The sequence below is a fragment of the Dama dama genome, chromosome 19, assembly GCF_033118175.1.
Source record: "Dama dama isolate Ldn47 chromosome 19, ASM3311817v1, whole genome shotgun sequence".
Taxonomy (NCBI): Eukaryota; Metazoa; Chordata; class Mammalia; order Artiodactyla; family Cervidae; genus Dama; species Dama dama.
Window position 1 is genome coordinate 47,886,961 of NC_083699.1, and position 108,414 is coordinate 47,995,374.

General features: G+C 39.9%; 4 protein-coding genes and 1 pseudogene across 14 annotated transcripts; 3 read left to right on the forward strand and 2 right to left on the reverse strand.

Annotated features, from left to right (window-relative positions):
* The first annotated feature begins 6,592 nt into the window (after positions 1-6,592).
* TM4SF19 (transmembrane 4 L six family member 19) lies at positions 6,593-17,010 on the forward strand. Of its 3 annotated transcripts, none has more exons than XM_061166916.1 (7): positions 6,593-6,814; positions 9,659-9,740; positions 11,084-11,284; positions 11,693-11,770; positions 13,707-13,876; positions 14,128-14,311; positions 15,455-17,010. In XM_061166916.1, exons 3-6 carry the CDS (start codon positions 11,105-11,107, stop codon positions 14,306-14,308), a joined length of 609 nt encoding a protein of 202 aa, XP_061022899.1. In that variant the 5' UTR covers positions 6,593-6,814; positions 9,659-9,740; positions 11,084-11,104; the 3' UTR covers positions 14,309-14,311; positions 15,455-17,010. The 3 variants fall into 3 exon arrangements, with proteins under 3 accessions (XP_061022899.1, XP_061022898.1, XP_061022900.1); XM_061166915.1 differs by having other exon boundaries at positions 15,506-17,010; XM_061166917.1 differs by lacking the exon at positions 6,593-6,814 and having other exon boundaries at positions 9,564-9,740; positions 15,506-17,010.
* A 2,418-nt stretch (positions 17,011-19,428) lies between these two features.
* Positions 19,429-42,903, forward strand: DYNLT2B (dynein light chain Tctex-type 2B). Its single transcript, XM_061166918.1, has 5 exons — positions 19,429-19,699; positions 22,385-22,518; positions 27,303-27,372; positions 34,595-34,658; positions 42,757-42,903. The coding sequence occupies exons 1-5, from the start codon at positions 19,557-19,559 to the stop codon at positions 42,802-42,804; spliced, it is 459 nt and encodes a 152-aa protein (XP_061022901.1). The 5' UTR covers positions 19,429-19,556; the 3' UTR covers positions 42,805-42,903.
* A 1,326-nt stretch (positions 42,904-44,229) lies between these two features.
* Positions 44,230-91,231, forward strand: PCYT1A (phosphate cytidylyltransferase 1A, choline). Of its 5 annotated transcripts, XM_061166922.1 has the most exons (11): positions 44,230-44,551; positions 44,776-44,840; positions 47,158-47,183; positions 64,021-64,147; positions 72,530-72,629; positions 80,270-80,386; positions 81,543-81,694; positions 84,062-84,140; positions 84,568-84,710; positions 86,174-86,362; positions 87,113-91,231. In XM_061166922.1, exons 4-11 carry the CDS (start codon positions 64,031-64,033, stop codon positions 87,317-87,319), a joined length of 1,104 nt encoding a protein of 367 aa, XP_061022905.1. In that variant the 5' UTR covers positions 44,230-44,551; positions 44,776-44,840; positions 47,158-47,183; positions 64,021-64,030; the 3' UTR covers positions 87,320-91,231. The 5 variants fall into 5 exon arrangements, with proteins under 5 accessions (XP_061022905.1, XP_061022904.1, XP_061022902.1 ...); XM_061166919.1 differs by lacking the exon at positions 47,158-47,183 and having other exon boundaries at positions 44,231-44,551; XM_061166920.1 differs by lacking the exon at positions 47,158-47,183 and having other exon boundaries at positions 44,231-44,511.
* LOC133073461 (large ribosomal subunit protein uL30-like) lies at positions 53,655-54,434 on the reverse strand (annotated as a pseudogene).
* Positions 91,232-91,372: 141 nt separating the features above from the next.
* SLC51A (solute carrier family 51 member A) lies at positions 91,373-107,587 on the reverse strand. 5 transcript variants are annotated; one of them, XM_061166927.1, is made up of 10 exons: positions 107,328-107,587; positions 107,168-107,237; positions 106,680-106,774; positions 97,016-97,170; positions 95,888-95,961; positions 95,310-95,498; positions 94,654-94,765; positions 94,244-94,390; positions 92,625-92,730; positions 91,373-92,086 (listed from the first exon to the last, which is right to left on the reverse strand). In XM_061166927.1, exons 4-10 carry the CDS (start codon positions 97,157-97,159, stop codon positions 91,950-91,952), a joined length of 909 nt encoding a protein of 302 aa, XP_061022910.1. In that variant the 5' UTR covers positions 97,160-97,170; positions 106,680-106,774; positions 107,168-107,237; positions 107,328-107,587; the 3' UTR covers positions 91,373-91,949. The 5 variants fall into 5 exon arrangements, with proteins under 5 accessions (XP_061022910.1, XP_061022908.1, XP_061022907.1 ...); XM_061166925.1 differs by lacking the exon at positions 107,168-107,237 and having other exon boundaries at positions 95,310-95,468; XM_061166924.1 differs by lacking the exon at positions 107,168-107,237.
* Positions 107,588-108,414: the final 827 nt, after the last annotated feature.

Sequence of the window (108,414 nt, forward strand, 5' to 3'; positions counted from 1 at the left end):
CCAGGAGTCCACCCAAACCATGTCCATCGAGTCAGTGATGCCATCCAACCATCTCAACCTCAGTCGTCCCCTTTTCCTGCCCTCAATCTTTCCCAGCATCAGGGTCTTTTCCAATGAGTCCGCTCTTTTCATCAGGGGGCCAAAGTATTGGAGTTTCAGCTTCAACGTCAGTCCTTCAATGAACACCCGGGACTGATCTCCTTTAGGATGGACTGGTTGGATCTCCTTGCAGTCCAAGGGACTCTCAAGAGTCTTCTCCAACACTACAGGTCAAAAGCATCAATTCTTCAGCTCTCAGCCGCCTTTATAGTCTAACTCTCACATTCATACATGACCACTGGAAAAACCATAGCATTGACTACATGCACCTTTATTGGTAAAGTAATGTCACTGCTTTTTAATATGCTATCTAGTTTGGTCATAACTTTCCTTCCAAGGAGTAAGCATCTTTTAATTTCATGGCTGCAGTCAACATCTGCAGTGATTTTGGAGCCCAGAAAAATTAAAGTCAGCTGCTGTTTCCACTGTTTCCCCATCTATCTGCCATGAAGTGATGGGACTGGATGCCATGATCTTAGTTTTCTGAATGCTGAGCTTTAAGCCAACTTTTTCACTCTCCTCTTTCACTTTCTTCAGGAGACTCTTTAGTTCTTCCCTTTCTGCCATAAGGGTGGTGTCATCTGCATATCTGAGGTTATTGATATTTCTCCTGGCAGTCTTGATTCCAGCTTGTGCTTCCTCCAGCCCAGCATTTCTCATGATGTACTCTGCATATAAGTTAAATAAGCAGAGTGACAATATACAGCCTTGACATACTCCTTTTCCTCTTTGGAACCAGTCTGCTGTTCCATGTCTAGTTCCAACTGTTGGTTCCTGACCTGCATACAGATTTCTCAAGAGGCAGGTCAGGTGGTCTGGTATTCCCATCTCTTTCAGAATTTTCCACAGTTTATTGTGATCCACACAGTCAAAGGCTTTGGCATAGTCAATAAAGCAGAAATAGATATTTTTCTGGAACTCTTGCTTTTTTGATGATCCAGCGAATGTTGGCATTTTGATCTCTGGTTCCTCTGCCTTTCCTAAAACCAGCTTGAACATCTGGAAGTTCACGGTTCATGTATTGCTGAAGCCTGACTTGGAGAATTTTAAGCATCACTTTACTAGCGTGTGAGATGAGTGCAATTGTGTGGTAGTTTGAGCATTTGTTGGGATTGCCTTTCTTTGGGACTGGAATGAAAACTGACCTTTTCCAGTCCTGTGGCCACTGCTGAGTTTTCCAAATTTGATGGCATATTAAGTGCAGCACTTTCACAGCGTCATCTTTCAGGATTTAAAATAGCTCAACTGGAATTCTGTCACCTCTACTAGCTTTGCTTGTAGTGATGACCCACTTGACTTCACATTCCAGGATATCTAACTAGGTGAGTGATCACACCATGGTGATTATCTGGGTCGTGAAGATCTTTTTTGTACAGTTCTTCTGTTTATTCTTGCCACCTCTTCTTAATATCTTCTGCTTCTGTTAGGTCCCTATGATTTTTGTCCTTTATTGAGCCCATCTTTGCATGAAATATTCCCTTGGTATCTCTAATTTTCTTGAAGAAATCTCTAGTCTTTCCCATTCTGTTGTTTTCCTCTATTTTTTTGCATTGATCATTGAGGAAGGCTTTCTTATCTCTTCTTTGGAACTCTGCATTCAAATGGGTATATCTTTCTTTTTCTGCTTTGCTTTTCGCTTCCCTTCTTTTCACAGCTATTTGTAAGGCCTCCTCAGACAGCCATTTTGCTTTTTTGCATTTCTTTTTCTTGGGGATGGTCTTGGTCCCTGTCTCCTGTACAATGTCACAAACCTCCATCCATAGTTCATCAGGCACTCTGTCTATGAATCTAGTCCCTTAAATCTATTTCTCACTTCCACTGTATAGTCATAAGGGATTTGATTTAGGTCGTACCTGAATGGTCTGGTGGTTTTTTCCACTTTCTTCAATTTCAGTCTGAATATGGCAATAAGGGGTTCATGATCTGAGCCACAGTCAGCTCTTGGTCTTATTTTTGTGACTGTATAGAGCTTCTCTATATTTGGCTGCAAAGAATATAATAAATCTGATTTCAGTGTTGACCATCTGGTGATGTCCACGTGTAGAGTCTTCTCTTGTGTTGTTGGAAGAGTCTTTTCAAATGAGTCAGCACTTCTCATCAGGTGGCCAGAGTATTGGAGTTTCAGCTTCAGCATCAGTCTCTCCAATGACCATCCAGGACTGATCGCCTTTAGGATGGACTGGATCTCGTTGTAGTCCAAGAGACTGTCAGGAGTCTTCTCCAACACCACAGTTCAAAAGCATCAATACTTTGGTGCTCAGCCTTCTTTGTAGTCCAGCTGTCACATCCGTACATAGCCACTGGAAAAACCATAGCCTTGACTAGACGGACATTTGTTGGCAAAGTAATGTCTGTGCTTTTTAATATGCTGTCTAGGTTGGTCATAACTTTCCTTCCAAGGATTAAGCGTCTTTTAATTTCATGGCTGCAATCACCATCTGCAGTGATTTTGGAGCCCAGAAAAATAAAGCCAGCCACTGTGTCCACTGTTTCCCCATCTATCTGCCATGAAGTGATGGGACCAGATGCCATGATCTTAGTTTTCTTAATGTTGAGCTTTAAGCCAACTTTTTCACTCTCCTCTTTCACTTTCTTCAAGAGGCTCTTTAGTTCTTCCTCACTTTCTGCCATAAGGGTGGTGTCATCTGCATATCTGAGGTTATTGATATTTCTCCTGGCAATCTTGATTCCAGCTTGTGCTTCCTCCAGCCCAGCATTTCTCATGATGTACTCTGCATATAAGTTAAATAAGTAGGGTGATAATATACAGCTTTGACAATATTCAGGGCAGTGGGTAGGTAGGGATGTCATTTCTGAGACAGAAAGACTGGTGGATCAAGCAGATTTTGTGGAAAAATCATTTTGGATGTGTTCACTGTGGCACTTCCCAAGTGCAGGTGTAGTACAGCATGTTGAACACATGATTTTGATGCTTGAGGAGAGGTGAACTGAACTGAAGAGATTTTAGACATCATCAGCGTTACGGATGAAGTTTAGAGCCATGAGAAAGAATGAGGTCACTAGGGAGAAAGAGAAGATGGCCCAGAACCCAGGCCTAGAGATTACCAACATGAAGAGGCCCAGTCTAGGCAGTGTGACCGGTGAAGAAGGAGAAACACCAGAGAGAACTGTCAAGTGAGCCAAGAGTGAGAATGTTCAAGAAGCATCTAGTCACCAACTGTCTAATTCTGTCTAGGGTCACATGTTCAATAGACAAGAAATCATTGGAGACTAAGAACAGTTTCAGTGTGGTGTTGGAGATGGAAGGTTAATTTGAGTATTTGTTACATGTTTATACTAATGAAGAAAAAAAGGGGAAAAAATCCCAAACTTCCTCTTCAGTGAACTGGTATAAATGGCAACTCTTTCAACATTTCTTATCTTCCTTTTTTTCCTCCCTCTCCAATTAAGGAAAATGTGCTTCCTTATTTAGTCAGCTGTCAGTGGAGGCTGGTACCCACCCACAAGGAAGCTGATGAGTCTGTCACTCTTATTTGGGAAAGACTGGCCTGATTGTAATCTTTTCCTTTTCCCTTCTACCAGTGAATTGCATCTTCTCAACTTCCTCTATTCCTTGCTCAAATCCCACCTCCAATCGAGGATGGAACATCTATTCTGTTTTCGAAAGCCTTTCAACCTTGGGAAGCCTTTTATGGCATTAGGCAAATAGTTTTCCCACCCAGGCCCCATTAATTTGTGCCCTCCCTGGATTCCCCTTTGCTGCTCCGTAGAAGTATCACCAACCAAGGAATAATTAGTAGCTCTGCCTCTAATAGAACCAGCTTCAAATATTATTAACATATCTGCAAAAAGATAATGTTTAGTTCTGTCATGGCAGTGACCAGGACTCTGTGACCATAGAGGTCTTACCAAAAGGGAATGAAGAATTTGACCTAAGCTGGCCTTAGTATAATTGTTTATAGCAAGTATATAGTTTCTAAAAGGAGGGTCTTGTTCATAAGATTAATCATTGAATTATTTGTCACAAATTTACCCAAAGGAACAAAGACTTAAACTGCCCTCACCAGCCCAAACTTAGGTGTTTAGGTTAGTTTAAGTTTAAGGTGTTAAAGTCAAATTCCAGCATTTTCCTTTGGGAATACCTAGGATGGGAATTGCTATGTCATAGTGTAGGTGAATATTTCATTTGGTAAATGATATTGCCAAACAGTTAACCAAAGTGGTCATACTAATTTACACTCCCACCAGCAATGTTCCATTCCAATTGCTTCACATTCTTACCAATATTTTTAATTTAAGCCATTCCAGTAGGTGTTTGGTAGTATCCATTGTGGTTTTAATTTGCCTTTTCTTAATGAGTTAGAGCTTTTCATATACTAATTGGCCATTTGGTGATCCTTTTTGAGAAGTGTCTGCTCAAGTCATTTGCCCAGTTTTTACTGGTTTTTGTCATTTTCTTCACTGGTTTGTAGGAATTCTTTATAATTCCAGGCACGAGACGTTTGTCAGATATATATATTGTGAATGTTTTTTCCTATCTGTAGTTTGCTTTTTCACTCTCTTAATGTCTTTTGAAAAGTGGTTCTTAAGATTTTAAGTTCCATTTATCAGTCTTTTTCTTTATGGTCCCTGCTTTTCATGTCCTGTTTAAAAAATCTTTGCCACGTCCCACTTCATTTTTACTTACCTATGCTATTTATATGCCTCTTCCCCCACAGCTGAGATGCATGAGGGCAGGGGCTGCTGTATCTTACTCTGCTCTGTAGACTCAGAATCTAGCATAGAACTTGGAACACGGTAGGAACTCAGGAGTCACTTGATTAATGAATTAATTCATGCACTGGCTGGAGTAACTGCACAGAGATTCTACTAATGATGTAAACAATACTGAGAAAACCCTTGGTGCATATGTATGAGAAGAAAAATTATGTTATTAATATTCCTTTAAACTGTATATGAGCTTTCTATGCTTTCTATGAAATTTCTGCGCATGCAGATGTATATGTGCCTGACACAAAAGCTGGTAAACCACTCTGGGAAAGTTCATTAAATAGGATCCAATTTCCATTTTCATGATAAAAGGGAATCATTTAGAGCCCAAGTGAATTCTTATGTCACCCAGAGAATTGAATTTTGATAGAAGATACTAGGCTGAGGACTCACAAAGCTTTATATTAAAAACAAGCATTATTCACCTTATAAAACACATTCACAAACTATCTCATTAGATCTTTACAACAGACCTAACGCATGTAAAATAAGTATTAGATTAGCTTCATCATGCATATGAAGAGATTATAGCCCAGAGAAATTTGACTTGCTCAGAGTAACAGTGAGTGAGTTTGGGGAAATGATCCTATGTCATCTAACTACACTCTATAGCCCCACACATTGATGTTTGAGATTTTTTTTTTCCCCAACCCAACTAGCTTCTTGGAGTCAATGCTAAAGTGCTTCGGCATCTAAGAGATCTGGGTCTCAATTTCTGCTATAAATACCTATTAGCTATGTGAACTTGCATAGTTCACTGATCCTCAGTAATAATCTGGGCCTCAGTTTCTCATTTACAAAATACCTATCTCACAAGTTTATTTTGAGAAATAAGAGGCAAGATTCCTCTCATGGCATAAGATGCAAGCCCTCTCCTTTTCTTGGATTTCAGCAAAAGGATTTTACATACAGTGTCTGTTAGAACATTTCATGAAAGAAAGTGAAAGTTATTCAGTCCTGTCCGACTCTTTGGGAAACCATGGACTGTAGCCCGCCAGGCTCCTCTGTCCATGGAATTCTCCAGGCTAGAATACTGGAGTGGGTAGCGCTTCCCTTCTCCAGGGAATCTTCCGAACCCAGGGATCAAACCCAGGTCTTCCGCATTGCGGGCATATTCTTTACCATCTGAGCCACCAGGGAAGCCCACGAAAACCAGAGTGGGTAGCTTATCCCTTCTCTAGGGGATCTTCCCAAGCCAGGGATCAAACTGGGGTCTCCTGCATTACAGGCGCTGAGCTACCAGAACATTTCATAATTAGGCAATTAAAATGATTTGATGGCAGACTGTCAGATATCATTCAGATTTTAGAAGGTATTTCTGTTCCGAACCAAATGGCTTATCTAACAGCAAACACTCTGTTATATTATTAAAATGGTGGTACAAGATGATGGTGGCCTGGAGCTTGAAAATTGGAAGGTTAAAAAGCTATTAAAGGAAGCACAGCAAAGAGCAAAGTATGGAAGGTGATAAGGAAAAAAATGATGGCTGCCCTGCTTGGTGCTGTTTTTTTCAAAGAGCCCAAACTTTGCAGAGAGTGAAACAAATATGGGCAGATAGTGTGTGAAACACTGTTGCCGCTTGGGAAAGAGGGGAGGCTAAGATATTTCTCACGGGTACCATCCTCTGACTCACTAAGATATTTTAGCTCACGAGGCCATGCCTCCTGGTTCCTTTCTTAGTGTCACATGAAAATGAGCAGAGGGTGGGTCATCAGGAGAGGGCTCTTCAGGAAGAGGAAAGCTTCCTTTATGGAGACCTGTAGGCAGTGTTGTGGGGGCATGTCTCCACACCATGCACCCGCCTGGGTGACCTCCACATATAAACAGTGCCTCCCTGGCCCTCTGTAGGAGTCCTGAAAGAACAGCCTGCAGTCCATCCCTGCAGGAGTCCCAGCTGAGGCCACAGGAGTTTAAGCCCACTCTGAACACGGAGCCTTTTTCCAGGTTCTCTCTCTCTCATCCTGATTCTTGCCGCTGGAAGCAGGTAAGCAGAAATGAAAGGGCCCAGTGAGGGGGTGGCCAGCTAATAGTTTGGTCTAGCTTTTAAGAGCACGAACTTCTAATCCAGAGGATACCTGCCTCAGCCGCTAAGCTCTGTGTGACTTCAGGCAATTTAACATCTCTTTGCCTCAGTCTATCAACTTCAGACCTTTACACATGCTTAGAATACTTTTCCCTTCCCAACTTGCCCATCTAATACCTTGTTGTCAAGTTTTAGCTTGGATAGCACTTCCTCCAGGAGGCTCTGCATTGCGTCTGCAGGCAGGATCAAGCAATCCTCTGGTGCTTCCATCACACCTTCAGTTGGACAGTTCTGCACAGTACTTGCTCATTGCCTGGTTAGTGTCCCCACAGACTTTAAGTTAGTCAAGAGAAGAGGTTGTCTCTGGCTCACCAGTGTGAATAGTGCCTTGGCAGACAGTGGTCACTTAATGTAATATTTGGCTGATGAAAGAATGATAAAAAGGCTGGCTAAGTGATAAGGTAGATCTAGAGACACACAGAATTTGCAAGCTCTTCTATATGACTTAACTGATCACTTAAAACTGTTACCCAGACATCTAGTTAATGAGTTGTTCACTTACTCCAGATCTCAGTTTAGATCAGGGCCTCTCCTAAAGCCTGGTTGTAAAGTTTTACCTTATGACCCAGCTTGTCTCTTCACATATCAAATTAGCCAAACTCTTTGCTAATCTCCTGGCTCACATTTGTGGAAGCATTTCTAAAAATATTGTGATTTCTAGAGGAACAAAGTCAGAGGGAGGAAGTGAAATTGAAACTGAGCCACTGCCCTGTGAGATGTAGCAGCAGCACAAGTGCTTTTAGCAGAGAAGTAGGACATCCAGGATCCTCTGAATCCCACTCATCCCAAAGGCCATGCTCAATTTAGTTTTCCTCTGCATGTTCATATCTTTTCCTTTTCCTTATTTATTTATTTAGCTGCACCGGGTCTTAGTTGCAGCACGTGGGACCTTTGATCTTCCTTGTGGCAAGAGGGATCTTTTCAGTTGGCCTGTGGGGTCTAGTTCCCTGATCAGAGATGGAACCTGGGTCCCCTTCATTGGTAGCACGAGGTCTGAGCCACTGGACCACCGGGGAAGCCCCTAGTTTCCCTTCTAAAACTCCAGATTGGAAATATGGCCATGGAAGAGACTAGGGGTTTGTTCATGTCAGTGATCTGTGTCTAGACAGGCCTTACTACTCATAGCTGGAATGATTCAAAGGCAGCTGAAGGCATTCTTGAACAGAAGTTTCTCCCAGCCAAAGAGCATGCCTCCAAGTCCAGCCACACACCAGTCCTTTCTTGGGCCCCTAACAAAATGTCAGTCATCTGGGAGGTGCGTAGGTTAACTTGCTAACAGCCTGGATTGGTTAGTTCACCCTGGATTGGAGACACATACTGAGAGCCCAGCGGGAGGCTGCATCACAAGCTGTTGGGGGTGAGGAGTTGTTACTTTACAGGTGCCCTGTCTCCTGACCACAAACCTGGAGAGGAAATAGCTGGTACCATATCAGCTTGGAGGACTACTTCAGGAAAAGATGGCTCTGTGGTGGTCCGCTGGGGGACGGCGTAGGGGAAGGGACACGCCATCCCTCCTGATCCCTGGTGCCCCCCCCCCAGGCCCTTTGTATCTCTGGGGAAAGGGCCTCCATATCCTACCCCCAACTGCTCCAACATGTGCCCCCCCTCCACAGAGATCTGAACTTGCTTTCATCACGGACAAGTTATTTGGCTCACCATGAGAAACATGGCTTACAGAGCAAAAACCCAGTGGAGAGGGCACATGGTGAAGGCAACTCATCCCAATAAAATATTAGCAATTGCACTGGGAAATTCCCTGCTGGGAGGAGCTGCTGAGATGTTTGGGCTCTTAGATTAGGGGAAGTAAAGATCACCAAGGACTGTGGAGGCTGGGGAATGTGAGAGGTGGGGGCTGACAGCACAAGAGCACCCCACCCCTTCAGCCCCACCCAAATGGCCTTCTCAATGCTGTGTCTAACACCAGTCTCTATAAAAGATGAAGTCTGGACAAAAAAAAAAAATCCTAGGCTAATTAAGGTGGTTTATTTTTATTAAGTTCATAATTTGTAAAACCATTTTAAAAAAGGTATGATAAAATTAAAATTTAGGATAGTCCTTCCCAGGAAGTACTGGAAGATGATAGTAATATTTCTTAGTGGCAAGGATCCATTTTATAAACCAGACGTGTTTACATGGATGTTGTTCAATTATTCCACACAATTAGTAAGGGCAAATATATACATTATGCTTAATTCTTTAATTCTGAAATATTATATATTTGATTATATGTTTATATGTAAAAGAGAGATTGGGGTGGAGACTCTGATCCACACATATTTTCTGATTATGGGCAAAGTTGTCTGTTAGGAGAGGAGTGTCCAGAGCCTTAAGTTGAGACAGACATGTAACTGAATTGCAAAGTGGCAACAAACCACTTCTTGGAGATGTCATGGTATAGGTTTTTTCAGATTCACACTGACCTGAGTCTACCAAATACTACTAGTCCTATTCTAATTCATATACATAAAAAGTTCACAGATCAGCAAAAACTTAAAAGGGAGAAATGGCTAAAAGTAACGGTGTAGAGGAGGCATTTTTCAACCTATCTGGACACAACATTCTAATTTTTAATCAATTTTATTGATATATAGTTGAAATATAAAATTCACAAATTTTAAGAGTAATTTGGTGAGTTTTGTCAATATATGTAGTTGTGGTATTCACCAGAATCTGGATATAGAACATTTCTGTCACCTCAAAAAGTTTCCTTGTGTCCCTTATATTAATCCCCTCTTTTGTTCCCAGGACCTGGCAACCACTGATCCACTTCTCATCACTAGACTATAGTTCTGCCTTTTCTAGAAGTCCACATAAACAGAATCATACAGTGAGTAGTTTTCTGGCTTCATTCATTGAGCATGATGCCTTTGAGATTCGATGTTGTTGCATGTATCAGTAGCTTATTGTGTTTTTGTTTTGGGGGGATTTTGGCCATGCCGCATGGCTTGTGGAGGAGTCTCAGTACCTTGACCAGGGATTGAACCCAGGCCACAGAAGTGAAAGCTCAGAATCCTTAACCACTAGGCCACCAGGGAACTCCCCTGCATGGTAGTTTTGAAGAGCAAAAATTTTTAATTTTGAAGTCGTTTTTCACTTTTTATAGATTGTACTTTTTGTATTCTATCTAATAAATTCTTTATCTAATCCAAAATCCCAATGATTTTCTCCATTTCTTTTTTTTTTGGTAAAATTTGAATTAGGTTTTAGATCCATGGTCCATTTCAAGTTAAATGTTGAATAAGGTTTCCAGTAATAGGCAAAATACATATTTTTGTTTTACATATGGATTATTCCAGGATCATTTGTTGAAGAGACTCTCCTTTTCCCACTAAAATATCTTTTTCAAAAATCATTTGATCATATGTGTATAACTCTATTTCTGAATTCTCCAGTCTGTCCCAGTGGTCCATATGTCTGTGTACACCATCACTTCACTGTGGGATTACTACCGCTTTATTTGTCTTAAAATCACATGATATAAGTCCTCCAACTTTGTTCTTTTTTTCAAAATTGTTTTGAAAAATCTAGGTTCTTTGCTTTTCCATGTAAATTTAGATGCAGCTTGCCAATTTCTACAACAAAACTCTAGTAGGATTTTGACTAAGGTTACATTGATATTGAGTCTTTTGATTTGTGAACATGTTATATCTCGGCATTTATTTGGGTTTTCTTTTTCTCAGCAATGTTTTATAATTTTTAGTGTACAGGTCTTGCACAGATTTTATTAAATTTATCTGTATTTTCTATTAATATTTTATGCTATTGTAAATGTTCTTTTAAATTTTATAATTTATCATTGCTTATATATAGAAATACAATTGATTTTTGTGTATTTAATTTTTTATTTGGTAACCTTGCTAAACTCACCTATTCATTCTAGTAACTTTTTAATAGATTCCTTATAATTTTCCATGCAGATAATCATGTTACCTGTGACTAATGACATTCTTACTTCTTTCTTTCGTATCTGTGGCTTTTGCTGCTTTTTATTTTCTTATTGCACTGGAAAAGATCCCCTGTACAATGCTGAATGAAAGTAGTGACAGTGGACACCTTGAAAATGACAACTTTTAAAGCGAGAGGATGACACCCTGTCCTGTGCTCTGGGGGTTTCCCCTACCTGTCAGTCCCAGTAACAAAGCTACATGACCCTCCTTCCATTGGTTCCAGGACACTGTCCTCTCCCTGTGGATGGCATGCTCACGGACCTGCTCCCGCATTCTGGGGCTGAGCCTCGGGACTACAGCCCTGTTTGCTGCTGTCGCCAACACACTGCTCCTGTTTCCTAACTGGGATGTGACCTACCTGTTGAGGGGCCTCATTGGCAGGCATGCCATGCTGGGCTCTGGGCTCTGGGGAGGAGGCCTCATGGTAAGTGTCCAGGGTTCCCTGAGTGTGAATTCACAAAGTGTCCCCCAGGAGTGGAGCAACGAAGTCAGGGTGAGGGAAGGAGTTTTGTAATTTCTTGAAAACAAGTTTGAACTAACAAACTGATTGTGAATCTATAGCAACTCCAAGGGATAGAAGACCCTAGGAAGACTGATCAAAGTTTGCTGGATTTTGGACTAGGTAGGCTGGGTGTGAATGCTGCCGTCCATAGAATCATATCAGGCTAGTCATTCAAAATTGGGTCCTGACAGCCAAAGCCAAACCCTCTGGGAAATACAGGATAACTAAGTCCAGGTGAAATGTCCAACCACTCCGTTTCAACAGCCTTAGGTGGCAGTTAGATATGTAAATTACCTAATTTCTTCTTAACACACATCCCTCTTCTCCTAGGTGCTCATTGCAGCTACCCTCATCTCCCTGATGGGCTGGAGATATGGCTGCTTCAGTAAGATTGGGCCCTGCCGTAGGGTAAGAACCCAATTCTACTCTTCTAAGAGCTAGAATGTCCCCACATTCTACAACTTTAGAGGCAGAGTGATGAGGCAATTTCAGTTTTGGGGTATGAAGTCAGGTTCTGACCATACTTCTTAAAAGTCCTAAGCTCTTGGGCAAGGTTTCTGAACCCGAGGTCCTTCTGTTAAAATGAGAGTTAAGAGAATCAAGTCCAGGGAGTGTTAATGAACCATGAATGTCTACACATTTGTGGGGAACTGTTCTTTTAAAATTTATTTTATTGAAGTATGGTTATTTACAATGTCCTGTTAATTTCTATAGTACAGCAAAGTGATTCAGTTATATATGAGCTGTTCTTATTATTAGTTTTAGCCTGTTGAACAATACGGACATGAATTACGTTCTTTGTAGTCATGTGTCATTGATAGAAAATTTCCTGGCTATTTTAATTTTTTTTAGAGCTGAAAGTCTCTCCAGAGATCTGATGACTAGATTCTAGTCTAACGTCTCCATTTCACAGAAAATGAAACTGAGGCCCAGAATAAATGTGCACTTTATTAATTACAGCAACACCTATATATATTTGAAATATCTCAGTACATAAGTGTATAAGGTGTATTGCTCATTCAGCCTCACACACATGAATCTGTGTCCTTTTTACAGTAAATCTACAGTCTGCTTTGATATCTACAACCCACATGTTGGGAACCCCACTGATTTAGAATTACATGTTAAAGAATTAAATATAAACACCCATATATCTCATTCACTATCTGTCCTCAGTCATGTCTGGTTTTCCCCTAGGCAAGTGGCCCTTAGACTTGAATGCGTGCATCAGAATCCCTGCAGGCTGTGCTAAAACACAGATTGCTGGCACCCCCCACCCTGAGTGTTTCTGACTCCATAGGACTGGGTTGGGGGAGGAGAATTTGCATTTCTAACAAGTTTCCAGGTGATGTGATGTTGCTAGGACAGGGACCATATTTCCAGAACCACCATCCTGGCTTAATGTCAGACTAATTCATCTTGAATCTTTTAAGAGTCAAAACTTAGTATGCACCTTTCTTTGGCCCCTTCTGAGTTTTAAACCAGCTTGACATCAGTGGGAAAATGACTCTTATGATTCTATATAAAAACTATATATGGTTTCTGTATATATATATATGTGTGTGTGTGTGTGTGTGTGTGTACACATATATATATATGTTTTATTTAAACTTTTAACATATGTTCTTTTGGAAGGTGAAAAAGAAATCTAGTACTCTGAGAAAGAAACCAATTTGGAAGTTAGAATCCTGCCAAGGAAATAAACACGTTACTATCTTTTGGGAGGGAAATGAGTGGTGCACAGACTAGAAAAGTACAATGACAGAACTCAAGTCATTTCAGAGTGTAAGCTCTGACTTGGTCTCCCCGTCTGTCTGTCTCTGTCTCCCTCCCTCCATCCTTTCCTTTCTTCTTCTCCCTCTTCCTCCCTTCCTTCCTTGATTAGAGAAAGAGAGGAATCATGGATGGCAGCTTGGAACTTTTGAAAAAATATAGCCTTCCCTTAAAAGGGTTGGAGTGGGGCTTGGATAACCAGTCTGACCCTTTAAGCCAGAGACTGAATGACTGCAGCCTGAGTGTACAATTTTTGATGCCAATCTGCTGAGAAGCTCTGAAGAGCCTGTTGAGTCAGGCTGAGCCTGCTGCCTGGTCCAGGTGCCAGTGTCTCCCCTCCCCACTCCTGTTCCTTCTTTCCCACCCCTTCCTGGCTCTACTCAGTGACCCCTTGCCAACCAACCCTACCTTGGTTATGTTTTCAAGGAGGTGCTGTGGGTAGAATTATCCCCATGACTGGGAAAAGCCTGAGCACCAGAGAAGTAAGACTTGTCCAGATCGTCCCACAAGTCACCTAGTCACCGAGTCATGACCCCATCTCAGGCTCACTGTTTCTTCTCTCCTTGTGTAGATGCTTACCGCTCTGTTGTCAAGTGGCCTGGCTTTGCTTGGAGCCTTCATTTGCTTTATCACTTCTGGAGTAGCCCTGAAAGATGGTCCTTTTTGCATGTTCGATGTCTCACCCTTCAATCAGACACAGGCTTGGGAACATGGTTACCCATTCAAAGACCTGCATAACAGGTAAATGGATGGAAACTTGGATTTGCACTTTTTCAGAAAGAGAAAGACACACACATGGGCTACAAACCCCTTTTGGTCATGCACTCTAGCATCCTGCTTCTCTGATTCTTAGAAAATTGCAAATACAAAAAGAGTCACCCTCAAAAGTCTAATCCTACGACCTGAGCTGAGGGTGAACCCAGGTTTCTATTGAGGTTGCTTGGACTTTTCTTACTTATTCCAACCCCTGGTCTCCTTATTTTTGGGGACAGGAATTATTTGTATGACCATTCACTCTGGAACTCTGTCTGCCTGGAGCCTTCTAAAGCTGTCGTTTGGCACGTGTGCTTCTTCTCCACCCTTCTGTGCATCAGCCTCCTCCAGATTCTCCTGGTGGTCATTCATTTCATCAACAGCTTCCTGGGCCTTTTCTGCAGCCTCTGTGAGAAGTGACAGGTAATGCCCTCTCATACATAAGTGTTTTCATCATGTGCTGCCTTGAACCTTTCCTGCAAGAGAGGGTACGAATTATAAACAAATTTCCCTTTAGGAAGTCATGTGGTAATAATAACAATGATTCCTTGCATATATATTGACTGATACAATGAATTTAAAATCAATTACTACAAGATGATATAGTAAGAGAAGAAATATTAAATCATTATTATTGTGTAGGAACTTATAGTCCATGAAATGTCCTCCAGCCATGATCTCATTTCAGCTTCTCAACAGCCCTGTAAAACTGGCCACATGTTAGAGATGAAGTTGAGGCTCCTAGAGGATAATGGACTTGCCGACCAAAAGCACTTAATTAGGTTCAGCAAAAGTCAGTACCGGAGCCCCTACCTTCCAAATTCAAGTTCACCAGCTTATTAATAAGACTGAATTTTGTGGCTCCCAAATTCATAGGTTGATGCTCTAGCCTTCAATGTGACTTTGGAGATAGGACCTTTAAGAAGCTAACTCAGGCTGAGTGAGTGAAAGATGCTCAGTCATGTCCGACTCTCTGTGACCCCATGGACTGTAGCCTTCCAGGTTCCTCTGTCCATGGGGATTCTCCAGGCAAGAATGCCGGAGTGGATTGCCATGCCCCCCTCCAGGGGATCTTCCCAACCAAGGGATCAAACCCAGGTCTCCTGCATTGCAGGCGAATTCTTTACTGAATGAGCCCCCAGGGAAGCCCTAAGCCTTAACTTCGGTTAGATGGGGTCATAAGAGTGGGACCCTAATCCAGTAAGACTGGCATCCTTATAAGAAGAGGATGAGACAACAAGTACATGAAAAGATGCTTAATATTACTAATCATCAGGGAAATGCAAATGCAAACCATAATGAGATATCACCTTATATCTGTTAGAATGGCTATTATCAAAAAGGAAAGAAAGAACAAATATCAGTGAGGATGTGGCGAAAAAAGAATTCGTGCCCTGTTGATGTGAATGTAAACTGGTGTAACCACTATGGAAAATAGTATGGAGGTTCCTCAAAAAATTAAAAAAAGGACTACCACATGATCCAGCAATACCACTTTTGGGTATTTATCTGAAGCAAACAGTAATACTAATTAAAAAGATATCTGCACCCTCATGTTTGTTGCAGCATTATTTTCAATAGCCAAGACATGGAAACAATTTAAGTGTCTATCAACAGGTGAATGGAGGGCTTTCTTGGTGGCTCAGTGGTAAAGAATCTGCTGGCAAATGCAGGAGACACCAGTTTGACCCCTAGTCCTGGAAGATCCCACATGCCCAGGAGCATCTAAGTTCATCGGCACAACTATTGAGCCTGTGCTCTAGAGCCTGGGAGCCCCAACTATTGAGCCTATGTGCTGCTACTACTGAAGCCCAGGTGCCCTGGAGTCCATACTCTGCAATAAGAGAAGGACCACAATAAGAAGCCAGCACACTGCAATTAAAGAGTAGCCTCCACTCATCACAACTAGAGAAAAGCCCACACAGCAACAAAGACCCAGCACAACCAAAAAAAAGAAAATAAATAGATGAATGGATAAAGAAGTTATAGTACACACACGCAATGGAATATTCTTCAGACATAAAAAAAAAAGAAATATTGCCATTTGTGACAACATGGATGGACCTAAGTGAAATAAGTCACACAAAGACAGAGACCATATGATCTCATTTATATGTGGAATTTTAAAACAATAGCCACCAAACCAAGTTTATAGATACAGTGACAGACAAGTGGTTGCCAGACATGGGGTTGGGGAGTGAGAGAAATGGATGAAGTGAGTCAAAAGGTACAAACTTCTAATTATAAAATAGTTAAGTTATGGGTATGTAATGTACAACATGTGACTACTAATAATATGTATTGCATATTTAAAGTTGCTAAGAGATCTTTAAAAAGTTTTTTGTAACTAATATATGGTGCCAATGTTAACTAGAATTATTGTGGTGATCATTTTGCAATATATACAAATATCAAATCATTATGTTGTACACTTGAAACAAACATAATGTCATATGTCAGTTCTATAAAAATGACAATGTAGTATATTTCCAGAATAAAAGCATGATTAAGCTTCAGAAAGTTTATTCACCTATAATAATAGATTTAAGAAGGAAAAAATCCTAATGATTTTCTTCATAAAGTCTGAAAAGGCATTTGATAAAATTCAACATACATTCTTTACATCCCTTTTCTTTTCTTAATTAAAAAAAATATTTATTTGACTGCACTGAGTCTTAGCTACAACCTGAGGATCTTTGTTGTAACATGCATATTCTTAACTGCGGCATGCGGGATGCAGTTCACTGACCAGGGATCAAACCCTGGCTCCCTGCATTGGGAACACAGAGTCTTAACCACTGGACCATCATGGAAGCCCCTCAACATACATTCTTAATAAAACTCAAGAAAATGAGAAGACAGCTCCCTCTTTATCATAATACAACATAACTATCTCAACTTAAAAGTCAGCCTCATGCTTAATGGAGGAATACTAGAAGCAATCTCACTAAAGTTCTTAATAGATGATACTCACTATCATCATTATCATTTAATACAGTTCTTGAGGTATTAGTCCAAGCAAGTATTCAAAGGGCAATTAACAGATATAAAATAGGAAAGACGGTGAAGTTCTCATTATATTTGGACAATATGATTGCACATCTAGAGCACTCAAATTATATTACAAAGAATAAGAATTTCATACATCTAGGTACAAAAGAAATATACAGAATGAAAAATCTTCATGTACACAAACAGCAAACAGTTAACAGACATGGAGATGGGGAAATCCCATTTATATTAAAAACAAAAAGAAAAAAAAAACCTAGCTACCAACATAACAAGAATGTGAAACACTTTTTTATCTTTTAGTTTCTCTTTATTTTCTTACCCTTTGGCTGCACCATACCGTGTGGCTGCGAGAACCTCATTTCCTGTCCAGAGAGAAAACCTAGGCCCTTGACAGTGAAAGTGAGGAGTCCTAACCACTGGGTCGCCAGAGAATTCCCAAGAATGTGAAATATTTATTGAAGAAAACTTTAAAATATTACTGAAGGACACAAACTTGCATATAAATGTATACCATGAACTTCAATAGGAAGACTTAACATCATAAAATATGAATGCCCGTTAATCTATAAATTTAACAAGATTAATAAAGTCACCAATGACATTTGGTGGAAAAGGATATGGAATTAGATAAGCTGGTTTTAAAGTTCACATGAAAAATGAACAATCTAAGATAGCCAGGAAACTTCTGAAGGAGAAGGCAATGAGGTGGGACTATACTAGATATTAAAAGCTAATGTAAAACTACAATAATTAAAACAGTGTGGTACACTAAACGAAGTCCAGAGACAGAACTAAATATTTTTTAGCATTTAGTATATGCTAAAAAAAGATGTGGGAAAAAAAGAAAGTAGATGATAAACCAGATCTGTCTCTCCATGGGAGCACAGAGGAAAAGGCCATGTGAGGACACAGCCAGAAGGTAACCATCTGCAAGACAAGGAGAAAGGTCTCAGTAGAAATCAACCTTGTTGGCACCTTGATCTTGGATTTCTAGCCTCCAGAAAATAAATTTCCATTGTTTAAGCCACCCAGTCTGTGATATTTTGTTATGGCAGCCTGATCTGACTAATCCACCAGTGTTCAGTGCATTTCAGTAAGTGGTATATACTGAGTAACCACTGTTATCCTTGCCTTTGGGCCTGTTCCTGTCCTTGAAGAGTTCATTGTCAGGTTAGGAAAACACATAGACTAATAATTTGAATGTCATATGGTAAGGACCATGTTAGAGGTCAACCCAGGAGTAATGAGAGATTGAGGCAATCTGTCAAGAGATGAAGGAAGGCTTCAGTCATGTCTGAACTGATTCTTGAAATGGTTAGCCCATTAAAGAGTGAAGGGAGCGTTTTCTCAGTTGAGGAAATAGAATGCTCAAAAGCATGGAGGTGAGACACATGATGGTGAGGGTGGAGACCTGTGATGCCACAGCTCCTTCAATGTGTAATGCAGAAAGCAGAAGACCTCCATATCTCCCATTTTGGGACCTTTGGTCAGTATGGTATTGGGGGAACTTCTTCTCTTAGTTTTTGAAGCTGACAGGATAATACAGCTTTCTAAAACAGGACCAGGACTGATGCACTCATAAGCAGAAAATGCATCCTAAGTCTGCTCCTTCCTGACTTTTGCCCTGGAGCAGCAGTGTGGTGAGGCTGGGGGATCTGTAGGTCGACAGTTATGGATTAAAGCAGGACACTGCAAAAAATTTCTGTAAAGGCTCAGCTAATATTTCAGACTTTGAGAGCCATATGGTTTCTATTTGCAACTGCTTCCTTCTGCCAATACAGCAGAATGCCAACCTACTGGCTGGGCTGTGGTGAAGGAAACTACAGCATTTACTGCAGAACAACAAGCAAGGAGAATGGACAGCTTATGCTCACAATATTCATATTCCCCAATGGCTTTCAGGGCAACATTACGGGTGACGGTCCCAAGGTAATTGATCAGGTCCTGAAACTTCTTGACTGGTTCTTGGTGAGGTAACAGGGCAAAGTTACAGGAATCTCAATCATCAAAACTCTGGCTCTAGGCAGTCTATGGTCTAATGCTTGTGGTCAGCGGTTTCCATCTGGTAAGATCCTGATTTTTGTAAAAACAATTTAAGAACGTGCAACAGAGGTCACCTATATTCCTCAAGGGGAAAAAAAAATCCCTGTAACTTTTTATAGCTGACCTACTATTTATTATTACTCTCTCTCTAACTCAGAAAGGCCTAGGAGGCGAAAGATTTTTTCACATGTAAAAAAGTCAGGAATGCATCAGATTTGTCACTGAAACCGCTAACCCTGCCCTGCTCCAGCTCGGTTTTCCTTGCCCATACTACCTGTGTATCCCTGGGCCTCTACGGGCCCCAGGCTCTGTGTCACTTCCTAAGATTGCGACGCCTGTGGAAGTGTTTTGTAAACCGGACAAAAAGAGCCCAGTCTTCGCCGAAGTTATTCTCACTGTACCCCCACACACTTCTGGTCCAGCATCCGATGCGCAGGCGCAAGGGGGAGGGCGGCGCGAGCACGCTAAGAAGGGCGGGTCCCACGGCGCAGAGCGCGGACTGCTGCACGCAGGGTCAAAGGCGGCGTTGTCGCCCTGGAGACGGCTTACCAGCTGCCCGCGGCTACCGACTCAGCTTTCTTTGCGGAAAACGCGGAACCAAGAAGCTGAGGCTATGTCGGTTGCCGCCACCTTCCCTAAGCACACGTCCTTCTCTATGCGCGCATCCTTTGCTCCAGCGGACGGCTTGCCTGAGACTGAGAACAACGCTGGGGAGCCGGAGAATACCTATATTCTGCGGCCCATTTTCCAGCAAAGGCGGGTAGAAGACGGGTTGTGGCGGAGGCGACCCGCGAGACTCCTGCCGGCCCCAGGCAGAGCTCGCCTAATAGCTAGGGTGTCAGGAAGGAGCGCGGTGGCGGGGGGCGGGGCTAGAGGCGGAGGGGCGGGCAGGGGAGGAGCCCGGGTGTTGGCGGAGGAACTTGAGAGGGAGGAAGGGGCGTGACCGGGAAAGGAAGGACTGGGCGGGAGAGGATGTGGTGCTGTTCTTCTTGGCCTTCCGGCTGCAGGGAACAGCAGAGGACCGGACCAGCTATTGCAGGGTTAGAACGCTCGGAGGTAGTCCCTTAGAGTAGTGCAGTAGGGGTAGTTGACTCTAGGAGTTTCAGAAAGTGGACACAGAGGAATTGAGATGGTTAGATAGCAGAAAACAAACGGCTTGCTTTGAATACCATTCAGTTTTGAGGGTTCATGGTGCATAAGTGTGCCCAGAATGCGCTTACTCCTCTGCACAAGACCTCTAATATGTTCATATTATAGTCTTACCCAAGTAGTATCCAGAGGCTTTTGACCTGCCACCCTGATACCTTCCCGGAATTAAGGCACAAAGTCTTGTGTAGAGGACGGTCAGGGTTGTAGGATCCAATAACTTCATTTTCCCAAGATAAAAAAAAAAAATTAAGACTTTCCCAAGCCCCTCCTCTGTTACTTGAAATTAAATTCCCAAATCAAGTGCTTGGTGAATACTAGAAGCCAGGAACGTTACTTATAATGTGACAAAAAGATTTCATGTAGCAATTTTCTGGTGGGTAGGGTGTGTGTGTAAAGTCACCTCAGTCATGTCCAAGTCTATGCAACCCTATGGACTGTAGCGTGCCAGGCTCCTCTGTCCATGGGATTCTCCAGGCAAGAATATTTGAGTGGGTTGCCATGTCCTCCCCCAGGGCATCTTCCTAACCCAGGGATCCAACACGAGTCTCTTAAGTATCCTGCGCTGGCAGGCGAATTCTTCACCACTAGCGCACCTGGGAAGTCCCTGCTGGCTTAGAAGGGACATTAAAAAAATATGCTGTTATCTTGATTAAACAACAGAGCAAGATTAACACCAAGTATGTATTATGTAGAAATAACACTATGAGATTATTTGTGACTTGCAGAATGCCTTTGACATTTCCTGAGAGTGGAAAGGACTTAAAGGAAAAGCCAGATATAGTATGCTTGTTGATAGGAAAACCACATTTTGAACAGATCAAGTCCTGTAAATTTATCCATGATTCAAAATTTGCCTTTGAGAATAAGCAGCCAAGAGACCAAAGAAAATACTATTAAAAAGTAGTAAGGGGCTACTAGTACTACCAAAGACTAAGCTGCACTATAAGCTCAAAACTTAAAACATTCTGGTAACTTGGCACATGATAAACAAATCAACTGAGAGACTATATAGCCCAGAAAAGGAACCTAGTGTTGTAATATGTAATAAATGCAACTAAAATGCTAATAGTATTGTTAGGGTGGCTAAATTAGGGGAGACATTTTTTTCTCTGTCTTCATTTATTCAGTAATTCATTTCTTCAAAAAATATTTGTCTGCTGTGTGCTGGATGCTGTTCTAGAATTGGGATATAACAATGAACAAAACAAATAAAAAATTCTGCTCTATGGAGCTTGTGTTGTAGTTGGGTTGGACCACAAACAAGATAATTGTATAAGTGAACCATATAGTGTATCAGATAGTAATAAGTACTTGGAAGGGAGATATATAAAGTGATATAGTCGGAGGGTGGTTTGAAGTTTTAGAGAGGGTGGCTAGGGAAAGAAACTTTTGAATAAAGACTTGAAAGAAGTGAAGGAGCTAGGTATGCATATAAAGAGAGGAACTGAACCTCTTACAGAGGTTAACATCAAGTGCAGAAGCACTGAAGTTTGCATGTCTGGTGTGGTCCAAGAACATACGGAAGGCTGGTGTGACCTGAGTGGAGAGAACTAGGGGCAAAGTAGTAGAAAAGAAGGTCAGAGAGTTTGCTAGGGTAGATCGAATGGGACCTTGCAAGTCACAGAATGTTGCTTTTACTCTGAGTGAGGGGGAAAATATTTGGGTATTTTAATCAGAGGAGTGTCATGATCTGACACATATTTTAATAGCACCAGTCTAGTTACTATGTTGAGAACAGGATTTGGGGGCAAAGGCAGACAGAGACTTGTGAGGAGGTCATGGTAATCAGGAAAGAAGCAGTGGTAGCTTGGAGCAGGGTGGTGGTAGTTGACTGGTGAGTGATTGAATTTTAGGTTATTTTGAAGGTAGAATTGATAAGATTTGCTCATGAATGGGATGAGGGCTCTGAGAAAGGCAACCACACTGACTCCAGGGTGTTTGGCGTGAACAACTGGAAGAATGGAGTTACCATTGACTGAGAAAACCTAGTTTTGGTGAGAAATGATCAGAAGCTCAGTATTGGATGTACTAAATGTGAGTTGCCTCCTAGTCAACTGGATGGAGTCCTGGTGGGAATATGTGGTCTGAAGTTTAGGGGAATGGTCCAGGCTGGAGATATAAGGTTGCAATATGACTTGTTTTCTTAATTTGTTTTTATTACTTTTATAATAAAAATATGAAAAAGAAGGATCAAATGATTGTAATGACAAAAAACTGGAGGAAGTTGCACTGTGAAGTTCAACTTTAAGATTTTGGAGTTACCAATTAGATGTTTTGAACTGATTCATTTAGGTTCAGACCCTCTGTGGTTAAAGACTGTATCCATGCTGTACTCAAGGAGGAACTGGCCAATGCTGAATATGCTCCAGAAGAAATGCCTCAGCTCACAAAACGTTTATCAGAAAATATTAAAGATAAATTAAAAGGTAATAGTGATGGTAATTGGAAACGACTTGTTCCCTTCAAAATTCAATTTTACCAATTTATCTCCTTTATTTTTAAACAAGGGACAGAGCTTAGCTGTGGATTCTGTTAAACACAAATTTTTCTTTGGTGTTGGTCTTCTCAATTATTTGGTAGATTTCACTCATGCAGGTTTTTGCATATGGTGGGAAAGAGCAAAGGTGTGAAATACCTAGTTGTACTGAACAACTATCCAAGAAATCCCACTATGCAGAAAGATAAGAAAGTACAGAGGCTTCTTTCCTCCATAACTTCTGATATCTGCTGAGATACCAAGTCCTCAGCTTCTTATCATATCCTCCCAGATGGACCTCAGTCCATCTCTCTGGCCGAATCCTTAACCACTTGCCCTACTCAGCTCTCCACTCCTGCCTCACTCTACACGTGCAGGGCTGATCTCATGCTTTTCCTCCTTGTTCTTTGTCTTTCTATCTCTCTTACTCTCTTTTGTTAATAATGTCATGCCATCTGAAAAGTCCTTTCTGTCTACCCTTTAAAAACTGTTTATTTTGGCTGCACCTCATGGCTTGTGGAATCTTAGTTCCCCAGCTGGGGATTGAACGCAGGCCATGTCAGTGAAAGCCTGGAGTCATAACTAGGCCACCAGGAAACTCCCTGCCTACCCTTTTTAAAATATTCTTTTGAACGGAAGAAATGTCTTTGTAATCGTGATACATTTTCATTGTAATAAACCTGGAAAATATACATAATGTGTTTTTTGAAGTTATGTAAAACCTGGTAACCATGATAGTTTTTATTTAATACTTTGATATATTTTCTTATTTTTAGTAACTTGTCTTAATTTTTAGAAATATAAAAAAATACAAAGAAGAAAATTGCAATTCTATTCCATCATCCAAATTAACTGTTAGTATATTAGCATTGTTTTCAGATTTTTAATGAAATTCTGTTAAAATTATTGCAAAATATACATGCTTGCTATTTAAAAGTTAAAGTGTAGAAAGATAATTAAAATTAGAATGATTACTTCAAATGCCTACACCCATGAAGAATTGTTAGTATTACATGAACATCATACCAGACCTCTTTTCTATGTATGCATGCATTCATGCTTAGTTGCTTCAGTCGTGTCTGACTCTTTGTGACCCCAAGAACTGTAGCCTGCCAGGCATCTCTGTCCATGAGATTCTCCAGGCAAGAATATTGGAGTGGGTTGCCATTTCCTCCTCCGGGATATCTTCCTGACCCAGCTATTGAACCCTGGTCTCCTGCATTGCAGGCATATTCTTTACCCACTGAGCCACCTGGGAAGCCCCTTTTCTATGTATCAGTTCAGTTCAGTTAAGTCGCTCAGTCGTGTCTGACTCTTTGCCACCCCATGAATCGCAGTACGCCAGGCCTCTCTGTCCATCACCAACTCCCAGAGTTTACTCAAACTCATGTCCATCGAGTTGGTGATGCCATCCAGCCATCTCATCCTCTGTCGTCCCCTCCTCCTCCTGCCCCCAATCCCTCCCAGCATCAGGGTCTTTTCCAATGAGTCAACTCTTTGCATGAGGTGGCCAGAGTATTGGAGTTTCAGCCTCAGCATCAGTCCTTCCAATGAACACCCAGGACTGATCTCCTTTAGGATGGACTGCTTGGATCTCCTTGCAGTCTGAGGGACTCTCAAGAGTCTTCTCCAACACCACAGTTCAAAACCATCAATTTTTCGACGTTCAGCTTTCTTTATAGTCCAACTCTCACATCCATACATAACCACTGGAAAAACTATAGCCTTGACTAGATGGACCTTTGTTGGCAAAGTAGTCTCTGCTTTTTAATATGCTATCTAGGTTGGTCATAGCTTTCCTTCCAAGGGGTAAGCGTCTTTTAATTTCATGACTGCAATCACCATCTGCAGTGATTTTGGAGCCCCAAAAAATAAAGTCTGCCACTGTTTCCCCATATATTTGCCATGAAGTGATGGGACCAGATGCCATGATCTTAGTTTTCTGAATGTTGAGCTTTAAGCCAACATTTTTACTCTTCTCTTTCACTTTCATCAAGAGGCTCTTTAGTTCTTCACTTTCTGCCATAAGGGTAGTGTCATCTGCATATCTGAGGTTATTGATATTTCTCCCGGCTCTTGATTCCAGCTTATGCTTCATCCAGCCCAGCGTTTCTCATGATATACTCTCCATACAAGTTAAATAAGCAGGGTGACAATATACAGCCTTGACGTACTCCTTTTCCTATTTCTATGTATATGTATGGATAAATACTTTAAAAGCAATGATATACTATAGACTATTTCCCATAGCATTGTAGCATTTATTCTGTATTTATTTTTTTTCCCCAATTATTTTTATTAGTTGGAGGCTAATCATTTTACAATATTGTAGTGGTTTTTGCCATAGATTGACATGAATCAGCCATGGATTTACATGTGTTCCCTATCCTGAACTCCCCTCCCACCTCCCTGTTTTGTATTTAAATAGTCCCTTCACCATGCTATTTCCATCACTGAGTTCTTTTTTCTGGTTCATTTCTTACCTAATAAAATTTTGTTGTAAGGTTTTTCAGGAAAGGCTCAGAAATGCTTTATTCCCTAGATTCTTTCATGTTTGAGAATGCCTTTAAACCAAAATATATTTTGGATGAATGTAATATTTTGAGTTAATTTTTTTGAAAATCTTATAGATAATTGCTTCACTGTCTTCTTGCATTAAATGTTATCATGGAGAAATCCGAGGCCAGTCTGATGTTCTCTGCAGAAAGAATCCTGTCCTTAACCTTGATGCTCAATAGCTTTTCTAGAGTATGGTTTGATATTGAGCATTTTATGTCTATTAATCTGTGGATTTTATTCTTTCCATATTGGAGAAATTTTCTTGTATCTTTTTTTTTCTTGTACATTTCCAGCTCCATTTGTTAGATTATCTTCTTCAGGACACCAGATATTGATGTGTTGAATCACCTCTGTCTACCACATTTATTATCTTTGCTGTAATCTCTTCCTTTTTCTTTGACATATACTTCTGATTATCTTAAGTCAGTAATTCAATTTTCATTTGTGTCTGTCCTGTCTCTTGCCATTTTTAAGTGATTTGTTCTGCACTGATAGATTTGGGTATTCAGTTTATTTCCTAGGCCTATACTCTCCTTTTTCATCTTTCTGTTGTTTTGTAATCTGATTGAGTTCTTATTTTATTGAATTTGTAATCTGAGTTCTTATTGAATTTGTAAGCTTATATTATGAATCAGCTATGAGGAATTTCTCTTTGTTCCTTGATTTATGTTATCTCCTGGGTTGAGTTTTTTGGCCTTTTAAACAGTAAATTTCTTTTCTTGCTAGTTCTTTGGCTTGCTTTTGCTGTTTTCCTTTTCCTTATTACCATTCAGCTTCTTTTCATTTTTGCTTTGATGTGGTGTTGGTGTTTTTGTTTTATTTTAGCTTTTTTTTTTTTTTTTTTTAACCCTCCTCCCACTGTATCTAAGACTATATTATTTTTCCTTCAGAACTATGTTTTAAGCTCTGGGCATTTAATATTCCAGTCACATTTCTAAAGCATGGGTATGAGAAAACGAGGAAGAGGAATGGATAGAGAAGGAGGAAGCTCAGTTGAGCTGTGTGCAGTGTTTTTAAAAAATAACTTGGGCTCTGTCTCCTTCTGAGACTTTGTTAAGTAACATGACTTCAAGTTCATGTCCTTCAATGGAAGGGTACCTGTAAGTGTTCAGATTATTTGCCTAATTTACCATATGATCCTGGAGCTTTTACTTTCATAAAAAAAGAATTGGCTCTGTCTCAATTCTGCCTATTTAACTTTTCCTTTTTAAAAAAATTTTACTGTTTCCATTTTTCTTTGGTCAGAAAAGAGGGAAGATAAAGATGCCCATTCAGTTTTCTGTCCCCAAAATTTGGTGTTGGAGAGAATTTTCAGGATTTTGCTGCTTTAGCAGTATAGTTTTGGGGGAAGTAGCCAAGTTGTCCTTGGCTATTCCATATACTCCAGAATCTTTTGGTTTCTTTTCTATCTTACTGAACAGCTTGTAGTTTTCTAAAGATCCCACACACTATGTCTTTGCATGTGCTATGCCCCTCAATAGAATGGAGAGACATTGTTCATTTGATAAAATCTCACTCGTCTTTCAGGACCCAGCTCACTTATCACATCCTCCAAGAAGTCTTTTTCTGGTCATTCCTTCCCCATTGCCCAGTCAAAGGGAGGAACCCCAGCCCCAGCCCCAGCCCTGTGTTCCTAATGTACGTTGTACATACCACTCTTATACCACTCTTTGAATTACTACTCTATGGCATTTTCATTTTATTTTCTGTGTTTGCCTTCCCAACTACTATGAGTTCTTTAAGGCGAGAAGGATGTCTTATTTACTTCTGTGTCTCCAGGGCCTAGCTCAATACCCGACTTAGAGCAAGAGAGAAAGGAAGGAAGCAAAGACCTATTGAGAGACCGCTGTGGAAGAGAAATGGGTAGAGACAGGAGGAAATTTGTCTCTTCTAACCTCACAACACTTCGAGGAGGAAGGTAGTGATACTCCCATTTAACAGTTGAGGGAGACTTAAACGGAAAAGTTAAATAACTTGTCTAAAGTTACACACTTATTATTAAGCTTACTGTTAGAATTTGTCCTCAAATCTCTCTGACTCCCAGACTTAGAATCATACTCATTAAGTGTATAGACCAAATGCTTGTGTTCGTTATCAGGTAAATTTGTCTTCATTAAGTAATTTTGCCATATATTTGCTTATATATAAAACTTTCTTTTTTGTTTTTCTTTCCAGAAATGGGATTTGACCGATATAAAATGGTGGTACAAGTAGTGATTGGAGAACAAAGAGGAGAAGGTGTATTGTGAGTAGTTGGTTTTTCCTTTTGTTTTTATTTTTATAAATTTCTTATTGGGTATTCATCTTCTTGACAATTCAGTAAGATCCTGTCTTTTGAACGGTATGAGGAAAGGACAGTGTAATAAAATGCATGTGTGAACTGAAGAGATCCTGGTACTAAGCAGTGAGGTTGACAGTCTGGGTAAGTTCCATGGGGTAACTCACTTTTCATAGTATCTGTAGGCTAATAAACCTTTGAGAGTTTATGTATATATGCTCCTAAGATAGTGTAGGATTATGTATATATGTTGCCTTGGTCCTGCCATTCTCCTAAATTAATTTCTTTAAAATTGTCTAAGGGACAATTTTCATAGCTATTGCTATTGGCCTGGGCTTCTGTTTCTTAAAGTTCACTCTATTTTTTTTTTTTTTCTGGTCCTGATGTCAGTTACCTAACTTGTTTCTCTTATGTTTTTCTAACTGATTATTCTCTCCTTCACTGGTTCCTCTTTCCTGGCTATACCTGCAGCTGTGAACTTTCTTCAAGGCTCAGGTTTTATTCCACTGCTCTTCTCTGTGCTTTTCAATGAGGTCATTCATTTTCATGATATCAAACTGTCATTCCCATACTGACAAGTTCAAAATCTGTACTTGTTGTTTTTCCCTGTGCCCAAGTGTTAATCTCCTGTTTTCCTTTATAAACAGGAAACAGTACCTAGTTTAGTATTTTGTAAGACAGTGTGAAAATATTTGCTGGATGAATTTTAAAAAATACCCTGTAGATACTATCACTGAGACTTTTCACTGTGGATTGTTAGATTGGGAAGGGACTACAGATTTTTTCCAGTGTCCAGTCCCCTTATTTTATGTTGACACTTAGGAGGTTGAGCATGATTTGCCCCAAATTATGTATCTGGCTGGTATCAGGGTCACTGTACTCTTTACCATGGTGTCCTCTTCCATTTGGTCAAAAGGCTTCAGGAGATTTCTTCACCACAGAGAAACTAGGAAATACTTTATTATTCTGTCACCTCAGATTCAGTGTGTTCAAATAGAGTTCCATATTTCTCTTTCCTTCCTCTTCCTAAATCAGTCAGACATTTTCATTTCTCTGTCTCCTGCAGTATTACCCAGGTCCCCCTGCTTAAAGTGTGGAGTCCTCTTTTATGTAGCCCTGACTCTGATTGCACACACTGTAACCTGGATGCCAGGGTTGCTTAGCTTCCCCTTATCAACACTTCCAGACTGATCTCTCTCCTCTGCAATTCACACACCAGACTAGTGTCCCTGAAGTATGCCCTTCCTTTTCTTAAACTCTGTAGAGTTTATTTCAAATCTTGTAAAGCATAAACTCCTCAAACTTGTCCTGACTGACTGTTAAATGTGATCAGGCCAAACTCTAAAGCATGGCATATAAGGCCTCCATTACCTCCTGTTAAAACTTTCATCATCTGAAATTTCAGGCATATGCAAAACTGCAGACATTGAGGAACTTCCACGTGTCTGTTACTTAGCTTTAAGGTTGTCAACCACACACTCTTGTTGTTTCATTCATACCTCCACCTACTCTCCCTGCCTCCACCAGATTATTTTGAAGGAAATTCTAGTCATCATATAATTTCATCTGTAAATACAACAGTATTTATCTCTAAAATATAAGGGCCTTTTTAAACATAATAGAATAGCACATTTAAACATTGAAGGTCCTTAATATTATAAAACATTCAGTTGGCTTTTTTTTCTCTTCTTAAAACACACCAGGTAAGAGTCCGTGCCTGGTGAGGTGCCTCGCTGGTGTCAAGGATACGGGCCCTCCTGTCTTGCACTGATATGTCCTCATCTGTATTGTTGAAGGCGGCTCAGTACTACATTTATCCACATTCCTTAAGAGAAAGAGATAGAAGGAAAACATAAATGCCTTTCCATTTTCAACACTTTAAGCTTATGATTACACTCTTCTGATTTCAGTTGTTTCTGTTGAGAAATCAGCTCTTAGTCTTACTTTTGTTGATGTGTCTTTTTTCCTAGCTACATTAAAATGTTTTCCTCATTGCCTTTTTAGTATGATATATATGGTTTTCTTTGTATTTATTCTACTTGAGGTTCTTAGGACTTCTTGAATTTGTGGGCTCTTGAATCTTGTTGTATCAGCTTGAACAAAGTCTTAGCCATTTTTTCTTTTTTTTAAATAAGTCTTTCATCTTAGAATAGTTTAGATTTATAGAAAAGTTTCAGAGAAACTTTTAGAAAAGTACAGAGAGTTCTTAAATATTTCACATCCAGTTTCTTCTGTTATTAATATCTTCTATTAGTTTGGTACATTTGTCACAATTAATGAACCAATATTGATGCATTATTATTAACTAAAGCTCATACCCTGCCCTTGGGGGGTTTTTGAGCACATCCTTATTTATTGGCACTATAAGATGTCTCATCTTACCCATTCCCTGCCCCAGCCCTAGAATCAGCCACTTCTCTAAGGAGCCTTGATTCATTTTATTGGATAATGGCATTAGATACTAAGATCTGGGTGCTATATATGGCTATTATCTTTTAAAATATTGCCTCTGCTTCCTTGCTGTCGGCTGTCCTTTATGGACTCCAGTTACAAATATTTAGATCTTTTTACAGTAATAGACATATCTCTTATGATGCTATTTTCTGATTTTTTTGTTCTCTGTTCTTCAGTTTGGATATTTTTCTATTGACTTGTCCCTCAGTTCACTAATCCTCTTTTCTATTCTGTCTAATCTGATATTAATAAACCCACCAGCTGAATTCCTAATTTGTTATTATATTTTCAAGTCTAGGATTTCCATTTAAAATCTTTTTTTCATAGATTCTAATTGTCTAATGAAATTATTTTTTAATCTATGTTCTCCATCCTCCCTTTCTCCTCTCTTTTTACATTTTGGTCTTAGCAGTGCTTACCCTTGTCTCTGAATTATGTGTTAGCTTGTTTTATTTTACTATTTTTTTTGTCTTATTAATCTTTCATATGGCTCTGTCTCTTGACATGCCTACTTTGAGTCCTGGATATTGTGTTAAAAAATTGTAAAACTTGCAGATATATTATTTTCTTCCAGGAAGGTTTTAGCTTTCCTTTATTATTCAGGGAGAATATGGTCTACTTCCCTTAATCCAATCAGATACTGAGCTGAGGTTGGTTTGTTGCTGTTTTGATAAGGCTTTCTCCATCTTTACCTCACCCTTCTTTCTTGAATGTAGCCCTCCAGACCTTTCAACCAAGAATCTGGAGTGTTCATTGGAACCCGATCTACTGACTTTTAGTCCTTTTCTTCTGAGTGTTAAACTCCTCTTCATTCCAAAGGCTTTTTCTGTAATGAATTGGTTTCCTAGAAAACAAAAATATGTTCTTTTACAGTTCTGGAGATCCTATATTCAGAATGGGTTTTGTTGAGCTAAAATCAAGGTGTTGGCAGGGCTGTATTCCTCTTGGAGGCTCTGGGGGAGTGTTCACTCCCTCGCCTATTCCGTCTTCTAGAGGCCACCTGCATTTCTCAGCTCAGAACCCTTCCTCCATCCTTAATGCCAGTACTGTGTCTTCAAATGTCTCTCTGACCCTGACCCTCCTGCCTCCCTCTTTCTTCATAAGGACTAGTGATTACATGGAACCCACCTGGATAATCTCTCCATCTTATATCCTTAGTTATACATCTGTAAAACCATTTTTGCCATGTAATATCGCATTCACAGGTTCTAGGGCTTAGGACACAGACATATTTGGCCATTATTTTGCCTACCACATTTAGCTTTTTAGGTTCCTATGCGCACAGTTTCAGAATTTAACACACGTCTTAAGGGGAAACCTACCACGTGACAGGCTCAGTTCTACTGTCTCCTTTTTCACAGGGATCTTGGTCCCTTCAAGTCTCCAGTTTTATGCCACCCTCAACTCTCCAGCCCTGCAAGACTGCCAGCAGTCCTGCTGATTTTTTTTCCCTCAGTAATTGGTCCTTTTCCTGGACAAAGCCCAGGCTGTCAACCTCTAGCTCTGTGCTTAGAGTTGGCAAGTGCCCCAGGGAGAACTTTGCTTCAGAGTTTCAGCTTACTTCATGTGGTTCACCTTTCTCTGGAATTTTGGCTCTCCTAGTCTTTATTTCCTTCAGCGGCTCTCTGATTCATTTTATTTATTTTTTCTAGTTGACTTGGTGGGAGCATTTGGCCACCTACAAACTGTTCCATCATATTTCTTCTAAGTCTTTTGACATAATTTTATAAATATATATATATACATAAATATATATAAATGTGTATATATATATATATATTTAAATGAATATAGCATTCTTTTTGATATAGCCAAGGGTTTTGAAATGACTCAAGTGTCCCAGGTTTATCTTGTACATTTTCAGCCACAGTCTTAGAACTGGCCATTTTTCCTAGGAGCTCTGGTTCCTTTTTTTGGGAAATTGTGTAAAGAGACTGCAATTCGAAAGTAAGGATTGTGTTTTGTGCATCGGTGTATCATTTACACCTAGCACTTTGCTTATATATAATACTCAACAATACTGGTTAAATACATTTTTATATTCATGCTTTTACTTGGTTCTACTCAGCTTAAGTACTGCTTCCTTCATGAAATCTTCTTTGACTTTTTGTCCGCTCTAAATTCTCTAAAATTCTTCAGCACTTCTACAGATTTAATTCAACTATTGTGCAACTTGGACTTGGAGGCTTGGCCTAGATAGACAATAAAATCCCTTTTAATCCTAAATAACCTATAAATCAGCACCAACAATACATTATCTTATTCTTTTGGTGAGTATTAATTTTTTTTCACCGAATTAAGTTGAGAATTGTTTGAGGACAAAGCCAGGTGTTACTCTTTCTGGACATATGATACTTGCTAAATAAATACTTGATTGATTTGTTAAGTATATTAATTTGATTTCATCCTGTTACAGTTTCAAAATAGGTAGAACTTTTTGGATTTAAGAATGTGTGAAATATTAGGCTGGGGGGAGCTATTCTGTGTAAAACTCAGGAAAAAAGTCTTTTAAAATTGAACAAATATAGTATGATATGTGTATATCTTTCTCTACAGACTTGAAGCTGAACTGCCTAGGTTCAAAGCCAAGCTTTGTCACTTACTATATATTATAAATGACTTTAGACAAATCTGTTAATTTCTCAGTTTCCCTGTTTGTTAATGGGTATATTAATAGTACCTATCTCATAGGATTAAGTAAGTTAATATAAAACACTTAGACCAATGAGGCACAAAGTAGTGTTCAATAAATGTTAATGATGAATCATATACATACATTTAATAAAAAATAGAACATTTAAAATTACTTCTTAAAACTTATTATATTGTGAATATCTTTTCATGTTCTTAAAAGTTTTTTTTTTGTAAAAAATCATTAATGGCTGCACAGAATTTCATTATTAAGAAATACCATAATCTCATTTAGTAATCTAATACTTCTTCATATTTGTTTCCATTTTCAAATACTTTTATTTTGACTGACATTTTTTCTTATCCATTAACTGGGGAGAGGAGAATGGCTAATTTTAGAATTTAGAGGTAGCATAGCATCCTGTAGAGATAATACTGGATAGAATTAGTTAGAAGATTGAATTCTAGTTTAGAATTGTCCCTTTCTTCTCTAGGATCCTATACAGTGATCAGTTCAGTCACTCAGTTGTGTCTGACTTTTTGCAACCCCATGGACTGCAGCACGCCAGGCCTTCCTGTCCATCACAAAATCCTGGAGTTTACTCAAACTCATGCCCATTGAGTCGGTGATGCCATCCAACCATCTCATCCTCTGTCGTCCCCTTCTCCTGCCTTCAATCTTTGCCAGCATCAAGGTCTTTTCCAATGAGTCAGTTCTTCGCATCAGGTAGCCAAAGTATTGGAGTTTCAGCTTCAGCATCAATCTTTCCAATGAATATTCAGGACTGATTTCCTTTAGGATGGACTGGTTGGATCTCCTTGCAGTCCAAGAGACTCTCAAGAGTCTTCTCCAACACCACAGTTCAAAACCATCAATTCTTCAGCACTCACTTTCTTTATAGTCCAACTCTCACAGCCATACATGACTACTGGAAAAACCATAGTTTTGACTAGATGGACCTTTGTTGGCAAAGTAATGTCTCTACTTTTTAATATGCTGTCTAGGTTGGTGATAGCTTTTCTTCCAAGGAGCAAGTGTCTTTTAATTTCATGGCGGCAATCACCATCTGCAGTGATTTTGGAGCCCACTGTTTCCACTCTTTCCCCAGCTATTTGCCATGAAGTGATGGGACCAGATGCCATGATCTTAGTTTTCTGAATGTTGAGCTTTAAGCCAACTTTTTCACTCTCCTCTTTCACTTTCATCAAGAGGCTCTTTAGTTCTTCACTTTCTGCCATAAGGATGGTGTCATCTGCATATCTGAGGTTATTGATATTTCTCCGGGCTCTTGATTCCAGCTTGTGCTTCATCCAGCCCAGCGTTTCTCATGATGTACTCTGCATATAAGTTAAATAAGCAGGGTGACAATATACAGCCTTGATGTACACCTTTTCCTATTTGGAACCAGTCTGTTGTTCCATGTCCAGTTCTAACTGTTGCTTCCTGACCTGCATACAGATTTCTCAAGAGGCAGGTCAGGTGGTCTGGTATTCCCATCTCTTTCAGAATTTTCCACAGTTTATTGTGATCCACACAGTCAAAGGCTTTTGCATAGTCAGTAAAGCAGAAATAGATGTTTTCCTGGAACTCTCTTGTTTTTTATCATCCTGTGGATGTTGGCAATTTGATCTCTGGTTCCTAGAACAGGTTGGACTAAATAATTTGTTTCGTCCTTTCCAGACCTACTTTCTCATATTATTGTGCAGGAATTGAGCCCATTTTATTAGCCATAAGTCTAAGTATTATTTCCTCTAAAAGTCTGACCTGAAATAATCTTTAACAGAGCTTTCTACCCTGACTACCAAAGACTTCAAGGTATCTACCTCTTCAGCCATTGGGCAACCAGTCAGAGTCTGAGGCTGCTAGACCCCTGGGCCTGTTACCTCCAGCTGCAAGCAGCCTCATCTGACTGCAGTCCCTTCTAGTGTACCCAGGATCTTCTGCTATACAAATATGATTTTCTATATGTCATCTCATTCTGTTAAAAGATTTGGAAGCACTGATATGTAAGAATGTATCATGGAAAACTTTTGCTTATGGCAGGTATATGTGGTTCAGATCTTTGTTATATTGTTGATAATTCTCTACTCTTTGACTTTTTAGCATGTCTGCTCGCTGTTTCTGGGATGCTGACACTGACAACTGTACTCATGATGTTTTCATGAATGTAAGTCTATTGGAAACTTTTTTGGCCTATCTTAAGGACACGTGGGCATTCCAGATCAAATCCCTTAATATTTGTTAATTGTGGGGACACTTTATTTATTTATTTTGGCTTCGCAGCATGTGGGAGTTTAGTTCCCAAACCAGGGATTAAACCCATGCCTCCTGCATTGGCAGTGTGGAGTCTTAACCACCACACTGCCAGAGAAGTTCCTGAAGCCACTTTAGTTTTGGACATTTGTCTGAGACGACTTCTAGATAAGACGATTTTACTGTCCATTTGTGTTATTAAAGCAGAAGCCTGTGTGCTGCTTATAGATAAGGACACTTTTATATCTACTGATGATGTAACTCTTCACAAGTTTGAATGTAGAAATCACGTACTACTTATTTGGTGCTAACAGACAGCAGTTTGTTAAGCTGCAAAGAAATTTGGGTGGCAGGGATTCCATGAGCAAAGGTGATTTTTCTTTCAGTAATAAAATTAATTACTTTATCTTAAAGTTGTTTAGTAAAACTAAGCAAAAGTACAGAGGAATTTTTATAAAGAAGTTTCATTTAAACACTGGGACATGATTGACATGAATGTTTCGTATATTTTAAACATATGTTATTTTATGCTTATTTCCAGAAAGGATCCTGTCTTCTATCCAAATGCTCTCAGGTTGTGAGTTAGTAGAGTCAGACTTAAAGTATAGTAGAGTAGAAGAGAAAAACTAGATTGAGTGAATTAGGAGAGAGGTTCCATTTCTAGTGCTGTAACTTTCTAATTGAATGACTTTAGGTAAGTCATTGAGCTTTTCTCTGATTCTATCAGTAATATTAGAAAGCTATACTAGATATTCAAAGACTGGCTGTGGGTGACTAAGAATAATTTGAGGAACTTATTTAAAATACAGGTGCCAGGGCTCTGCTCAATAAATTCTGATCAAATAAGCCAGGGGTTGGATCAGGGAATCTGAATCTTTAAAAAAAGTTCTCCACATGATTATCTTACTGTCAGGTATAGAAGCTGCTGGTGCAGATGATCCTAAGGTACCTTTTAGCTCTAAAATTCTATGGTCCTACCAAAGTTTTATTTTATGCTCAACTAACCTGGGAATCACAGGATGGACAGTGGGAAAGGGTTATTGCTCAGTTGTGTCTGACTCACATGGACTGTAGCCCTCCAGGCTTCTCATCCATGGAATTCTCCAGGCAAGATTACTGGAGTGGGTAGCCATTCCCTTCTACAGGGGCTCTTCCTGACTTGGGGATCGAACCCTGGAGCCCAGGTCTCCTGCATTGCAGGTAGATTCTTTACCGTCTGAGCCACCAGGGGAGTGGGAAGTACTATGCAAATCTTTAAATATCAGCTCTCTGGGGGAAGGGTCAAACCCAGCTGGTGGTTTTCCCTGCTCTTTGAAAGCTGCATATTTCCCTGAGTCCTTATATGATACAATTCATTCATTCAACAAATAATCCTGAGCTCCTATTATGTGCTTTATATTTTAATGTTTTGATTTTGTTATAATCTGTTATTACATTTAGAAAGTAGAGAAGAAAGTAGGGGATAACTCGTAACTCAATTCCTTTATTGCTAGGAATAAAATGGTGAATAAGACAGTCATGCTTTCAGCTGGTCAAGAGCTTATAAACCCATGGAGACTAGACAATACTCGTATTAACCAATATGGAATTTAAAATTTTAGTTATTAATTATTACTTAGTAAAGATGATCAGGATCTGGATTTAGAATATAGGATTAATGGGGTAAGTGTCTAAATGTCATTTTTGAGAGCCTGGTCTAGGTTGCTGACTTTAGTCTACTATATCTTTAGTTCACTTTATTGAGTGTTTATTTAGGCTTCATTTTTCAGTACTTAAAGTATTTTGTTTATTTGGGAGAAAATCCCAGGAAGGGCCAGTAGGAGTTGAGGAAATGAGAGAGCGGAGAGAGAAGCGTGTTATTGAACTGATTACTGTGGATAGCCAGGGCTCAGTTCCTGTGAAGAACTCTGGGTGGCACTGGAAGAGCAGTGCCAATCAAGGGTGGGGTCTACAAGACCAGTGCCAGTCTACGGATTGTTTGGTATAGGTCTTCAAAAAGATAAGTACATAAGTTACGTGTAAGAGTTTAGAAACTCTCATGGAATTTGACAGAGTAATTTCATGTTCATTGAATCTAATTAATAAGAAGTTTAGGTTGTATTTGTATGTTTCTTTTTTCATTTCACTTTCTTAGTTAATAGTTTTTATTGTATTTTATGAAAGTATCATTCATAAGGGATTGGAAATTAAAACAAACCAAAAATAGGTGCTCCTCACCACAGACAGTACTATTTTATTTTATTTTAGCAATACATATTTTATTGAAGTATGGTTGACTTATAATGTTACAGATGCACAGCAAGGTGATTCAGTTATACATATACACATATATTATTTTTTAAATTATTTGACATTATAGCTTATTACAAGATATTGACTATAGTTCCCTGTGCTATACAGTAAACCTTTGTTGCTTATTGCATATCTATTTAGTTAAATTAGGAATCTGACATTCTATTCATACTAAGTCAAACAAGTGGAATCAAACATAATTTTTTTAGTTAGGCAAAAATTCATGTTTTCTAAAATATATATATTATACATATTATTTGTATGATATGAAAACTTCTACTATGCTTGAGAAAGAACATCAAAAGAAAAAAGGAAATGGAGTAATTGGTAAACATAAACTAAATGAAACGGGAGTGCTGAATATGAAATAGAAAAAGTGAAACAAACTAGATAGAAATAAAGATAATCATATAGTCCAGTTGTTTTTAAACATGACTGCTCATTAGAAACATATTTGGAGCTCTGGAGAAAGAAAAAGCAATACCTGGGCATTTGTATTTTTTAAAAAATTCCAAGATGTTTCTGATATGCATCTGGATTTTAAAAAGTGATTACAGGATATAGAGTGCTATTATTTTCCTGTTGACCAATCATGATACAATGGTATTAAGTGAATAATAGTTACATAAACACAATACTAAAAGATGTTTATCAGTTTTTACACTCAGTAGCCAGACAAAAATTAAAAGCCAGCCATTATGGCAACATGATTAACCTAATAATATAAAATAATTACATACAATTTGGGGGGATCAAGCAGAATGATGTGTTAAGTAGAAGTACATCCATGCACATGTTTTCATCTGCCAAGCAAGTCTATGTCTTTTGGTTAGTGCATTTAATCCTATTACCATTTTCTTAACTGTTTCAGGTTTATTTTCTGTAGGTCTTTGCCTTCTCTGTGTTTCCTGCCTAGAGAAGTTCCTTTAGCATTTGTTGTAAAGTTGGTGGTGCTGAATTCTCTTAACTTTTGCTGGAAAGCTTTTGGTTTCTCCATCAAATCTGGATGAGAGGCCTGCTGGGTAGAGTCTTCTTGGTTGTAGGTTCTTCTCTTTCATCACTTTAAATATATCATGCCATTCCCTTCTGGCTTGTAGAGTTTTTGCTGAGAAATCAGCTGATCGCCTAATTGGAGTTCCCTTGTATGTTATTTGTCCTTTTTCCTTTGTTGCTTTTATTATTTTGTCTTTGTCTTTAATTTTTGTCAGTTTGATTACTGTGTGTCTTGGTGTGTTCCTCCTTGGGTTTATCCTGCCTGGGACTCTCTGTGCTTTCTGGATCTGGTTGATTATTTCCTTTCCCATGTTATGGAAGTTTTCAGCTATTATCTCTTCGAATGTTTTCTCAGGGCCTTTTTCTCTCTCTTCTCCTTCTGGGAGCCCTGTAACGTGAATGTTGGTGAGCTTACTGTTGTCCCAGAGGTCTCTTAGACTGTCTTCATTTCTTTTCATTCTTTTTTCTATATTTTGTTCTGTGGCAGTGATTTCCACCATTCTGTCCTCCCAGTCACTTATTTATTCTTCTGCCTCAGTTATTCTGCTGTTGGTTCCTTCTAGTATATTATTCATCTCTGTTTGTTTGTTCTTTAGTTCTTCTAGGTCTTTGGTAAACATTTCTTGCATTTTCTCCATTGTTTTCCTGAGATTCTGGATCATCTTGACTATCATTATTCTGAATTCTTTTTCTGGAATGTTGCTATGTCCACTTCATTTAGTTGTTTTTCTGGGTTTTGATCTTGTCCCTTCATCTGAGACAAAACTTTCTGCTTTTTCATCCTGATTAACTTTATGTAATGTGGTTTTTGTTTGAACTGCTGTGGGTCTGTGGTTCTTCCTGCTTCTTCTGTCTGCCCTCTGATGGAGGAGGCAAAGAGGTTTGTGTAAGCTCCCTGATGGGAGGGGCTGGCAGTGGGAAAAACTGGGTCTTGCTCTGGTGAGACAGAGCCTTGCTCAGTAAAGCTTTAATCCAATTATCTGCTGATGGGTGAGATTGCACTCCCTCCCTAGTAGTTGTTTGGCCTGAGGCAACCCAGTCCTGGTCTGTGGGCTCTATGGTAGGGTTAATGGCTCCAAGAGGGTTTATGCCAAGGGGGACTTTCCTGGCCTGCTGCTCTCAGTGCCCCCATCCCTGTGGTGAGCTTGTTCCAACCCATGCCTCCACAGGAGACCCTCCAACACTAGCAGTCTCCTATGGGGTCACTGCTCCTTTCCTCTGGGTCTTGGTGCACACACGATCTTGTTTGTGCCTTCCAAGACTGGTGTCTCTGTTTCCCCCAGTCCTATGGAAGTCCTATAATAAGATGCCACTGGCCTTGAGGTCAAATTCCCTGGGGATTCCTAATTCCTTTGTCAGATCTGAAAGCTGGTAAGCCTGACTTGGGCTTCAGAACCTTGACAACAATGGGAGAACTTTTTTGGGATTATTGTTCTCCAGTTTGTGAGTCACCTACCTGGTGAGTATGGGATTTGATTTTATAATGATTGTGCCCTTCCTACCTGAGGTAGGAATTGCTGAGGTAGAAATTGCTAGGCAGTGAGTGTAGGACTCTGAGACCTTAGTCTTGTTTTCATAAACATCTGGCTCCATTAGCATAAAGTTATACCCTTTCTCCCAATTCCTGGAATGTATGCTGGGTGCGATAAATTATCAGCACTCAGATCCAGGGATGGGAAGTAACTAACTTCTGTTCCATATGCCTGAGGGAAAAACAACTGATGATCATTAATCTTAAGCCCATACATCAAAGTCAGTTCAGTGGCTCAGTTGCTCAGTCCTGTCTGACTCTTTGAGACCCCATGAATCGCAGCATGCCAGGCCCCCCTGTCCATCACCAACTCCCAGAGTTTACTCAAATTCATGTCCATCGAGTCGGTGATGCCATCCAACCATCTCATCCTCTGTCATCCCCTTCTCCTCCCGCCTTCAATCTTTGCCAGCACAAGGTCTTTTCCAGTGAGTCAGTTCTTCGCATCAGGTGGCCAAAGTATTGGAGTTTCAGGTTCAGCATCAGTCCTTCCAATGAATATTCAGGACTGATTTCCTTTAGGATGGACTGGTTGGATCTCCTTGCAGTCCAAGAGACTCTCGAGAGTCTTCTCCAACACCACAGTTTAAAAGCATCGATTCTTTGGCATTCAGCTTTCTATATAGTCCAACTCTCACATCCATACATGACCACTGGAAGAACCATAGCTTTGACTAGATTGACCTTTGTTGGCAAAGTAATGTCTCTACTTTTTAATATGCTGTCTAGGATAGTCATAGTTTTTCTTCCAAGGAGCAAGCATCTTTTAATTTCATGGCTGCAGTCATCATCTGCAGTGATTTTGGAGCCACTCAAAATAAAGTCTCACACTGTTTCTATTGTTTCCCCATCTATTTGCCATGAAGTGATGCCATGATCTTAGTTTTCTGAATGTTGAGTTTTAAGCCAACTTTTTTACTTTTCTCTTTCACTTTCATCAAGAGGCTCTTTAGTTCTTCTTCACTTTCTGCCATAAGGGTGGTGTCATCTGTATATCTGTGGTTAGTGGTATTTCTCCCAGCAGTCTTGATTCCAGCTTGTGCTTCATTCAGCCCAGCGTTTCCCATGATGTAATTTGCATAGAAGTTAAATAAGCATGGTGACAATATACTGCTTTGAAGTACTCCTTTCCCAATTTGGAACCAGTCTGTTTTTCTATGTCCAGTTCTAACTGTTGCTTCTTGACCTGCATACAGATTTCTCAGGAGGCAGGTCACGTGGTCTGGTATTCCCATTTCTTTAAGAATTTTCCACAATTTGCTGTGATCCACACAGTCAAAGGCTTTGGTGTAATCAATAAAGCAGAAATAGATGTTTTTCTGGAATTCTCTTGCTTTTCCTATAATCCAACAGATGTTGGCAGTTAGATATCTGGTTCCTCTGCCTTTTCTAAATCCAGGTTGAACATCTGGAAGTTCACAGTTCATGAACTATTGAAGTCTGGCTTGGAGAATTTTGAGCATTACTTTGCTAGCATGTGAGATGAGTGCAATTGTGTGGTAGTTTGAACATTCTTTGGCATTGCTCTTCTCTGGGATGGTAATGAAAACTGACCTTGTCCAGTCCTGTGGCCACTGCTGAGTTTTCCAGACTTGCTGGCATATTGAGTGCAGCACTTTAACAGCATCATCTTTCAGGATTTGAAATAATTCAACTGGAATTCCATCACCTCCACTAGCTTTGTTTGTTGTGAAACACAACTGATGATTATTAATCTTAAGTCCATACATCTGATCCATTGTAAAATGACCAGGGGGCATGAAAAATGGTAACAAATTAATCCAAGGATCAAGAGAAGCCATAAAGATGTTAAGTTAAGCATCTTGACCTTTAAGGACAGGAGCCAACCAAAAATGTACAGATTAAGGATATAAATACTGCTGTAATTCCCACCTTTGGGTGACTCTCTACCCCCTCTCAGTGTCTATGCTAAGAGCTTTGTACTTTCCTTCTCTTTAATAAATCCTGTTTGCTTGCTACCCTGAGTGTTTGCATGTTCATGAAGTTCATTCTTCAGCTCCAGAAACAAGAACTCTGATTCCCATTTCATCTCTACAGCTTCTTCTTTGTTTTTGCTGTGGGGTACCTTTTTTTCGGTGGGTTCCAGTGTCGTCCTGTCTATGGTTGTTCAGCAGTTAGGTGCCAGATAGCATTATTTTAGAACACAATAATCCCACCCAAGGAGCCAGGAAACTGGGCTAACTGAAGAATTTGCTTTTAGTTAATAATCACGTACTTGAACTCATATTTTCTTGCATCATTGCCAGGATGGAGGTGAGATTGATGGGTTAGGAGGTACTGAGGCATGTTGAACACCTCTAATAAGTACCTAAAATGTATTTTAACAAATTTATTAGGATATGAAGCACATTTTGAGATTCTGAGCTAAAACGTGGACAAATATATTTTATCAATTAAGAACAAACAACCAGACATCATTTGTCCTTATCCAGAATTTATGACAAGGTGCTGTATTTTCATTATCTGTGATACTATAATATGCTTGGATTTGGTAATGTATATACTTTAAGAAACTCAAAGCATTTTAATTATATTATTTCTTTGATAAATCAGGAAAAATGGGAATACTTATTTTAAGAATAAACATTCCAGAAAGACAAAGAACATTACAGCATACTAACACATATATATGGAATTTAGAAAGATGGTAACGATAACCCTATATGCAAAACAGAAAAAGAGACACAGAAATACAGAACAGACTTTTGAACTCTGTGGGAGAAGGCGAGGGTGGGATGTTTCGAGAGGAATTGGGTGGAGAGGGAGGTGGGAGCGGGGATTGGGATGGGGAAGACGTGTAAATCCATGGCTGATTCATATCAATGTATGACAAAACCCACTGAAATGTTGTGAAGTAATTAGCCTCCAACTAATAAAAAAATTAAAAAAAAAAAAAAGAATAAACATTGTGTAAAGTACATTAGCTTGCATTATGTTTCTTCATTCAGAAAATCTATTAACCATCCTACCCTTTTAGTTAGCAACTTTGTAGCTATCTTGAGGCAAGAAAATCTATAGCTATACTCTGGAAAATCTGTTTCTTGAATAAAGGAGTCTTCACGATTGAAAACTGGTAGAGATCTGAGATGATGTTAATTTCACATCTGTGCTGTCCTTTGGTACCTACTGAAATATTAACAGTGGATTCGTGTTTGCTTTCTGTTTTTTTTTTTAGGACAGTTTATTCTGTGTTGTAGCGGCATTTGGCTGTTTCTACTATTGAATCTTTGAAAGCTGGAAAAAGATACGACTATGAAGAAATATGAACTTTCTTACATTGTTAAATATCTTGACAAAATAAAGTGAACAGTTTGGCAACTGAGTCTGTTGAGTTTTAGGTCTTATTTTAATGTTTCAATTTCATTATAACATGTTACTACATTTAGAAGGTATAGGAAAAAGTAGGAACAATCTGTAATGCAGTTGTTCAAACATAACCAGTGTTTTTTTACTTACAGGGTTAAAAACATCATATATACAGTTTTGTAACCTGGTTTTTCACTTATAATGTCGTGTACAATTTTTATATCTTTTTGTTTGATTATAATTTTCATTAGCCTACATTAATAGTTGTGATTCCATTAGGCTATACACCATTGGTTATTTTTGCCATGTCCTTATTGTGGGATTGATTATTTATAATTTTTCACTATAACTAACTCTGAGATCAGCTTACTTGTGCATAAAGTTTTATTCCTGCATTTTAAATTATTGCCTTTATCTTTCACCTAGTATTTTTACTCAACTCTTGCCACTCTACACTTTCCACAGCTTGTTAGTTTAAACCTGTATTTGTTTTATCCAGGGTTTGCCCAGTGTCATGATTGAAGAGTTTCTAGGCTGTATATGAAATTAGCTTCCCTTAAGACTCTCAGATGGTACTATCCCAACTTCCACTGTCTTTGTAGTAATCTTCCCCTTACATGTCTTCTCCAGCTAACTGTCCTTATTTCAAGCACCTTAGTCTATCTGCCCTGTTCAAATAACTATTTGAGACTCAAAAGGGAAGGGTCACAATATAAATCCTTTATTTTCCCCTGGTAGCTCCTCAGCAGCTGCTTACCCACCATATTTCTTCTCAGCCGCTTTCAAGATAAGCATGTAAACAAAAATAAGTAAATACATGTAAAAGTTCTTTTACATACTTATTCTGTAACATTGGCTATTTACTTGCCTTGTTGAAAGTTAAAGTGTTAGTCACTCAGTCCTGTCCACTGTGTGACCGCATGGAGTGTAGCCAACCAGGCTCCTCTGTCCATGGAATTGCCCAGGCAAGAACACTGGAGTGGGTTGCCATTCCCTTCTCCAGGGGATCTTCCCTACCTAGTGATGAAACCTGGGTCTCTTGCATTGCAGGCAAATTCTTTATTGTCTCAGCCACCAAGGGAAGCCCATCTACAAGGGACTCCTCCAAAGAGGTTTGCTAGTTTCTTTCTAGCAAAGGAAAACATTTCTTTTCACCAGTCACCCTGCTGTGTGATTTCCTACCAGGGCCACCAATTCAAGAATTGTTCCTGCTCAGATGGCCCCCAGTTGATACCTAGGGATCATCTCTTGGTGAGCCAATCTGGGTTAGAAACAATCGGAACACAGAGGGCTTTTCACAGGACTTGGTTGGCGGACGTGCGTCTCTTCACGTCACCCAATAGGGAAAGGTTGGCGCTGTGTGAAGCAGTTGCAGACCATGGTGTGGAGGTAGGGGGTGTCAAGGTTGGAAGGTGTCGCGGCTATCTGCATTGTGAATGTGCTGGTATACGAGTGCCTGGCACCGCGTCAGGCGCTGGGATAGAGCAGGAAGGACTAAAACGGACAGGTCCGCCTGGGAGGGACTAAACCCGGAGCTGGGCAAAAGGCGAGCCACCACGTTAACGCTTCTTGACGGACTGCCAGCAAGCAAGAGTGACAAGCCACAGACCTGTCTTATTACAAGGTACATCCCATTTCTTCACCGCATAGTCCAATTTAGCAAGGTAAGTGACCCTTTGCCATTTTTTGTTGGCTCTTGGTGAGTTCTGCTCATAGAGGCCCCTGGGGCCTCTATGGAGGCGGAACCACTGTGTCAGAGGGGGTTTTCGAAGAGAAGTCGTGGTCGGAGTGATAAGAGGGCGGGCAATAGGCGGGATTTCCGGTCCGCGCTTCCGTCAGCTGCCTTTCCCGGGCGTCTCCCCGCAACCTCCTCAATTTCCCTTGTCAGTGACGCGGCGCTCTGGAGAAATTCGACGGGACAGTGACCAGGGGCCGGGGAAACGTGAGCTGCAGGTAAGGACCGGGTGTGTGTATATCCTTGCGGCTCTGTTTGAGAGGAGAAACTGTGGTGCTGGGACCGCCAGGAGGAGTGACTGAAAGAAGAGTGGGTCAGTGACAGCGAGGGGAGTGTGAGGCTACGACTCCGAAGCTACTGTGACCCAGGGGCATTGACAACGAGGGGACTGTGGCTGAGACGTAGCTGCTTGCGAGGGGTCTGTGACCCAGCAGAAGTGAATACTAAGGGGCTCTGACCTCGGAGAACACGAGGCAGAGGCTGTGTTAGGATTATGACCGAGGAAGTATGAAGCAGTGACAGCGGGGAACTGTGACCAAGGGCCAACGACTCGGAGGAGACTGATCGATGGATAGTAACTGTGAGAGGACTCTGACCTAAGGGAACATGAAGCAACAGCTGCGAGGGGACTCTAACCAAGGAGCAGTAACTTTGAGGGGGCTGAGTTGGAGAAGACTGTGGGATCAGTGACTGGACAGGGTACTGTAGCGTTTTGTTTGAGTAGGGGGTGTGGTGACTGGGTGGAGAAAGTTAGACAGACCTGAGTTTAATTTGATGGACAGACTTCTTGTGGCTGGGAGGCTTACCTCACCGTTGAGCTACAGTTTCTTCCGCCGTGAGTGGGAAGTTTGGAGTAGATGAATGTTTCCTAAATTGTGGGTTCTGTCCTGTTATTGGGTTGTGTAGTCCATTTAGTGGAGGGAACCTGAAATTTACAAAAAAAAGAAATAGATCTGAAATTTTCACATAATAATAGTATTATTTCATGAAACTTGTTTCAGTTATGTATGTGTGAGGTTATGATGCAAAATGAATTTCATGTATCTTAAAATGTAGTAAAAAGTTGGAAAAACATTGGACCAGATTATTTCTGAGTTTTCCTTCTGGCCTAAAATATCATGATTCTACAGTGAGGGGACTATTTGGAAATACCAAGATGCAGTTAGGAAGATCTGGGGCTGGGGCACATCCTCCACCAGATTGACTTAACTGAAGAAGGCTTCCCAAATAAAATTGGAGTAGTTTTAACTGAAGACTGAAACTCAGGTCCTCAGTTGGGAGAACCAGTACTTATATATTGAAATAGGGACAGTGATATTTAGAAAGGCAGTGAGGATATAGGGTTTTATGATGGGAAAAACTGTTAGGAATAGACACTGAGTAAAGGAGAAGCTTTGAAGAGGGTAGAAACAAGGCTTAGAAAGGAAACTGAAGATAGAGACAGAAAAGATTCTGCTGAGAATAAAGTGACCTTCAGGGTCCTTTTCAATCTTAATATTTAATGATTCTGTAAATACAGAGAATTGCTAGTAAAAAGGCACTGGTTGAGAATGAAATTTGGTGCAGTAATCTGTGGTGAACAGATGATCATCATGGAGAAGACAGGATGACCTGGAGAGGTCAACAGTGGTGACTAGAATGTCACAGAGGAGAAGCTTTAATGTATTTAGCTATCCAGCTCAATGATTTTTGTACTTTGGAGGCCAAAACTGGCCTACTGGGAATGATACCATGCTGTGGATAATTCAACTGATGTTTTAGCATGGGTTTATTTCCTACTGATGCCCTTTCATCAGGTCTGTTAGTGATGCAGATGAAATTGAAGTGAGTTTCACTACTTCCTCCTCTTTTACAGCCCTTTGTAGAAGGTGCTACTTATTGATTGTGTCACTTAGTGTTTTTAAAAAATATATCTAATAGAAGCTTGAGACAGTTTTAACTTACCAGACACTGTATTTATCTGATTACCTGATAGTCACTCCCACCCTTTATACACATATACACTGTCATAGTGGAAGAGATTTCAGAACGATACTTAAACAGAAATCAGTTGAAAATGGTGAGGGATAGCCTTTTTTTGGCAGCACCAGTCTTAGTTGCAGCACAAGGGATCTTCAATCTTCCTTGTAGTATGTAGGATCTTTAGTTTTGGCTTTTGTGATCTAGTACCCTGATCCAGCCCCCTGCATTGGGAGTGTGGAGTCTTAGCCACTGGACCACCAGGGAAGTCCCAGGGAGAGCCTTTGTTTAGCTAAAATTGTCTGTTTCTAGAATATTATATATTTACTGGGCTTACATTCTATATAACTAAAAGGAACTACTCAAGAATTTGTTCCTAGAACAGAATATACTACTTAAAGGTTACTCATCACCAAAGGGAAGACGTTCAGGCTTGGGGACTGCAGCACTGCCTCTGGGGTTATTTGTGTTTGCTGAATGAAATGATTCTTTTTGATTTGACCTGCTTTGTAAATTCCTTTTGGAAACAAATATAATGGCCTAATTGATTAAGAAAGAACATTATTCCTTCCTCAGCCTATGATGTCTTCTCTCATAAACAGGTGAGGTTTTATTTTTCTTGGGGATCTCCTTTTTCGATACGCGATTCCGTAAGGAGAATCTAGTCAGAGCCTTGGATTCCTGGTGACTTTATCTGATGTTAACACTGACTATGGGAAGAATTATTGCTTTCTTTTGCTTTAGATTTCCTTATTGTGGCAGAGAAAGCTGTTCTTCTGGTTAAATAGTCCTTTAATAATCTGAAAAATATGCATACTAACCACATTTAGTATACAATCTCATGGAGTTTGTTAACCATCTGCCCTCATTCATGATTTTCCTGTGGAGCTATCTAATCTGTAGGTTAGACGTGATTCCCCTTGGGAACTGAATAGCCTCTTTGTGTTATAAACTCTGATTAATTTATGAAATATTCATAGAAAAAGCTAGCATAATAATGATGGATAAGGACAAAATAATAATAATTGTAATTTTCTTATGTTTTTCTTTCACAGTATTTGCATAACTCTCATCTGAAGCCAGATCTTCTGACTTTCCTAATAGAGATAATTCCTCCTACTGAATCAAACAGAAGTTCTTACACTAACATTTATGTTCTCCTGAAATAGATTAGAAAGAATAAATTTTTCTAAAAGTCATGATTTAGGGCGAATTTTTTCAGTTAGAGAAGTCCTAAAGTCAGGCTACTTCCCAATCATCACTGGACTGTGAGAGCTCCTTTTTATTCAAGATTGTGGCTGATTCTACATCTTTTACTTATGTCTACATAAGTCACATTAGAAAATAATAGGAAGAAGAGAGTGAGAACAGGGCTCAACTTTCTTGCTTATCTGCCTAGACAGTAACTTCTAGCACTTTCTCTTTCCTAAGCTTAAACCTTTCTGTTTCTAGTCCTAACCTTTTCTTTTCACAATATTCCTGTCAAATAGGTACCTGAACACATGTATGACATATGATTTGTTAATTGTTTATGAATGGTTTGTGACAAAATTTAAATTCTAACTCCCTTCCTCTGTAATTTAACAGTAAATTCAGGGAATATACATTTTTACATACTTTTATTTTGCAGTATATACCAGGGCACCATTCTAGAAGGAGAAAAAACAAACCGTGAGTCTCTAGTATATATTTGGCACTGTGTTAGGTTTGTTTACATACTTCATTAATATAAATAAGTGAATTTCCTGTATTTTCCTGTTTGCAGATCACATAAGTAGATAGATACATAGCAGGATTGGAGGGAGATTTGTTTGTTTTTCTGTCTTTTTTTCCTCCCTTTCTGTTGGTAACTCTCTTGTTGAAAGTTTAGTTTGAAGCTTTCTGCATTTGGACTAGAATGTCTGTCAGGGGAACCCATGGATTTGCTATGCTGTTATATCACATTCACAACTATTTGCAAACCAGTTTGAAGTGAAGGCTGCTAAAAATAGTGATTTGTAATCTTTGTTCTATATTAGAGAACAGAATGAGTGTATGGCACTTAATAGAAACTGGGTGATTCTGGTTTGTTTGTTTGTTTTTTTGGCCCCTAAGTCTTAATCTTTTTTGTTCCATGGAACACTTTGGCATTGTGGTGAAACCTTGTGAACTCCCTTTTTTGATTAATGTTTTTATATGAAAAAAATACATAAATTATAAAGAAAACAAATTGTATTGATAGGTAGTTATCAAAATATTTTTTAAATGTGTGAAATAGCACATGTAGTTTTTAACATAGTAAATAAAGCTTGCTGTCTATCAGTGGGTCTTATAACTATGATAATTTTTAAATGATCATGTGTTTAAATAGTATTTCAAGATATTTGTACCAAGTGTAATATTATATTAAAATATCTATGATATCTATTGGTGACAAAGTCTATTTTACTGAGTCTACTATTACTGTTGTGGCTTACATTCATAATTGAAAGATGGTGGATTTGCCAGAGGCTAGTGAAAATAAAGATATACTTTTTTTAGTCTAAATCCCAGATTCCCTGAATCTGTCATAGACCCTGCGTTAGAGATATAACCCAGTTTAGGGAGAACAAAATTTAAACAGAGGGTTTATACACTGATTCTTCCAGTAGGATAGTGGCAGAGCACATTGTTCAACTGTAAGAACTGTTACAAGTTTCTGGTTTTTTAGGATAATCTCTGTCCTGAAATCCAACCCTCTGTGGTCAGGCCTAAGCACAAACTTTATTTTGGTCCATGACTAACCCAGAGTCTGACACAGAGTAAGTGCCCACTCAGTGTTTGTTGAATAAGTGTTTCTCTGGAGAAATTGGAGGGAGAGATCAAGTTCAAAGCTTAGATCTTAGATGTGGCCATTTACTGATCCTAAATATTGAGGAGTAACATTGAGCCCTGACTTAAGACTAATCTGTCTGTGCAGATAATGTTGTGAAATCACTTTTACATTTAGAATTTCCCAAAGCAGGCATTCTTTTGACTTATTCTATGTGGTGTAGTGATATATACTGGTTAGTGACGTTGTTACTGTTGTAGTCGCTAAGTGATGTCCGACTCTTTGCGATCCCATGGACTTTTTAGCATGCCAGGCTCCTTTGTCTTCCACTGTCTCCTGGAGTTTCCTCAAATTTATGTCTATTGAGTCAGTGATGGTATCTAACCATCTCATCCACTGTTGCCCCCTTCTGCCCCTGCCTTCAGTCTTTCCGAGCATCAGGGTCTTTTCCAGTGAGTCGGCTCCTCACGTCAGGTGGCCAAAGTATTGGAGCTTCAGCTTCATCATCAGTCCTTCCAATGACTATTCAGGGTTGATTCCCTTTAGGATTGACTGGTTTGATCTCCCTGTAGTCTAAAGGGACTCTCAAGAGTCTTCTCCAGCACCACAATTCAAAAGCATGCGTTTTTCAGTGCTCAGCCTTCTTTATGATCCAATTCTAACATCTCTACAGGATTACTGGAAAAACCATTGCTTTGACTAGACAGACCTTTTTGACAAAGTGATGTCTCAGCCTTTTAATACTCTAAGTTAGCTATTCTTCCAAGGAGCAAGCACCTTTTAATTTTATGGTTAGTGACATAAATTGCCATAATCCTGTATCAGAAAGTTATATGCGAGGACTTCCCTGGCTAAGACTTCAAGCTCCCTAATTCAGGGGTCCCAGGTTTGATCCCTGATCAGAGAACTAGATCCCACATGCTGCAACTAAGATCTGGTGCAGCCAAATAAATTGTTTGTTTGTTTTAAATAAAGTTATGGTACAGTTTCTTGAAATAATTCTATTTCTAGCACTGTCCTCTACATTGGAACTGTTTACATAATCTAGGTAGAGTTTGCTACCAAATTATTAATAAAACTGATCTTGTTTTCATTTCGAATAGAGTTGGCAAACTTCTTAGGTAAAGGGCCTGATAGTAAATACTCAGCTCTGCGGGTCATACAGTCTCTGTTGCAACTGCTCAACTCTGCAGTTGTAGCACAAAAATGGCCATAGGCAGTACATAAGTGAATGAGCATGGCTGTGTTTCAGAAAAACTTTAATTATAAAAACAGACTCTGGGCCATTTTTGACTTGTAAGCTGTAGTTTGCTGACCCTTGCTGTAGGAATTCTGCTGGTTCTTGAATCCAGCCCTTCCTCCCACTGTGGGCTAGATATATCCTCCCTCAAGCTTCAAAGATCTTTACACAAAGGGTGATGTGGCTGCACTGTTATCTGTGGGAAGGCCTAATGTACAGCAAATGACATGATTAATGCCAACAATATTTGATTCACTTTAACCTAGAAGTTCATAGAGCTTGCCTCTTAGAGCACTACTTTATTAAACTCCACAGTAGTAGAAGCAGATAAAGATAACAAATATGAAGTATGCTTGCTCATTTAGCTTTGGAACTGGGCATAGTATGCCAGTAGAAAATTGCTGTTATTGTTCAGTCACTGAGTTGTGTCTGACTCTTTGTGACCACATGGACTGCAGTGTGCCAGCCTTCCCTGTCCTTCACTATCTCCCAGAGTTTGCTCAAACTCATGTCCATTAAGTCGATGATGCCATCCAACCATCTCATCCTGAGTATAGGGTTGTTTTGAGGGAAATTATTGTAGGCCCAGGGATGAGGGGAAGCAGGAATAGAAGGCAAAGGAAAAATTCTTGTCTCCTTTTTTTTTTTTCTCACTCAGATAGTTCCTGTAGTACTCAGTCAAATTTGAGTTAGATTTTTGAAACTTGAAGAGTATATATGATTGCAGCTTCTACTATTTAGGTTGTTGCATAGCTTAAGAAGCAGTGTCCATCTCCTCTTTCACCCTGGGGTGCTTAGTAAATCTACCAGCAATAACGGAGTAGAATAGAAGGGAATTGAGTAGGAGTTTCTAAAACTGCACTTCTAGGAGACTTTCATCTTTAAAACACTAGCATGTGAATACCAGCACCCACATATTGTCTCCTTCAAGACATTCATGTTGGAAAAACACTTGATTAGATTTATCCTCCATATCTCCGTCCTGCCACCCCTTCCCGCTGACACACATTTCCACTTCTTTTGTGTGCTTCCTTAATAGCAGAGTTGATCTCTCCAAGCAGGCATCTACTGGAACACTGAAGAACAAGGCTAGCAGTGTGTACTGGGAGGTGAGTCAGCAGAAATGGAGCCAGATTTTGTGAATCTGGGTAAAAATCACAGGAGCAGATACTACATTCTATATCTTGAAAGCAGTTTGAAGACACTAAGGCACTTACTAGCCAGGGTGGTGGTAGTGTGGGTATTTATGTCTATATTTAGATTCTGTGTTTGAATGGGGAATTTGAGTGACTAAGATGAAGTGACTTATCTGGGACTGAATATGTAGCAGTGTTGGAAAAATTACAAATGTTGCATTCTAAATACCAGCTCTATTTTCCTCTTTTTGTTACAACTTCTTTTGACATAGAAACTTTTGGGAAGGATAAACAGCTAAGGAAATAGGAGGTTTTGGCCCACCCTGATGGGCTCAATAGGGAGGCACTGTATTTTGTCTCCAGCTGTTTTCATTCTGACTCAGCTTAATTAATGTGGGTGCTGTGGCTGGAAACCAGGATCTGTCTGCAAATTATTAGGCAATCTCCTGCTCCCCATCCTCATTTTGCTCTTGTAACTGTATTGGCTCTGAGGAGGTGCCATCTTTCCCCAGCCCTACTACCCACTGTCAAGTAGATATTAAGGCAGCCACTCTGTGTGTGTGCGTGTGTTTTCACTCTGGAATGTAGATATTTAAAGTCTCCTCCTTTTCCGGGGACATCACTCATTTTACTTGAATAGCATTAGTTGATTACAAAGGGGCAGTTAGCATAAACAGAGAGTTTGGGAAGTATTGTTCCTCATTGTTGGAGATATTCAGTGATTACTGGGCAGTTGTAAGTATAATGAAGGTGGTATAGTTTTAGGTAAAGCTATAAAAGTTTTATATAGTTTATATAGTTTTATAAAAGTTTTAGGTAAAGTATAGTTTTCAGTATAATGAACAGAAAAGCCAGAATGTATTTGCTGCCCTCAGTACACTCTCATCCTCTCACATACCTTTTCTCAGTATGTTCTGACAAATTCGATATGTTCTGGCAGCTGTCTGTTGGAACTTTAGCGAAACTGGGGGTAATTTTTTTCATCAGTTTAGGCACTGGTTATTAATTTTTCTATATACTTTCAAGGTGTGTAAGTTAGTAGATATGAGGAACATGGTCTAAGAGAGCCAGTGAAAAATGAAAAACATGGGCGACCTATAAAGTCAAAGTTTAAAAATAGCTTTAGTAATAGTTCCAGAGGAAAGGCATGAGAGTTAATCTCCCTATAATTTCTAAATTCTTTTAGGCTTATTATGGAATGTCTGGGGTCTTGGTGTTTTCTTGCCTCCTAAAAAAGTGGAAATATACAGACATATTTTACACTATAAAACAAAAAATATTAGTTGTATTTATTCTAAATCCAAAGGATCATTATACTTCAGTTTGTCTGATGCATAATGTTCAGTTTAAAGTATAGTGTAAAATACAGCATAGGACACAAAAGTCATCTTTGGGAAATAAAAGAACTATATGTAAGCAGATAAGGAAAAGTACTTTTGACGGGATGAGAGCTTTATTTTACCATCTTTGATACACTTCTAAATTGACAAGTAGTTGACATCTTTCCATCAAAACAAAATACTAAGATGTGTAGTGTTTTTAAAAATTTCAAAGGAGTATTTTTTTTTTTAGTTAAATTTATTCAAATAGTTATTGAGCATCTGCTGTGTGCTAGGGCTCATTGCCAGGTATCAGATGTATCAATTATGATTTTGTGGTTCTAAGTGATAAGAAACCCAACTTACCTGAGTTTCAGCAAAAAGGGAAGTGCATTGGATGGCAGAATTAGGCAATTCAGGATCTGGCTCCTCTCCATCATCATTATTGCTTTCTCTGTGTTGTCTACTTTGAGAAGGACTCTTCCTGGTTATAGGATGACCACTAGATTGTCATAGATGGTTCCTAGGGTTGTGTCTCCAGGTTTTTTTGTTTGTTTGTTTCAATTGTTTATTAATGGACCAGATTACAAAAATAATCCTGATAGCTATCTTAGTTCATCCTTCTAATAAGCCTGTTGATCTGGTCTTCCCTGTTGCCAGCATCTCCACCTTCTACAAAATGGGTGGTCTTTTTCTTCATTCCACCTCGTGGAGAAGACAATTTAAAGGGCCACAGGAAGTTGTTTGCCTCTTTGAAACGTTTTCCAACGGTATAGATCTCATGAATCAGATCCTCCATGCAGATGATTCCGTATTTCCCAAGAGATCGAGCAATCAATGTGTTGTCTGTCAGGGCAATTCGCTTTTTGTTGATTTTGCCATAACCACGCTTGTAATTCATTTACAGACTTCAGATTTGGGTACCCCCATGCAATGTATGGCTCCACAATTCTCAGCATGTTAATTGATGCCTTGTTGAGCTTCAAAAAGGTGCCATTGAAGATCTGCCGGAGGCGAAGGAGCTGCAGCACCTTTCGAACCTTTGGGCTCACACCGTTGATACCTCTGATCCTGATGACAAATGCCAATTTGGGTTCCGCGGGTACATAGAAGTTGCCAGCTTTTCGTGCCATCCTAGCCATTCGAATTTCAGTTCTGTACATCTGCCTGTATTCCTTGTGGTAATGCTTAGCTTTTTCATAAATAAGCTTCCTCCTTGCCTTTTGAAGCATCTTTTGGGCAAACTTCTTTCTCAGGCGCTTGATCTTAAGCTCTGCGAAATTCTTTTGCTTTTTCTTAAGGGTTTCTGGCACAGCAGGAACCTTCTTTTTCTTCTCTTCTGCACGCTCCATCGTTCCAGCCGGGAAAGAGCGTGTCTCCAGGTTTAAATTCACAAATCTTTGTCCAAGCATTTCCATCTGACAGGTCCTGGGATTCACTCTGATTGGACTATCTTAAGTCACCTATCAGTGCCTTTCCTATCCCCCTCTTCCCCAGTCTGTGGCCTGGGAGAGTGATGTGCTAATTGGTTCAGGTTAGGCATGTGGTATCTGATGGTATGAAGGGTGAAGATCACACAGGCCAAATGATACTGACTCTCCAAATGAAAATGGTCCCTGTCCAGAACAGGAGATTGCACAGTGGAAAGACAAACAACATTAGGGAGTTTGTTTTCGAATCTCTCATTTGATCCTTACCATAACTTAGAAATTAAGTATTAGAAAGTTCCTTAATCTCATGAAGAATCTCTTAGGGTCAATGCATTCACCTTAACTTAGAGTTAAGGTACAAGTTAAGGTACAAGTACAAGGAGGAGCTAAAAAAATATTTTTTTGGCTAATTTTTTTTTTTTTTGGCCAGGCCACACAATTTGTGGGATTTTAGTTCCCTGACCAGGGATCGAACCTGTGCCCCCTGCAGCAGAAGCATGAATCCTAACCACTGGACCGCCAGGAAGTCCCTGGGAGCAGCTAGAATTAACTCCCCTTATATGTGATATGATTCTTGGTCTAGTGAATACTCTACTCTTCTACTCTAGCCCAAATCAAAACCTAAGTAGTCTGTCCAGTGATATGCCCAGTAAGAAGGAGTTCAGTCTTTATGAAAGATGAAATTAAATCCCTGCCTGGCACAGTGTACTGCATGGCCAGGGTGGAAGAAGTGGTTTTGTTTAAATTCAGGTATGACCATTTTATACACTAGGTAACATAATGTTGTCATTAAGTGCACAGATCTAGAGCCAGAATGCCTCAGTTCAAATCCTGTTTTTGCCCTGTCCCAGACGTGTCATCTCAGTCAAGTCATTTAACCCAGTTGTGCCTCAGTTTCTTCATCTGCAAAATAGAGTTAATAATATTATCTACCTCATAAGATTATTGTTATTTAATATATACAGAAGGTTTAGGACTTCCCTGGTGGTCCAGTGGCATAGACTTCATGCTCCTAATGGAGCTGGCCCAGGTTTGATCCATGATCAGGGAACTAGATCCCACATGCTGCAACTAAGAGTTCATATGCCACAACTAAGAGATCCCACATGCTGCAGCAGAGATCAAAGATTCTATGTACTACAACTAAATAAATAAAAAATATTTTAAAAATATATAATATATGCAAAAAGTTTATAACTTTCTGGCACATAGGAAGTACTCTGTGTTAGTTTTGCATGCATGCATGCTAAGTCGCTTCAGTCATATCCTACTCTTTGTGACCCATGGACCGTATCCCTCCAGGCTCCTCGGCCCATAGGATTCTCCACGCAAGAATACTGGAGTGTATTGCCATTCCCTTCTCTAGGGGATTTTCCCAACCCAGGGATCGAACCCATGTCTCTTAGGTCTCCTGCATTGGCAGGCAAGTTCCTTACAACTAGCGCCACCTGGGAAGCCCACATTGGTTATAATTTTTATCATCACTATTATCATCATCATCTTTGGGACAGTGATAGAGAAATGTGGATTATGTAATAGTATGATGAAAGAGGTCTACATCTGATTGAATACTGTAATATTAAGAATGCTAAATATATTTTTTATTCTGTTTTCTAAAGATAAACTCTCGTATGTTTTATGTTGTACTAATGTAGAGTATTACGAGTGGATCTCAATAAGGAGAAAGGTTTCTAGTGGTGTGTTACCTTGGTATATGGTGACATCTATTCTGATCAGTATTTTCAGTACTAATGTGGATGGAGACATAAAAACCATGTTTTTCAAGTTTATAGATTACATAAAATTGTTAATGCAAAGTGATAGATGGCAGTCACAGTTTGAAATTATTTTAACAGATTAGAATAAATAGATCAACAAGATGGACTTTTGTAAAGTGATTATCCTTCAATAAAAAAATTTTAAAAAAGACTTAACAGGATTATGACCAATAAAATGAATAAATATATTTCTGTACAATCTTTACCTGAATGACCTGGTATGCTAAAATGAAATGCCTCTTAAGGTCACCTAGTCCCTTTTCAGATACTCTCATTCCTCAAAAGTGTTTTATTATGTTTAGTTAAAATTTGTGTCTCTGCATCTTTCAACTAGTGATTCATTTTCTATTAACTAGAGTGTCACGTCTGCCGTATCCAACATGACAGGCATTCAGATATTTAGAGATAGGTATTAGGTACCTTCTTGTATAGTAAAAACAGTGTCATATTTTACCATATACTATAGTGGTTAAGAGTATGTAGTCTGCAGCCAGGCTGACTGAATTTGATTCCTAGCACCACTTACTAGTTGTGTGACTTATTTTCTGCACCTCAGTTTCAATAATGATAAAAATAATACATGTAAGAGGGTTGTGAATGTTAAGAGAGTTTTAATATTTAAAAAAATTTTTGACATACAGATGTTATATAAATGCTGACGGTAGTAGTAATAATATTTTTTTTCTTCATCATTGCTTTACATCAGACTCTAGAAGAGTTCTTGCTACAACAATGATTCTTTAATGGGGTAGGGATAGAATGGGGAAGATGCAGCGAGCATACCTCATGTTTTATCATAATTTTACATGAAAAGTACACTTTTTACAGTTGTAATCATGGAGGAAAACTTGACAAAATCTTTTGGCTATAGAGGATACATAGGAAATAGACAAAGGCAGATGATGGCAACTACTACTATATGAAATAATAACAGTAGCTGATGTTTACAAAGTAATGCTCAAAATTCTCCAAGCCAGGCTTCAGCAATATGTGAACTGTGAACTTCCAGATGTTTAAGCTGGTTTTAGAAAAGGCAGAGGAGCCAGAGATCAAATTGCCAATATCCGCTGGATCATCGAAAAAGCAAGAGAGTTCCAGAAAAATATCTATTTCTGCTTTATTGACTGTGCAAAAGCCTTTGACTGTGTGGATCACAATACACTGTGGAAAATTCTGAAAGAGATGGGAATACCAGACCACCTGACCTGCCTCTTGAGAAACCTGTATACAGGTCAGAAAGCAACAGTTAGAACTGGACATGGAACAACAGACTGGTTCCAAATAGGAAAAGGAGTATGTCAAGGCTGTATATTGTCACCCTGCTTATTTAACTTATATGCAGAGTACATCATGAGAAATGCTGGGCTGGAGGAAGCACAAGCTGGAATCAAGATTGCTGGGAGAAATAACAATAACCTCAGATATGCAGATGACACCACCCTTATGGCAGAAAGTGAAGAACTAAAGAGCTTCTTGATGAAAGTCAAAGAGGAGAGTGAAAAAGTTGGCTTAAAGCTCAACATTCAGAAAACTAAGATCATGGCATCCGGTCCCATCACTTCATGGCAAATGGATGGGGAAGCAGTAGAAACAGTGGCTGACTTTATTTTTCTGGGCTCTAAAATCACTGCAGATGGTGATTGCAGCTATGAAATTAAAAGACGCTTACCCCTTGGAAGGAAAGTTATGACCAACCTAGACAGTATATTAAAAAGCAGAGACATTACTTTGTTAACAAAGGTCCGTCTAGTCAAGGCTATGGTTTTTCCAGTGGTTATGTATTGATGTGAAAGTTGGAGTGTGAAGAAAGCTGAGCGCCGAAAAATTGATGGTTTTGAACTGTGGTGTTGGAAAAGACTCTTGAGAGTCCCTCGGACTGCAAGGAGATCCAAGCAGTCCATCCTAAAGGAGATCAGTCCTGGGTGTTCATTGGAAGGACTGATGTTGAAGCTGAAACTCCAATACTTTGGCCACCTGATGAGAAGAGCTGACTCATTTGAAAAGACCCTGATGCTGGGAAAGATTGAGGACAGGAGGAGAAGGGGACGACAGAGGATGAGATGGTTGGATGGCATCACCGACTCAATGAACATGGGTTTGGGTGAACTCCGGGAGTTGGTGATGGACAGGGAGGCCTGGTGTGCTGCAGTTCCTGGGGTCGCAAGGAGTCGGACACGACTGAGTGACTGAACTGAACTGATGTTACAAGCACATACTGTATACACAGACATTGAGCTAAGGCTTTACATAGATTATTCCTTTTTTTTTTTTTTTTTGGTGCTCTTAGGACAACTTTATTCAAAGCAGGTCTGCCAATGCCAACTCCTACACCAGGTTCCAGTGATGGCTATGATCCTTAGGTTTTGTGTTCAAGACTGCCACTTTTTTTTTTTTAGTTTTACTACTTTATTGCTACCAACCCATCTCCCTCCACCCTCGTGCACACATGCTCAGTCATGTGACCCCATGGACTGCAGCCCGCCAGGCTCCTCTGTCCATGGACTTTTCCAGGCAAGAATATTGGAATGGGTTGCCATTTCCTTCTCCAAGATTATTCCTTTTAAACCTAATTTGTTAGATGATGAAACTAAGACTTGGAGAGATAAAGAATTTGCCTAAATTTTCATGGCTAGTAAGTGGTAGAAATGGACTTCATACTTACATAATATGATTTTAGGGTCTCATCTCTTTTTAATCACTACAGTATGCAAACAGTGTATGGTTTAAGATTTTTACTTTTCTCAAAATGGAACGTGACTAAAAAAACTATTGAGAAACACTGCCTTAGACATTTGGTTAGAAGTGTTTATATAAGGCAGATGGAGAGATTTTATTGAAGAATGTATTTGCTCAACTGAAATACAGGTAAAATATGTTAGTATTACTGTTATTTACCAATGGGCTTTGTAATGTGTCAATACTAATACTAATGGTTGCCTTGATTCTTACTTTGTTCATAAATTTTACATTAGCTTTAAATAGCTAGTCAGATATCCTTTCTCCTGCCTCAAGTTCTCTCTCTGATATTTTATGTGTGATTTTTTTAATCTAGTGGAATAGATTCAGTGTCACAGTATGTAGTGACCCCAGATATCAGTTTGACTTTAAAATATCTTTAGAACTTCCCTGGTGGTCCATTGGTTATGAATCCACCCGCCAGGGACATGGGTTCGATCCCTGGTCCAGGAAGATTCCACATGCTGCACTCAGGACAGCTAAGCCTGTGTGCCACAACCGCTGAGCCCACGTGCTCTAGAGCCCTTGCTCTACAAGAGAAGCCACCACAATGAGAAGCCTGCGTACCACAACTGGAGAAAGCCCTTGCACAGCAACAAAAACCCAGCGCCATCAAAAGGAAACCAAAAAAGACTGAATGTCTTAAACAACAGAAATTTTTGAAAACTCTAAAATCACAATGGCAGTATTTACCTCCTTTGCTTCTTTCTAATATGATGATATCTACCATGTGTTTGGCTGGTTAAGCTGAATCATACAAGATGGTTCAGTACTTCAAGAATTAAGCAGTTAAAAGCAAAGCAGAATTTATGTTATGTATATTTACCACAACGTAAACAAAACAAACAAAAAGCAAAGCAAAATCAGAGTGGGGAGGGAGAGATGGAGTATAAAGTGGTATGAGGAAACGAGAGTAAATGATATGTTTATCTTAATTTTGATGATTTCACAAGGGTATAATGTTAAAACTCATTAAATTATACACTTTAAGTATACATTTATTGTATGTCAATTATATGTCATTCAGTAAAGCTGAAAATATAGCCCACATATCCCCTCCGCCCCCGACCCCTGCATACACAGAGCAAAGACTTCTGAGAAGTTCCTATAAACATGTCTTTGGATGTGTTAAGTATTATTCTATTAAACCTTAAGGAATTTTAACTTGAAGTCATGGAAAGTAGCTGGTGAGAATATAGTATGACATTTATCCCCTTGATTTATTATGGCATCTTTAAAACTCTACTTTGTATCATGAATGAAAAGTACAGCTGACTTAAACGCCACCTATTTGTAATGTCAGAAGAGAGAGGAACAGAGAAATAAAGAATTTTTTTATTGCTTAAGTTGAAAGCTTATCAGGAAATCCTAGTAAAACTTTTCTGACAGGAAAGATCTATACAGCTGGCAAATCAGGCAGCTTTGGAATCAGGCCAGTAACCATGTCAGTTCTATTTGATTGGTACTTGGACCTTGCTACTTTCAGTATCTGACCTTTTTATTTCACTGTTCATTTAGGCTGGTCTGACTTAAGCTTGCAAAAACTTAAGGAACCTATGCTATGGAAAAAATGTTCTTAATTGAAGGAAGAAGCAGCAGTAATGATGAGAGTTTCTTTTACTAAAAATTTGTGGATTTCTGGGAGATAGCATTCTGGTTTTCCCACTTACTAGCTGTGTGACCTCCGGATAGGTTGCTTAACCTGCCTGATCCTTAGTTTTCTCACTTGTATATTGGAACTAAAAATACCTGCTTCTCAGGTTATATGGGTTAAATGAGAATAATGTATATAAAGTATCCATCACGGTGTCTGTCACTGGTAATATTGAAGAAAAATAGTTATTATTATGATTGTTACTGTATTACCTCCTTGCAACACATTTAGATTGCTAACACATACTTCTTAGAATATATGTATCATCTACACTGATTCAGAGTTAGGAAGGAGAGAGAATCTATTTTTAGAGATCTGAAAGACAACCTTTGATGAGGGCCTGTATAGAGGGTCTGTGTAGAAAATGATTATTGGACATTTTTTAAAAATACATTTATTAGGCTTGTATTAGGTCTTAGTTGTCGCATGTGGGGTCTTCATTGCAGTCCGTGGGCTTCTCTTGTTGAGGCCCTTGGGCTTAGTAGTTGGCTGCTCCAGCTCAGTTGCCCAATGGCATGTGTGATCTTAGTTCCCCAGCCAGGGATCAAACCCTCTTCCCTTCCATTGGAAGGCAGATTCTTAAGCACTGGACCACCAGGCAAGTCCCCAAACATGTTTAAAAGTAAACTTTTTATCTTGAAAAAGAAAAGTAAAACTTTCAAAAAAGGAATATTAAAATGAAGCCGTTTATGACCCACTCAGTTTCATTTGGGCTTCCCTGGTGGCTCAGTGGTAAAGAATCCACCTGCAGTGCTGGAGACGCAGGAGACGTGGGGAAGATCCCTGGGTGGGGAACATCCCCTGGAGGAGGGAATGGTAACCCACTCCGGTATTCTTGCCTGGAGAATCCCGTGGACAGAGGAGCCTGGTGGGCTACAGTCCATAGGATTGCAAAGAGTCAGACACAACTGAAGCGACTGAGCACGCGCTCATGCAGCTTTATACATTGATGAAATTTTGCCATATTTGCTTTACCTTTTTGTATGTAATATAAATTCTTTTCTTTGTTTGCTAAGGAAGTTTCTTTTTTTTGCTAAGGATAAGTTGCAGCAATTAGAGATCATAACCCTTTGTCCCTAGATACTTCAGCATTAAAAAAAAGGACAGTCTTTTATGTAACAGTGTAATTATCAACCTCAGGAAGTTTATTTTAACATTGATACTTACTATTTTCTGATACAACCCATATTTTAATTTTACTGGTTGTCCTAATAACTATCTTTTATAACGATTTCTCCTCCAATCTAGAATTATGCATTACATTTAGTTGTCATTTCTTTGGTCTTTCAACCTGGAACAGTCCTTCAGCCTTTCATTATTTTTCATGATTGACATTTTTTTGAAGAATACAGGCTTGTTTTGTAGAACGTCTTTTAGTTGAGGTTTGTCTAATTGTTCCTCATAAACACATATAGGTTATGTGTTTTTGGCAGATAATATGACCCTGGTGCCTTGTATCAGGAAGCATTATTGGTGATGTTAATTAGCTGTAATTATTTAGGTAAGAGTTTTTTTTTTTTCACTTTAAAGGTAACTCGCTTTACTTTGTAATTAGTAAGTCACTGATGGAGAGAGAGTTTGAAACTGTGTAAACTCCTGTTCCCAAACAAAATTTCCCCCAGTGGTTTTAGAATCTTAAGGAGCATTTTTGTATCATAAACGTGCCATCCTCACATTGATTGAAGAAGTCTTCTTGAGAAAATAGCTTTTACTGTAAAAATTATAATACCTTGTACACAATACACGCTCAATATTATTGACTGCCTGATCTTTGAGCTACCTGACACCATTTGCTGATTATATTTCTCATAATGGATTTTGTCTGCCTACTCTGAGAATTTAACAGATATTTGCAGCAAAATCTTGTTTGCAAATTAGAAATGGTCATTAATTGATTGATCAGGCGTTCTTAGCAGGCCACTTTTTATTTTAATTTGTGATGAAAGGACATTTGAATTTGAATATGCAATGAAAGGAAGTTTCTGTGTGGTATTCATCTTTCACCTTAGACTCTGACATTTTTTTCATATCAGGCTAATAGTTAGCCATGACTCATGAGGTGTCTCCTTCAGTCTCTGGGTTTCTTGTAGATCTTGTCACATTGCTCTTTGGAATTTAGCCAGAGGAAAGAAAGTAAGGCACGATTGCAGTTGTTTAGATAAATATCTTATTCAGGAGGGCTTATTAGAGGCAGAGAGACAGGGTAGAAAGTCCTCATTCTGTCTAGTATTTTGTTTTGTTTACCACTTCTGTTCTGAGGATCTTTTTTCCATCTGTCATTGTATCTTGGACAGAGGTGACAGTTGATCATTGAAGTTCCTCTCTCTCCAGTTCCTGGCTGATACCTAAAACTTTATCATTATCAAGAAATCAATTTATTTGTGAAAATTATGTCACCTAAACATAAAACATCAAATATTCAGAACTTTTCTGTAATAGTTGCCAAATGCTTTCTTCTAAATGAGATAACAATAAATAAATTTTCCTTGGGGGAAGAAGCCGGGATGGGGTTTTAGTAGTTGGGGATTGTGAACAAGTTTAAGGTGCTAAGACTCTGAAAGAGGAAGGGGAAATGAGTATTGAAAAAGGAAAGACATTTAAAAGTTACAAGTATGTTTGTTGTTTAGTTGCTAAGTTGTTTCTGACTCTGAGACCCCCTGGGCTATAACAGCTTGCCAGGCTCAGCTATCCGTGGGATTTCCCAGTCAGCAATACTGGGGTGGGTTGCCATTTCCTTTTCTAGGCATCTTCCCAAACCAAGGATCAAACCCGAGTCTCCTGCATTAGCAGGCAGATTATTTACTGCTGAGCTACTAGAGAAGCTCACAAGTATACTTACTCTACAATATTCATACCTCTAACTCTGAACAAGTAGTCTTTGAAATATACAGAGCATTTAGAGTTAAGAAATCCAGACTTTGTTAACTAGTAATTGCTGATGGCCCTCTTTTTTTCTTTTTTAAAAAAAGACTCTTTTCTCCATCTGTATCAAAGACATACCTTTTACATTTCCTTGCACCTGTCAGACCTCTAGGTGTCCTAGGGATGTGATGTAAGGGTAGTGAAAGTCTGTATAACTAACTTTCTCAGTCAGGTTCTTCCAGTGTTTTGCATGCAATCGGTATGAAATAAATAGTATTGTTTGTGCGGTAATTTCCAAGGTCCAGGTGATTAATTGTGGCCATTGTTCCACAGAGAGGCATTTCAGTGTTTATACTAGAGCCTGGTTTTTGTGACACTTTGCTCTTTTTTACTAGATGCATTTGGTTCATCTTTGTGAAGTGTGTGCTTTTCCCTGTCATTGAGAAATTTTCTCCCCAGTGAGAAAAAAATTCTTTTCACTTTCTATGACCAGTTAAAAGAAGATGGATGCACAGAATTCAGCCAAAGTCAACACAAGGAAGAGGAGGAAAGAGACACCTGGACCCAATGGGGCGACAGAAGAAGATGGAATTCCTTTAAAAATGCCACGCTGTGCAATTGTAAGTAAGGAAGAGATTTCTTTGTTGAACTCTTAACCTTGCAAGGGGAAGGTAGAAAGTGATATAACATTGATGATATCAACATTACTTCTTATCAAGTCTTCTTAAATAATGGAAAGAATGAATAGTAAGTGTGAATAGTGACTTTCCAACAGTTGCTGGAAATCTTATGCAGATTATAATTCACAGTTCAGTTGTAAGAACTTTACAAACTAATGAAATAGAGAAATTGCAGCTCCAGGCAGTGATCTGATCTTGGTATCATCTCTTGTTTAGTTTTCTGTGTCTTATTGTCTTTTCTGTCATATCACTGCTCCACTCCATTACTAGTTATAACTTAAATGAGAACCTTTTTCTTCTACTGCCTACCTCATGTTCCTTTATCTCTGAAGTGTTATCTTTGTATTTCCTAACCTCTTACAAACATTTGATGAAAGACTGCTTTCCAAACTCTTCATCCTGTTTCAGGTTGGTACCCTTCCTGAAGCTTCCCCTGGAAAGCATATCAAAGTATATTTATAGATAATTGGAGTTATTATGGGTACACAGTGTTACTATGAAATCCATGTTTTAAAATCCCAGTAACAGAATTACATGTTTCTGTATTTTTTGTACCTGTATTAACCACTAGCCATTGATTAAACTGCAGTTTCCACTGGTTACTTTTGGAACTTCATAACCCAGAAGGAAAAACATTTCTACTCTGACATGCTGCTGCTGCTAAGTCACTTCAGTCGTGTCCGACTCTGTGCGACCCCATAGACAGCAGCCCACCAGGCTCCCCCGTCCCTGGGATTCTCCAGGCAAGAACACTGGAGTGGGTTGCCATTTCTTTCTCCAGTGCATGAAAGTGAAGTTGCTCAGTCTGACAAGATAGTATATTGGCTTGGAATAACTGTTACTCTGATATAAGTAACAGTTTTTCCAAGCCAATATACTGTCTTGAGCAGTAAAAGCAACTGGACTTCACAAATGGGAGGTTTATGCTCCAGGACTGATGTTAATGATGATGCTAAGGGCAAGTGTATTCATTTCCTGTTTCTCTGTAACAAATTACCACAAATTTAATGAATGGTCTAAAACAATACAGATGTATTATCTTATAGTTTTGGGGATTAGAAGTCTGAAATGGGTCTCAGAAAGCCAAAGTCAAGTGTTGGTATGGCTGGAGGTTCTAGGGGAAAACTGTTTGCTTATATTTTCCAGCTTCTGGAGGTTGCCCATATTGCTTTGCTCAGGGGACCAGCTAGCAGTCACAACACTCTGACCACTGCTTCTGTCATCACATCTCCTTGTGAATCTCCTGCCTCTTTCTTTCACTTGTAAAGACTTGTGATTACACTGGATGGGCGTACTTAGCTATTCCAGGACAACATATCTCAAAATCTTTTAATCACATTTGCAAAGCCCATGTTGCTATGTAAGATAGCATAGTCACAGGTTCAAGAACATAAAATGTACACATCCTTAGGAGAACGTTATTCTTTATACCACAGCAGGTAAACTCAGAAAATGACTCAGCAGTCAACAAAACAGGGCATTGTTAATTTCTGAATGTTTCTTAGAGAATTCAGGTTAAGGAGATGGTGGTAGGCACAAATTCAGCATTCTCACTTGTAGTAGGGACAGGCTATAACCAGGAAGGTAATACTCTGAGCTGATCACCGGAGCCAGGAATAGACCTAAGAAGATGATTCTTAGTGGAATGGGCTCTGAGAAGAGTTAAATCTCTTGGTTTTTAGAATCTGAGGAATCTCAGTGTTTTTAGTTACTCTGCTTCATATATTCATGTCACAAATCAGAAATGGCTTGCTACCTATTTCACATTCCTCTCTGGTATACACTGGCTATTTATCAAGGGCTAATGAGCAAATTCACTCACCCAACAGGCTGGACTGACTCTAATGAGGAGTGTCTGCTAAATAAACTTGTGTGTAATCTCTGCTGTACACATATGCTTTCTATCTCTTAATCTCTTTCAACTCTGTAGAAAAAACAAGATTTTTTTCTTTTTTTCTTTACTGAGATCATGTAAACTGTACAACTCAATGGTTTTTAATATATTCATAGAGTTGTGCTACCATCACCACAACCAATTTTAGAATATTCTTATCCCTAAAATAAACCCCATACCCATTAACAGTCACTCCCCATTTCCTCCCGAGTTCTCACCTCTAGAAACCACTAATCTACGTTATTCTTATAGATTTGCCTATTCTGGACATTGCAGGCAAATGGCAGTACATAATAGCTGGTCTTTTGTGGCTGGCTTCTTTTACTGAATGTGTTTTCACGATTTATTAATGTGGCATATTCAGTACTGAATTTGTTTTTATTGACAAGTAATATTCCATTGTATATCACACACTACATTTTATTTATCCTCTCATTAGTTGATATTTGGGTTGAACAAACAAGATTTTATGACATACTTAACATTGTGCCTGCATGGCAGTGGTTACTGGGAGTGTTAAATAAGACCTTCCCTTTGAGAGATGTGAACATAGTATAGAGCTCTGTAACTCAAATCTCAGCTAGCTTTAAAAAAAAGTGCTTTCCTTGAGAGCAGGGAAAGGAATAGGATGTGTCACCAAGTATTTGGTAGCTGGGTTTGTATGTCATGATAGAATGGATATAAAAGAGAGAAAAGAATTAAGGAGGAAAAATTAAAGGATAACTTTATGGCTAGTTTGTCTTTAAGTATAAAGAATTTGTGCTTCCTGTGTGGCTCAATGATAAAGAATCCACCTGCCAAGCAGGAGACATGGGTTTGATCCCTGGGTCAGAAGATTCCCTGGAGAAGGAAATGGCAGCCCACTCCAGTATTCTTGCCTGGGAAATCCATGGACAAAGGAGCCTGGTGGGCTACAGTCCGTGGGTTTGCAAAAGAGTTGGACATGACTTAGCCACTAAAAAACAACAACAGTCAGGAGAGTTTTTATGAAAGCAGTATTGCATTTAGAAGTTCTTTCATAATTTGGAAGATAATGATGATCATTGTAAGTTTTAATTTTTAGTTATAATATTATTAGTTATAGTATTATACTGTAGTAGTATATACTGTTGGGCTTCCCAGGTGGCCCTAGTGGCAAAGAATCTGCTTGACAATACAGGAGACATGAGACACGGGTTTGATCCCTGAGTTGGGAAGATACCTTGGAGGAGAAAATGGTAACCCACTCCAGTATTCTTGCTTGGAGAATCCCATAGACAGAGGAGCCTGGTGGACTGTGGTCCATAGGGTTGAAAAGAGTCGGACACAACTGAAGTGATTCAGCATGCATGCATGCAGTGTATACTATTAGTTATGGACTTCCCAGGTGGGGCTAGTGGTTAAGAACCCATCTGCCAGTGTAGAAGACATAAGAGACACGGATTTGATTCCTGGGTCAGGAAGATCCCCTGGAAGAGGGCATGCAACTCAGTCCAGTATTCTTGCCTGGAGAATCTCATGGACAGAGGAACCTGGTGGGCTACAGTCCCTAGGGTCACAAAGAGTTGGACATGACTGAAGAGACTTAGCACGCACTGTTAGTTATAATTTGCATAGACTTAGAAATTGTATATAACATTTAGAAGCTAACCTCTTAGATTAATACAGATTAGTTAATTTTGTTGGCATAAAGAAACCTGTGTTCCATAACATGGAAGAGAGAATGAGCTAATGTTGTAGACTTGTTGAGTGACTACTTGTATGTGAAACACTTATACTAGTTACTTTGCATATGCTATTTTATTTAATCCTCATAACAAACTTATGGAGCAGGTATTACTGTCTTCCATTTTATAGATGAAAGCTTTAGAAGCTTGCCATGATTTCACTGCTGTTAAGTGATAGGGCTGGAATTTAGACCTAACGATTTTCAGGTCCTAAAGGCTTGCCCTTTCATTTGTACTTTGCTACCAGAGAATCAGAAGACTTGAAAGCTATAATATTCTATAGGATTCATTTGAGGTTAAAATAAAGGAGATTTGTTTTAGGAGAACATAGGTAGAAAGAAATACTTGGTCCTACTTTTATAAACTTTAGCTTTTAGTGACACTTTCCTGAAAGAATAATAGGGTGTTTTTTGTTTGTTGGTTTGTTTGTTTGTTTTTTAAATACTACTCATTCTAACTGGAGGCAGCTCTAGACAGTTAAAGGTTTTTCTGATCTGCTGTAGCTGAAGAACCTTAGGTTTCATTCTCTATACTTAGGAGGAATCGATTCAGCACAAACTCTAGCCAGAAGGGACAGCTGCATTGCCTTCTACAAGGGGGACTGAAGAAACAGAGTTATGAAAGATAGAATACTTAATGTACCTTTTAAAATTAAGGTAAAATTCACATAGCATAAAGTTCACCCTTTTGTGCTATGCTTAGTCACTCAGTTGTATCCAACTCTTTGCCATCCTTTGGATTGTAGCCTTCCAGACTCCTCTTGTCCATGGGATTTTTCAGGCAAGAATACTGGAGTGGGTTGCTATTTTCTCCTTTGGGGATCTTCCCAACCCAGGGATCGAACCCGTGTCTCCTGATTATAGGCAGATTCTTTACCTTCTGAGACATCGGGGGAGCCCAAAGTTCACCATTTTAATCATTTTAAAGTGTACAATTCAGTGGTTTTTAACACTAAAAATTCACAGTGGTTTTTTACACTAAATCACCACTGTCTAATTCCAGAATATTTTTACTACCACGGAAAGAAATCCCATACCCATTAGCAATCATTCCCTCATTCTCCCCTCCCTCTATACCCTGGCAACCGCTAATCTACTTTCTCTCTCTAGGGATTTGCCTGTTACAGACATTTGGTATAATCACACAATATGTGGCCTTTTTTATGTCTGGTTTCTTTTATTTGGCACAATGTTTTCAAGGTCCATCCAGGTGATAGTGCTTATCAGTACTTCATTCCTTTTTAAAAATGAATCCATATAGACATACTACTTTGTTTATCCATTCATCAGTTGTTGGACATTTGAATTATTTCAGAAAACACAGTAAGACTGTCTTTCATCTACATGTACTAATGTTAATAAGCATAATTTTTTCTACTTCTTTCATATATTTTATATATAAGCATTTATTTATATAAACAGCTTCATTGTGATAATTCTTATACCATTATAATTCACACACACACTTAGAGTGTGCAATTCAAAGTTTCTTAGAATGTTCACAGAGCTGTGTAGCCATCATCATAATACATTTTATTTTATTTTATTTTTTTTCATAATACATTTTAGTACATTTTCATTACTCTAGAGAGAAACCCTGTACCCGTTAGCAGTCACTCTCCATTTCTCCCCAACCCTTCCAGCCCATTGTAACCAGTAATTTATTTTCTATCTATGAATTTTCCAATTCTGAACATTGCAGATAAATGGAATCATATAATAAGTGGTCTTTTGTGGCTGGTTCTTTAACTTAGCATTTTTTTAAGGTTCGTCCATGTTGTAGCAGGTATCAGTATTGCATTCCTTTTTGTGTCTGAATGGCATTTGTTTTTTGAGGTATAACTTACATACAGTGGAATGCATAAACCTTAGGTGTACAGGTCAATAAATGTTTATATGTGTACATATCCATGTAATAACTAGTACTTCCAGAGACCTCCTCACACCCCTGCTGGTCAGTATCCACTTTTCCTAGACTGTTTTTTTGTTCTGTGGTTTCTATTCACCATAGATTAGTTTTGCCTGTTTTTGACCTTTATATAGGTGGAATCATAGAATATGTCTTATTTTGTGACTAGCATATACTTTTAGAAATACAAATTACTGTCAGGTATCTCTTTGAGTACTAACTTTTAGAGGATAGATTGTGTTTGTCAATTTAATCTGTAAGTAAATCTCTAATTACTTCAGAAAATCACACATTTTGGGTCCTTGGTCTGTTCTTTTTTTTTTCTTATGATCTTTGTCTTTTTACTCCTTTTTAAAAATTTTATTTTATTTTTGGCTGTGCTGGGTCTTTGTTGCTGTGTGTGGGCCTTGTTGTGTTGAGTGGGAGCTCACTCTCTAGTTGTGATGCTTGGGCTTTTCATTGTGGTGGCTTCTCTTGTTGTGGAGCACAGGCTTGAGGTGCATGGGCTTCAGTAGTTGTGACACATGGGCTTAGTTGCCCCACAGCATGTGGGATCTTCTAGGACCAGGGATTGAACTGGTTCCCTTGCATTGCAAGGCGGATTCTTAACCATTGGACCACCAGGGAAGCCCTCCCTCATCTTTTCTTAACCTCTTTTTAAAAACATCTAAAAAAAGATAACACACAAATTTCCTAAAAATGACTGTTTTTCTTATAGCTTAAACATATTTTAAATTAAGCTTATATAAGTGATCTCTAAAAGAAATATATTTTCATTTTAAAACCTTATTTTAAAAATATATCCTTATCTGAAATTAAGTGTCTTCCCAGTTTCTGAATATAGCCCAGTCATGATGTGATCTGTGTAGAATTTAAAATTCTAAGTGAGCATCACTATAGCCCACCAGAAATTTAAAAAATTGTAAGGGAATATTATGAACAACTCCATGCCAACAAATATGACAATTCAGGTGAAACAGACTTATTCCTAGAAAGAGCTGAATTGCTAAAACTGACCCAAGAAAAAAATAAAATGTGAATAGACCTGTCCCAATTAGAAATATTGCATTGTCTTTAAGAAATCTTCCCACAAAAATAAAGCTGGACACAGATGACTTCACTGGTGAATTCTGTCAAACATTTGAGGAAGAAGTAACACCAACCCTATACACTTTCAGAAAATAAAGGAGATAACATTTCATAATCCATTTTATGAGACCAGTTATCAAAGCCAGGCAAAAACAGGACAAGAAAAGAAAATTATAGTTCAAAATCCCTCATAAACTTAGATGCAAAGATTCCTAGTAATATATTAACAAATTGAATCCCAGAACATATGAAAAGATTTATACAGTGTGATCAAGAAGAATCTCACTCAAGAATGAAAGATTGGCTTAACATTCTAAAATCAGTGCATCTAATACACCATAATTAATTTAAAAAACCAAAATATGATTGTCCCAATATTGTATAAAAGGCATGTGACAAAATCCAACATTTGTTCATTTAAAAACTTTCAACAAGGAATTAATTCACTGGTGGCCCAGTGATTAGGACTCAGTACTTTCATTGCTGTGTCCCTCGTTCTATCCCTTGTTGGCAAACTAAAATCCTGCAAACTGCTTGACATGGCCAAAAAAACAAAACCCAAAACACCTCTCAACAAACTACAAAAGGAAGAGAGATTTCTCAATCTGATAAAGGACATCTAAGAAAAACCTACAGCTAACTTAATATTTGATGTTGAAAGATTTCATGCTTCTCTTCTAAGACTGGGAATAAGGCAAGAATGTTTGTCCTTGCAATCTCTATTCACCATTGTATTAGAGGTTTCAACTAGTGCAATAAGGGATAATGAAAGGAAATTAAAGACATTCAGGTTGGAAAGGAATAACTAAAACTGTCTTTATTCACATATAACATGGTCTCATATGTAGACAGTCCTAAGGAATCTATCAGACAAACTGCTCAAACTGATAATTGAGTTTAACAAAGCCACAGGAGATGAGAATCAACTGAACTTACCCATACCAATATACACACAAACTTACAAGCCAATTGCGTTTCTCTACACTGGCAAGGAACAACCCAAAAATAAAATGAAGAAAACAGTTACAAAAGCATCAAATAGAATAAAATATTTAGAAATAAATTTAACAAAAACTCCTAAGTAAGACTTTCCTCCAAAGAGGAAAAGAGCATACCTGTATTCATATTTCAGCTTTGCCTCTGAGTAATTACATGCAATTCGTATAACTTCTCTGAACCTCACTTCCCTCATCTTTAAATTGAGGGTATTAACTATCATAATACTTGCCTCACAGGGCTGTAAATGAGAATTAGAACATATTTACAGTATAAAGCATTACATAGTGATGATTCTACTTAAAGAACATGGCAGCTGTTTGCCTTCCCAGTTCCGTACCACTTAAACTAAGTGGTAAGAAAATGCACTTGTGAACTTTGGCAATTTCATCACACAGTTCAGGGTTGGCTCTTCTACCATCTGGTAGAGGAGCTGTCATTCTGGACTTAGTTAGTTGGGACTATGTTTAGCTTCCCAGCCACTGTCTACCATAGTGGCTGAAATCACCATCAAGACATTTATCTTTCATGCCATGATTTGTCCATCTGGTAAAAGGTTGTATTTTCACTTGTCATTTTGGAATGCTTATATCTTTTTCCTTTTTAAAGTTATGAAGATTTAGGAAAAATTTTAATCACAGCATGTTTAATAACTGTTCTGTCAAGCTACCATTTTTTTTTTTAGTATTTTATTGAATTTATCTTTTCCTTCATTTTCTTCTTCCTAAGGGTTTACGGCAGCCAGCGCCTTTTTCTGATGAAATTGAAGTAGACTTCAGTAAGCCCTATGTCAGGGTAACTATGGAAGAAGCCAGCAGAGGAACTCCTTGTAAGTAAATGATGAATTATGTTTTTGTTTGACTATTGTTTTTAACATTCAGTTGTATTTATGAAATATATATACCTACTTTATATTCTTCCCTCAGTTTACCTGGAAAAGCTAGTTGAGAGAGGTGTTCCTCCCATCTCCCTTGCTGTTCTATTTGAGAAGATAATGTACCCCATAAAATTTCATTTTTTTCTTCTTATTGTATACTTATTTCCCAGTATTTTTGTCACAGCTAGGAGATATAGTGATAGACATTTAGGGCGTTTATCATCATAGCTGGAGATACAGAGGAACAAAGAGGATAAAATATTAACTTGAGCTGGTGTATAATCTTGTCTGTTTTTTTCAGAGGCCAGATGATGTCAGACTGTCACATTTTTAATAGTCTTCAGAATTTCCCCCAAGTTTTCCTATCAGTCTGTATACTAGCTATGATACTACTGATTGATATAGAACAAAAATACCCCAAGTTGGGAGATGCTCTTCACTTAATTTTATCTTTATTGATATTATAGTTTTCCAAGTTTTTCAAAGAAGACTTTTCTTTATTATTTTCAAAGCCCATACTCTTTATTTGTATACTTAGTTTACATCATTAATTAGCAGTTTTTGGCCTCATAAATTAGTAATAGGTATCCTAGATACTTTCCCTGTTTTGGGCAGTTGGTTTTAGAGATTGTCAAATCCTAGTGTTCATTGCAACACTGTTTACAATAGTAGAACTTGGAAGTAATCTAAATGTCCATCAACAGAGGAATGGTTAAAGATGATGTGGTACATCTATACAATGGAGTATTACTCAGCCATGAAAAGGAATGAAATAGTACCATTTGCAGAGACATGGATATAGACCTAGAGATTGTCATACAGTGTGAAGTAAATCAGAAAGAGAAAAACAAACATCGTATAGTATTGCTTATATGTGGAACCGAGAAAAATGTTATAGATGGACTTATTTGCAAAGCAGAAATAGAGACACAGATGTAGAGAACAAATTTTATGAATACCTGGTGGGGAGGAGAGAGTGGAATGAATTGGGAGATTAGGGTTGATTTATATACACTATATATGTATAAAATAGATAACTCATGAGAACCTGTTGTATAGCAGAGAAAACCCTACTCATTGCTCTCTGGTGATCTAAATGGGAAGGAAATCTTAAAAAAAGAGGGGATGTATGTATAACTGATTCTCTTTTCTATATAGCAGAAACTAACAACATTAACTGTCCTTCAATAAAAATTAAAAAGAATAAAACAAAGTGCACGAGCATTTGTTATGAATACAAAGTCTTGTTGGCATCTGTCCTTACTTCTCTTTAAGTTCTCCAATTCTCCTTTTTTCCCCAATCCTTTTTCATTTCTTTCTTGATTACTATGGTTTTTATTCTGTAAATGTAGGGCTGGACTCAACCTAGGCAAGCTCTCAGGAATAAGAGGTGGTTATAGCCTCAAATCTATATACATTTTCAGTATATAGAAGATATTTATAGTTACTTATTAATTGTGTTAGAATGTTTCCTCTCTGTTGTAACTTAGAAGTAGTGAAATGAGTGCTGGACAGTGTCAGGCTAGGATCCTAATACTCCTTGGCTGTATCTTATCCATGTATAGTATGGTTTTGAGGTCCTCAAAATTCCAGAGAATGTGGTCCTTTTGGAAGAATGTTTAGATATAGCTCATGTTGATCACAGCCCTTCTGATTTATGACGTGATTTTTTTGGGGTTTGGCTCCTCTTACTTCAATAATAACTAGGCTAATGAGGCAGAGTAAAATGACACCAAGTAAAGACAGGCTGTATGTGATAGAGTAGTGGTGGCAGGTTAGACTTAAGAATGCTACTGGACAGTTCAGGGATCACATTCAGATGTGATAGTAGAGCCTGTTGAGGGCAAAGACTTTTCATATGCTAATGACGCACATTGAGAATGCAGTACCTCACCAGATCTGATCATATTAGTTATATTACCGTTGTTGCTAATCTAGCCACATACCACTTGTGGAAGAAAAAAATGTATGTATATATATGTATACTGTTTCCAAGTTTTGACACTTACAATTAACAAATGCTAAATAGTAAATCTAATTTCTAAAAGTTTTATAATAGTAGAATTTTACAGGTAAGTCATTTTTGAGATTATATACTTTATAGTCTCTTCATTATATACGTGAATAAAGGTCCATAGAAATTAAGAAGTGAAGTTTCCCCTACAGTGAAACAAATAATTAGTGATAGAATTGGAACTAAAACCTAAGTTTTTCCATCTTTTTGTTCTCTTCACCCTGGAGTGTTGTTATTCTTTGTAGACATCAGTTATAAATAATAGAAGACCATCAGCAAACTGATTATATCTTGGGTGGAACAAATAGTCCCAAATTGGCCTATAAAGTTTGCCAATTTGACCTCTGGTTTTTCCTTTATCTTATTCTCTCTGTTCAGTGTTATGTTAAATAACCAGGTAATCGATTGTTTTCATGCCGGTGCCAGATGAGGAATAAACCAATAAAGAATCTACACATGCCATCATTAGTGAATTTTAAACCAATAACTGGTTCAAGAGGCATCCCTCCCCTGCCCCCAGCTTTTCATTTAGGGAGGTTAAAGGAGAGTACAAGAGGGAAGTTTGTGTAATCTTGGAGTAAATGCACTACTTAGAAATAAAAGGAGTATGACTTGAGAGATGAGAAGATTGTCTCTTTTCAGTTCAGTTCTGTTGCTCAGTCGTATCTGACTCTGAGACCCCATGGACTGCAGCACACCAGGCTTCCCGCTCCATCACCAACTCCTGAAGCTTGCTCAGACCTCATGTCCATTGAGTCAGTAATGCCATCCAACCATCTCATCCTCTGTCATCCTCTTCTGCTGCCTTCATTCTTTCCCAGCATCAGGGTCTTTTCTAATGAGTCAGTTCTTCATATCGGGTGACCAAAGTATTGGAGCTTCAGCTTCAGCATCAGTCCTTCCAATGAATATTCAGGACTAATTTCCTTTAGGATTGACTAGTTGGGTCTCCTTGAAGTCCAAGGGACTCTTAAGAGTCTTTTTAGCACCGTGGTTCAAAAGCATCAATTCTTTGGTGCTCAACTTTATGGTCCAACTCTCACATCCATACATGACTACTGGAAAAACCGTAGCTTTTACTAGATGGACCTTGGTTGGCAAAGTAATGTCTCTGTTTTTAAAATATGCTGTCTAGGTTGGTCATAGCTTTTCTTCCAAGGAGCAAGCGTCTTTTAATTTCATGGCTGCAGGCACTATCTGCAGTGATTTTGGAGGTGAAGAAAATAAAGTCTGTCACTGTTTCCATTGTTTCCCATCTATTTGCCAAGAAGTGATGGTACTGGATGCCTTGATCTTAGTTTTCTGAATGTTGAGTTTAAAGCCAGCTTTTTCACTCCCCTCTTTCACTTTCCTCAAGAGTCTCTTTAGTTCCTCTTTGCTTTCTGCCGTAAGGAGGTTATTGTTATTTGTCCCAGCAATCTTGATTCCAGCTTGTGCTTCATTCAGCCCAGCGTTTCTCATGATGTACTCTGCATATAAGTTAAATAAGCAGGGTGACAATACAGCCTTGACATACTCCTTTCCTGATTTGGAACCAGTCCATTCCATGTCCAGTACTAACTGTTGCTTCTTGACCTGCATACAGATTTCACAGGAGGCAGGTCACGTGGCCTGGTATTCCCATGTCTTTAAGAATTTTCCACAGTTTGTTGTGATCCATACAGTCAAAGGCTTTGGCGTCATCAATAAAGCAGTAGATGTTTTTCTGGAATTCTCTTGCTTTTTTGATGATCCAACGGATATTGGCAATTTGATCTCTGGTTCCTCTGCCTTTTCTAAATCCAGCTTGAGCATCTGGAAGTTCATGTACCGTTGAAGCCTGGCTTGGAGAATTTTGAGCATTACTTTGCTAGCATGTGAGATGAGTGCAATTGTGTGGTTGTTTGAACGTTCTTTGGCAATGCCTTTCTTTGGGATTGGAATGAAAACTGACCTTGTCCAGTCCTGTGACCACTGCTGAGTTTTCCAAATTTGCTGGCATATTGAGTGCAGCACTCTCACAGCATCATCTTTTAGGATTTGAAATAGCTCAGCTGGAATTCCATCACCTCCACTAGCTTTGTTCTCAGTGATGCTTCCTAAGGCCCACTTGATTTTGCATTCCAGGATGTCTGGCTGTAGGTGAGTGATCACACCATTGTGGTTATCTGGGTCATTAAGATCTTTTTTTGTATAGTGCCTCTGTGTATTCTTGCCACCTCTTCTTAATATCGTCTGCTTCTGTTAGATCAATACTGTTTCTGTCCTATATTGTTCCCATCTTTGCATGAAATGTTCCCTTGGTATCTCTACTTTTCTTAAAGAGATCTCTAGTCTTTCCCATTCTGTTGTTTTCCTCTGTTTCTTTGCATTGATCACTTAGGAAGGCTTTCTTATCTCTCCTTGCTATTCTTTGGAACTCTGCATTCAGATGGGTATCTCTTTCCTTTTCTCCTTTACCTTTCGCTTCTCTTTTCTCAGCTATTTGTAAGACCTCCTCAGACAACCATTTTGCCTTTTTGTGTTTCTTTTTCTTGGGGATGGTTTTGACCACCACCTCCTGTACCGTGTCAAAAACCTTCATCCACATTTCTTCTAATCCCTTGAATCTGTTTGTCACTTGCACTGTATAATCGTAAAGGATTTGATTTAGGTCTACCTGCATGGTCTAGGGTTTTTCCTACTTTCTTTAGTTTAAGTCTGAATTTTCATTAAGGAGTCACAGTCAGCTCCTGGTCTTGTTTTTGCTGATGGTATAGAACTTTTCCATCTTTGACTGCAAAGAATATAATCATTCTGATGGTGGTATTGTCCATTTGGTGATGTCCATATGTAGAGTCATCTCTTGTGTTGTTGGAAGAGGGTGTTTACTATGACCAGTGAGTTCTCTTGGCAAACTCTGTTAGCCTTTGTCCTGCTTCATTTTGTATTCCAAGGCCAAATTTGCCTGATACTCTAGGTATCTCTTGACTTCCTATTCTTGTCTCTTTTAGAAGCTGAAAGGACTTTTTTCTCTTTTAGAAAAGAAGAAAAAGGCAAGAGTCTGAAGGGCAATGGAAATCGGTTAAAGATGGAATGTTTCAATGGTAGCTATTGAGAGAATATATCAAAAGAAATAATAAATTGAAACCCAGGTCTTTTCTGTTTAAAGGAGAACATCTAGTTACTTAGTCTAGAAGTAGTGCGAAGACTATAATTTATAATCCAAATCAAGACCATTTTTGAAAGTGAAAGCAGTTGCTCTTGATAATGTGCTGGAACAGCAGATGTAGGTCAAAGGGTATAGTCATCCTGGCCAGTAGCCACTTGGTAAAAGAATGCAAAACACATTCTTTCTCCCTAGATTTTTAGTTCAACAGTGGCCTCTTCTGGTCAGTTGATTGATACACAGGCCTGGATTTTCCAAAGACTTGGGGTTAAGACATAGAGAATTGAGAGGTTGGGGTGCTGGGGAAATGCTGAAGAGAGCAAGAGGCACATCTGGGGCTAATCCAAGAAAGTTCAGAGTGATTTGGCCTAATATGGATGTTTAACTGCTGGCAAATAGCCACTCAGTTAACAGCATTCTGTCCTACTGCCACTATCCAGGAAATGTGTTTACTGAGGTAAATCTCCCTCATCTCACTTTGCCCTTGTTATATACTAATGGCAAAGAAACACCAGTACAATATTCTCAAGTTTTATATTCTATCTGTTGTCTTTTAGGATCAAATAAAGTGAGATCATAACTACTCTGGACTTGTTCAGAAAAGAAAGTGTGTTGGTTACTTCATGGTCATGATTTCTAGGATGTTGAAGAGAGATTATACTACTCAGATTGGGCGGGGGGTTGCTTTGTTTTGTAGGTGAGGAAATTGATACTTAAAGAGATTAAGATTACATAGCAATGTAGCTTGTTGGCAAGCTTAAGCTATAACTTTTTCCTACTCCTAAATCCATCATATTACTTCTCCATTTTTTGTTGTATTGGTGTATTTATTCTTTTACAAATTTTACTTCCTATAAAATCAAGGTGTTCCCATGACCTAACATTGAAAAAGGACACAGAGTGAAATGTCTTTCATCTCACTACTAGCTCACATCCACCTAGTATCCCTTTTGCAGTCAACCAGTATTACCAATTTTCTATGGATATCTAAGCAAATAATGTAAGCAAAGTCTTCCCACAGTTTTAGTGGGTGGATCATGTCATAGTCAGTCTTCCAATGAAGTTTAGGTTGTTTCCAAATTTTTGCTATTACAAACAGTGCTGCAATGAATAATGCAATCTGCATACATATTTACAAACATATCCATGAGATAAATTCCTAGAATTGGAATAGCTGAGCTAAAGGGTATAAACATTTGTCCTTTGTCTTTTGACAGATATTGCCTAATTTCCTTTCTTAAAAGTTATACCAGTTTATATTTCTATCAGCAGTGTATGATTTCTCAGTTTAAAAACTATTCATTTATGGATAAAGCTATCTATAAAGAAAAGTCCATAAGCTTCCTGAGAACCAGTTTCCTCTCTTGATTCATTGTCCTCAAGGCAGGAAGGAGATGTATCTTACCCCTACCTTCAGTATGGTGTATTTGATAAGGCTCTGACCCTTCTTTCCAAAAATAATGCAGATGCTCCTACTGTTCTTTTTTGCTGCTACAGTGAAACAACTCTTCTTTTATTCATGTAGTGGAAATAGGTTGCCTAGGACTCATTAGATTTATCATTTGAAGCATGATGAACCACTATATCAATTTCTTTCTCAGTGTGTTTACTTGACTTTAGAATTAGTCTTGTACCCCAGGATATCATTTCCTGCCTTTTCTTTCACAGTCTACTACCACTAAAAATAAGTTGACAGTCATTTATTATTTTCAGTAATGGACAGGAGAAGAGGAAAAGCTCTAATATAAAGTCCTAAAGTATTTATATATGATTTTCAAGTATTTTCTATATCACCCTATACTGAGAAGGTATAACATATTCACTATCAAGGAGAAATGCTTGAAGAAATTCCATCTGTTACCATAGAGCAGATGGTGAGGGTGAATCTGGGACTGAGAAGCAATAGATTGATAACTGGTGCTTACCTTGCCTCTTTTTCAGTCTCACTCCTCTGAATCACTCTTTACTTTCAAAGCAAAGTATTTTATTTTCAAAGCAAAGTGTTAGTCATTAGTAATCACAACAGCTTGAAAATGAGAGAGCAGGCAGCCAGAGTATAGTTTAATTATAGTCTGTTTAAACATAACTGAAGTTTAAATATAAGCTAAAAATGATGATTTTAAAGTTTCAGATATGTCTCTTGTATAACTCTTCCCTTCACTTCTTAAATAACTTCAAGAAAAAATAATCAAGAAACCCAATTACCTGATCAATTTGATAAACCCAGGCTGACGAAGAGAGTTAGTGGCTATGATGCCAAGAGGGTCTGTGGAATTCTGTGATGTTACTCCTTACAATCCCCAAACACCCCAAATTAAGGTGAATAGCCAGAGAACACCTTAAAAGGGAGTTGTGCAAGAATGGAACAGTCACACAGTGCCATTTCCATTTGTTAAATATGAGGTATTGAGTCAGTGTGTTTGTCTGATAAATTCTTTCCTTTGGATATAGGTGAACGGCCTGTGAGAGTTTATGCAGATGGAATATTTGACTTATTTCATTCTGGTCATGCCCGGGCTCTAATGCAAGCAAAGAACCTTTTCCCTAATACATACCTCATTGTGGGAGGTAAGAAAACACCTGCTGACTTAGGTGCTGTCCAGAGAAAAATTATAGTAGCCTTTTTTCTCCTGTCTTTATAACCTGAGTACATTGACTCTTATGTTGGTTTTTAAATGAGGGCTATAGTGTAGCCTCTTTAAAATGTGAAGCATATGAAGAATATGAAGTAACTAAAACCTGAACTGTATAAATCTGGAGAGAGACACTGTAAGCTCATTGACTTGAGATGTCTAGGATTTATCTCACTGGTTTTGGCTGGTTACTGCAGTCTGATCCCCTAGTGCCTACTTAAAAATAGCATTTACTTTAGATTTCAGTTTATCATCCTAACATGACTCTGTATGTTTGTATGTGTACTGTGCATGCTTGGTTGTGTGACTTTGTGACCCTGTGGACTCTAGCCCACCAGGCTCCTCTGTCCATGAAATTTCACAGGCAACTGGAGTGGGTTGCCATGCCCTTCTCCAGGGGATCTTCCCAACCCAGGGATCGAACCCACATCTCTTGCATCTCCTGGCATTGGCAGACAGATTTTTTACCACTGCACCACCTGAGAAGCCCCTCAGTTTATCATTCTGAATCAGCTGAAGTACAAAAGTCTGCTAAGCAAATGTTATGTGGTCCAATTCAAGCTAATAGAGCTTCACTGGTGGCTCAGATAGTAAAGAAGCTGCCCGCAATGTGGGAGACCCAGCTTTGATCCCTGGATCGGGCAGATCCCTTGGAGAAGGGAATGACAACTCATGCCAGTATTCTTGCTTAGAGAATCCCATGGACAGAGGAGCAGCCTGGTGGGCTACAGTCCATGGGGTCACAATGAGTCGGACATGACTGAGCAACTGACACTTTCCAGTCTAATAGGAAAACATTTTTTTAAAACTATTCATTGATGCAGAAATGTACAGTAGGTTCATTTCTAGCCAAAGATCTTATTCTTCTGTTGTATCCTCTCCTTTCCAAAGTGTGAACATATTGAGTGTTGCTCCCGAAGGTGTATCTTGGATTAGGGAAAGCATTGTTATCCAGACTGAGCTACATTTAAAGTACTGTTATCCAAGTGGGGTGATTGGTTACAATCCTAGGAAATGGTAGCGGTTGGTGACCAAGGTGTGGTTAAGCAGAGGGGACTTTGACTTATAACCTTATGATGTGGTGAACTCAGTTTGCAGTGATGAGCTAACACACAACTTCAAAGGCTTCACCGTGATGAATGAAAATGAGCGCTATGATGCAGTGCAGCACTGCCGCTATGTGGATGAGGTGGTGAGGAATGCCCCCTGGACCCTGACACCAGAGTTCCTGGCAGAACACCGGGTAAGAAACTGAGTACATGTTCCCATTCCCTGTTTTATAGTCCCCTCAACTTTGAAGGCTTCTGGTACTTGGGCTAGTTTTCCACTAGCTTTATTTTACTTCTACCTTCTCTGTAAATTTAATATAGAAGAGATGATGATGTTATTACTTCTAATAATAGTCATCCCTGACATTTTTATTGGATTTGATAGTTTAGAGGTGCTTTTACATCCATTATATTTCATTTGTTCCCCACAAAAGTCCTATTGGGTAGTTATTAGTTATTTCCACTTTACATATGAGAACAGGGCCAGAGAGGTCAAATAACCAGGTTATACTCTAGCAGGGCTAGAAATTGAACCTCTTCAGCTTTGGAGTCTACGCACCCCCACCCTTTCCCCCATAGGTGTGTCCATCCTCATAGCATACCAGCCTCTTTAGAGTATACCTAGCCACAGCCATGCTCTCAGTTCAGTTCAGTCACTTAGTTGTGTCTGACTCTTCGCGACCCCAGGGACTGCAACATACCAGGCCTCCCTGTCCATCACCAACTCCCAGAGTTTACTCAGACTCATGTCCATTGAGTCGGTGATGCCATCCAACCATCTCATCCTCTGTCGTCCCCTTCTCCTCCCGCCTTCAATCTTTCCCAGCATCAGGGTGTTTTCAGATGAGTCAGTTCTTCGCATCAGGTAGCCAAAGTATTGGAGTTTCAGCTTGAGCATCAGTCCTGTCAGTGAATATTTAGGACTGATTTCCTTTAGGATGCACTGGTTTGATCTCCTTACTGTAGTCCAAGGGATTTTCAAGAGTCTTCTCCAACACCACAGTTCAAAAGCATCAATTCTTCGATGCTCAGCTCTTTATAGTCCAACTCTCACATCCATACATGACTACTGGAAAAACCATAGCTTTGAGTAGACAGACCTTTGTTGGCAAAGTAATGTCTCTGCTTTTTAATATGCTGTCTAGGTTGGTCATAACTTTTCTTCCATGCTCTCAAGGAGCTCACATTCCAGGAAATAAGATATAGAAACATGGACTTATCTTGTATTGGCTTAAATTTAGTTTCAAGACTTTTAATTTCAGGCTAGAAATTATGTGGGGTCAGAAACCAGGGAGGTTTCTCACTTTGTCTCAGTGAGTTGATATTATAAAAATCCTTATCTCCTTTTTATTTTCCCACATTAAAAAAGCAGATTTCCTACAAAAGATGGGATTATAGCTGAGAAGAACTTACCAGGTCAGGTTGGAGGCCCTCAAGCTTGAGGAGCCAGCAAGCATGTTGTCAGTTGTCTACAGTGGTGTGTAGAATGTTGAAAGTAAATTGTCCAGTGAGACAGGAAAGAACAAAGGTAGCCAAAGTGCTCCAAAAGCAGTATTTGGGTAGGCCTGAAGCTAAGGGATATTTGTTACAACTATTTAGGATTAGGACAGACCTTTTATAGTTCTGTAGCTTTTCTGCATCATCATTTAGCAGCCAGTGGTACCAAAGGTGAAGAGCAAGATTATTCTCAGCAACATAGCCAGGCAGGCCCAGGCAGAAGAGATTAGAGGGACTCCCAGATTCCCTTTTCTCTCCTTGTTAGTAGTATATCATCAGTCACGAGTCTGTCTCGCTCACCATTCTTATTTTCACTTTGCTGCCTTTGTGTCCCTGACAAATTGTTCATGGGTAATTAATACGTTAGCTGAGAGTTCCTGACATAGTCCTGATGAGCATAACATTACAATGGCTTCTGGGAGCTGGGTATGGTGGTATTAGCAATTATATTAACAAAGGAGATATGGCCTATTCAGGAAGGAGTAAATAAATGAAGTTTAGAAATATTGTTGATCCCAGTGCAAGAGGTATTGACAGTAGTAAATAGATCTGAGACCTAAAGGTCTTTTATGGGGCTCTTGGTTGCTATTTTTATATTCCCACTTATCTCACAGACTTAGAGAAAAACCAGTTAACAAAGAAGTGACTTCTTTCTCATATTTTTAGAAACCCTGTTTGACCAGTTCTTGTAGAGCCAGGAGGATAGGGAGGTTTCTTTTCTTCTTTTCTTGACTCCTTCCACTAGCTAGCATACCAGAAAATCCTCCAGGCCTATTTCCCACCCATGGTGACTGGTATTCAGTGTGAGGGTAGCACTTCCAGGAACCAGGAGGAGCAACTAGAAAAGAAACTGGCTAGCTTCATGTTTATGATCCATAAACAGTTAGGTTGGATCACTTGTAAAAGAATCGTGAAATTTATGAGCTGAGCAAGGAGAGACAAAGAGAAAAGTTCATTTGAGGCCTGGCTTCACCTTGTGGTCCTTTTTCTGGGCCACAGAGTGTTGCCTGGTTCTTTCTAAGTAGCAGTTATCCTGAGTTTTAATGATGTTTCCTTATTTTCAGATTGATTTTGTGGCTCACGATGACATCCCTTATTCTTCTGCTGGGAGTGATGATGTTTATAAGCACATCAAGGAAGCAGGTGAGTAAGCTGATGTGCATCCTCATTTTATGGAGTCTTGGGAACAATGACATATTCAATCATATCACTACAGAGGAAAATTTATACAGTGAGAAATTCAACATCCACTTTTAGGTCACACTTTGGATAAGAGGTTAAAGTGAGCATAGCATCATATCCATCAGTTCTCAGTCTAAACATCTACTTTTGTTATCTCTTTTAATTTCAAGAAACCCTTCTTCAGCCCCATTCTTTTCTTAATATTAGGACCTTTCCTTACTCCTAACCCTTGATTCAGTCTTCCCTTTGTATGTCAGCATCTCACACTGTGCTTAGTAATAGCAGACTCTGCTCTTTGAGGATAGGAAAGGACTGTGGCTCCCAGTTTCCATCTAGTCCTACTGCCTGAGCTATTCAGAGTATCACAGTGTTTGTGTTTTTGGGTTAGGCATGTTTGCTCCAACACAGAGGACAGAAGGTATCTCCACATCAGACATCATCACTCGAATTGTCCGTGACTATGATGTGTATGCCAGGCGGAACCTCCAGAGGGGCTACACAGCAAAGGAACTCAATGTCAGCTTTATCAATGTAAGTTCTAACCTCATCCCAGAGTTCCCTGGCCCTGTAGCACATGTTGCCTCTCACTTTGTCTAAGTTAAACTTGCTCTTCAATCTACTCTTATTATCACCTCCAAAAGCTCAGTGGATACCTCTTTGCACATAGTACTATGCCAGGCTTTTTACAAAGAGCATTTGGATGTATCTGTTCTATAAAAAGAAGCATTATCTGCCTTTATGGTCTAGTATCACAACATTGATATAAGGACATACAACCAATTAAATAAGAATGTGTAACTTACAAAGTACAGTGTTTATATCAAATACATTTAAAACAGTGGTTCTTAACTTTTTTTTTTTTTTGTATGGTCTTTTTAAATCTGATGAAAACTATGGATCTTCTCCCTGTGTGGATAGTAACACACAACATTTTGCATGCAACTTCTCAAGGCACATGGAACTAACTTTTAAAATTTGATTTATGAAAGCAAGTTTATCTTAACTAACATTGCCCTTAGAAACAAACTGCTATACATTTTGTATATAAATTATACCTCAGTAAAGTTGATTTAAAAAGAAGAAAGCTGCTGTGTCTTCTATACGTGAGTAATTTATCATGCTCCCTCATTTGTTCCCAGCTCTGTGAATTATGAATGGGTAAAATGGTTTCATCTAAATTGATTTATCTGTGCAGATAAATGCTGGCTACTGTTAACAACCTAGCTGTTGTTACACTGCAGAATTTATTTTCAGGTGTTTAAGAATCCTAAACATACTCCCTTTCCCCTTTATGATCTGAAAATGAGAACACTTTTCATTTGGCTAAAGACTCCTTCCCTCCCTTTGGGAGAGTTCATACCATTTTTCCCTTATTTTTAGGGAAGCTGACAGGACCAATGAGTATCATCCTTATTTTGTGAATGAGCAAACAGACCTCCAGATGTTTAAAAAAAAAAAAAAAAAAACGAAACGTCTCTGTAGTCATAGAATAAGCCAGTGATGGAGGGAAAATTTTAGCATAATAAATGAATTAAGTAAAAGGTCTGCTACTTTCTTTTTCAACCTGTTAGAGTTGACTTGTTGTTGGCAGTACTGTACAGTGATCTTGTTGCTCCCTCCCTATACATATACATCTCCATCTAGAATGGGGTTTTGGGTTTTGTTGGGCATGTTTATCTTCCAAGTTAATGTTTTGTCTTAAAAAATCTGAGTTTGTTTTGTATATGCCAGTCTGTTACTGGGCTTACCCTGGCATTTAGTTTAGTCCTGGGCTCTACAACCTTAGAATTATTACATTTTTACATAGGATGACCATCCAGAGCATATCGTTTCTGTTACAATGCTAGGGAAGTATGGGATATATTAAAGTAAAGTGAAATTGTCAAGACCGAAAGGAGTGTCTAAATAGAGTACCAAACCAAGTCTTTTTCTTTCCCTTGGTATGGACGGTCAGAGTGAGTATTATTTCTCAAAACAGTTATTTCTTTATCCAGGAGAAGAAATACCACTTGCAGGAACGAGTTGACAAAGTAAAGAAGAAAGTGAAAGATGTGGAGGAAAAGTCAAAAGAATTTGTTCAGAAGGTGGAAGAGAAAAGCATTGACCTCATTCAAAAATGGGAAGAGAAATCCCGAGAATTCATTGGAAGTTTCCTGGAAATGTTTGGTCCAGAAGGAGCACTGGTATGTTCCTTCCTGCTGGGCAATTTAGGGAAATTCAGGAAAATCTTATGCTGTGAAAGGAACTATAGAATCCTTGAGCAGAAAGGGACATTGACAATAAGAAGTTATCTAATATGTTCCCTTTATTGGGCAGAACTATATTTCAACTATCCCCAGAAAGGTTTTAAAAATCTTTACAGAAAGTGGTTATACATTCTCCTAATTTTGCCAGCTCTCTATAAACCTCCAAATATGGTGACAAGTGAGTAACCTTGCCTAGCTTGCTTCTACATTACAACTTTGGATAGAAGGAAAGGAAAGAGCAAAGAACAATTAAAAAAAAAAAAAAAAACTGCCTCCACTACAAGCAGCCACTGCAGGATTCCTGGGTAAGGTGGGAATTCTGTCCTTGAGGAATAGGAATATAGAATTTTCAGAGAACCCCCAAAACAAGGGTAGGTACTGTTTTGTCTGAGTTAATTCCTTTGCTTTTGCCTAGAACCTAGACTACAGACCAACAAGTAGCCTTTTAAGAATTCCTTTGACATAGAAGTCAAAGATTGGGTGACAGTGGATAGCAGGTGGGAACCCTTAGACATGTAGTATAGCATAACTACTTTGACTGAGAAATTGCTTAGAATTGTATCTGTGGCTTACTTGGTCACTTTTGACATTACAGAGGGCACTCACGATAATTTGAAGTCTCAGATCTCCTCCATTGGTTAGTAGGATCCATAGGTTTCTTCTAACTCTTCCTTTTGGTCTCCCCAGAAACATATGCTGAAAGAGGGGAAAGGCCGGATGCTGCAGGCCATCAGTCCAAGGCAGAGTCCCAGCAACAGCCCCACTCGTGAACGTTCCCCCTCTCCCTCTTTCCGGTGGCCCTTCTCTGGCAAGACTTCCCCGCCTTCCTCCCCAACAAACCTCTCCAGACACAAGTCTGCAGCCTATGATATCAGTGAGGATGAAGAAGACTAAATTTTCATCTCTCCTTTCTCCTCCCCTACCTCTGTCCCATCACCTTCAGAAGCTCTCTGTTGAATTCCAGATTGTGATCCCAACACTAATCCTAAGGACAGCTACAAAGGAAAGACAGTTGGGGCAAGAGGACTTAGGATGGGGGGACCAGACAGCCTATCCTCGGAGAGACATCACCCACCCCACCAAGAAGGAGGCTAACTACATCTTAGACACCTGTTCTGCATTCATATACCCTCCCTGTGGACTTTGCTTTACTGTTTATGTTCATGTGCTCTTGACAGGGAACTTGTCATTTTTATTAATTTTTTAAAAATTAGTCTTTCAAATGTAGTAAGTAGAACTAATTTTTTGCCCCCGAGGAGTGGGCAGAAGGAAGTGGTGTAATACCCAGAGGCCTTTTCTTCCTGATATACCATAGTGTTTGCCTTCTAGTCTCAGGCAAACTGTCTTGCCAACTCCTTCAGGCTGTGAGCCATGGGTGCCTGATGGGTGATTTGGAGGGGAAATATCATAATCTTGGTTTCCTTTTTAAAAAAAAGCTAAAAGCTGAGTAATAGCCACAAATCCCCAATGTATACTGCTGGCACGTGTGTCCGTGTGGCTTAGGGAAGAAGGAGATCTGAGTCTGACTTTTCTTACTCCCTGAGGAGTTTCTTGTTGGACCCAATGGGGTCCATGAAGACACTGATGGGGATGGAACCAGACCACATGGCATCAGCTGCGGTTTCTACACTGTGTTCATCTCTCAGAAAACTCTGTTGCCCAGTTATTTGGGAGCTCTTGTCAATCTCTTTTTTGTAATCTTTAAATTCTTCCTACCTTTAAAGGGAGGAACACTTTCAGGTTTACTCTGATTGAGGAGGGGAGTTGGACAATACTCATCTATACAAAGTCAGTTTAATTTTCCTCTGGGAGTAAGTCCCTGGCCCTACTACTCCTATCTTAATACTCATTTCCTAGCTTTTTACAAAAGATACTTTGTAAATGTCTGCAGTTTGAACATGATCTGTTAATCCATGTTGCTCATAACCATATTGAATATTGAGAGAGGTTTGCAGAGAACATAGGTGAAAATGCATATGGAAACGCACCCCTTTTTAAAGCCTTATCTTGACCTCTTCCCCTTGTAATAGTATCCTTGACTGGAACCAGTGCTTCATGAGGTGTTTCTTTTCCCTAAGGAGTTGGCATCTGGCAGGGACTCCCGTCACTGCCCCTCTAGCAAGTCACCAGTGGCTCACATTACAAGAGTGTGGTAGATTCCCTCCCTCTCCCTCTGCCTGCTCCCATCTCCCCTGTTATGTTGCCCAGGGGATTCACCACTTAAATTTCACATCAAAGAATGCTGAAGCTTAAGCACTTGCTGTTGAGCATCAGCTCCTTTTCAACTTGTAGCATCCTACAGCACATGACCTAGCAGATCATTATCTATCATAATCCTAATCCTTATCATATCATAAGGTTCAGGGGAAGTTTGCATCTGTCCAGGGCCCATCTCATCACTCATAAATACCCCTTGTAGGGGTGGAGTTTTAGTGTTTTCAGCTAAGAGAACCACATTTTATCTTTCCTTGCCCCTCTGCTAAGGTTGTGAGCATCTCATAGTCCCCTTCCTGAACACTTTCTGGTAAAACTTGCTCTTATTGCCTGAGGGCCAGTGGCTCGAGTTACTGCCTGCCTGCACAGCAGGACTACCTAGGTTCTTAAAACTCAGATCATCCAGAGAAGCAGAGCGCAGCAGAGTAGAGGAATAAACAGGGTGAACCTCTTGCTGTCCTGATGGCCCATGAAAATAACATTTCTAACTCTTCTCATGAAGTGCTATTTTTACTATCAAATCTAGTTTACACAGGCTTTGGCTTGGAATCCTTTTTTTGGAACTGTTGAGGTTAATGTTTTCCTACAATACCCAGCTTTGTAGGGTCACATATTTTAACTTTTCTGCTTCATTCTTCCCTTTTTGGGAATTCTGCCCATTTCTGTTGATAGAAAAATGTGAAATCACCACTGAAACCCACCTATATTTTCTCTCAAAATACATGTTGTCCAAGTATATTTGGAAAGGGAGGCAATCAGAATGTGATTTTCCTCCATGTAGTCACTCCTCACAGGTATTGTCTGGGTCACAAGTGTTTGGCCTTCCTCCTCTGCTGTGTAGATGGGCTGCTTTTGGCATATCCTGTCCTTGGAGTATGACCTCTAGGCTAACAAGCTCCATGGCATGCTAGCCTGGCATGTGCATGTATTGTCGGAAAACTCTCACCCCTTCTGGTGAGCCTCTCTGGCCTCAGTCTCCTAACACAGTATATCTCCATGAAGTTTTGACTGAAAGCAAAAAACTTTATGGCATGGCATACTAGGTACTTTGGGATAAATGTGATCCTACGTGCTGGACAATGGTGGGTGGGTGGAGGAAGTTGTTGGGATGATGCATTATTTGATCATTTGTGCCTAATTACATGAGGTTAGAGGTTCGCATTCCACAACCATGTGTGTGATCTGTAAATCTTTAAATATTGTTGTTAATATTAACTTCTAACATTAATTTTAATAATACTTAAACCCTAAATTGCACAAGCAAAGCTGTCAGCCTGAATAGGCCAAATGTGGCAGAAATGGGAGAGCCTTAAAAGTTGGTTGGCCTTATAGCCTCTCTCTGTAATAGAAGGAGAAGGGAGACAGAAGCCTTGTAGCCAGTGCTGAGGAGGTGCCATTTCATCAGTTACCTTGAGATGAGCTGGGCAGAAAGTTTGTTTTTTTCATACACTAGACTCCGCAGCACTGAAGGGTAGAGGTTGAAATTTTAGAGGAATAGAAATGGGTCATTTGTACTGTTTCAGCTGCTTCTGATCACTAGAGCCAAAGACCATTATTTTGCTGAGGCTTGGGTAAGAAGGTTGGGTAAGAAGGTGAGGAGGTTGAAAGTCGTGAATAAGAGAAAAAATTTGAGGGAGGTCAAGAGAGCTTTTGACCTTTTCTGATCACTGATAACATCGCAGGCAGCATCTGAGTTACATTTTTCTTATTTGTGACCACACAGCTGTCCAGAAAGTCTTTGAATATTCCCTCCACAATGATTCTTCACAGTGCTTTTTATTCTTTCTTGATTTATGGGCAGTTTTTGTTTTTCTGGAGCTCATTGCCTTATTAATCCTGTTTCAGACCCTATATCTAAAATCTTTCCAAATCAAGTCTATTTTGCTGCTTTTGTTTAATTTCCTAAAAGCCATAGCTTTTACATGTTCTGTCAGCAAACTATCACCAGAAGTTGAACCAATGCAGGTAGGAGAAAAGCTCCCTTAACAATGTTTTTAACTAATGGTATTTTTTTCAAGCTTATCAATATAAGTATTTTTAAAGTTATATTTTTCAAGGTCATACAATGATTGTTCTTGTTTTCTCTCATGGAATAGATTGTCATGGGATAAAGACTGGTCCCTAGCTATTATTTTTGCAAATAAGTAGAACATGTTTTGGGGATTATACAGTTAAATGTTAATTTTCTTTAAAAGAAAGAAGAAAGATATTCTGTCTGCCAAAGTTTAATGTTAGTACTTAGATTGGGGTAGAAAACAAAAGTAGTTGGTTTAACATTAAAATGACTCCAGTTCTGTTTTCTTAGCTTTCAAGTGGGCTTTCCCACCATTCTTAGGGAGACACTGACTGTTTTGAACACAGAGACTTGATTGGTTGAGTTGTTTTGTATTGTGGATCCTGAGAAGAAAGAGTGTTGGAAAGAAATACTGGCCTTGGCATGAATGTTGGCCCCATCACCAGTGCTGGTGTCCACAAGGACGTTTTCCTCAATTGGTGTTCAGTTTATTTTTTTCCTGTCTGATTGTTATTAAATTGTTATTGTTCAGTTATTTTGGCTTTTGTCATTAGCCAAATAAAGGCAAAGTGATTTTACCTAATGTTCCATTTTATATGTTTTGAGCTGGTATACATGTGTATGATATATTTTATGTATTTGAGACTTTTTACCTGTATGATCAATTCCTTTACTTTTGCATCCTAATTTGTCTCCTCAGAGTCACTGCATGACCATATCATTGCAATTCCTTTTGCCGCTTGGTACAGAAGACTCAAAAAGCCATTGGCCCACAAAGGGAGGCTGATCTGGATCTCCCAGGTCTAATGTCAACAGTGCCCTACTGACACATCTGTAAGGGAAAAAAACAACTTCCATCTGTTCTTCAGAAGCCTGGTTTCTTTGAGACTTTGGGTTCATACTGTTTTGCCTGGCTGAGTTCTATTCCTGTTACTATACCAAGAAAACTGTCATACACTCTTCCCCCTTTCATTTGCTTTGGGAAAGCTCAGAGTAACCTTTTAATATACAATCTTGATGGGCTAATAGTGGCACCCATGGAGGCAATGTGCCCAGTTGTAGAAAATCAAACTCCATCCTGTTTATTAAGCTTAAAATACCTTCCTCAGGCAAGATCCAAAACAATTTAATCCTATTGCATAGTTCTCATTCGTCTCTACAGTCAAGCATACATCATTTGCCAGCTTGCACTGACGATAGAATTGGTCCCCATTTGGTCAAGGTTGAAGAACAGTAAAGAAGCCTTGTGCCCGTCTAATGAATACAGTGTCTCTTCCATTGTCCAAGCCATTCACCTCAGGCTTTGAGGTTCACATCCCGGTCTGGAGAAGAGAAAGGCTCATATCCAACCTTGTCATCTTTCCTTCGGTAGTATATTCGTGTCAGCACAGTGATCAGAAAACTCTCGAGGATGAGGAGGTGGCAGTTCATCACTGCAGCATGGGACAAAATATAGGTTATTCTAACTTACAGAGGTGGTATCCCACTAGCAGTCCTGGCATATGAGTTGGACAGCAGTTTCTCTTAATTTATCCTCAAACCAGGACCTAGAGATATTAAGTTGTTACCAGTAACATGGCAAGTTAACAGTAGAGCCAGAACCGGAACTTGGCTCTCTACCTCCTGAACTTTGAGGCTAGCATTAAACATTTCTTTTGCATGTTTTATCATGACCCTCTGCTTCCTAACCACACCTGTTCCTCTTCAGGAGCTGAGGATTGAACCTGGCTTCCTGGGTTGATCATCAGGGCTGGGCCTCAAGCAGCAGGATTGCAGCTGTCTGTGTGATCAGAGAGGTCATAGACTCAGAGCCTCTGCCACATTTCTTAGAGGTCTCTTTCTCAGTACTCTGAGCAGAATACTCTGATTATTCTGAGAGTGGCTAGCCCTACTTCTAATCTAAGATCCTCTCTTCTCGGACCTGCCCCTCCTGCCCATCCTGGAATAGGCTAGGAACCCCCATGAGCTTACCTTGAGACCTGGTTTTAGAAGAAAAGGGAGGCGAACAAGCAATCTGCCCACCATTGGCCAAGACTGAGAAGATGGATGGCTGCAGGGCAGACAGAATAAGGAGTGCCTGCAGAACAGAAAAGAGGAGTGAGGGTGGGGGCTTTGCATCCCTGGCATGAGGCTGGCTGGCCTACTGCTGTGTTTGAAATGTGTCTCAGCGCCTGCCCTCTCTGAGTACACTTTTCTGATGCACAGCCTCTTCAGGGTAGACTTGGCTTGTCCAGGCTTCCCTCCAATAATCATGGGCAGATTCATTAATCACAAGGCTTTTATTCTGTGGCCTGACCCGAAGTGCTTCTGGAGCCCAGATCTTTTCTGTGCCCTGTCAGTCCCTTATTCCGTGGTAGGCTCTTCTGTCTTCTGTCTTCCTACTTCTGACCCTCCACTTCTGCCTATCATGTGCCTGTGAGCAGCATCTGCTTAGGTCAAATGAGAATTTATGTGAAATCAATCTGTTAACTATAAAGGAATCATTGTGCCTTGGGAATAGGAGAAGGGGCCCAGCAAGAAGACAGACAGAATGGAGAGAGAAGAGAAACAATATGGGGCTAGAAGTCATTGCATTTGGTGGAAAGGTTATCTCTTGGCTTAGAGAATGGAAAGTGTAAGAAGTGAACAAATGTGCCTTTGAGAGAATTCTCAGGAAAGATGTGATGATGCAGAGGCAGTGAGATGAGAAGAAGGGATGTGGGTTTGGGAGTAGACAGTTATACATTTAAATTCCAGTCCCATCCCTTACGTACCTTTGAGCAAACCCCAAAACACCTCAGTTTCTCATTTGTAAAATAGAAAAAACAATGATTCTGAAGATTATAGTGAACTTTAATTAATGTATGAAAAGTGCCTAATATGTAGTACTGGTCATTCATAGTTGTAACTGTGATAATGCTGATGTTTCTAGTGGTGATGAATTGCAAGATTTTTAGAAGTAATGGGTAGTGAAGAAAAGAAAACAGCAAAGGTATAAGAATTAAAGGTTTAAAAATATGTGTTATGGGCTTCATTGTGTCCCCCTAAAAGATGCATTGAAGTCCTAATGCACAGGACCTCAGAATGTGACCATCATTGTCTTGGTAACTGATTAGATGTAATTAGTTAAGACAAGGTCATACTGAAGTAGGGTGGGTCCTTATTCCAATATGACCGATGTCCTTATCAGAAAAAGAGACACAGACATGAGGAGAGAATGCCCTGTGATGAGCCAAGGATGCCAAGGATTGCTGCAAACAATCAGAAGCCAGGAATAGTCAAGGAAGGGTTCGCCCCAACAGTGTTCAGTGGGCAAGTGGGCCGCTGACATCTTGGTTTTGGACTTCCAACCTCCAGAACTGTGAGGCAATGCATTTCTGTGGTTTTAAGCCACCAAGTTTGTGCTATTTTGCTCCAGCAACCTTAGGAAACTTATAAGCACAGAAAAGCAACAACTGTGGAAGGGCAGGGATTCTTTTCCAAATCTCACAGGAAACCTAAGGCTTAAGAAGATTCCCAGACCCACTACTAGCCTTTATTAGTCTCAGCTCCTAACCCCTATGATTTGTGGCTCATTATTAACCATCTTTTCTCTCCCAGGATATAGTTACCTGGAACAGAACAAATTTGGCTCCTATGTTCTGCTCGCCCAGGTGCAGCCTGGCTTGACGAAAAATGATGCCTATGGTCCACAGAGCCGACAGGGTGGACACACCGAGGAAAGTGTTGATCCATAGAGCTGTGCTCCCCTCAGAAATCTGGTGGCAGGCCAGAAAGCAGTCAGTGAGGAAGCAAGCCCCTTTCTCCTTTTTTTCCCTTTCTCCCATGGTGGGGAAAATAAAAAAGCTTCTTCTCTCCCCGTTAGAGTCCCTGAGCCTCTGCTTTTCCACGGTCGCCCTGTACCTGGGGCTATGCCAACCCTGGGGCCCTGAATCAGGGGATATTGGCTCCAGCTATTCCTTCTAGAGCTCAAAGGAATTAAACTCATCTTGGCCTCTGCTGCCCCTTACTCTGGACTTACGTCTGATGGGTCAAAGATGCCATCAGGGATGAGAAACAGGCCCACCAGGCTCAGTGATATCTTGAAGAAGGCGTACTGGATGGGGCCCAACAGCAGCAGCTGAAGTTTCTTCCTGAAGTGGGAAGAGGGTTAGGAACATAGACCTGCAAATCACCCATCCCAAGCAGAACTTCCAGCTCTCTCATTGGGTTCCTGGCAAGGCTTGGCCACCATCATAGACACCAACATAGTCAAGTGGGTGGGGACTCAGGAAGAAACCGTTATTATTGCCTCCCACTCACCCTCAGACCACAATGATGCATTTTGAGCAACAACTATCTGAGGATTGACCCCAACCTCATTAACTGAAATGGATGGAAGGGGAAAGTAAATAGCCCAAAATGCAGTTTGTTCTCTGTGATAAAGTTTGTAGGGGACAGTGAGCATAAGTGATGGGAACTCTGGAGTTCTCCTTCCTCTGTTCCTCCTACCCCTGTGTGGGTGCCCAGTGTGTGGGTCCTGGCTGTGGGATGCCCACCCTTTCATCACTGGCTTTGTTCTATTCAAGCCAAATCCCATGAGGCTTGAAGCAGGACTGAGAGAGCCAGCAGAGGCTCTTGAGAGAGTGCAGAAGAGGCCAATCTGCTCTTCCAGGCAGACTCTTCCTCCCGCCTCACCTGGTCATCTTGATTCGGGGGCAGCAGGGGCAGCAGCAGCAGCAGGGGCCTGTGTGGATCATCACTGGGGTGTCCTTCAGTGTCCTCAGTACTGCCTCCTTCCCACCAAAGCCTTCCACCATGGCCTGCATCAGCAGGTAAAAGCACATTGCGTAAAACCTGGAGTTGGCGGAGAGGTGGGAGGTGGGCCTGAGAGCACACAGAAGGGGAGGTGGCAGCAGCTAGTGGGATACCACTTGCTGCCAAAGAAAAGCAGACTGCAAAAGGACAGGAAGAAGGGGGCTTCCTGAAGGGATCAGCTAGGATCTAGGCACTTTGAGTGTGTGACTCAAGAGAAGTGAGAGAGAGGACAGGTGGAAGAGAGCAGGCTGTGAGAACAAAATGGTGCCCAAGATGCACTAGAAGTTCAGGAGACAAGTTGGGAAGGGCTCGATTTGTGATCAGTTTGTTTGCATGGATTTATGGAGGGGGCAGGGGGTAAAAAAAAAGACAAACTCTGGATTCCCCCGGCTGAGAGGAGCAGAAGGGGGACCCCAGAGGGTTATCAAGTTCAGCTGGGGGCTGGGCAGGACACTCACGCAGTTATGGCCATTTCCACAAGTGTGAGGGCACGAGGAATCCAGAGACCAAAGCAGCAGAATGCGGACACTATCTGCTTGGAGAAGAACCAGGAGCTGCTTAGGGTAAGGAAGGAGACTGCATGCTCACCTTTTGTGGCAAGAGCTCAAGGAAGCAAAAGCTAAACACCTGAGGCACCATTACTTAAAAGTGACCAACTGGGGACTTTCCTCGTGGTCCAGTGGCTAAGACTCCAAGCTCCCAAGGCAAGTGGCCTGGGTTCATTCCCTGGTCAGGGAACTAGATCCCACATGCCACAACTAACACATGGCACAACCAAAAAATGTTTAAAAAAAAAAAAAAAAAAAGTGACCAGTTGGAAAAAGAGCTAGTTAAATCAACTAATTCTAAAAAAATGCTTTTAAATTCAGCTGTCAGTTTATTCCTTGTCTAGGGTTAGAGACAGCAAGTCACCTTGAGTCAGAGGCTCTTTTGAAGACTATCTCTCAATATACGTCGCTGGAGTAGGAATAGGTCAGTTCATCTTTAAGAGTACGTAGATCAAGATCCAACCCTTCCTTTTCAACATCCCATGTTATCAGAGCACCTCTGATGTCTTGAGATGGCCCAGGCAGATGTCATCTGGCAGAAAAGGACCTCAAGGGCTTTGTTCTTCACCCGAAACAGACACAGAGCTCACCACACGGAAAGAGGAACCCCATCTTGTGGCCTGCGAGCATGCCAAAGAGCTATCAAATGGCTGTAAGAGTGAGTTAGAAGGACTTACAACGCAAGGGTAGAGTGAACATGACCCCATGGGAAAAAATTACTCTCCTCCTACCCTCTGAGGACTGCTGGTCTGTGCAGGAAGCAGCTTATTTTAACAGCAACATAGTAGCAGGGGAGTAGTGAGTGGGATAGCTGGTGGGCTCAGACCATTCTCCAGCTGTTCTTAGAGCTGTTTCTGTGGCTCTAAGATTTCAAACACTCCACCCCACTGACTGTGACCTCCCAAGCATGCGATCTTGACTGCAGATAGCAGACTAAAACCCCCACCCTAAAGTAGTAGAGGAAGGCAACTTGAATTACTGAGTTGAAAGGAATCCTCCTCTTCAGCCCCTCCCCAAAGGCAGCTGCAGGACGCTCACCGTGGGTGAAGAGCTGCACCAGAGCAGGGTCTTCCTCTTGATAGGGCAGCGAGTGTTCTTGTACACGTAGACAGCAGCCTCCAGGAAGATGGCTATTGAGCCCAGGACAAACAGGGTCATGATGACCATGAGGGAAATTTCCATAGGGCCCAATGCTTGAGTGGAAAGAGAGGACAGACTCCAGTAAGCTGAAGACCAGGGCTGAGGAGCAGAAGATGTGGGCTTCCTCATATGCATCTAACTTGCTTTACCACATCTAGAATTACCTGGTCTCGGCTTCGCTTCATGCAGAAGATGAGCTTTTTCTTAGACCTAGAATTTCCAACATGTGACTAAGAAATAGTCATTCTTCTTGCATTCATGACAGACTAGACCAGATCAGTCTAAGTATGGTGAGGCTTACTTGAATCAGAATATAGACACCAGACAAGTTTGCAAATAATGAACAAAAATTCTAAGTTCGGAGATCAACAGGGGCTTTTCACTTTTCTCAGTGTCAGGGGTTATGCTAGCAGATGGACCAGTTAACATTATAATTAAAGCAGAATATATACTTCTGATATATATCAGAATATATACTGATATACTTCAGTCGCTCAGTCATGTCCGACTCTTTGTGACCCCATGGACTGAAGCATGCCAGGCTTCCCTGTCCATCACCAACTCTTGAAGCTTGCTCAGACTGATGTCCATTGAGTTGGTGATGCCATCCAATCATCTCATTCTCTGTTGTCCCCTTCTCCTCCTGCCTTCAATCTTTCCTGGCATCAGGGTCTTTTCAAATGAGTCAGCTCTTTGCATCAGGTGGCCAAAGTATTGGAGTTTTGGCTTCGGCACCAGTCCTTCCAATGGCGAAGGCAATGGCAAACCTCTTCAGTATTCTTGCCTTGAGAACCCCATGAACAGTATGAACTTGATATACTTAGAGATGTTTAAATTTGATTTAGAAAATTTTGTCACTTTACTGGGACACACAAAGGGACTTTTACAAAAGAAGTGGACCCCAGTAAAGACTCCAAGGATATTTGACCTATGCTGGCCCCAAGTACACTTATTCTCACATTAAATGTAATCCAGTAGCTGTCTTCAGTGTTTATTGAAATCATTTGAGGAGTTGTTAAAAAGTAGCTGTCCAGACCCCCACTCCCTATACCCCCTGCCACCATCATGCTGTTCCCATAGATCTGGGATGTAATCTATGTTTTAAACAAGCTCACCTGATAATAGAAGACAAACATTTTAACAAACACCAGTGAAGATCCTCTGGCCTCACCCTTGCTAACAGGAAAACACTAATATAGTCACAATATTTGTTTCTGAGGATGTTCTAATCAGTGCAACAGTGTTTTAAACGAAGAGTTCCATGTCCTCAGTGACTAAGCCTGGACCCTCATTTATCTAAGTCTCTTCCCTAGTTGGCAGACTCTTTACTTTTAGCCTCCCAACTGGCTAGATGACAGAAGAAGCAGGGGAAGACTGGCAGAGTCCAGCCACTGTCCTATTGCTTTGGGAGTAAAGGAAATCAACCCTGAATACTCATTGGAAGGATTGATGCTGAAGCTCAAATACTTTGGTCACCTGATGCAATCAACTGACTCATTGGAAGAAACCCTGAAGCTGGAAAAGATTGAAGGCAGAAGAAGAGGAGGGTGACAGAGGACGAGATGGCTGGATGGTATCACTGATGCAATGGACATGAACTTGGACAAACTCCAGGAGATGGTGAGAGACAGGGGGCCTGGCGTGCTGCAGTCCATGGGGTCGCGAAGAGTCTGACATGACTGGGTGACTGAGCAACAATGAGAGGATATTGGCTGGTCTGCCCTGTTTTGGTGACTGAGGGCAGCTCAGAGCTGCTGACACCAAAACAAGGAAGAAGGAGACTACATCCCAGTGAAGACTTGAGTTGTCATCTGGATCAGTCATACTTGATGACATCACAAGGAGCAACCAGGACAAAGGTGAATTTGTCAAAAACTACTTTGATGCTTTTTTTTGGGGGGGGGGGATATTGTCAAAATGTACTTTTTTTTTTCATTTATTTTTATTAGCTGGAAGCTAATTACAATATTGTAGTGGTTTTTGCCATACATTGACATGAATCAGCCATGGAGTTACATGTGTTCCCCATCCTGATCCCCCCTCCCACCTCCTTCCCCATCCCATCCCTCTGGGTCTTCCCAGTGCACCAGCCGTGAGCACTTGTCTCATACATCCAACCTGGGCTGGCGATCTGTTTCACACTTGATAATATACATGTTTCAATGATGTTCTCTCAGATCATCCCACCCTCGCCTTCTCCCACAGAGTCCAAAAGTCTGTTCTATACATCTGTGTCTCTTTTTATGTCCTGCATATAGGGTTATCGTTACCATCTTTTAAAATTCCATATATATGTGTTAGTATACTGTATTAGTGTTTATCTTTCTGGCTTACTTCACTCTGTATAATGGGATGTTCTTGAACTGTGGTGTTGGAGAAGACTCTTGAGAGTCCCTTGGACTGCAAGGAGATCCAACCAGCCAATCCTAAAGGAAATCAGTCCTGGATATTCATTGGAAGGACTAATGCTGAAGCTGAAACTCCAATACTTTGGCCACCTGATGCGAAGAACTGACTCATTGGAAAACATCCTGATGCTGGGAAAGATTGAAGATGGGAGGAGAAAGGGACAACAGAGGATGAGATGGTTGGATGGCATCACCAACTTGACAGACATGAGTTTGAGTAAGCTCCAGGAGTTAGTGATGGACAGGAAAGCCTGGCGTGCTGCAGTCCATGGGGTTGCAATCCATGGAGTCGGACACGACTGAGTGACTGAACTGAACTGAACCTTGATCCTGGTTGTTCTTATTTCAGGGCACGTGTTTTTCTCTTTGTTTGCTTTCTCCAAGAGGCCCTTTATCTCTGACCACAGTTAGGTCTGTGATCAATCCAGAGGACCTGCTGCAGGGAAGGCGGTCCTTGGACAATCTCCCAGCCTACACTTCTGAAGTCAGTGGTAAGATTTTCCTTTCTGCTACAGGCCTCAAAAGACGACTGTGCTGTTCTTCCCTCCTCCCCATTCCTATCTCCACCTGCTTCCACTTAATTAGGATGCAGCCCACTATGTGACCAAATTACTGGCTTGGTGTTGCTATTTAGTTCTGCAGGTTTTAAATATTAACAAAATAAAACAAGCAAAAAACCACCTGGCTGCAGTCCTTAATTTAAAAGAGACTTTACCTCCCTTCCTTGATATTTTAAAGATATAAACGAGGACATTTTTTTCTGACACAATTTTATCCTTATACAATAAAAATATGGATTTAAAACAGTTGCCATTGTTTTATCATGATATACACATAAAGCCTTCCATGTATCAAAATAATTCCAGGTAGATTAAAAAGATGAATCTTTAATAAACAACCAGGATCTACTGTATAGCACATGGAACTCTGTTCAATATGTGCCAGCCTGGATGGGAGCGGGCTGGGGCTTGGGGGAAGAATGGATACATGTATATGTATGGCTGAGTCCCCTCTCTGTTCATCTGAAAGTATCACAACATTGTTAATCAGCTATACCTCAATATATTTTTAAAAAAATGTTTTTTAAAAAAAAGATTTTTAAAAAAGAGGTATTTATTTAAAAATAAAACAGGGAAAATTGAGAGAAGGAAAAAAAAAGAGAGAACTGTATTTTCATCAAAACCTGAGGGAAGACCTTCCTAAGCTTTGGTGTAATCCAAGAAATCACAAAGAGAAGGATGGTCAAATTTGATATAAAGAGTTCAAACTTCTGAATGTTAAAAAAAAGTATAGGCAGTAAGGTGGTGATTTCACAGATGCACACTTGGGTAAAAATCCATCAAACTATATACATAAAATCATTGCCCTTTACTGAATGTAATTTATAACTGAAACAAACAAACCTTAATATGAACAAAGCAGAAAGCAAAATTACCACAGGAAATTCCCCGGCTCTCAGGTGTGTTCACTCCTGGCAACCAGGGTTTGATCCCTGATTGGGGAACTAAGATCCCAAAAGCCACATGGTGTGACCAGAAAGAAATAAAAATAAATAAAAAAAAATAAATAGCATAGTAAAACTATAGCCATGTAAAGGATTTGGCTGAAGAGGATAGAAAAGAGTTAAAGGAAAAGAGTGGGGCCCTAATATCTTTATCATATAAAATGGAAAGTGAAGAAGTACTGTCCATAGTTGGCAGAATAAGAAATAAACTATAGGTATAGTATATACAGCTATAAAGATAACCAACTAAAAATAATGATGAAACCATGTGGAATGAGTAGAAATTTGGTACTAAGTGAATTAAATCTTTATGTATTATAGAGGCAGCCACAGATAATATACAAAACTGATACCACATGAAATAATGGTAATTTGAAGGTAACTATAAAAAGAGTCATCAGCTAAAAAAGTAGAATGAAGATTAAAAATGAGAATAAATAGGGCAGGGGAGTGTTAATTTTCATTAGTAGCCCTTTTGTACTATTTAAAATTTTACACCATGTTCATGTGGGTTAAGATAAAAACATTAAAAACCATTGCCTAGGAATAAATTAGCAGTGCCATCTTTGGGTGATGAGACTGTGGGTGGTCTTTGTCTTCTTTCTTTTCTAATTATTCTATAACAAATATGCATTTTATAACAAATAAGCTTTTTTAAAGACATACTTTGCCAAATATGTAGTAATGTGAAAAAATTCATATGATGTCATGCTTGTAAAAACAGTATATAAAATTATAGTATAGTATGATTTCCACTACTGTTAAATAAAAGCACAGAAAACAGAGCTTATGCTATGATATTTGCAGTGCTGGTCTTGAGTGGTGGGACCATATGCAGTTTTTCTTTTTCATACTTTTTTCTATTTTCGTATTGACTTTACTGAATTATTTTTACAATGGAAATGTTTAGTTAAAAAAAAAAACAAAAACAAAATATTAAAGTCCAGATAGGCAGAAACCAAAATTAATTCAGTAGATTTCTAAAAACCAATGTCCTTTTTGGGGAAGGGGAATACCGCTGGAGGCCCCTCCTTGAGGGACTCCCCCAGCCCCTGCTTGACTCTTGTCCTCATCAGCTCACTGAGAGCTGAGAGTGGAAATAGCCCCTCCAGAAGCCATCATGTCAAAGCCTTTCTCAATCTTCACTGTCCCTGACTATTCCCTCCTCCTTGAAAATCTCTCCCATCCCGCTTGACTCCAGTAACCACAGTTCTGGCTCCTCTCCTGGAGACCCTAAATCTCCTCTACTTATTCCTCATCCTCTCCCACACCCTGTGTTCTCCAGACTCAACCACTGCATCTCACCTCTTCTGTGTATTGAGGTTTAGGATTTCCCTACCACCCCTCAGCCGCCTAAAAACCACCTGAGCCATTTCTACCTCCAGGACTTCATAATGCTTGGCTGCTGCCTGTTCAGTGTTTCTTCCTGAGCTCCCCGTGTCTGGCTCATTCTCATCACTGAGCTCTCTGCTCAAATGCCCCTCCGCAGTCAGCAACCTTTGAGTCTCCAGTGTGGTGTTATCTCTCTCTCCCAAGTTGCCCTCACAGTGAGGTTATTTACATATTTATTGCTTATCCCCATAGAGTGATGGTAGTGTGAACTCCACAAAGGCAGGGACTTTGTCAAGCTTATTTTCTGTTCTATCTCCAAGTGCATGCAACAGTAACTGTGACTATTTGTTCGATGGAAGAAATGACCACATGAGGATTCTTACTGTCATCTCCAGTTACAAGCTTTTCCAGGAAACTAGGCTTAGAGTTGAGCACCTCACCCATGATCACACAGCCTGAAAGTGACAGAGCTGGGATTTAAACCCAAGGGTTCCTGATCCTAACTAAGCCCGTTCTTTTCACCATTACACATGCTGACTCTTGGTGTGTGTTCACATAACTATGGGAAGAAATTTGGAATAATATTAACCATCAAAAGTTGCTTAAGTTGATGAAGGTGGAGGTGAGGCATATTCCGGCTATTCAGTATGGAAGTGCTTTTGCAGTTTCTTGTATCTGCTGCCTTTTGTGCTCTGTTCTTTCTCATGCTTGCAGTATCTACAGGTTCTCACATTCACTTCCACAGGGCAAAAGCTAGGAGGGAGAACTTCCTTAGCATCCATAGCCAACACCACTACTCTACCTCAAACTCATTTATCTCCTTAGAAGATCGTCCTCTATCTTATTTTTCTGTATCTTAACAGATATTATGAAACAAAAGTTTCTGATGGCTCAAGGATTTTTGGAAACACGTTTAACAAGGTTAAACGTGTTTCTTTTCTGCAGAGTATAAGTTTTAAATCTGATTTATATTGTTAATTTCCAAAAGGAGGATACAGAATACAGCTTTTACAGAACTGATTTTTCTACAGGCTCTGTTTTCATGGAGCACTCCCTGGGATTAGGATTCCAAGGAACACACTTTGGGAATTACTTGTCTAACTGACCTGTAGAATACAACTATACTTTAGCAACTAGCAAATTCCCATTGTATCTGTAACAATGAAGATTACTTTTTAAAATAATAAAAACAATATAAGAAGATTAAAACTTTGGGAAAAAAAGCTTTACCCATAATCCTAGCTAGTTCCTAATAAAAAATTATTCTCCTTTTGCACGTATTTCCATGGAGGTGAAGAGCATAGGCTCTTAAGCTCAAAGTAAAATTACATTTACTTCTTGCTCTTTAATCGTGGGTAGATTATTATCCTCCAATTAAACCTCTTAGCATGACTCAATGGTAGTATCTGCTCAATAAAAAGTAGCTTTAAAAAACATCCTGGTTAAAGTGTATACATACTGTATTACTGCAATCATACTGTAAAATTTTGCATTCTGTTTTTTCCACCTAACATTTCACCACAGCCTATTAAAAATTATTTTTATAATTATTTTACAATTATAAAGATTTTTAAAATAAAGAGAATAATAGAGCTGCGTTAATATATCCATAATCCATTTTGAAGAGTTATGATATTGCCAGTTTTGCTTCAAAAGTTATTCTTAGAAAAATAAAACATTGCAGGTGTACTTGAAGGCCCTGTATATATCTCCAGGGTCCTTTTCCCTTCACTTACTTCACCTCCCAGGGTTAACTACTATTCTGAAATTGGTGTGTATCTTTTCCTTTATGTTTTAATTTTTTTACAACGTATGTACATGCTCAACATATTATATTGCTTTGCATTAAAAAAACTATATAAATGTTTTCCACTCAACATTGTTTTCATGGTTGTTATTATTTTCATTGTGACAAACAAATGCTACCGTAAGCATTCTTAGATGTGTCTCCTCGGCACGTATAGGAGAGCTCCTCTATTCCTCCCCGTCTAAGATCCTGCAAGCCGCGTGGTATGGCCAAAAAGAAAAAAACAACAACACACAAACAGTGGGTTTAAGTCCCAGGCTGGGTTGTGTGGTTGCAGTTATTATATTATTGCTTCAATTACTCTAGTCTTCTAATATATAACCTTTAATATCTGGTAGGGCACATATCCTCCTTACTCTTTTTCAAAATTGTCTTGGCTTTTCTTGGCCCTTCACTCCTCCCAAATAAAAGTTTGGATCAGTCCATTAATAAGAAAATCCTCTAGGGATTATAACTGTAGTCATATCACAGGCATTTCAAAAACAAATTATTGAAAGTTTCAATGGTTCTTTCAGAATAGTTCTTTCTTAAATAGCACTTAAGAAACAAAGAGTTTATAAATGAAGGAGGAAGGGGTTTCACCACAGTGGCCAATGGGCACCTCTTCCTGACTGTCCTATTTCTGTCAGTGTCATCACCACTGTTGAGATTCTCGGAGTCATCATTAGAGTTTCTTTTTCTTTCACTTACCTTGTCTAAATATTTACCAGATTGCCTGCTATTTCTTTGGATTGCCTGTATTTTCCAATCTGCCCTTCCTTTCCCTGACACTGCTCTGGTGCAGGCTCTTACCCTTCCTGTTGGGCTGGGGCACTGACCTCCAATTTATATCCCTGCTTCTTAAGGCCCTTCCTCTCCAAAGTCTATCTTGATTACTAATTAATGGTCCTGAAATACTATCCAGCTCCTCCCAATCTCAGAGCCCTCATCTATTCCTACCTGCAGGATAAAGTACAACTCCTCTGCCTGACACTCAGCAGGCCCCACCTTACCTGCCCAGCCCTCTCAACTGTCCCCTGCTTCCTCACCAGTAACCTTGAATCTCCCCAGTGCCTGGAGAGCCTGCCTACTCATTCTTTCTCCACTCCAGCTCCCTACTTTCCGACTGTTACTCACTCCAACAGTTCAATGGGGGATCAAGGTAGCTCCCCAGACTACCAGACCCAGAATGGTGTACCTACTTTGAATATCCTCAGTGCTTCTATTTGCATATTTTGCAGCAAAGCAATGTGCGATCCATTTTCACTGTGTGAGATAGGGTTTCTCAATCTCAGCACTATTGACCCCTTGCCCCAGCTAATTCCTTGGTTGTGGGGACTTTCCTTTGTTTCCAGGGCAAATTCCCTGACCTCTACCCCAGTAGATGCCAGTTAGCACTCTCTACTTGTGATGACTGGAATTGCCTCCAGATATTGCCAAAAGTATCCTGTGGGACAAAGTTGCCTCTGGTTGACAGCACCGGTGTGTGAGAAGACTCGTGTCACCATCCGCGCTCTCTGAACAAGAAATCCCTGGAGTCGGATGTAGCATCTGCCTACTTGCATGAACCACAGGGCAGCTACAAGGCACCCCTGGACCTCCTCTGGCAGTTGGTATTCACTCCAGTTCAGAGCATCTGAAATGAAGACATGCCCATATCTGCCTGCTAGTACATGCTGACCACACCCTACTGTTTAGGAAGAGTCTCCTCCTTGAGATAACAACGTCAGGAAGGAGAATGGAAAAAGCATTAAGGATAGAGACACAGATTCCTACTCATCAATGTCTAAGAGATGGTTGATCATGCAGTAAGAAAACAAAATACAGTGTGGATGGGAGCCACATTTGCTATCAAGATGCTAGGGTCATTTGATTGCCATGTTTTAGGTGTCCAGGGAATAAATAGAGTCCTATCCTATGCCTTTCACTTTCAAAACCAATTCGGTAATAAGAGCTAGTTGGCCAACACTGTCAGAATACTTTTACAGGTTCACCTAAGTTTTAAGAATATTATTCATAATAACCACTCTTCAGAGTGGTATAGACTCATTTTAAGGAGGATGTTGTGCAGGCCTCAAAGGGATTCTGTGGGGCTTTGGGCACACACGTGAGTCCCTGGGTGGCCCTAGGGTCTGAAAAATGCTCCAGGTCAGTGTCCTCCATATCAATCGGGGAGTCCCAACATGCAGGCTACACAGCCGTGCCCCACTTTTGAATTTTTGGATCCTCCAGAGTTGTACTTTCCCCAGCTTTTAATTTTTTTTGACTGTACTACGCAGCATGTAGGATCTTACTTCCCTAACCAGGGATCAAACCTGCATCCCACCCTGCATAACCTCTGGACCACTAGGGAAGTTCCCTAAAAGGTTTTTACCAAGATTGACACTGGGTTAGCCATCCTCCCAGGCACTCCCTCTATGCTGGCCAGCTCAGGACCACCTCCCCTCAGCTCCTCTCAGCTGTTTTGACTTCTGCCTTGGGATGCTCATTTTTCCTTCTTTCGGTTCCCTCTGGGGAGGGTCCCTGACTCACCTCTCAGAAGCTGGGCTGCAGTGGGAGGGTAAGAGAAGCAGGCAGAGGGAACGCTGTAATTGGTTTTCAGAATCTCCAGAAGATCTGCCGTGTACCTGGAGAGACACCAGCCTGTGTTCAGAATATGGGGACTTGGGGTGGGCAGGTGGGTAGCAGAAGGGACACCAGCAACTTGACACTCCCTCAAACACTCCTAGGTTCATGGAGCATCTCCATTTCCCCTCAAGCCCCAAGTGACAGTCTGCAGGTCTGGCTGCAGTGCTCAAAAAGCCCACAGTCCATCCCCTCCACTTCCATAGGGACAGCAGCCCAGGGGTTGGCTAGGGAGAAAAAGCAGGGTCCCAGAGAAAGAATGGACCCTTAGCACCAGGAATGGGTCCCCAGCTGGGCAGAGCTCTATGCATGTCCCTCATGCCCCTTCCACCTCTGGGATCTTCCTCTGCCTGGTTGGGGGCCAAAGCTAAGGCTCTGAGGGGTCATACACTCACCCTTCCCCACAGTGTCCCTGAGGACCTTCCGGAATGACCAGACCATTGTCAGTCCTGTTTCATTCTTGTGCTGAGAGGGAGGTAGGGACAGGCCAGAGTGAGAGGGCCCCCTGCTGCTTAGCAACTGGCTCCTGGCTTGGGGCCTGCCTCCCTCACTCACCTGGGATCGAGCCTTATCTGAGTCCTGCCTGGCTCCATCGTCTTCTTGCTCTATCCGGCTTTCCTTCCCGGCAGGCACTGAGGGCCAAGGAGAGACAGGCTAGCTGGGGCCCTGAGGGGAGGCGGCTTCAGCTGACTGCAGCTTCCAAGACTGGCCGTGGGTTGGCGGAGTGGCTGGGTCTTCCCCTCTGGCTCTCTCCCTCCTCAGGCCTCCTGTGCCCACAAGTTCCTTTCTCAGAGTTCACCTCAGAGGAATTTGAACCCCTCAGCTGGCTGAGTTCCCTGGTTCCTGACTCCTCCCTGACCGTAGGTGTGGTCCCTCTTTCTTCCCTCCCATGAATGCCTCTGGCTACCCCTTGACCCCACTTCACTCTCCATCCCTCCTGAGGAGACTCCCAGGGCCCTGTAGAGAAAAAGTCCTTGATCCCCCCACAATCCCCCCCTCCCCCTCAGAACCTGGCAGGAACTCAGGCTCTGTCCCCCCTGAAGACGGAAGTCAAGGCCAAGGCTTTGACTGTATTGGTGCTATTGGCTGGGTGTGCAGAAGGGAGGGCAGCTGGGAAATCCAGATGAGGCCCAGCTTAGAGCATCCTGATGACAGGCTCATCCAGCCAAACAGCCCTAAAGGTGCAGCAAATGGGTGGAGGGGAGTATTTAAGAGGCACTTATGGAGTGGGATCTCTGGGCATTTTGACAGATTTTGAAAAACTGCCAAATGTTATGCTTACGAACTATTTTATTGATTGGTGATGTCTCTTCTTGCTTTCTCCTTAAACCTATTTAAGGCCAAACATAGTACCCTAAGTTCCCAGCACAGGGCCTCACACATACCTAAGTGCTCCTTAAAATCAGTTGCATGACAGACAAAATAATGAAATCACCGCAACAGTAGCTAACACCTGTGGAGTGTTTATGCAACAGGTGGTACAGGAATTGCTGCATATTCTTTCTCTCATTTAAACTTCACAAGTACTCTTACAAGGTAAATGCTTTTTTAAAATCTGTTTTTTAATTGGAGGATAATTGCTTTGCAGTGTTGTGTTGGTTTCTGCTGTACAGCAAAGACAATCAGCCACTGTTATATATAC

What these genes read in the sequence shown, in the direction of transcription:
- SLC51A (XM_061166924.1), bottom strand. Translation starts at nt 107,365, where the DNA reads ATGGAGCCAGGCAGGACTCAGATAAGGCTCGATCCCAG. An exon ending in GCATCTTTGACCCATCAGAC is followed by an intron (nt 94,391 to 94,653) that starts GTAAGTCCAGAG and finishes GCCTGCCACCAG; the next exon opens with ATTTCTGAGGGGAGCACAGC. An exon ending in CCAAATTTGTTCTGTTCCAG is followed by an intron (nt 92,731 to 94,243) that starts GTAACTATATCC and finishes TCTGTTCTGCAG; the next exon opens with GCACTCCTTATTCTGTCTGC.
- DYNLT2B (XM_061166918.1), top strand. Translation starts at nt 19,557, where the DNA reads ATGTCGGTTGCCGCCACCTTCCCTAAGCACACGTCCTTCTCTATGCGC. An exon ending in CGGCCCATTTTCCAGCAAAG is followed by an intron (nt 19,700 to 22,384) that starts GCGGGTAGAAGA and finishes TGATTCATTTAG; the next exon opens with GTTCAGACCCTCTGTGGTTA. An exon ending in CAAAGAGGAGAAGGTGTATT is followed by an intron (nt 27,373 to 34,594) that starts GTGAGTAGTTGG and finishes TTGACTTTTTAG; the next exon opens with CATGTCTGCTCGCTGTTTCT.
- TM4SF19 (XM_061166916.1), top strand. Translation starts at nt 11,105, where the DNA reads ATGGCATGCTCACGGACCTGCTCCCGCATTCTGGGGCTGAGCCTCGGG. An exon ending in TCTGGGGAGGAGGCCTCATG is followed by an intron (nt 11,285 to 11,692) that starts GTAAGTGTCCAG and finishes CTCTTCTCCTAG; the next exon opens with GTGCTCATTGCAGCTACCCT. An exon ending in AGATTGGGCCCTGCCGTAGG is followed by an intron (nt 11,771 to 13,706) that starts GTAAGAACCCAA and finishes CTCCTTGTGTAG; the next exon opens with ATGCTTACCGCTCTGTTGTC.
- PCYT1A (XM_061166922.1), top strand. Translation starts at nt 64,031, where the DNA reads ATGGATGCACAGAATTCAGCCAAAGTCAACACAAGGAAGAGGAGGAAA. An exon ending in TCAATGTCAGCTTTATCAAT is followed by an intron (nt 84,711 to 86,173) that starts GTAAGTTCTAAC and finishes TTCTTTATCCAG; the next exon opens with GAGAAGAAATACCACTTGCA. An exon ending in TTGGTCCAGAAGGAGCACTG is followed by an intron (nt 86,363 to 87,112) that starts GTATGTTCCTTC and finishes TGGTCTCCCCAG; the next exon opens with AAACATATGCTGAAAGAGGG.